We start from the raw sequence: 132,885 nt of genomic DNA on the forward strand, positions 1-132,885 counted from the left end.
ATTTGGACTGGGAGGGAGAGGGGGAGAAATTCAAGACATAAACATGAAAAGCTGGGAGGGCTCACAGGCGCAGGAGTACAACCTGCCAACAGGAATTGTGCCTTCCAGTAATGAGCAGAAACACACCAACTTCCTGCCTCTTTCTTGCTTTAAATATCATCTGTGTTTACCATTTTCTCTTTCCCTGTGTCTGACTTTAAAAGAAGAATCTGACGTTTTCGAGCTAAAAAACTCTGATGCATTGGGTTGTTTTGGTCTAAAACATGGTGCAAAAGATACACATTGTGTTGAGATTGTGTTGAGATGTTATTTGTAATGATCTAAATGATCTGTCTGCTGAATCCAGCTTTTGATTTGCATAATTTGAATCTAGAGCGGAAGCTCAAGGAATCAGTCTGCCAGCTTCAGTCCAGAAAGCCCATAGATGTTTCTGGCACAGTGTGCAAAAACAACCCAGTTTGCATATTAACATATTCTATGAAATGAGAAACAAATGTTATTTTCACTACTGTGTTACTACTGATCCCTTTTCCTGCTAACGGATCTAGGCTATCTGAGAACACAGATGGGGGAAATGAGCCTCTCAGAGAAGGTGAGGGAGTTACCTTTGAGGACCTATGCTTAGAGTCAGTGGACTGCAGCTCCAGTGTTTAAAGTCTGGAGAAGAATGAACAAAAAAAAACAACAACAACATTCTGACCTTTGCACCAGATTAACCAGATTCAGAACTGGCCCAAGGCATAACTGAACTAATGTGCTACGTGGGCTCCCAGGCTAGCAGGGTTTCTTCACTCAGCGCTCTACTTCCCCAACCAAATACAGATCTGGCTCCTTCTTGTGTAAAGAGTTAGCCAACATTTCAATCCCCCGCAACGTTTTCTGAAACGTTTAAAAAAAAGCTGTCCCCAGCTTATACAAAAACAGGCACTTCCAGTCATTTTAACAGTCATAGTTTAATGTTGCTAGTAATTTCTGGTGTCCTGAGATTAGAACGATATAAGATATTAAAGCTGCAAGACTTTGCTGGCAAAGGTCTGGATCTGCCATCCACCGCCATCATCTACTAAAGACGTCTAACACTGTTTGGGGCAAAAAAGAAATGCAAAAAAAAAAAGAAACAGAGTTGTTCTGTTATTTAAATAAAACATCAAAAGTATTCATTTCAACACGTTTTTAATGCCATTTTCTCATGAACATTGTGTTCTGATAGTGTTGGGATTCGTGCTGTAGGACGTAGACCTCAGAAGCGATGAACGAACCGCTCCTCTCTGGTTTCTGTCCTGGCCCTGGAAGCTGTGTCCGTATATTGTGTTGCTTTCACCCCTCCCCTCCTCCCTCGGAGAGCTCGTCACCTTCTCGCTCGCTGGAGAGGCAACACCAGCCTAGTTTACACAGCCCCCCCCTCAACTCCAGTCTCTCCCTCCATCAAGTGTTTGCAGTATATTTCATGCGTGCCACGTTTGTCAGTTTAATTTCCCTCATCAAACACCTCAGCCAGCAGATGTGTGGTCACAGGGAGTCACAGTCCTGCACTTTGTGGAGTGATTTGTACTATTCATTCCATAGTCTGGCCCGCTTTGCAACCAAAATTATGCGCCCTGCTGTGGTTGCGCCGTGTGCCAACTTGACCCCCCTGTTCTTAATGCCGCTTAAATCCCGCCCCCACCACCATCACCACATGTGTCCATGCATTTCCTTCAATGCACGTCTGTCAGGTATTTAGAGGTGCAAGTCAGAACAAGGTGTCATTTGACTGTGCTGCTATCAAACCCGCTGCCAAGTACTTGATTCATTAAGCTCTCTTCCTCCAGGGAGAAAAGCAGACATGCGAGTTATATTAAAGGTGTATTTATTAGTAAGGAAAATTAAATGGGATTTTCTAATTACTGGCTCGCTGGAAGCTTCTGCATGCTCCACCAGAACAACGTCAAAAAATGGAAAATATATATTTTTTAAAATGTCTTTTGAGGCACATATATATACACATGCATTTCAAGTTGATTGTTTGTTTGGGTGCTGCTGGCAAAGCATCGTTCTCAATAACGAGTCAGAGCGAGTGGCAGATAAAGACTCTTTTCATTGCACACACTGGGCCACTGGAGCGGAGTTTGGAAGGCAGAGTCGTACCCACGCCTGAATGAAAGTACAGCATGGAAAGAATTTCCAGAATGAAAACGTTTGCCGCAGAACAGAAGGATATGCGCTGGAAGATTCCTCTGCAGAGCTTCGTGTGGCTGCTGAAGCTGGTCTGAAATCTGAGAGCGAAGAAGAAAAGTCTCAGACCACATGTGCTAACAATGCAACTCAACGTGATGCTCTTTTATCAAACAGTATCATGATCATGTTTAACCTGGCCTCGTAGAAGTATTCCTACCCGTTGAACCTTTGTGCATTTTGTCAAAGGAAAACTACAAACTTCGATGTTTTTTCAGTACAGATTCTGTGTGACTTGATCTACAGAAAGTAGTAAACTATTGTGATGGAAAGGGACAACCATGTTTATTTCTATTCAGGCCTCCTAAGTCAATACTAACTAAATTCTGCTGCAATTAAAGCTTCAAATCTTTAGAGGAATGTCTGTACGAGTTTCCCTCATCTAGAGGCTGAAGTTATTCCCATTCCTCTTTCCGATACGGCTCACGGTAATTCAGGTTGAATGGAGAGCAACTGTGAACGTTTTCAAGTCTTGCCACAGATTCTCAGTTAGATTTGGGCCTGGACTGTGATTGGACAATTTCAATGGGTGTGAACTGCTTCGTCTCTGCCCCGCGTCACTGACACATCCAGTTCCTGATTGGTTGTCGCAACTCAACAAGACAACAAGCTTTTTCAACTCGAACAACTGTCACTTTGCACTTTGCGTGCGGCACCTGTGCAAAGGGATGTCACGTAAATCTGTCGCTCGGCCTGCCACACTCACACTCAATGTAAACGCACCTTCAAGGATCATGAAGGTATATGAAGATATCTACGCAGCACCTGGAGAGACAACATTCACATTTTCTGCACTCATTGAGTACACAATGTACACAAAATGTATCTGATAGCTTAAAAAGTGGAATTTCTATGATATGCCGCCTTTAATGTCAGTGTGAATATGTGCAGCAATGTAAAACTGCAATAACTTAACACTGCGTTATTCGCGCAGGAGTTTCTTGGTGTGTGTATGAATGCTGTGTGCATGGTAGTTGATTTGGGTGATTTGGTAAAATTCCTTCAGTTTATGGTGCCATGTTTTTATAAGAAAAAAAAACGAAGCGGTGCAAACACTTTTAGATGCAGTGTTCTTGTTCTTCATATTAATATTCATATTGAATATTGTTCTGTCGTATGTTAGAAATAAATCATTTTACTTTTGTTGCAGATGAGTTCTTCTTACAACAGAGGTGGATTGACCGCCCAGGATGACAGCGATGTGGCTCAAGATACCTTTGCACCGCCTGCTTTAATCCATGGCTTTCCTGTGCAGAGTACTCTCACTGCCTGCAGCTGGTGTGGGGTTTCCACCCCAAGCAGCTGGCGAGGGTGTTCTGCCGTGTTCTCCAGCCCTCACTGACAGAGGACGGTCAGGTTGAGTCCCTCCGTGAGGCCCCGAGGACCCCGCTGCCGCAGCCATCCTGATGTGAGACGTCCTCGTTGCTGACGTTGAAAAAGTCAGCCTTTCCTGTGGAGAGCGGTGGAAGCCTCGCTGAGATATTGGCAACCGGTGTGCGCAGCGCCAGAGGGAAGGAGAATGTCTGGCAAGTTGCTTGGAAGGTCTTGATACCATGTGGGAACACGGGATGCTGTCAATGTGGAGAAAATGTGTCCGACTGAGACAGTGGGAAGAAATAAAACACACGGACTGAAAAGCAAATGTTTTCGGTTCCGACGGCTTGCCCCGACACACCCTGTCTGCACCGAGCCTGTGAAGCAGCAGCTGTCCGGCCCAGAGAGGCGCAGGACTAGGTAAAAACGTTTCACCTACAGCCACAGAGGAAGTGGGAGACTTTAGGAAAGGCCCTGACAGTGTGTTGATTGGGCCTTTTCGTCAGTCTCACTGATCTAGTGTTTCTTGATCTGCGAAGGAGCGGGGTAAAACGGTTTCCTTGTGTTTTGCCTGGCCACACAGACAGTGGAAAATAGCTCTGTAGTGGGTTTTGCTTGGCTAAGCGGCGCTGTTTTATTTGGAGGCCATCTCTAAAGGATGAGTAGGCCAGCCTGAATGGAGTGGGCCCAAGGCTACACGAGATCACACAGGCACTGAAATCCATGTGGAGGATGGATAAACAGCAGCTAGTCGTTAACTCCTTTAGCAGGAGTCTCATGCTAAGCTTACTTGGATATAGATTTAACCTTTATATGTAGATTTAATATTTACATTTGCTAAAATTGCGTTAAATCTAAACGTGGGTATCTCCATCTTGAATGTGATGAAAGTGCAACAAATGTGAGGAGAGTAACTTAAATATCAAAAAACCTTCAGCTAAATCTTTTGCATGGAAGTTTTAAACTTGCCATCCCTTACAGAGTTGCAGTCCTGCATGGATTTATGTAGTAAAGTATAGTTCATATGAGCAGATTTTCTATGAAAACCGGAAAGGAGAGTAAATTTAAGCAGCAAACAAAGGAAGGAAGAAATGGTAAATACAAAATGGAAACAAATCATTTGCATGATAAAAATTACTGCGTAAACAAGTCTTTGTTCTTTACAGGAAAGCTGCAGTAAGCAGCAATGTTTTCAGTCTGGAATTAAAGGAAATTAAGAAGTGCTTCTCCCAGACATGGGGAGAAACTAAATCCTGCCTCCCCTGGTTCTGGTCCTTTGTCCACGGTGTGAGCTGCTCGCTGATAAATCTAGAGATCTACATGGTTTATACCCAATTACCACGTTTTTGATGTATTTAGGTACACCATTCTTACTTTTTTAAGAGTCATAGACACTGTGTTGTGTCATTTGCTGAAAATAAAAGCTTGCACCAGTGTTTTGAGTCCTGTTTTGATGGGAAACTCTTTGTTCTTTAAGCATTTTAGAGCGGTAGTAGGCCTAATTAGTCACTTTATGAAGTTGTTCAAATGTCCACAAATGTGACATAGAGGTTTTTTCGATGCTTGGTGGTCTTTTGCTACGTCGAGGCTAGTCAAGAGGCGATTTCAAGGCTTAGAACCAAAATTGGGGACTTCTGCCTTTTCTGCATTAGGTTTCTGGACATTCTGGACCAATCTGTTCCTGGGAATTTTGGACCCACTGACTCAGTGGCTGTGGTGCACCATGGTCATGTGGTAACAAAGAAATATAAAGTATGCCATCAACATAGACATTGTTTGTGGTAGATCACGTAGACTACATGTTGAACAAATGTGGCCGTAGAATGGACTCTTGAAGAAACCAACATGTGATTTTGTTGTCCTGTACTATTTCAATTACTTCACACAAACTTATTCTTGCCACCCAAGTAAGATCTGAGACAGTTTCACGCAGAACCAGAAATACCAGCACACATTTCTAATCAATCAGTTTTTTGTACCAATTTGAAAGTTGTTTTGTTTTCGATATCGTTCACAATGTTTCTGTTTACAAAGCTTAACATAAATTTCCTGTCTTGTAGCTACATCGCTGCAGACACAACTTTATTATCACTAATGGCAAAATTGGGAAAACAGCTAATGTCTAAAAATAACAAAATCTGTTGTTTTTGCATTTACGGTTCTTTAAATTTCATAACCCCAACGGATTTTGGTAATTAATTAGCATTTAAATCTGTCACTGGTATTGTTTTTTATGTCTTATGACTTCCTAGCAGCTCCTGATTCTTACTCTTGTTCTGTGCAAAAGTACTCATACCGTAGTTTGTTTTGTCGGTTTACGACAACAAACTGCAATGCATCTTACTTGGCCTTTGACAGACAAACACAAAACAGTCCGTATTAGTGAAGTTGAAGAGAAAACAATTCATGGTTTTCAACCTATGTTTACAAAAAGGTTTTGTGGCATCTGACAGGTATGCAACTTTAGAGTCCGAAATCTTCTTTACAACACAGCTCGACTTTACTGAGATTTGATGAAGAGCATCTGTGAAGATCAAATTTCAAGTCAAACATCAATCAGACGAAAATCATCAGAAAGGATTGCAAATTGATTCATGCAAGTTTAAGTTATAGCTTCCACTTTAGCATCGATTGTGGCTGGAGAATAAAGTCCAAAAAAAGGAGGACCAATAAAAGGTCCTCCCTTTACATCAAATTGCTCACTTAACAAGTAAAATGAGCAAAACGTTTTCTCACTCAGCTGCAAGTACAAGTACACATACACACACGCACGCACACAGACCACATATCTATATCAGGCTGTTTTATAGGTAGCATTATACATAGTGGCTTTATTAAAATTACAACAAAACAGCTTCTGAGATTGTTATCACCTCACCCCCTGATCTGTTGGGATTGAGGCAGAAGTAAATGGGTGCATGTCTGGTTGTTTGTCTTGTGTCGACCAAAAGTATAAGCTGTACATATCACCCTCTTCAGGCCCCAAGAGCAGATGAAATTATTACAGGACAAGCTGAAATATTTGATATTTGTAACAACAACAAAATTAAAAGATGAAGGGTTCATGAAATGGACATTTTTGGGAGTGCAGTTATTTTTCTATGCTAGACACTTTCTTTACTGTTGGCCCGGCTGTGAGAAGCCAGTAAATTCATGGAAATCTGATCGGTTTTTACTAAATTAATACCCTCAGCGAGTTATCTATAACCTGCATGACATTAACTATTCATACACCTTCAGCAAAATCTGAATCAAAAAAATTATTCCTCTCAGGAATCCGTTGCTGGTTCACTAGGGACCTTGAAAATAAACACAAAATGCCAAAAGTCCAGGTGGACCACAAATTTTGCTGGATGTTGTTCCCCAAAATAAATATTGTCCAGGGTTCGGTTCTAGCTCAGGCCAGCTCAGTTTCAGATAGACTGCCTGTCATGTGTATTCTGTTTCTACCCAGTGAAAAATGCCCTAGGGTTCAACTTTCTGCAACTCTCTGCAGACTCAGATATAAATCTAACACTAGTTTCTTCACCAACTAAAAAAAATAAAGCTTTACTTTCCATGGATTTTGTGTGCTGCATTAGCTGACTAACTTGACTGAAGAGGACATTCGAACAGAACTGAAGCAAACCTGCATTCTGTATCTGTTGGATCCTGTTTGTCATGTTTTGACCTTGTGAAGCCTCGTGACTTCACTTGATCCCAACTAGTTTCCTGGCAGAAGGTGGCACCATGGGTTGCACCCACATCAAAGCCTGATTTTAGTGCGTCATTAGTACTTGGCAATGAACGTGTCAATTTTAAACTGTAATTAGTCTATTGCTCTTCCTGGGCTGTCAAACAAGCTTTATTAAAAACCAGAGTTCCTGCAGTTCGGCCTCATTACCAGAATAAATGGAGAGACATTTTGGCAGCAGATATTACGCCACAGCAGCGCCGTCCATCAGGATCATAACATGTTACATGTTGGCTCTAATTTCCTCTCTTTGCTTTTCTCCGCTGGTAAATCTGACAAACCTGTGTCAGAGAAATGTAATGCTGTTGAAACAAACCCTTTAATTGAAGGGTTTATTCACTAATTCATTTCATGGTGATATTTTCCACATGATTTGTGTGGTTAAAAGTGCTGATACCAGCAGCTTCTCAGTAAGAATGAAAAATTTGCTATTCATAAGTATTTAGGTATAAGTATTCATACTTGTGTAAATGTTGTGTAAATGTTTCCACATGTTATCAACTTAAAGTCAGATACTTTTGTGTATTTATTTAGATTTTATGGGATTGACCAACATAACGTACTATTTAATTGTGAAGTGAAAAGAAAACCACACAATTTTCGAAATTCTTCACAAGTTAGGATCTGAAAAGTGTGGCAAGTATTTATACTCATACTTGCAACGCTACTTATTGCCGTGGTTAAGACTAAAAAGGCTTTAGGGTTATCTTTCGATCAGGTTTGCACATCTGGAGACTAAAACGTCTGCCAATTCTTCTTTACAAAATACTTCAAGCTCATTTGGAGTGCTACTGGACAGAGGCACAAATTCCCCCACCCTCTCCCCCCATGACCCTGCACAGATAAATAGGTATAGATAATGGATGGGTGGATCATTTAAGACGGATGGAGACTGGATGTGAACATCAGTTCTGAAGTCTGGATTTAGCTGTGGTCTGAGCCAATGAATATGCTTTCAAATAAAACCCTTCTAAATTGGCTCTGGGTGGATATTTAAGGTTGTTGTTCTGCTGGAAGGCAAACATCAGCCCCAATGTTAAGACTTTTGCAGCCTCAAACTGTTTTTTCCCTCCAGGATTGTCCTGTTTTCAGCTTCCTCCATCTTTCCATTATCATGTTTGTTCTCTAACGTTCTAAATGTTCTAAACCTATAGAGACTTTTACTGCGATTTAATCAAACACAGAGGATCTTTCCTAACTCATGTGTGACCAAAATGTTATATAGACTACCTGAATTTATTTGTACTCAAGAGCTATAGAATTATTGAAAGAAAATGTCTAGCACTTTGGGTTTTTGATTGTACGATGATGGTTTAAAATTGAACCCTCATGCTAAATCCACTCTATAATAATATAATAAGGGTTTGCTTCTGATGGCAATAGGTTGCCATGGATTTTATCTAGGAGTATTGGAGGGAAATCAAACGCTTTTCATGTCCTGTAACATTTTCAGTAATTTTTCTTCCACTTTTCAGTCATGTGCTACTTTGTGCTGGTCTATCAGAAAAAATCCTAATAAGATACATCAAAGTTCGTTGCTATAACATGACAAAATGTGGAAAAGTTCAGCGTGTATATATCACCTTTGCAGGCCTGAAATGTGCACACAATCTTGTTACATTGTTCAAAAGCTCTGCGAAGGCTTGTGATATTGTCTGCTGCACAATAATGCTGTATGTTATACATTAAATGTTCTATTGAAAACTTGACAGAGAGAGTTTTGAGTAATGTGGGGGGAGAAATGCATCCAGAAGGTGGCAGTAGGAGCACCTCTGAAGCATTTCTGCCTGGGCTGGATAATTCACCACCAGCTAGCGGATCTTGGCACGTTTCTGTGCTGAAGCTGGCAAGTTAGAATGAATGAACTTTAAAATGCAATTTGAAATCTTCATGCTACAAACCACTTTCACACTTAAAAGAAACTGACCTTTTACAACAGAACAATCATGCGAAACATATCTCAATTTCCACAACTGAAAAACACTCAATATGTAACACACATTTATGATTAAAACATACAAATTAGTGATTTCAGGAACAGCAGAAACTTTAACCCCACCACTCTGTTGTGACCATTAATGATACGTTGATGACTGGATTTCTATAGGCAGACACTATTAAAATAAAGGGTGTTGGAAAATTAAATTGGGTTTTCGGAGTTGTAGAGGAACCACCTTTGCCAATCTCAATATGAAAACTGTAAAACTGTTACAACCCGAGAAGTGTTTGTGCTGGCAGCTGGACAGAGTAAAAAGAAAAACAGTGCAGTGTGTGACAGGCTGCCATGTGCCCACATTTCATTTGTGCTTCTGTAAAAAGTTCTGTTTGAAATCCAGCAGCTATACCAACGAGACACATTAAGAGAAGGACATAAATTCAACGTCTGATCTCGGTAAGGGTGATGATTGCCAAGAAGTTGGGAGAGAAAAAAAAAAAACGCAACACCTCGCTCTTATTGGTTTTCCACCAGTAGGACGTTTTAGGCCCTCGTCCAGCACGCTCGCTGCATGGCATCACATAGTTCTGAATTCATGCCTGTGTTTGAAAGAAAGCGTTTTATTGGTTTCTACATAAAAGATGAATTTCAAACTAAGGACAGGATCTGGGGTCGATTAAGACATACTTAGGGGTCCCGCCAAGCCGTTGAAGCACACCTCTGCTGGCAGAGAAGCTTTGCTTGATGTGTGTGAGCTGGAGATTTTTCAGATGAATTTTAACCTGATCTGGATCCTCTTTATAGGCAGAGGCCAATGGCTATGCAAGCTAATTATTTTGATTTATTTGTTTAATTCCTCTTAATTACCTTTTTTTTATTATGCTATGATAAAAGGAGGTAGCTGATTGTATAAAAAATTCCTTAGAAAGAACAGGTCTCTATTGGAAGTTTCTACTTGTGTGAAGATAGCTTTCCTATTTCCTAACTCACTGGAGGCTGGGAAGAGTGCCAGACACGCTAAAACGAAAGAAATCAGAAGAATGCAATACCTACTGCAAACAGGATAAAGATACAGAGAGGTTCAAGTCTGTTTAGAAAAATAACATTTCTGGAGGCGGACAATGACTCCATTTCCTCCAGCAGTTCATATTTGTACATGTGAGGTTCACTCTTAGGCTGGAAATGAAATGTAATGCTTTTGTTTTTAGTTTGTATCGTTTTACACAGTAGCTGCTTCCCATGGATTTTCTTTGGCCAGAAATAGTTTATAGTGATATTCTGGGGCAGCAATGAAAGGGCGTCTGTTATTCCAAGTTTGCATACCTCAGACTCAGGAACTGAATGAAGCTAGGAGCCAAAAGTGCTGAGGTGATTTCAAAGATAAGACTTTTATAGATAAGAATTTTGCTAGGTCTCTCACAGTCGTTTTCCCACATTCAATCATTTCTCAGATTTTCTGAGTCATTTAAGGATATAATGTATCAACAATGTAATAAAATCCCCGGTATTTTGCAATGTATTTTGTATTTAAGTTTTCTTTTAGCTTTACTGAACTACTTACCACTCATTTTACTTCTAATTAGATGTTGGCTCTTGCATAACTTTTGCAGTTTGCCACAGCTTCAAGCAGCATAAGATTTGAAATTAGCATTCTATTTTTTTTTTTTTTTTTACAGAGTATCAATTAATACGTTTACGAAAATCAGTAAACTATTAATATTAATATGTCAATATATGCAGTGTTTGTGTTCTTTGGCAAATAAAGGATGGATTTGGTTTGTTTTTTTAATCATTGCATTCACTTTTGGTTCAGCAAACTTTTCTTTTCCCCTTAGGATGTGAGAGTGCGTACTGTTACTGTGGAAGACAAATTCAGTGATTGTCATAAAAAGTTCCCTGGACTGCCAGTGAAGAGCAATGGCGCCCTCTGCTGTCCACCAGCTGTATAACAGCTCTCACATCCTTACGTTTCTTTAGGTCTTCTTTTTATTTATTTTTATCACACTGTTTTAGCTGGCGCCCTGTAGGATATCCATACGCTCAGCTACGTGAGAAATGATCATTGCATTGCAACGCCACAACAGTGTCGCTAGGTGGCGGACGCATATTTCTACAGAGCGTTGAAATGATTCCGTTGCCATGGTGATGACGCTTATCAACGCAGAACTGTCGCATACTGAGGGCACGCGCTACCTGCGCAGTTTATATCAATTAAGGTTGGTAATCGTTTTTTGTCGTGACTATTATTTTTCTTTTAAAGAAAATTTTATTTGAAATGAATATCATCAGCAGAAAAAACAGGAACGACTTCGGTTTAAATGTTTAGGCTGTGGTCAGTTAATGTCTCCGGGCTTCCCATGGTGCATCGCTTTATTTTGTCTAGTAGCTCAGGGAGATCTGACAGGAACACAGCCGACCGAGGCGAACCGCTGGCAGCATCACCGACATGCCCTGCAAGGTGGAGCGCGCTTAGCCGCCAGGGCTTGTAACCCGTCCAACCCACATTCGTTGCGTTTAAGAAGCTGCGCCACCGTCAAGTAATTTTAGCCGAAAGGTAAGCTGACACGACGTTGAGCTGCCGTTTCGGCGTCCTTAGCTCTCTAGCTAGGCTACATCAATAAAGGCGTAGTAGCTTCAGCCACCTGCTCCAAGGGAGAAATTATTACACTAGCTCGAACCAGACGATTCGACCGCAAACGGCTGTCATCGTCGGCTGGCTTCGCGTATTTTATCGGTTCAGTTATAAGGTTTGGATGGAATATTTTTCTGTTTAATTGCTTCTGAATATACTCTCTCCGTCGGAATATGTATGCGCAAACTGTGCGAGGCGTCCGTAAGAGCCGCGGGCTATGCCCCGTTCTGTGGGTGGTGTCGCATTTTCTGAAAATAAATAAATAAATAAAATAAAACAACAACCCGAAAGCCGGTGTGTATCTCGCATGCTCGGCACCTTCCTTTTTGTGCTCGCCAATTGTTGCAGGGGGGAGGTTTGTTGCTGCGGGCGCAAACCGAGCCTGTTTGCGGTTCCTTAGGCTGGACAGTTCCTCCCTGAGGCGCAACACAACAATGACAGCGGCTGCAACAAGGACAGCCTCTGGGATGACCCCGCTGGATGCAGCGATGGCGTCCTTAGATGGTTAGAAACCTCGGCTAGTTTCCCGACCACCGATGTATCATTTGACAACGACGCTGAAGGTCATGTCCTGACTGTTACCCATTGAAAGTTGACAGCGGTGCTGGTGTAAAGCAGCCGTCCGTCCTCTGGCTGTGTCTGTCTGGAGCAGCAGAGATGTTGTATTCAGGGTGCTGTCCGCAATGCAGGTGCTGAAGTAGTAAAGTGTCAGGCATGGCCTGCCAACCCCCGTGCCAGAGGCTTTTATCTCCGTGGAGCTACGAGCAGTAATTGTTACAGAGACACTAATTCCTCTTAGAAAATGTCATTGTTGTAATTGTGATGGTTTGGTGTTGGAGAGTTTCCTTAAACATCATGCTCAAGATTGAATGAACACCTAAACAGATTTTGATTTGGGGCCCCAAATCCAGCTTTCTGTCTTTTAGATTGTATTTTTATTTTATTTTTTTGGATATGTTCAAGAAACGATAACATTAATAATAATAATAATAATAATAATAATAATAATAATAATAATAATAATAATACCCCGCCTCTCGCCCGGTGAACGTTGGAGATAGGCACCAGCACCCCGCGACCCCATGAGGGATTAAGCGGATCAGAAAATGGATGGATGGATGGATAATAATAATAATAATAATAATAATAATAATAATAATAATAATAATAATAATAATAATAATAATAATAATAATAATAATAATCTAACAATTTAACAGTAAATATTTTACCTTTTCAAAAGGAGTGGGTAGACGTATAAGCTCAAATATATTCCCTCTCCTTATCCACATCTTCCCATGGCCACATGTTCTATACATACAACATAACCAATGATGACATACCACGCCGCTATACTTTCTATCTATACTATACTATAAATACACACCATACAATCACATTTACCTGTTCATTACTCTTTCAATCTTTTATACAATATATTATATAATAAAATGTAGTATGTATGTAATATATAATCAAGCTACTGTTTATAAATTGTTGTGACATTTCTCTGAGGCACTTGTTTGGTCAGATAGTTGTGTCCTGCAGATTCAGTAGAGTTTGGAAAGAGGGACCGGCTGTCACTTATTGATTAGGTTGCAGGTACATTCTTATGATGCAAGCAGCTGCACAAATGATTAAACTTGCTAAATTAAAATTTGATTGTCAACTTTCACATTGCTAATGTGTTCCTGGGTTACTTGGGTTCTAAATACATTTAGTTTTTGAGCCTTGAAGAATCTGGAATTATTGAAACTATTCTTTCAAACATCACTATACAGTTGATGTCTTAGTAGGTTTTTCAAAATGGCAAAGCCCTGTATAGATACAGTAGGGTGAGAAACAGAGAGAGAAACTGTATTTACTCATAGAATCTGGTAGATTGTGTTTTTAACTTCGCCATGCACCAACTGGGCTTGATTACGGGAAGTTGCTACAAATGACTTGTGTTGGCTTAGAACGGTAGCTACTTCCTAATGGTGCGTGCTGCTGTAATTCAGGTTCTCTTCATTATTTAGATTCCCTTTTTTTCCGGGGGGTGTGAGCGTGTACAGGGGTGTTAATTAGTCTTTCAGAAGTATGCTTTAGTGCCAAGCTTTACCCAGGTTTTATTTTATTTTAAATCACTGTTTTAAAACATTAAGTGTTTACCTTTATATTGTTTGTGCTTTTTAAAGTCATTCTATTAAGACACCAGAAAAAGTAGCAATGCTATGCTCCATGTGCCCTGATTTCTCATCGTGTATGGAGCATAGCTGGCCAGCACCCTCCCAAGTGTTACTGTGTGCTACTTGTGAGCTGGCTGGAAGAAGACTGCTACGGTTCCCCTTGTTTACAAGAAAAACAAATATTTATGCCCACAAATAACATACATAGACATGGTCTGGAAGCAGCATTACTGCACTGGTAAATACCAGGAGACCGTGCACAGAAAATGTGCTCGAGTGAGCTTGTGTTGGCTCAGGATGGTAGCGTCTTCCTAATGTTTCATGCTGCTGCAGCTCATGTAATATTCATCACTGATGTCCGTTTGGGAGAACACTGATTGCTGTATTTGTGAAGCAAAAAAAATAAAAAAAAATAAAAAAAAGATCAAAAAGGGATGCAGACCTGACATTGGATTCACTTTATTGAAGGGCTTAAGTTCATCTTTGTTCTCTTTTGTACCAGCCCTGCTGCAGTATGTTTTATGAGCCACGTTGGTGGTGAAGTTGTCTGAGGTCATGTATTAGCAAGCGGAAAGCTTTCTGAGCTATTCTAGGAAAGAGCTGGGATGAGAGATATGCTTGCAGCGCATGGTTTACCGGAAGGACTCCACATTACTCATCAATAATAGATTATCCCCTCAGCCTTTATGGCACACCGCTGGCTGTGTTTGTTCTAAACAGCCTGTGTTTCGGTGCTGGCACGCTCTATACGTTCCCCCAGCAAGTCATGAGAATGAAAACGTCTGAGCATCTGCTGAAACGAGGGAGCTCGCTCAGTCAGGTGTCTCAAGATAAATTATTCATAGTGAGCGGGTGATGTAACAGTAAGAAGCTCTGGGATGTTTAATTGAAGCATGCTTGTGTATGCAGAGAGAGGAGGAGTGGGTTGTATGGGGATCAATGTGGCTCTTATCCTATAGTCTGATACTGGTGTCTCACAGAGGGTGGAGATTTTTTAGACTGAGTGATGTCTCCCTGTGGCCTGCTAGAGGAGAGGGAGGGGGAGGGAAGGTGGGGGATGACAGAGAAGGAAGAGAAGGAAGAGGTTTTTCCTTTTTCAGACTGACCTGCCGCACCCAGTGTCACCATCGTATGTATCAGAGCATGACGCTCTGCTGGTGTTGTTAGTCAAGGTATAGACACTGGATTAGATATTACTTCAGTGCTGAGCATGAACGTCGCTGGTTGTCCCGATTGGATAAAAAATGTATCCTAAATATACCAAATATATGCAAACGTGTCGCTAAGGACTGCTTGGTATGCACCGTCTGTTGGCTACTACCCAAGGGTTAATAAATTAACCCTTTGCGTGTCAATATGATATTGTTGGACGGAGTAGACGGCCACTTCTGACAAGGATTATTGAGGCCAAGATGCTAAAGGTCATTCAGAGCTGGAAACAATGCAGTGACAGATTAAAAAAAAACACAGAAGGGAGGAAAATGTGCATTTATTGCAGCTGATGTTGTCCTCGCAGGATGTTCCGGCTGTATGAAGTCCTTATGTCAGAACCTAGTTTATGTTAAAGTGAGACTTCTTATGTGTACACAAGCTTTGTTATTTAAATTTTATTTTCTATCTAATGAGCTCAGTGAGCCATTTGGAGGTCAGATGATCATACAGTCAACAGTAAATATTGCCATTGGAAGTACTTTGCAGTGTTCTAACATACTGTATATACATTAACTGCTGTAAGTATTACTTTCAAGTTTTATGTTGAAGAAAATTATATATATATATATATATATATATATATAGTATATATATATATATATATATATATATATATATATATATATATATATATATATATATATATATATATATATAAATTATTACATTATATATGAAATTATTTTGCAATTATGTTATTTATTTTTTTCAAATTTGTCTTTAAAATACCAGCATTTGCACATATCCCTACGTTTTTGTCTGTCCGATGACGTCATATTAAAAATATTAAATCATCCCTTATGTTGAAGTAGTGCTACTCCTGCTTGAGGACAACTTCTGGCTACTCCACCCACCTCTGGTTAGCTGCGATGCTTGCTAGGGACTGTGTTAGGAGGGCTGTGCTGTGGAGAAGCCTCAACATGGAGCACCCCATTCTAATCACAATCAGTGGTTTTAATGTGTTGGCTGGTCACTTCTTCTGCTGCAGAGGCTCCTGCTCGCCTTTTTCCCTGCCTTCATCCCCACCGTGTGCAGAGCTCTTCGGTATAGGCCACGCTTACTGGTTCTACTAATGCAGATGTGTAAATCTTAAATGTGCCTTTTATAGCCTTGGCACGATGTCACACTAGAAAATGAAGAAACGTTCATCCTTTCACTTGTGTTCATTCAGTTAAGAAAATAATATCATGTTAAGAAATAATAGTTTTATGTAAATCAAAGGTAGAAGAGCTATTTTTATCCCTATAATGCACCACACACACTGAAGAGGATGGAAATTATTAAGGAGGCATTCCAGGAAAAAGCCTTTCCTGTCCTTCCGTCACAAAGGTAAGTGGAGGGTGCTAAACTCAGCCGGGACTTTCACTGGTACTGTGTGGTTTGTTCAGATTCACAGCAAATATTTACAAGTTGGAGGGTACCGCCTACCTACTGGTTACGGATGTCAAACACTGGGCCTTTTACTCCTCTAAAGGCACTGCGCTAGGAGGTTTTAAACACAAACCTGTTGGACCCTACCAGGAACCTGACAATGGCTCGCCGTTGGGTCCAAAGCAGGACAAAAATGAACCCAGAATTGAGTTACCAGACACAAAACCCACCTCTTCTTCCTTCATCATCTCAATCCCCAACCAGAGAGCCTAGAAAACATGTGGCGAGCTGAAGAGAAGAGAGTATAAGAGAGGTCCCAGAACTCTGGATGATCTAGAGATCCTGCAAAGAAGAGTGGATTCTTTCTTTCTGCATGCTCCGACCCTATGAGACGTTACGAAATCTAACAGCTTTCCTATTGTTAGACGGGTGCTTTTACTGAGTACTGACAGCAACCAATACCTGGGCTAATTCTGATCAACACTATTTTTTCTCTATTTAGTAAATGTACTCAAATTAAATGTTGGATTTTTTTCCCCAACATATTTCTGTTTCAGCTTTTGCTACCTCAATAAAATAAACATATTTTTTTGTTTATTTAATGCTGCTTGCTTAAGATAGTATAGAGAAAAAAATCTGTGGAACTTCTTAGAACCCTCCAGGTTTGTAGGCAGAACCGTAACAATTGCAGTATTGGTGTGTTGGAGCGACTGGCACGTGTTTACAGGCTTCCTTCCCTCTTTTTCCTCTGCCTCTCTGGCCTTTCTGTCTTCTTGGTTTTAAGGTTGCAAAGGCAGTGTGAAGCCAAACCTATATCGCCATGGCCTCAGCAAACGTAACGCTGGAGAATCAGCTGCACAGCGCTCAGAAAAACCTGCTCTTTCTGCAGCAGGACCACGCAAACACACTAAAGGGGCTACACGCCGAGATCCGCAGATTACAGCAACAATGCACAGGTGAGCCCATGCAAAAGCAGCTACGTCTCTGCTTTTCCCTGGACCTCTGGTAAGTAGGCACATTTCAGAGGATTGGAAACATATATCATGTTTAACTATGAGAAAAGAGTTGCTGAATAAAAAAAAACACAGCAGCTACTGCTTAATCGAAGCAGATAGCGCTGTGACCTGTAGAGCGACTGACAGTTCTTTCACTGAATATTCGATGACTCGTGAGAAATTAGAAATTGAGATGATGACTAGACCCTGCATTTAACTCATGGCTGAACCTGCGATGCTGCTGCAACTCCCTTTATTTAGCAAGAACAAGAATTTTGTTAGATAGCTGCTGTGTTCCATGTTTCAACCTCATCTTTCTTTTTCATAGACCTGACATATGAACTCACCGTGAGAAGCTCTGATCCATCAGGTGAGCCATAACCGTGCTATGTTATGCAGTTCTTGGTTTAAAATGGAAATAGAACAGCTGAAGAATGTTATTTTTATGTTATTTCAGCAACTTTACTCTGTAAAGAATAAAGAAATTTTTACCAGCTGATCACTCAGGCTTTTTAAAACAGACCTATTTTTTTTTTAAGTAATCTATGAAATTATAAAAGAAGAAAACTGAATCATCAGCACAGGAAATCAGACTTGCACTTTGTTGCAATCATTTGGAAGTCACAGAGTTTAGCTAAGGAGCCACGTTCTGTAGGGAATAGGCACAGAGACAAATGTTTACCGCAGTCATGCTAGCTGAATGGGCTTACTAGCGCTGATAGCTAATATAAGGTGTTAAATGCCTTAGAGTTTCCACTGCTACAATTATGAACAGCTAATGACCATGTCTGTCAGAAAGACTGGGAATAAAAGTTCTATGTCTTCAAGTGAAATTATAAATGGGTATCAGCAGGTCAAAGCTTTTCAAAAACTGGAGACTGGAAATCGGCCACAAAATGCTGATCTGTGCATCTCTTGTTTATTGTCATTAGTTGCCATTAGTATTATTCTGTCTCAGATGAATACATTTCTTAGTGGTCCTTTTCATGTTAAAAGGAAGTCAGGCTCCAAAACCGTGTGATGGGATCCAGGGGAGTGATCTGCGTTCTAACAGAAGCTACAGTGCAAACTCTGCACCTCAGAGCGCCATAAACTAATGTCTCCTGCTACAATAGCTTTCTCTATCAGCAGACACGTTTCTTTGCTCCCTTCCCTGGTACGTCCAGGAAGCAGTGCGCTGTGTGAGTCACTGATGCTGATCAGAGCTCCCCAGCTGCCCCTTCCCCACAGAACCGTGATGTGATGGAGTCGTATCCTGGTCTGATTGAAACGAAACGCCACGGCAAAGCGATGAACGCTCCTGAAAACAAGTCACATTTATTAACAGGCTACTGATGAGCCCACGGATGTCGGCGTCAGAGTATGAAGGGCGCCACACGGGATCGCGACGCGATGTAGGCTTTTTGACTGAGCTGCGCCGGATCAATACCGTTAAGGCCTCCAGTCAGACTCGCTATCATGTTAGTGTGGGACATCTCTTAGATTGGATTGCAGGAAATGAGATTATCTGTCGCAGCGCTAATGCACAGCATCAGACCTGCTCAATGCAGCTGCGCCGACTGGGCTGACAACGCACCAGCTCCCATAAAGACAAGATGACGCCCATGTTTCCAAACATCTGATTTGTTTCTGATTGGAGACGGAGGTTAGGAAATGATAAGGGGTTTACAAACTTCCATACAGTCAGTTCCTTTCCAGTATTAAATCTACAGCAGTTTACCGTCTACGTTTCACGCACACAGCACAGCATGTTGGTTGGCTGCTATCAGGCGATGCACAGTGAGGCAGGAGCTGCAGTGATGGAGATGAGATGAGAAGCTGTAACATGAGACTGGCGCTCTCTGGCAACTGCAAGCGTCGCTCCAAAGGCTCCCGCCGCCTCTCCGTGCGCCGACAGCCTGTCTGAGCTTAATGCATGCCTGCTTAGTCTAATGTGGTTCTCCGAAGCTCTGCATGCGTCTCATGCGTCATATTCAGGTCGCGCATTTTAACCGCTGTGATGTCGCCCATTACTGTGTGTTCAGACAGCGGCGAGGATCGATGCAGGGAGCTGCAAAGGAGGTGTGAGGAGCTGGAGGCCCAACTCAAAAAGAAGGAGGAGGAGAACACCGAGCTGCTCAGGGACCTGGAGCAGAAGAACGCCATGATTTCCGTCCTCGAGAACACCATCAAAGAGAGGGAGAAGAAGTACCTGGAGGAGCTCAAGATGAAGAGCCATAAGCTGGCTGTGTTGTCCGGGGAGCTGGAGCAGAGGGCAAGCACCATTGCTTACCTCACCTCTCAGCTTCACGCCACTAAGAAGAAGCTTTTGGCCGGGAGCTCCTCTGAGGCAAGTCCCAACGTCAGTCCCATCAGCTCCTACAAGCCAGCGCCTCCGCCCGCTAAGGACAGGCAGCCTGAAACGCCACGCCGCCGAATGAAGAAAAGCCTCTCCCAGCCTCTTCACCCGGAGCTCACCGAGGTGTACCGCCTCGGCCCGGACGGCAGGCGGGTGGTCCTGCGGGAACCGATCGACGCCATGCCCGACCCCACGCCCTTCTTGCAGGCAGGAAGAGAATCTCCCGAACCGCAGGTGGTGCGTGAGCGGCCCGCCGTCATCCCCCCCATCGCCTCCGACCGCTCTCCCGTCCCTCCGCTGGGAGCCGCGGCCAGCCCCCGACACAGTCCCGCTCGAGACCGTCAGTACCGGGCCCATGTGGGCGTGGCGCACCGCATCCCGCACGGGACCCCTCCTCTGGCCCCTCCGCAAGCCGAGCTGGAGACGCTGGCAGTGGACCAGGTCCACGAGGACAAGGTTGTGCAGAAGCGCTCAGAAGCCGATAGGACAGTTTAACACTGCAACGCTACACCTGCGCATTAACAGAGGCACATCTAGGGCCAGATGCATAAAACTCTGTTTTATGACTCAAACTGAGAGCAAGCACAGATGCAAACGTGTGCTCATCCATCCTATTTGCCAGATTTATAAAGCATCGAATAGAGTGCCGTACAGAAGTATTCATACTGCTTGAACTGGTTCACATTTTATCCCGTTACAACCACAAACTTCAGCGTATTTTAGGGTGGAGTTCTGCTGCTAAAGTAGTGCATAACTGTGAAGTGGGAAGGAAAACGATACGTGGTTCTCAAAGATTTTAAATGAGCGATCTGAAAAGTGCGGTGTGCATTTGTATTTGGCTTCCCTTAGTCAATACTTTGTAGAGCCCCCCCCCTTCCTTTCAGCGCGTTTACAGCAGCAAGGCTTTCAGGCGTTTCACTTTTCAAATCTTGCTGCAGCTTCTCAGAAGGATTCAGGTCTCTTGCCTTTGACTGGAACATGAATATACTTTGAATTAAACATTTCCATTTTAGCTCTGGTTTGGAGGCTGTTCTGCTGCTGGAAGGGGAACCTCCAACCCAATCTTAAGTTTTTAGCGTCCTTTGGCATAACAGCTTCTTTACCAGGATGTCCCTGTATTTAGCTCCAGCTATCTTTTCATCAGCTCTGACCAATTTCCCTGTCCCCGCTGAAGAAAAGCATCCCCCACAGCATGATGCCACCACCACTATGTTTTTACCATGGGAATGGTATGATCAGGGAGACGTGCAGTGTTTCTGCGCACACAATATTTTGCAGGTAGATAACATTTTTTGGTCTTTTTCGTTCTGCGCACACAATATTTTGCAGGTAGATAACATTTTTTGGTCTTTTTCGTGTCATCTGCCCAGAGCACCTTCTTCCGTGGCAAACGCATTCACTACTTCTTATATTTCCTTTGACAATGGCTTTATTCTTCCCTCTCTTCCAACAAGACCGCATTTCAAGCACATGATAAGTAGCTGTCTTGTAATCAAATTCTTCCACCTGAGCTGTGGATCTCTGCAGCTCCCCCACAATCACCATGAGCCTTTTATCTCCTCTGATCGATATCCGCCTTGCCTGACTTGTCAGTTTACATGGACAGTCGACACATGGGATCTTGTATCATAACTTGACCCTGTTTTAAACTTCCCTACACAACCAGAGACCTGACCCGTCCGCTGTGTCCCTTGGTCTTTATGACGTTTTTAGTTTAGTTCCCTAATTTTCTCTAAGAGATTTCTGAGTTCTTCAGAGAACAGCTGTATTTATACTGACACTAAAGAAGACACAGTGGGACTCTGCTTAATAATTAGGTCACTTCTGATGGCGCTGGATTTGATTGAGGGGTATAAGAGTAAAGTGGGCTGATACCCTTTTTTTTTATCTGTACAAAGACAGACCTTTTCTAACAGTAACGTTTTTAAACCAGGTATAATTTCCTTCCATCTCACTGTGTTGCAGTTATTCGTTTTGACATATCACATAAAGCGCCATGAAATAGACTCAAGTTTGTGATTTTCACTCAAAAACGTTCAAGGCGTTTGAATAAATTGGCAAGGCACCGCAGCATACGCTTCTGTCAGTGAATCTAAACCGTTTTGAAATTTGCCGTCTTGCACTTTTTTTTTTCTTACTTGAACCCTTTTCTAGTTTAAAAAGTGTGAAGGGAATCCAGTTGATCTCAGCCAAGAACCCATGAGCAGAACAAAACCTGGATTAAAATCTGTTACATATGCAACTCTAGTCCACAGTCTAAGTTCAAAGCAAGGAACCTCGACAAAAGTAAAACAGAACTAGTATTACGCTCGTGGGGCTGGGGAAGCACATGAGCCAACAAACTGTATCGTCCTGTGCAAGAAGATTAAAGAAACAAACAGAAAACAGCAAATAATAGCTCTGTTCTTAAAGTCTTCTCAACAATGGTCTTCCAACAACTCTAGATGAGCCTGCGTGTTTCATTTTACATCCATTTCTATGTTGTTTTTGTGTTGTTTCAGTCTAATATGTCAGGTTCGGCGCGGGAATTCCCACCGCACATTCCGCTCTATACATAGACGTCTAATGTGTAGGAAGTGGTATATGCCTTGCTTTTGGTTTATGCACTATTTATGCATCTGACCCTAGTGTATACACATTACACTGCGAGAACAACAAAGAGCCTGAACCACTGTGCAGCCTGCTTTTTACGCAACCCGGCAGTGCAAGCAAATGCATCATTTTGTGGTACTCCGCGAGGACTTTAGGTTTCTTCGTCATGTACAGTAGAAAGGGTCTACTGTACAGCATGCCAAATGAGCTTCATTTATTTCCCCGTGAGTTTTTTTTTTTTTTTCAGCACCATTCACATCTTGACCTTTCTGCTTGGACCTTCTGTTGGATCTGTTTTACGCGATCAAACCAACTCTCAGCCAAATATTTGCGTCAGTGCCTGCTTAACCGGCTTAGTCGTACACGAGCTGCGAAATGTAGTCATGGCTGTAAGTCACCTTCACGCGTCTGGGTCTGCTCCACCCTCACAGTAACGGGCTGGAAGTAGCAACGGTCTATATAACGAGACGTCCGCAGCTTCGTAGGATAGAGGTGAAGTAATCGCACTACTACTACTACAAGTATCTTTTCTTTGGTATCTGTATAACCACGTGACCGTAGGTAGAAGCAGCCATGTGTGTAAACTGAACTGTGCCGGTTTATCAAGTTGAGCCCCGAAATGCTTCCTCTGCTCCTAGAAGGAAGCAGCACTGCACATGTCTGAATGCAATATGGACGCAGAGTAGTGCGCCGGGAGTGTTGGCGCGCGCATGAGCGAGGAAGGAGAGTGAGTGTGTCTGAGGAAAGACGAGGGAGGAGTTAGTTTAGGTTCGTTAATGCTATTTGTCATACGAGGACGTTTTTAAAACACTGCTGGATATTGTGATATTACAAACTGTACTTTTTAAAAGGCTGTCGATTTGTAATGAGTTCATTTTTTTTTTATTATTCTTTATTATAGGGGGAAAAAAAACAACCGCCCCGACACACTCTGTACCTATCGCACCACTAAAATGATGGTAATTAAATCACTTAATAGCCTGCTTTTCACAATAAAATCTATATATTAAAGCCATGCTTTGTTGGTCTGGTTACTTGGTTCACATGAATGCCGGACGTGCTGGAGGAAAGGTCCATTTCCCTCTATTAAGTTTCTTTCCAGAAGATCCTTTTGATAAGAAGTTGGCACAAATATGCTGTATCTTTGTATTTTGATTGTGGAGAGTGACACTTCTGATACGTCGCCAAAGTGTTTAAGGCCAAAGATATTTTAGTTCTTCTTAAATGCATAAGATTGTGATTCACTATTTTCCTTTATGAGTTCTGCAGCCTGAGCAACTCTGCAGGCTGAACAGCGTCCTGTACGGTTTGCTCAATCAGCTCTGCATCAACAGATACAGAGACATCAACCATCTCCACTGCACATCATTAGAAGACACACTGCTGTCAACATTCAAGAAGCAAAGTGTCTCTAAGGTGGAGTCTGCTTTCTTAACCAAGGATGCCTTGCAAATCTGAATCCTGCTCCCATTTCTGTAGTCCTCCGCTGGCCACTGTTACAGTTTTAGGAGGTGCTGAATTTCATCATGCAAAGCCGCAGTCCTTTACTTTTTCCAGCAGTTTGATCCACCAGCCACTAGATGTCTCCCTTGGGTTCCAACGGTGAGAGACCTCAAAGGGTCAATCATCAAAACTGGTTTCAACTAATAGTATAAGGCTTTTGTTAAGTCTCCTAAAAGCGGTGGTGTCCAAACGTTTTGCCTTTGGGCCAACATTGCAAAGCGGAAACTACTTGATTTATTTATTTTTAATGTTCACAGCCTCAACAATAAAGTAAACATGCAATATTTTAATGAAAGACGTGAAATAGTAGCCTGATTTCTGTTGGAGGTGGAGCTGTAGTTCACGTTAGACCCAAAATATAAAACAGATCTCATAACGTTGCCTTATTATAAGAAAGGGAAATAATTTCTGAGAATTATTTGACTCAATTGTTGTAGGCTACTTACAACAACAAGACGGCCAGGGGCCATACAAAATCTTGTGGAGAGCACAAAGATGTCCACGCTCTGGACACCCCTGCCTTAGAGATATATTTGTGTATCACTTAAGTTGCTCTTCATTAAATTCCCTGTCCTGAACTTAAATAACACCAAGCACTAGTTAAACTTATGCACCAACATCTTTTCTCCAGATAAATAAAGGATTTGAAATTCCTAGCAGTAATAAATGTTACTGCTGGCTGTTGGCCATTATGAGATGCTGTATGTTTTAGTGAAGCATCATCTGTGGGCGTCCCCTGCATGCTGCACATCATGGCTGAATAAAACAGGGTCTCATCTACAGCTTGAAGAAATGTGTTTGAATCACGTGCAGTTAAAACTATTTCTGTCTGACTGGAATAGTTTATGTTCAGGCTGAGCCGCCCGTTCAAAAACAGCTACATGCGACTTTCCCTTCAGTCAAACTTTTTTTGTTTACTAGGACGTGAAACACGACCAACACGAAAAAAAAAGTGTGGCCTAAACTTAACAGACTGGCCAAAGCCAGCATAACACTCATGGCTCTGTATTCCTCTTTAAAGGGGTTCCTACTGCCATCTTTTGGGGCCGAGAACAGATTCAAGAAAATTTAACCGGGCTCCTATTGAGTCTGAGTAACTAGGGACACTTTAATAGGCTGAAAATGATAAAGCCTTTCAAGTCACCCAGACCTATAAGTCAGTATGCCTTTGGTGGCTAGGCTGTGTAAGCCAACAGGGCTTTTCTTTTTTTAATCTTGGTATAATGCAAATAAGCCATAAGCCAAGTGATTAAAATAAATTTTATTTGGAACAAACATATCTGGTTAAACTCACTTAAGACAGGCTTTTCCATCCTTACAGGTACCTCCCAGCGAGTCAAAAATAACTTTGATTAAAATAAACCGTTCTGTTACACAGGTTCATCTTTATAACTCAGAAGGCCACTTTTACACACTTTACAGGACTGTCTATGACGAGCATCCATTTATATGAACAAGCACAGGACAGATATCTTAACCTGGATTAAAAGCCTTCCAGCTGGCGCCATGCTAAAAAGCAGCTTCTGAAGGCTTATTCAGATTATGACAGCAAGAGTTAAAAAGTAGATCCGCAACATTTGTCGTAAAGTAAGCATGCCTCCTTGGTGTTTTTCTTTTTTAAAAGGAAGTAAAGTGCCTTTTATTTATTTTTTTTAAATCGGATGTTGATTGCAGATTGCCTCCAGCTCTGATTTTGAACCAGCGGATCCATTTCAGAGATCCACCGTGTCCGGATCTGGTGATGAAAATCACTGCGCCGCCTCTAACCTCTTGTCTGGCGACGTCGCCTTCCTCCGTGGAAATCCTGCAAACAGAGACAGCTGAGCGGCCGTTGTGTGGAGCCGCTCCACGGAGACGGAAAGAAACCAAGAAATCTGAGCATGCCAACCTGGTTCCGATAAAGTTAAGCGACTCAGTTCTTCCTCTAGCACGTCGGCGCTAACGTTTAAGTGGCCACGGGGCGCGTCGGGCAGACGACTGAGGATGTGCTCGCCGGAGGGACCCAGGCTGGTTGTAGGAACTGCAGGTAAACCTGATGGTCTCCCAGCGGCCTCTGGCTCGTCCAGCAAAGCTTCCAGCTCCTTCTCTAGCTCATCCATGTCTTCATCTGCAGACAAAACGCATAACGAGCTAAAGCTCTGTGATATTCTTGGTTTAAAAAGTCTGGATATTCAACACAAAGCACCGCCGGACCGACTCACCTGCCGCGGTTACGCCACTGGAAATGGTTTGATTCACCTCGTCTTGTGTGTCACATAGCTGTAAATATGGAACAGGTACATTATTTTACCCAAATAAAGGATCCGAATAAAGAAGTTGCGGTTCTAACAACGCAGGCGTACCTCCTGTATTTGATCCACCAGGCTCTCAGCCCGCTCCACGGTCACGTCTTTAAGTGACAGCCTCAGAGCAGCCACTCCGGCCTGGTACGCCTGCATAACCTGAACACATGTCCGGCACGCTCTTTAACCCATGGAAGCACACTTGCTTACAGACTTCGGCTGGACACGCTTCACGGCGCTGCATACCATCTTATCAGTCTGCGACTGGGCTATTCGGTCCAGGATCCCCCTGATGGTCTCCAGCTTGGCAAACAAGCTGTCGGCTCTCTTCTCCACTCTCTTCCGGCTTCTCAAACACCTCAGCGCCTTCGAGACACGAACTCAAGTTAAGTGGCTGCTGTGGTTTTCTTATTCAGCTGGTTACAGTTTCTGTTCATAGTAACCTGGGACTTCTTCTCTTCTCGCAGCAGAGTCCTCGCTTCTTCTTTGCACCTATAAGTCATGTCGAGTGAGAGCAGTTTAACAGATTAGAGATGGCTTGCTATAACGCACCAAACATGCATCACCGTGTACGCGTACTGGCGCCTCGAAGATGTGCAGATGACCCAACCCTGAGAACTACGGTCTGTCTGATTGGTTGAAGGGGAGCTAGCAAATAATTAACAGCAGGGGGGAAACCAATACATTTGATTTAATCGTTTGACGTCCAAATGAACTACATTTAAAGGCTGGGTTTTTCTGCATTTTCATTATGAGATCTTGTTCAACGATTATTTATTTCCCTCCAAATCTAACCCTCTGCATTCAGCTCTCTTAAAGGATGGTAATAATGCACCCTTCTTACATAGAAGTAAAGATCTAGCAGGACTTTGCATGTCCGACTTCTACCTGTCGGCCTCCAGGCTCAGTTTCTGCACGCGCTCTCCGAGAAGTTTCTCGCTGCGCTGCAGCTGGTAGATCCCGATGTCGATGTCACAAACCGGAGACACGCGTTCCTGTCCAGGCTGACAAAACTTCACAATCTGCAGAGTTAAAAAAAAAAAAACAACACATTTCTTCAGATACACCCTTAAATGTACTGTACAAAGTACTGTGATGGATTTAAAAAAGTTTTATTTTTCAAAAAAAAAAAAAAAAAAAAAAAAAGAAAAAATTTTTTTTATTTAATGTGGAGTAGGGCTGCACGGTATATTGCATGTTCACCGTTATGCGGCATCACTGTGATGTGAAGAACTGCCATTAGTGTCGGCTAATTACCTAAGTGCCATGCACTCAGGCCCTCTGTTTTTGTTATATACTTGGTGATACTTGCTGGTTATTGCAGCATAAAGAGGGTAAATAGTCGATAAAGTGCTCAAGTCCTTAAGGAACTATAAGCAAGTGCTTTCATTGCCAAGACGCCGACTAGAACAAAGCTTTTCGATAAAACCTCGTTGTTCAGATGGAGATACGGATTATCGTGGCTCTGTGTCTGATATCAACCCAAAGGAGAAAGATACCAACACATTTAATCACTGCAGATTAGCCAATCATCTATATGTTCACATATCGCATGTTTTTCCCCAACAATACCGAGCAGCCCTAATGAAGACTACCTTCTGTTTTACCTTCTCTCCCTCGTGCAAGGAAACTATGACCTGCTTGTCCTTTTGCAGCTGCAGCAGCGCCATGCACAGGGTGCTCTCATCGGCACAGATGTCGGAGGACAAGGCGCACAGTTCTTGATATGACACAATGGAGCAGCTGGAGAATTCACTGCTTTGGTAGAGCTTTAGTACTTCCGCTGCTTTCTCCTGCAGAAGAAGAAGAATACGGTTGTATCCACCATCGTAGGCCTGAAGCTAACAGTAACCCAGCAGCATCCGTCCCCCCAGCAGAGAACTGGTGCGACAGAGCAACACCAAGTGGTGCAGGGTCGTAAAAGGGAAGGATATAGGACTGGACGATATAGGAAAAAAGCATATCGATAAAATAGAAATCATACTGATCGATAATTACCAACAAATTCAAAACATACGTTAACTGCAGCCCTGATCATTTTATGTGGTTGCTTAGCGACCTATTTTTAGATACAGAACACACAAACCCCGAAACTCAACCATTTTTTTCAACAACTTTTCACCAAAACTGCAAGTTTTAAAAAACAAAAAAAAAGAACACGTGCTCTCTGAACTCTTTGAAGGGGGGCGGGGCTTGATGACGGAGGGTTCCTAGGTCTGTGTTTGTGATTGGTAGGGATGTAGTGACAGTAATATTAATCTACATCAGGGGTTCCCAAACTTTTTTTTAGCCGCGTGCCCCCTTCAGTGTCCCAAATGGTTTGGCGCACCCCCCCAAAAAAAAAAGAAGAAAAAAATCTGTTGCAGTTACATTAATACAACCATCATAACAAAATTTGTGGGAATAAAGTTAGAACATAATTCGGATTAAACTGCAATAAAGTTGCAACATCCACAACAGAATCCTGAGGATTTTCAGGTGCATCAGTGGCTCAGCCTGGAAACAAAGAGACGCTCAGATCGGCCACACCTCCACAACCTGAAGCAGCCATCCTGTTGCATTCACGGACTAAACTCTGATGTTCTACCTGTGTGTGTTCTCACTTTGTTTATTTCGTGCACCAGCTTCTTAATCTAAGTCTCACTCACAATTTTTATTTTTTTTTAAGTCTGACTCACATTTACGTCGCAAAATTTAAACACGAAGAACTTTAATTTGATTTGTGGCCGATGACGAGCGAGAGAGAGTACTGGTAGAGCAGACCAGGGTAACAATAACAGAGCGCTCCATAAAGATGATTTTAATCAGAGAAATAAAAACTTTTAAAGCGGTTACATTCAGCAGGTAGAAACGCCCATGGCAACACACCTCAGCTCCACTCAGCCCCACCACCGGTTTGTCCCTGTCTGAATAAGAGCTAAAACCGCATCTTTAACATTAACTGCACCTGTCTGAATCACAATAAAACGTATTACAGCTCTGTGCGTGAGCATAGTTAAAAAAAAAAAATAAAAAATAAAAAAAAAATCACATCTACCACTAATATCTCCCCCAGCAGCAGCAGTGGAGGCTGCAGCGGTGTGGGCTTGTCATGTGTGTCAGTGCTGGCAGAGCTTCAGAGTCACCGCACCATGAGCAGCGCTGCTTGTAGGCGCTGCGCGATGGAAAGAGAGACTGTGTCACTCAATTTAATCTTGTAAATAAAACTTTCGACCCGAATTGAATTTTCCCTCTACTGACGTACACGACGCGAAGCGAGGAGAGAGATGGAGAGACATGTGTCTTCTCCCAGATCCGTTGCAATTCTCTCGTCTGTTGCCTCCGATTCCCTGGTTTCAGCCAATGGGGTACCGCGCACGTGACGTCACCGTCTCAAGAGCAACGCCCCTTTTGCCGCTTAGGTAGGGCATACAGGAGAGAAAGCACGGATAACCCAGCTATTACAGCCGCAACAGAAACAGCGATATGACCGACTTTACAACCGTTAAACTTTCCCAAGACGATGTCCCAGGCGCACGGTTTACTGGTCGCACTGTCGAAGAACACACCAACCTTCAGCTCAAACGATGGCTTGAGGTTCGAGGGCTTAAAAAGACTGGAAAACTGGCCGAGTTGATGAACGGTAAGCTTTGTTTTTTTTTTCCTGCGCGGCGGTCATGGCAGCGTCGGCCATTTTTTTTTTGTTTTGTTGTTTGCAATCACCGTCCAGGAATGGGTATATGTTTAATGTTTGTCTCATTTGAAATGTTTTTGAGTAAGCCTGGTAGCAGGCTATCATGTTAGCGCCTGCTACCATGATAGCCTATATGCTGTCATGGTAGCAGGCGCTACTTTATTAACATGTCGGCCACCAAAATACTCTTACCTTGACTTGATGTCGCTGGAATTGGGTCAGGATGTTATTCGGTTGTGCCCTTTCCTCCAACAAAATGCTTGCTACATATGTACATGAATTTGGTAACTTTTTCCGGGTTGAACTGTTGTGTAGGCCGACCGCCCCGGTCCCAGCGCATACATTTCTCCTTGGCAGTCTTGAAGAAAACATCCTTCATATGCGGCCGATCAGCGTACCTCGAGTCGCTGTTGCCCATTCCATAGCAACAATGTTTAAAAACCATGGTCTTAGATTTGGAAAAAGCAGTCGTTTACCGAGTAAAACCTAGGCTAACGCACGTCTCTTTTAAAGCAAAGCAGCGGCGGGGTTCAGGAGTTTGCCCCACTGCGTACCACGTGATGTGACGTCATTGTGACGTTGTGTTTCTAAAAATAGCTCGCGCGCGGTACCGCATTGAGCATGTTTGCGAGAATGAATGAAGTAGAGGCACAAGCTGTGTGCGCATATGAAGCACAATGCGTAGAAGAAGATAACTTCATCTTAAAATGAAACGTAGAACAAGACTTTTTAAAATAAATAGATTTTTATGTCAATTAATTTTATTTATTTATTAAATTTGCAGTTTTTGATTTTAATTTTCACAAATGAAATGTTTATTTACACGTCTTTATGGTGTGAGGGAAAAACACTGTCAACCCGCCATTACAGATTTCAGCTCACGCACCTCCCTGATCTACACGATAGGCTAGAATGCATAAGGAAGGACATTTTTTTATTGATCCTTTGTTTGTATTGATCGATATATATTGTTATTGAATTATCATCCAGCCCTATAAGGATAAAAAAAACAACGAAGAAAGGTTTTACTGAGGAAAAATCTGAAAAGTGTGGCACACATCTGTATCCTGCCCCCCTTTTACTCCGATAACCCTAAATAAAATCCAAAGCAATGTTGTTTTCAAAACAGGAACAGCTTCATCAGATGTTCAAACCTTCGAAAAATACTGCTTTAAACTTCTCCATAACTTCCGTCCTGACCTCTCTGTCATCTTTAAACTCGGATTTAGTTATGAAAGATTACCGGGGGGCGTGCCGCACTTTTGGGTTTCATTTTCGTATGGTAAGCGAGCGGGACGAACCTTTACTAGACCAAGATGAACAAAAGACTCCTCCAGGGGCACTCTGTTGCTGCCCAGCAGCGTGGAGAAGGTCCACTTCAGCGGTTTCACCAGCAGCATGCCCACACTCCACGACACCCAGCCACAGTCCACGCTGGCAGCAAACTCCGACTCTCTTTGGATCTTTCCACACCTGTCCGAGAACAACAGAGACAGAGTGACCTGACCCACCCACTGACCCACTAAACATGCTCCCACACGCCCCCTGTTACCTGGCCATGCTCTGGATCACAGTGGGGAGGCCCAGAGGGGTCTTCTCTTTCCTTTGGAAGCTCTTGTTGAGCTCCTGCAGGTTGACGATCACCGAGCCGCGCTGTCTGCAGCTGCGGACGACCAGAGCCGTCCAGAAGTCCATCCTGCTGTCCCAGTCCGACGTGTTCACGTCTCGGTTCTCCTTGAACTCGGAGAACATGAAGTTCATCCGCTCGTCGTCTTCCCACTCGGGCGGCAGGCTCATTTCCGAAGCGGTGGACATTTATAAACCCCAGAGGGGGAGAAAAAAAGGTTCAAATTCACAACAAGCAGTTTGGCCGAAGTGCTGGTCGCGGTACCTCGGCTCCTTGGATAACTGGATGTACGGCAACGACCACCGGGAGTTCGAGAGAGAGAGAGCTACTATTTAGCAGGTATTGCTAAATTACAAATCGGGTAACGCATCTTATTTGTCGAGGAAAATCAAAGCTGCAGCTTTCTAGCCAGCTGTCAAACACTTTCACTTCGTCATGGTGTTGTAAACTCATGCTAACACGGAGCTAGCGCTGACATATTAAAAAAAATGGCTCTGTGTGTTTATCGTTACACCCAGCAAGGGAGGCGGCGGTTCTCACCCTCTGCTACAGTGACGAACACCAAACGTCCGCCCACGCGGAGACACGCAGTAGAATAAAGCAAACGCACCCAACGTTTGGCTCAGGAACATCAGAGTTGCATCCTTTAAACGCATAGTCACCTTCCTAAAAAAGAATAGCCTGATTGTTGTTTGTTTTTATGTTTTTTTTTAAATATATATTTTTGCCTAAATAAACGTCATCACTTATGTCCGTTATTTTGTGTGTTTTTTGAAAGAAAATTATATTTTAGGAGGTGACGATATGCATAAATGTATATATATATATAAATGAATGAATGAATAAACAAAGGGCTCAACGGTTCTAATCATACCTGAAAATATCCGCAGGGGTGTGTATGTGACTGAAAACTATCATAGGAGCCATATTATGTAAAAATATGAAGATTATTGTTCTATTTGCTGGTTTATTGTTTAAAGCAACATATTACCCTGTTTTCAACATGTTGTTTTTACGTTGTTACAGTTTACATTTAGTTGTTGTTGGGGTTTTTTTTTGTTTTGTTTTTTTTTTACAATCAACCTTTCCCTATATGGCTCTATTTTGCTGAGCCATATGGGGCTCAGCAAAATAGAGCTGGTCTGATCACTAGGGTTGGGCGATAAATTTCATTGATTTAATTGGTTCATTCGAATTTACAATTTTTTAAGATTTAATTTTTGGAAAATCTGGATTTTATTTTGCCAATGCACTCATAGACTTCCAAGAACATAATAGCATGGAATGCTGAATACATGTTTAAGAAAATATATTGTGAAATATAATGGGCAAACGTTTTTTTACCACAATACGAGGCACTTTAATTTACTCATTTACTTATTTTTTAAGTTAGTTTGAAGTTACACAAGTGAAGCCTGTTCCTAGCTCATTGTGTGATACCACTAGCAGCAAACTTTGTGTTATATGTTCATTGTTTACTATGGCAGCGCCGCCATCTTGTTTTACAAGCATGTTTCACAGCTTTAATTTAGTTGCGCTTTGAATTCAGGTCAACTCCCACATGAAATGCTTGACATAAAAGCAAGTTTTGAAAGTAATTTCATCAATTTCTTTTTGTGAAACGAAAATGAGAAATAAAATTGATTATCGTAATTGGATTTGGTATTATATAATTGGAGATTTTATTTTTAAGCCATATCGCACAGCCCTACTTTTCATCGTGAGAGACTCATGACACCCTCTCTCTGAACCTTGGAACAGCCGTAAGGCAACATCAAAAGCAGAAATACAAAACTGTTAAACTGCTAAGATTCTGCACTAAGTAGGAATTTTTACACCTGTCCGTGGAAGGTACATCTTGTTTTATTGTGTGCTGTTTTAATTAACACCGAAATATGACAATAATTTGATTTAATGTGAACGAGCATTTAGTCTGAAACAGATTTATGTTCTTTATATATACATATAAGGATAAAAAAACAAGGAGTTTTAAGTGTTTGTGGGTAAGCTTGTTTTTATACAGTGTCGTGCAAAATGGATTTCAGTTCACCACACAGAGTACAAAACATGTATAGTTTTCCTCTCAGTTATTCAATATCCGGTTGGATCATCCAAATAATTCTTAGAATTTACATGCATGTCATTTAGATATTAGTTAATACAACACAAATAAAATAAATATCAACAATTCTCTTGCCATAATTCCTTTGAACAGAACGGTGATTCAACAGTTCCACAACTCTGTTAACTAACATATTATTTCCATTAGCTTTTAAGTAATAGTGCAAAAGTTCATAAACAATCATTTAATTAGTTGGTTTACTAAAGACCTCGGAGGAAAACAGCAGACTTTCAGTTACATGGCTTCAGCGTTTTTTGCAGTCTCATTGGCACATTTTAAATAAGAAGGTGAACGCCACCTGTTGTTCATTTGGCACTGAGATCCACCACCAGGTGCTGATAAGCCAGGGTGTTGCCTTTGAAGCTGGCGGCCAGCAGCATGTCCTTGTTGTCGACGGATACCAGGCTGAACGCCCTCGGGGCCCTCATGTTGAGCTCCTGGAAGGGCTGGAAGCGCTGAGTGAGGTCGTCCCACAGGTAGACTCTGGAGAAGGAGAAATCACTTCCCAGGATGAGGTACTGGCGAGGGCCCACCGTGAAGGGGTACACCGCCATGGAACCCCGAGAGGGTAGAGTCTGGATCTCCACAAACCGCTGCCCCTCCCAGCGCAGGATCTTGGAGTCGCCAATGAAACGTGTGAGGCAGAGGTAGAGGACCTTCCTCACCCAGAAGTGCTTCACCATCTGAACGTCTGCGAGCTCTGTGATTATGGAATGGAAAACAAACTGCTTCTGGCTTCGGTTCCACTGGTAAACCACCGGCGGCTGTGAGGCGCTGGACAGGATGAGGTGAGGCTTCCCACCAACATCTATGAACTCCACGTGAGTGTCCCGGTGCCAGGGGTGGAGCGACTGATGGGAGTAGAACCCATTGCTGTTCCAGCGATAGATGCTGGTGGAGCCCGCCTTGGAGCTGTCTGCCACAATAAAGTACCACTCTTCGTCCAGCAGGAAGGTGTCCACAAAATTGGGTTTCCTTACCCGATTGGTGTCAATGTCTTGGATCTTTATAAAGCGCTGTGGGCCCTCCTCCCACCTGTATTCACAGATATTCTCAAGGTTTTTGGAGGTAGAACAATAATTGTACATTATTAAAGACCGTGATTGTTTAGCTACAGTAAGAGCCAGAGATCGGTGCCACGTTCATCACTAATGGAAACACATGTAATATTCTCTCCTCTGTCAGTGTCCAGTGATACCAACATAACAGTGTTTTATAAAAGGACTTCTCTTTGCATCCATAGATTTACTATAGCCACTTAATCCCTACATGATCATTGGGAGCTGGTATCTATATCCAGCAGTCCTTGGGTAGGAGAGAACACCCTGAACAATTATATAGATAGATATGATTGGAATTCAATGCAACAAATGAACACATAGATTCCAAATTGGAAGAACAAATTATACAAATTTTTATTTATTTTAGCAAATAAAAATTTGGCATTTGGGTTATAAAACTGTAAAGGCTTTAGATGATGGTTCAAGTAATTCTCTAAAAATAAAAAGCATACAACTGTAAACATACCAAGATATGGCCATCTACTTAAATTGACAGGCCAGGCAAGAAGAACATTAATCAGAGAAACAACCAAGAGTCTGTGGTAACTCTGGATGAGCTGCAGAGACCCTTAGCTGTTCACAGGAGAACTGTTAGTCCCGTACTCCACAATGCTGGCCTTGGTAGACAAAGGCCAAAGCTGAAAGAAAGCCACAAGACCTCCTAAACCTGTGGAAGGGCATGTTCAATAACATGCCTCAATCGGCTGTAACCCAAATCGAAGTTTTTTGCCTCCTTCATGTGGCAGAAAAAAACTGAAACTGCACGTTATACTGAACACACAGTAACGGCAGCATAATACTGGGGGGGGGGGGGGCTGCCGTTCCTGTTAGAGGCTCCACAAGACAAGAGACTGGGGTAGAAGTTTACCTTCCAACAGGACAATTATCCTAAATATACAACTAGAGCTACAACAGAATGTTTTTTTATATCAGGTGTGTTAAACTGAATCACAGAAACATGACACAGGACACAGTTTTGTTCCTATACTAAAAAAGTCCTATTTTGATTAGAAATTAGAAATTTGAACATCAGAGTGTGGATATATACATAGCTTTGGTCTAATATGTTTAGCCCTCCAAAATGGAAGTGGTAAAAACTATTTTCTCAGGCAGGAAGCAATGAAATATTTTTTTTATACTGAGCTGTTCCCTTCACTGACAGTTTTAAGCTAAATATGGAGTTGAAGTTGCCTTACTTGTATATGTGAGATCCGCCAAAAAGTTGAGCCACCACCATGTAAAGAGTGTTGTTTATCACCACAGGTTTGCAGTACACAGCTGAGCGAGCTTCGGGAGAGACACACAGAAGCCAAAGGCATTAGGCTTTCATTATTTACAGAGTGCAGCATACCAGACATTATATTTACTATTAAAAACCTTACAAGTGATGTTATGAAATCTTTTGAAGATCATCTCCACATGATCCCATATATACAGCGTACAGAATCCAGAATCAGGTTGAGCAAAGGCCACAAACTGATCTCCATTGAACTCATAGGACTCCGCCGACACAGAGTGGAAAGGGAAGGTTTCGTACACAGCAAAGTCTGTTGGAGGAAAAACCACGGTGAGAACACAGAAAACCCATGATAGCATCACCTTAAGCAAACTGATGAAGACAAAGGAGGTTTGTTTGGAAAAGAAAAAAAACCTGCTGTGATGCAGTTGAAGTCCCGTGGTGTGAGATCACGGATTCTGCGACCCTGAAATTCAAAGGGGCTGGCACAGTAGATGGCTGGAACTGAAGTGTTGGTCTTCTCCATCCAGTCCACCAGCCACTTGATCTTACAGTCGCAGCGGAATGAGTTCCCACGCAGGTCTCTGAATATTACAGTGGGACAAAATAAATCTCTTTAGATCTCAAGCATAAAAAATCTAAACTCCCTTTTTCAGCGATCATCCTCCTTTCAGCAGTTACTTATATACCCCAGCTGTGAAGTGTTAACCGGTAAACTTCAGAGAAACCGAGCAAGAGACTGTTCTGTTTAAAGCTTTCATGATATTATTGAAAACTTACAAATCTGTGAGGATGTCTAGATGTTTGAAAAGATCTCTGGGCAGCTGCTGCAGGTTGTTGTTTGAAAGGGATCTGTGAAATGAGAATCAGCTGATATTAGGGCAATAGTTGAAAGGGTGATCTGAGCATGAACAGCAAACTCTGCGCACTTATGGAATAAATGAGTGACAGAATTTATTAACAGAAATAAATGCACATCCAGGGAACACCATTATATAATGTTGTTTACCTGTATTAACAATACTTTGACCCTGCTGACAACCCAGGGTCCAGACCAGGAAGCAGAGCCATAGTTTAACACACCTCTCTGTAGCTTCTGTACTGTTAGCCACCCATTAGCCTACTGAGACAGTGTCTTTCTCACGGCCAAAACTAAATAGATTAAAAACTTATCTAAAAGGAGCAAGTCATAAAAATCTCAAAAAAATGAATACGACTCAACCTGAACCAAAGATTAAAACAATTAAATGTTGTTTATGAAATATAAGGTATCTTCCTTCAAAGACTCTGTTGGTTAATGAATTGATTTCTGATAATCAGATTGATTTATTTTGTCTCAGAAACCTGGCTGCAGTAGGACTACGTTACTATAAATGAGTCAACTCCCTCTGATTATTTAAATTTCCACATTCCCAGAACTACAGGACGGGGAGGAGGAGTAGTAACCATCATTCAGTCTGATTCATTAATTGATAACTAGTTGATAACTACAGTTCTTTTCAACATTTAACCCTCAGTTTCCCTCATCCAAACTGCAAAGCAATAAAACCTCTTCTCTTTGTTGTTTTGTATCGTTCACAGGCCCTTACTCTCAATTTTTAGATCAGTTCTCAGACTTCTTATCTGATTTAGTGTTAAACACTGACAAGGTTATTATAGTGGGGAAGTTTAACATTCGTGTTGACACTGAATGTGATAACCTTAGCCTTTAATACTATCACAGATTCAATTGGTTTTGCTCAAAATGTGCGTTTTGCATTAGACTATGTAGCCCCCTTAAAAAGTAAGGTAACTATTCAGAGGAAGCTGACTCCTGGTTTAATTTAGAGCTGCGTTCTTTGAAGCATAATGTTAGGAAATTGGAGAGAAAATGACGCTCTACACATCTAGAGAAATCCTACTTGATTTGGAAAAACAGTCTACTGTTGTATAAAAATACACTTTACAGAGTAAGAGCAGCATAATTTTCATCATTAATAGAGGAGAATAAAAATAATCCTAGGTTTCTCTTTAGTACAGTTGCCAAACTTACCCAGAGTCACAGCCTCATTGATCCATCTATTCCCTTAGCTCTTAGCAGTAATGACTTTATGGGATTCTTCATAAATAAAATGAATTCCATTAAAAGTAAAATCCTTGGTATCCTGCCAAACATGATTACCTCGTCCTCAGTAAACGAGAAAGCTTTGGAGGCATCTGTGTTTGGACTGTTTAGACCCAGTGTAGTTTTCTTAGTTATCTAAAAAGTTTGATTAATCTAATCCTTCGACTTGTATGTTAGACCCAATCCCATCCAAATAATTTAAGGAAGTATTCTCTTTGATTAATGCCCCCATTTTAGACGTGAATAGTCTATCCTTAGTAAACTGATATGTAGCACAGGCTCTTAAAGTAGCTGTTATTAAACCTTTACTTAAGAAACCCTCTCTTGATCAAGATTAGCTAATAAATTACAGACCTATATCTAATCTTCTTTCCCTATCTAAAATTCTTTAGAAAGTATTTGCTAATCAACTATGTGAACATTTACAAAGTAATGACCTACTTGAGGAGTTTCAGTCAGGCTTTAGAGCTCATCATAGCACTGAAACAGCTCTGTTGAAAGTCACCAATGATATTATCATGGCCTCAGATAAGGGACTTGTGTCTGTACATGTCCTGTTAGATCTCAGTGCTGCATTTTATACAATTGATCACAATATTCTCCTAGAAAGATTTGAACATACTGTAGGGAAAAATCATTAGGCTGGTTTAAACCTTACCTGTCTGACAGAATCCAGTTTGTTCATGTTAATAATAAATCTTCCTCAAATTCTAGGGTCACTTGTGGAGTACCACAGGGTTCAGTCCTTGGGTCAATTCTATTTACTATATATATATATATATATATATATATATATATATATATATATATATATATATATATATATATATATATATATATATATATATATATATATATTAGGGCTGGGCAAGTTAACGCGTTAATTTCGCGTTAATTCATTAGACTATTAACGGCGATATTTATTTTATCGCGCATTAACGCAAGTTGCTCAAATGCTTTCAGTCAGTGTCAGTCAGCAGCGCGCTGTCACGGCAGCACTCTCTCGCTTCCCCTCCCCTCTCGTACATGGCTCAGCAGCGCCAGCCAATCAGCACGCAGGCTCAGCCTGGCCCGCCCACTCAGCTTTCACACAAACTTAACACACAAACAGCGGAGAGAGACCGCAGCAGCGGAAAAACATGAACAGAGGATGTAGCACCGTTTGGCTTTATTTTAATACCGTAAATGAAATCAAGCTGTATGTTTTGTAAAAAGCCGGTTCATTTCAGTGGAAACACAACAAATTTATCTAAGCACGTGAAAAAACATGAAAACGTCGAGCCCCAGAAACGGAGAGAGGAGACGAAACTTCTCTCACTGCCCCGACAGACCCACAGACGTCACTGACTGAGGCGTTTCAGTCCTCCTGGGAACATCCAGGTAGATCAGTGGATGGATGGATGGATGGATGGATGGATGTTACTGGAGCCCACACATAACATGTAATTAAGACCTTGAAAGAACCCAGTACATATATTAAAAAGTGTTATTTAAGATAAGATAACATTAGCTAATCCTTTTTTTATCCCACGACGGGGAAATGTATAGGATTAAAGCAACAGGCAGGTGCACACAACACAGACAAAATTACATAAGGATTGAAATATATAAGAGGTGGATTAGCGAAAAAACACTGAACATAACATAACATTATTATTATTATTATTTAATTGTAATAATAAAATAAAAACCACAAAACCCAAAAGGTCAACAGTTTCATGATACATCAAGCTTAGGGACTGGCTAATACACAGCAGGTCAAAAAAGGCCATATTTTGGCTGCAGTGCTTGCTGTTCTCTTATGAAGAAAAGATCAACTAGTGCACTAAATTCAATAGATGGGTTGAAAATATCCAGTATAAAATAAGTGCTACAAATGTTACAACACTTTGGTTCATATGGCAGCAGAACATTAAAATAAAAGTGCTCTTTACACTACTTTTGAATTCATTCTTGGAGTTTGTAAATACAATGCGATTAATCGCGATTAATCGCGATTAATCAGGGCGATTAATCGCGATTAAATATTTTAATCGTTGCCCAGCCCTAATATATATATATATATATATATATATATGCTTCTGATTGGTAAAATTATAAGATAGCATCTGATTAATTTCCACTTTCATGACAGTTATGACACTCAGCTATATTTATCCATAGATCCTGACAAATCTAATCAATTACTTCGACTACATGCATGTCTTGATGACATCAAAACCTGGATGTCTTTAAATTTTCTGCTTTTTCTGCTGACAAGACAGAAGTTGGAATATTTGTACCAGAGTCCTTAAAAAATAAATTTCTTAATCAGTCACTTAACCTTGATAGCGTTAAATTGGCCTTAGGTAATAAAGTAAAAAATCTTGTTGTTATTGTTGACCAAGACATATAATTATAAAGCAGGTTTCTATGGTTTCCTTTTTCTTCCACAGGAATATTGCCAAAATTAGAAATATTCTGCCCAGAAGTGACACTGAAAACTAGTCCATGCATTTGTTACTTCAAGGCTGGACTATTGCAATTCTTTAATATCAGGAAGTCCATAAAATGCAGTTCAAAGCCTTCAGCTGATCCAAAATGCTGCAGCAAGAGTTCTGATGTAAACTAACAGGAGATCATATTTCGCCAACTTTAGCTTCCCTTCATTGGCTTCTCCTTCTCACGTATACAGCCCTTAATAATCAAGCTCCATCATATATCAGAGCTCTGATTACCCCGTATGTTCCTAACAGAGCACTTCGCTCTCAGACTGCAGGTCTGCTGGTGGTTCCTAGAGTCTCTAAAAGTAGAATGGGAGGCAGATCCTTTAGCTATCAGGCTCCTCTCCTGTGGAACCAACTCCCATTAATGGGGAGTTTTTCTTTCTACTGTCGCTTTATGCTTGCTCAGTATGAGGGATTGCTGCATAGCCATGGAAAATGCAGACGACTCTCCCTGTGGATCTACTCTCTTTCAGGAGTGAATGCTGCTTGTCAAGACTTGATGCAATCTGCTGGGTTTCCTTAGATAGGAAACCTTTTGACTAGTCTGTATGATCTAATTGTATTTGACTTTGTAAAGTACTTTAAGATGACACATGTTGTGAATTGGTGCTATATAAATAAAATTTGATTGAATTGAAAATACTCACAGATGAGTGAGCGATTTGAGTCCTCTAAAGGTATACTTGGACAGCTCCTGGATGTCATTGTTCTCGATGAATCTGGAATGGAAAAACAAGAAAAGGATTCCAGGTCTGTTTGTGTCAACAACTTAATAGTAGTAGTGATTCTTCTTTTACAGGTGAGAAAGCTCGCATCATGCCTAAAATCAAACACAGAGTCCTGCAAGTCATATAAATGGTTAGATGTCTGTCATCATTTGGTCCTGTCTCTGTTTTTTCCCATACAGCGAGTACAGAGTTAAGGGACAAGCTCTCTGGAAGTGTCTGGATATGATCATTTGACTTTATTAGCATTCTCAGCAGGTAGGCAGCAGTGAGGATGAGGCTTGCAAGCTGGGCTACAGCCAAAGTCATGCAGCCAGCAGCCTGCCCACTCCTAGCCATCAATTAACTACTAAAGTACATCAATTCACTGGATGGCATATTCAGCTTTTTTCACACTGCAGAGGCTAAGTGCTCACTGTCAGAGAAGGATTTATTTTCAATTCCACTTCTGGCTCAGGTTGTTCAACACTGCAGAGCTTTTCCGCTCTGATCACATGGTGGAGGTTAAATTTATTGTCTATGGCAATGCTTTCAGTAGAAAATAAAAGCATTGCAGGATGCTATAACAATAGCACACCTGCCTGGGCAGCCTTATGTAACTATCACAGTATAGACAAGGTTTAAATATAGAGCAGTGGTAATAGCTGAAACACTACACAAGAGTGGTTCACTCTGAAATTGCTCTGCATTTTAGCTCAGGATTGTCTGGCTTCTGTTTAACTGCATCAGCCAATGATTAATGCTCGATCAAGATATTACATGTTGCAGGGTGCAAGATGTAAAGAATATATATGTGGCAGTCTGCGCATGAATGTCACTCTGGGCAAGCCTCTCTCGTCCAACCAATTAGACTGCAGGAAAATATCTGAGAGTCTGGGGCAGGATGAAATGCAGTTTAGTTCCCTTAAAATTACACCCGCCAATTTGTAGCAACAAACATCGCGCACCAACTTCCCATCATGTGCATAAAAGAAATAGAAAATTTGTTCAGGTCACATTTGAAAGACCAACCCATTTCTAATGCCTTCCAGGCAACTGCCAGTATGGCTCAAATAGAAAACTGCCACTGAAACATATTATTGGCCTAATTTGTCTTTTATGAGCGAGCTTAACCCTGAATTTGTCTAAAGGAAACATATTATAGCTATTAATTCTTGAAAATTAAAGGCAGTGGTACGAGTCAGAACTTATTTACAGATCACTGTGGAGTCAGTGACACACTCACAGGTACTGCAGGTGAGACAGACCAGCAAAAGCATCGTCGGCAATCATCGTGAATGTGTTGGAGTTCAAGAGCCTGTTGAAAGTAGAACATAAAGTTGAATTAATAGTGCCCTGCCCAAGTATTCCTGACATGTTTTTTTCATTTTGTCATGTTACAACTACAACCTTTATTTTATGTAGCAGACCGACACAAAATAGTGGAAGGATAGTAATTGAAAAGTTTGCCATCTGTGGTATGGTTAGTACACCTGTGTCAGTACTTTTTATTAACACGATTTGCTGCAGATGCAGGTCTTCTGGGTTATGTCTCATACCGGCTTTTTTTTTTTTTTTGCAAAATAACTCAAGTTCGTTCAAATTGGATGAAGAGTATCTGTGAACATCAATTTTTAAGTCTTGCCAAATATTTTGGACCAGTTGGACATGGTTCTGGACTCTGTGGGCCATTTTAACACATGACGTGTGTGCTAATCTACACCAGTCCATTGTAGCTTTAGTTGTATGGGTAGAACTTGCTGTCCTGTTGGGAGGGGGACCTCCAGCACGGTCTTGAGTCTTCTGCAGCCTCTAACAGAGTTTCTTCTGTAATTTTTGTCTGCATGCATATTTCCATCCACTCAGACCAGTTTCTATGTCCCTGCTTTTGTACTACACATATTTCTTTATTTGCAGCATGTTTTGGTTTCATCTGACCAGAGCATCTACTTCAAATGTCTACTGTGTTCCTTCCAGGGTTTGTGGCGAAACGCAAATGAGATTTGTCATTCCTCATTGTTCTCTTTCAGCAATTGCTTTCTACATGGCAATTTTTATTTTTCTACATGCCCATCTTAAATTAAAGATCAGATTTGTGGAGCACATGGCCAACAGTTGTCCCATCAACAGATTCTCACACCTGAGCTGTTGATCTGTGCTGCTCCTCCAGAGTTACAAGGGGTTTCTTGGCTGCATGTCTGATTGATGCTCTCTTTACACAACCAGTCAAGCAGGATAACCATGTTTTGGTAGATTTTGTGCCATATTTCTTCCATTTTTGGAGGTTGGATTTTGCAGCTCAAAGCTCTGGATATTATTATCCAACTCTGCTTTAAAATTCCCCATAACTTTCTCCCTGACCTGTCTACTGTGTCCCTTGGTCTTTGTTCTCTAACGTTCTCTAGCAAACCTTTCAGGTCGTCAAAAGAGCTGGATTTATTCTGGACCCTTTCCTTTGTCTTTTTTTTTCTTCTTTTTTTCACTAATTAGGTAGATTTGGGAGCATTAGATTTTATTTAAGGGGCATCGTAGTGAAGGAAGATATGCGCCGCATTTCATTTAAAAACAATGAAATTAAAATTCTGTGTAATTCTTAATCCCCTTCCTAACTATGCTCCACTTTATTTTGGTCTGTCATATAAGTCCTGATAAAATACATTGTGGTATGTGCTTTCAAAGCAACATAAAGTTCAATACTTTTGGATGTCTGAGAACCAGGATTTCACATGAAGCCACAGATCTGCACGCGTATGAAGGCACACTCTCGATTGCATCTGAGGAGACAAGCGAGCCTTTGTGTGGCAAAGCTGAACTGAAGGGAGTCAGTCATTGGTAAAGACACTGATACTGAGCCACTTTACCCTTATTACTGCTATGTCACCACTGCTTTCAATAAGCATTCATCTTGAGTAGGGTGGCTGAAGTCCCCCCATTGTTGCTGCCAAACAGAACATGTCTGTATGGAAACATACCTGCAGTGTGCTGGGTGCTGTGAAGGTGCATTTAAATAACAGAGCATGTGAAACTGCTCGTGTGATAATCTGTGATAGTGTTGTGTTTTCGGGCCAAAGCACTCACAGGAACTGCAGCAGGTGGAGGTGTGAGAAAGCTCCCTCTGGGATGGTGGTGAATGCTGTGTTCACCATGGTCCTGTTCGGACAGAAAACAGCCCGTGTCATCAAATCACGCCGGGACGTACCTTAGCCGAGCATTGGAAAAGCACAAAAAAAAAAACAACCTGCAGCTTATATTTAACGGTGGAAATCATCCTGTTCTCAAAGGCAACCATGTCATTTTTTATTCCATCTAAAATCGATCCCCTCTGAAAACCTGCCAGTGTGAGTTTCAGAGCAACATTTCCAAACTAGGACGCCTTACTTCCAACGCCACTCTCTCCTCTATGATCAAATCAGGGCATCCACAGCCTGGGCTCTTGTATCCCTTTAATATTCAATCCACAGGTGATGGAGGCTGAGATGGAAAGTAGCGCCCCTGTAACCCCATCAGTAAAACATAACCCTTTGTCATTTTTGCTTTAATGCACTGAAAGCATCTCTGTTGCACCCTCTGAGATTAGATCTCTCGGAGGAAATACGTGTCCTGCAGTGAATGTGGGCTTCTATTATTAGTATTCCTCTATGGGAGCATGACAGGATTATTCTCTCTCATCTATATTTGGAACATTAAGGGAACAACATCATAATTTTTACTTCAATTATTAGTGTTTTGTGCTGGCATAGCTAAAACGCAGGAAAGTCAGCGTTGTGGCTTCTAAGTCATTAAAACACAGACAAGACTTCCATGCATCATTACGTAACTGTGGGTGACATCAGTGATGTAGCCATCTGTACCAGCCTGAATGCTGCCAAGGCTTCATGCAGGTTATAAAGAGGATGTTTTTTTTTTTTTTTTGTTGTTGAATTCTGGACTCACAGAGAGATGATTCCTGGGGGGAAGCTCTTGGGGATGGCCTTGGTGTCCACGCAGAAAGCGCTGTCTTTGGTGCAGGAGCAGGTCGCAGGGCAGCGAGGTACCTTCGGGGCTTTCTTGGTGTGCGACTCCCCCGGCAGGCAGAGACACAGACACACAACCGACATAAAGATCAGCCTCATCCATCTCGGTCCGAGCTCCAGCATCCCGGTGGAAAAGGAACGAAAAGGAGACTGAGCGTGTGAGCTTGGTGAAGTTCCTCCTCAGAGGCAGCAGGCTTGTTGAGAGGCGACGCAGAGCCTGGCTACGTGCAGCGCCGTCCTGTTAAAACTGAGAGCAGAGCTCCAGGAGACAGTGTGAGAGCGAGGAGGAAGGGAGTGAGGAGGGGTGGTAGGGTTCTTCTGTGTCTCCCCGGTGGGTGTGGGTGCTTTGCAGGTTCCTAGGTTCTGATTCTGTATGGCTGCTGGCAGAATGAAAGAGTGATGAGCTAGGCTGCTTTCTCCTCATCAAGACCTGTGGGCAATCAATTATTTAGTTTTACTGATGCAGAAAGTCTGAGAATGTGTGCGTGGTGGGCTGTGCTAACCTCTGAGGTTCTGCCCCCTCTGTGCAGATCTTGATGGAAACCAGTGATGCAGAGGGAAATCTATATGCAGTATGTATGTGTCAGTCGCTCACTGTGTGGGGGTGCTGGCACTTTCTGGGATGTAAACAGTGTTTGGATCATCTGAAGGCATCTCTGTCCACACAACAACGCCCGCCTCCGGTAGTGTCAGCATCCATAACCTCAAGCTGAACCAGTATTGCAAAAATATATTGGAAATTTTACTGTATCTTTGTTTTATAATCCACAATTAATGTGCTCGTTGTCCTTCGAAAACTTTTGATCATATATATAAACAAATATCATACGAATACAAATTAAACGTTTCAGATCACTCCTTAGTTTCTTCTTTATGTTTTGCCTCAGAGCAGCAGGACTTTGTAGTAATCCACCCTGTTGGACAAATATTTCTGTAGGCGATCTGAACATCTTTCAACATTTCTCTCTTGTCTTTAGCTGCTTTTTCCACTCCCTTTATTTCCCCGTCCTTCTACCGGGTTATGTTGTCATAGCTGCTGAGTTCAAAATGTTTACCCAAAAAGAAAAATCTCAAAAGTGTGGCATGCATGTGTATCCACCCTTTTTACGGTGATACCCCTAAATAAAATTAGGTACAACAAATGTTTGAAAGAGCATGAAAGAAAGAAGCGAGGACAAGGCAGCCATGAACAAAGAGTGAGCATATTTTATGTGGAAGGCTGAATCCGAGAATAAGTGCGTACAACAAATGTCCACCCAAGACAAAAGTAGCACAGTCTCCAACTTAAATTCAAAATGAAGTAGATATCTGCAGCAATTTATCCAGTGAGGAGGAATAATCTGGAGAATTGTTGTCTGTAGCATGAAGACCTAACAAACTGGGACCTTCGGAGTGATTTAAAAGTGTGTTCTGAGCCCAGTCTTCATATTATTACCTACAATGAAAAATAATGGCTTGTGACACAAATTAGAATTTGAAATTAAAATTCAGGCAGCCTAGAGAAAGATTATGTCACAGGGTGAAACTGTGCAGTTTGTTGGTCTGGTTTTATTTGGGTCCTTTTAATTTGAAATGTCAGACAGATATGGTTTAAACCAGCCTAAAGATTTTCCCTACAAGTATGTTCAAATCTTTCTAGCAGAATATTGTGATCACCTTTATCAAATGCAGCACTGACATCTAACAGAACAAGTACAGACACAAGTCCATTATCTGAGGCCATGATAATATCATTAGTGACTTTAAACAGAGCTGTTTCAGTGCTATGATGAGCTCTGAAGCCTGAGTGAAACTCTTGAAATAGGTCATTACTTTGTAAATGTTCACATAGTTGATTAGCAACTACTTTCTAAAGAATTTTAGATAAGAAAAGAAGATTAGATATAGGTCTGTAATTTATTAGCTCATCTTGATCAAAAGAGGGTTTCTTAAGTAAAGGTCCAATTACGGTAAACAGCTACTTTAAGAGTCTGTGCTACAAATCAGTGGAAGGGAAAGACATTTCAATTTAAAGTCTTTCCCTTCCACGTCTCCCTGTTGGTTATCCATAAATGAGAAACACTCAAATAAGAAGTCTAGTGGTGCCAAGAAATGGCATTCAAGAGAGAAGGTTAGAAGTAAAATAGAGAATTCTCTTCCTCCCGTGGGGTCAGAGTGTTGGGAGACACGTTTATTTAATTTAAATAAATCTCTTAACTTATTTCTGTGTGGTCATTGATTTGCCTTTTCCGCCTGATTCAGAACGTTTGCCCTAGTTTGACATCTACTCCAGGTCTGGCCAGCATTTTTACTCTGATGTGCACCTGCAGACGTCAGCATGCTCTGTCAATCACTCATCAAAATAACTTTCCTCATATTAGCGTACCATGCTTTGGTTAAGCAGTATTACTTTTCAATACAAATTCAGACCGTGGGTAACTTGTGAGGGTTTAGCTTTGTTGCACCAATGTGACTGTCAAAATGTTATTCTGATGATGATGATGAAGATGAAGGCTAAATATACAGGAGGATCTTTGAAGTAAGCAGTTATGGAGAAAACACAATCTGCTGACATCAGCATTTTCCACTGACAGAGGACAAAAAGAGTAAAAACATTTTCTCGTCTGACTAACTTTATGCTCATAAACAACAGCTGTGTTAGCCTCTGTGCTCTTTGTTCCCCAGTCAACCTTATTTTTTGTTTTTTTTGGCTGTGGGATAAACTGCATTGTGCCCATTGTGCTCATTATCCCTATTAAAGCAGTATTTCTTCAAATCAGGAAACTATTCCACATCCTGTGTACAGCTAAAAGTCCATCAGAGACTGTGGATCTGTATGACTCAACAAAAGCATATTGTGTTTGCACCAAAATCACAGCAGGAGATTGTGGAGGCAATTAAATTGTTGCAACCTCGGAAATGACCAGGTCCAGATGGCCTGCCAAGTGAGTTTTATGCTGCTTTCTCCGAACAGTTGGCTCCAGTTTTGGCATCCATGTACACATACTCTTTTAACAGAGGGCCTCATCTTTCCACTTTGAACCAAGCTTGTATAACACTGCTGCCGAAAAAGGATAAAAATCCCAAAGAGTGTCCATCCTACAAGCCAATATCATTACTTAGTAGTGATTATAAAAGTGTTGGCCTGTAGCCTAGAGCGAGTTTTAACTCAGGGTTGCATCCCCTGGTTTTCTTAAAAGTAGACGTTCTTTTTATAATATCAGTTGTTCATTAAATCTTGTTTATGCCATTTGACAAGAGGATTCTTTTTTTGTATCATTATTTGTTTGTCAGAGGATTCTGAATGCCTGCTCTCCATGGATGCAGAGAAGTTTATATCCTGGGTCAAGTTATTGAAGATCTCTCCATCATCCATGATTCTGACAAATAACTTTTGCTCTAAACCATATAGTTTGTACCATGGGACATGGTACAAACTATATGTTTGTTCTTAGACTTTCTGTTCTGAGGTGCATCTGAGAACAACTCGTTTTGGTGCTGTTTCTTTAAATCTAAGAATGAGCTTTTGCCATTGGACTTGCATAACACACCAATACATCCTATTACTAGTTAGCCTTGCCTGCAAGTTGTTTCAACTATCTCTCATATTTACAAGGAATGGTCCGGTGAAAAAGATAAAGTATCAAAAATATCCAATGCCTCGTCGATGTCCGAGGTCACTGTAGAGTGGGCAGACTAGATCATTAAAGTAGAAAGGAATAAATAGGTCAAATTAAGGTCCCAAGGTGGGACTAATTCCCTCTCTGAATGCACCGCATATCATACTTTGAAGCAGATGGGCAACAGCAGCCGACACCCACACAGGGTGCCAATCCTATGTGAGCTACCAACAGGGAGCTCAGGATACAATACACACAGGCTCACACTGCAAAAACAGAACTAAAAATAAGTTTTAAATTTTCTAGAAATTAGCGTATTTGTACTTTATATGAGTAGGTAAATAAAATAATCTGCCGAAGGAATAAGATTTTTGCACTTAAAATAGTAAAAACTCGTCTCCATCAACTTATTTCAAGTATATCTAATTATCTTATTTTAGGGGCAAAATTACTCTTTCCATTGGCAGATCATCTTATTTACCTGCTCGAATCAAGGACAAATACACTCATTTCTAGACAACTTTACTAATTTTTAGTTCTGTTTTTGCAGTGCACCATAGCTGGATGATGACAAATTGGAAAAAAGCATTACCTTGTTCCACGAGTCATAGTGTGAGATTTGGAGTAGGACCTGAATAGAGCATAAATAAAATTTAAGCATCCTGCTTTGTATCTATGGCTCAGGCTGCTGCTGGTGGTATAATGGTATGGGGGGGATTTTCTTGCGCCCTTTGGTGCCAGATATTCAAACATCTCAGCCCAACCTGAGCATTGTTTCTGAGCGTGTTTGAGCGTTCATCACTACAGTTTACCCATCTTCTGCTGGCTACCTCCACCAGGATAATGCACTATGTCACGACCATCAAATCATCTAATACTGGTTTCTTGAACATGAAAATCCAATGGCCTCCTCAGTCGCTAAGTCTCAAACCCTGGAAACACCTTTAGAGTGCTGTGTGGCAGCATATTCCCATCATGGACGTGCCAACATTCGAAGTCAATTCAATTCTATTTTATGTATATGGTGCCAATTTACAACACGTCATCTCAAAGCACTTTCCTTCTTTCTGTTTTAATATCAATTCAAACAAATCTGATGTGCTGTGAAAAGGTTTTGAGTTATTGGTAAATAATTTCTACCTCATCTTAACTATAGCAGCCAGACCTTGTTGAAATAATAACCAACAGTTCTAGAGACATAATGGATGTCTTTCAGGGTTTCTCTGAACATTGTCTACATATTCAGCTGCTGTATTTACAGATCAGATTCATCATTCATCATTCAGCTACACAGGTTGTAGCTGAGGTACTTTCCTCAGCTATTTATGGTCTCAGATTTAAACCTACTAGAATGACTGCTTTGGGCTTTGTGCCACGATTCTATGGTCCAAGCTGACAGATGCTGAAGCCACAAGTGGATATATGAAAATCTTCGGTTGTTGGATGTATCAACCCACACAATTCATCATGCTGTCCCCCAGAATACTACAAAAAAATGGCCAAACGGGGTGGAGTGGAACGCTCTGCGATCTAGAAGGGGGCGGGGTGTGAAGTGTTGTCTCCAGTGTGCGAAATACCTGTCAATGTTTGGGGGGGTCCTCATCTCCCGATTGTTGCGCAATACCGATCTAAATTTTCTCAATATGCAGTAGGCCTATAACATTATAATGTCAAAACCAAAGTCAGCTTTAATGTCAATTCTTCACATTCACCAGACATACAAGGATTCGAGAGGATGTTTCTCATTCACCAACAGTGAAACAGATAAAGTGCACAGGCACAACAGATAAGATCAGTCCCTAATACTAAAATTTAAACATTTTTAGTATTAATTGTTGTCAACGTTATGTCTTTCTTCTGTTTTGCACGCGCACATGGCTAATTTGCATACGCAAACAGGATTGGCTGGTTCCACTTGGCAAAAAACAGAACATATTTGTGAAAAAAAAAATTTGAATTGAATACTGGACATGTTGATCTTAAAAACATTTTAGTGACCATTAGTGACAAAAAAATATTTGATTTTGAATTTTTTTGACACAATTTAGGACCCCCTTTAAATGTTGCTTTTGAGGCTTTCAGGGGGTCTCATGGGTTAATCGGGGGGGTCGAGCCCCCCCGGACCCCCCCCATATTTCGCACTCTGGTTGTCTCTGTATTTAAAGAGACAGCACCAAAACGAGTTGCTCTGAGATACACCTCAGGAGAGAGGTAAAAGAGGAGCTGTGGAGCAACAACAACGAGGACTTCATAGCAAAGCATTGCAGATCTACTTAGATCACAACTGAATAATTCAAAAGTGTAAAAGAAGGATTTAAATGCATGATGTGTCCCCTTTCAAATGTTTATAGACTCTAAAAGGCCTTTTCCATGGCTGCTATGTATTGAACTTCATTAATCTTTCCTTCAACTTCAACTGGCCATAAAATTTAAAAATGATGAAAGTATGAAACATAAATAACTCATAGTCAGACTTTATATTGTGTTTCAAAGCACAAAAGCCCTTTTTAAAAAACTCCTTAATAAACAATGTCTCTTAAGCCACATCTCTCTTAAAAACACATTTTTAGGGATTCATATATTTATTGAACTTTTCACAATCTAAAATGTAAAATTACAACAAAACAAAAATTAAGTAAAACACAACCCACCTGACAAACAACATATATAATCTGCTCTTACAAGATATATAAGAAAAATAATTAAGCTGTACAACATCAATGGCCAGATTTATAAACCCACATCCCAACCAAAGCTCCATGGCAGCTATTCCTGGACCTGTGTCGAAGTTTGACTAAAGAAGGTCAAAAAAGATTTCCAGACATTGTGAAACCTATTTGCCAAAGCTCTCATCACTTAACTATTATTTTTAGTTTTAAGATGAGTAGTACATCCTTTATCCAATGCAATGCTGTTGGTGGAGCAGCCTCGTTCCATTTTAAAAGAATTAGGTGCCGTGCTAAAAGAGTTGAAAATGCAACAACCTTGCAACCTCCAGTAGGTAAACCTAATACTTCAGGGGTGACCCCAAAAAGCAGCATAAGTGGGTTTGGGGCAATCTTAACAGCAAGTACAGTAGAAAGTGCTTCAAAGATACCACCCCAATGTATTTGGGAGGAAAAGTGAGAGAGAAAGAGGAGAGAAAAGGGAGAGAGCGATACTTCATCCTCTGAGTCTGCTTCTACACCTGCAAAGAGAGATATAAAAAGAACAGCAAAACTAACCGATAAAGTATTACAGGTACAAAGAACCAACACCTTGATATCATCACTGAAGAATATACAGTATTAATTAATACGACATGTATAAAGTTACAGCTAAAGATAATAATAGGGGGTTTCTGTATAGAAGTGAGTCTATAAGCACCTGGATCCAATCACCTGTAGATGTTTGTGAGAGTGTGCTTGGGTATGTAAGGTTTATCCATGAGAAAAATGCTCCATAGTTGTTGTGAGGAGCCAAAGAGCGCCGAGGCAGGTGCCAGGGGAACCAGAACCCCAGATACCTGAAGCGACCCCCATAGCAAAGGTGCACAAGACGGGGCCAACACAGGGAAAGCTCCACGCCTCCAACAGGCTCCAACAGCCACGACTCCAAAGCCCCCGGGAGCCGCAGGGATGAGCCTGTAGGCTCCACCGGCAGCCAGCTACACCAGGGACGCCCTGCCCCCCAGCGGGCCCCGACAGAGCCACGGGGGCCCAGGCCCCGCGAAGCCACCACCAGGAGCGAGCCAACGCCTGCCCCGGTTTAATGAAGCAGGTGTATGACGGCATCTTCAACTCCAATTTCAATTCAATTCAATTCAATTTTATTTATATAGCGCCAAATCATGAAACATGTCATCTCAAGGCACTTTACAAAGTCAAGTTCAATCATATTATACAGATTGGGTCAGATTATACAGATTGGTCAAAAATGTCCTATATAAGGAAACCAGTTAATTGCATCAAAGTCCCGACAAGCAGCATTCACTCCTGGGGAACCGTAGAGCCACAGGAAGAGTCATCTGCATTGTACATGGCTTTGCTGCAATCCCTCATACTGAGCAAGCATGAAGCGACAGTGGGAAGAAAAACCACCCATTAACGGGAAAAAAAACCTCCGGCAGAACCGGGCTCAGTATGAACGGTCATCTGCCTCGACCGACTGGGGTTACAGAAGACAGAACAGAGACACAACAAGAGAAACAAAAAGCACAGAAGCACACATTGATCTAGTAATCTGTTCTACATTAGATGGTAGTAGCGGGTGAGCCGTCTTCTCTGGATGATGTCACAGTTAACAGAACGCCAGACCAGGTGTACCTACTATGAAGAGAAAAGAGAGAGAACAGAAAGTTAAAGCAGAAATGACAACACATAATGCATAATTGAAGAACAGTAGAACTCAATATAGTGAGAAAATTAGATCCTGATATACTCCAGTAACCTAAGCCTATAGCAGTAAAACTATAAAGGTAGCTGAGAGTAACATGAGTCACTAGTTATAATTTTTGTCAAAAAGAAAAGTTTTAAGCCTAGTCTTAAAAGTAGACAGGGTGTCTGCCTCACGGACCAAAACTGGGAGCCGGCTCCACAGGAGAGGAGCCCGATAGCTAAAGGATCTGCCTCCCATTCTACTTTTAGAGACTCTAGGAACTACCAGCAGACCTGCAGTCTGCTGGTAGTTCCTAGAACTCCATGGCGATAAGTAAACTGTAGGGGTCCTGGTATCTGCTTGTCTGATTACTCAGGTGGGTCAACAGGAGTCACACTAGGACCTTCATAATTACAAGAGAGCAGCACAATTTTCTGATTTGGTTGAGAACAAACATGCAATAACAGAAGGGTCCATGGCCAGGGTGGAAGATAAAACATCTGAGGGGAGACATGGAAGCTTTGGGTCAAAGGACGGTGTGATGGCTGTCTGGCTATGGGCAGGAGAGAGCGATGCCAAGCTTGTTCCTGAACTCAACCTGTTATAGAATGTGTTCATCGGTCTGACCCTCTTTCTGCTTGAAGCCTGTGATTGTCTTCATCCCTTATATTGCTCTCCTGGAGCTTGCTCTCCAGCTTCTTCCTGTGCACCTCCTTGCTTTTTCTTATCTTGACTTTAAGTTTCTTCTGTATACTCCTCAGTAATTCCCTGTCTCCCTTCCTGAAGGCTCTTTTTTCTCATTCAGCAGTTTCTTCAGGTCACTGGTGACCCAGGGTTTGTTGTTGTGTTGTCCACACATAGGTTTATATAGTCAGTCACACACTCAGTCGTGGCATTGATGTCCTCTCCATGTGGCTGGCACAGTGCATCCCAGTCTGTTGCCTCAAAACAACCCAGAAAAGCTTATTCGGCTTCCTGTGACCATCATCTCACAGTTCTCTTTATGGCAGGTTGCCTCTGAAAAAGGGGCTGAAGGCATATGATCCTGCAGCCATGTTTTAGTGAAACACATAATACTGTAATCTCAATATTCTGGCTGGGTCCTTGTTAAGGCTTGGAGTTCATCCAACTTGTTTCCCAAAGATCTCACAGTGCTCATAAAAATCGATGGAAGGGGGGACTTAAATATTCTCCTTCCCTTTCTTCTTCTTGCTCATGATCTTCATCCTTGGCGCTTCCTTTTCTAGTCTTCTGGGATTTGAGGATGCTTTGGACAGCCCTTTGAATCGTCTTGTTACTGAAAAGGGCTATATGAATAAACTTGCCCTGCCTTGTTGAAGTGTTTTTTTATTCTTCAGTTTTGAGGTATTAATCACCTGCTCTCAGTTGTACAAAGCCAACTGGTTGCTATGGTTATACGTCATAACAAATGTCCCCAAAAAAAACACCAACAAAAATCCTTCACCAGCGCAGCATTAAACACAACACAAAGGAGCAATCAAAGTTCCTTAAAAAGGATGTGAGAAAAAAAAACACAGAGCTACTCCAACATGCAGCCACCTTGAGCAGCGCCATTCTAGACCATATAACCTGGGAATGGAGGAGGTGATAAAATAGCTAATACCTGCAAATATCTAAAAGCAGAAGCCAGCAAATCATATTTACAAGACAACTGTGCAAAAGAAGCAAACTTGTTTTCAATAAAAACGATCTTTAAAATATCTTAAGCCTTTACTTAGCGATACACTGAATGTAGCATCCGGCAGCGAAGGAAGAAAAAGTTGGTTGAACGCAACTGGACTGGAGAGACTCGTCTGAGGAAGGTCAAAATGTTTCCTAAATTGTTAAAAAAAATTGAGTTAGTGGAAGTACGAATAAGAGGTAGGGGTAAAGATGCACCAATCAAAGCTGGCAATGACAAAGGACCGCAAAAGTGATTCTCCACCTCTACCCAAATGGGGCCACCATCTCTGCAGTTGTAGTACACCGACAAGGGCAAACAATACAAATGGCATGCCCAGTAGTAGTGCCGAAATCTGGGGAGGGCCGGACTACCATCATCGGCAAGCAGCCTTTCTTAATATGTGACTTTTTATTATTCCAAATGTACGCTAAAATAACAGCCTCGTTTTTTTTTTTTTTTTAAATAGGAACCTGGAATAAAAACAGGCGGACGCTGAAATAGGCGTGTAAATCTAGTCAGCACTGACATTTTCACCGTATTCGCCCTCCCAATTAGAGAGATGGGAAGGGCTGAGCACTTGGTTTCCTGCTGCACCTGAAGGTTATCTTTGTAAAGGTCATCAGCAATCTTTCATTACAGCATAATACCTAAATAAATGCTGTGTGTGGCTAGATTAAAAGCCGAACCCCTACTAATAGGATTCTATTCAATTGTATGTATAGCACCAATTCACAACACGTCATCTCAAGGCACTTTACTTAGTAAAATTCAATCAAGTCATACAGACAAGATCTACGATGTTCAAGTTCAATAGCAAAAGTTCATTATCATGCATATTTAAGAGATGTCGACCATTTCAAAAGCAGTTTTGAATGGTGACACAAGAGGGCGCTGTTGCCTCTAAAATTGTGTCAGGGGGAGGGGGGGTGTTCTGTGTGTGTGTGTGTGTGTGTGTGTGTGTGTGTGTGTGTGTGTGTGTGTGTGTGTGTGTGTGTGTGTGACTACACTGTGCAAGGAGCAAGAGAGTGGTGCCAGGCATTACCAGTGTTCCTGCACAACGACTCTGTTGTGAGAAGCAAAAGAACCCTGCAACGTGCTGTCCCTGTTGTCTCATAGGAACAACATGTGGCCTGAAACATCTGATCCAAGGGAACTGGGTTTTGTTTAGTAGAACCAGCAGAGAGAGAACGCTTGATATAGTTTTAAACCACTAGTCAAAACATTGTTAGAAAGTAGCGTTCAGCCTCAAACAACAACCTTTTTTTCTCTCTGTCTCCTATCAACACTTTTACATATTTAAAAGTGGAAAAGTTGATTGTGTTGTGGGTGGCATCCCTATGTGTCTCATTCATGCATCGGTTTCCTGTTTTCATTGTCTTTTAATGGTTCATTTTCTCTTTGTCCTTCAGTGCAGCATGCTCGTACACGTCCGAGCTTCTTTTGTGCTTACTGTATGGGAGGATTTCTGTGAGTTGTGCTCAGTGAGAAGCAGTTAATGCCTGAGATTACTCGTTGCAAAGCTCCACCCAAGCAAACCTCCGGTGGGAACCAGTATAATTGCATGGCACAGAGAGAGGAGCATGAAGCAGCAGCTGGAAACCCCAGCTTGCCCTGTGTGAAGCAGAAGGAATCTGAAATGCTTCTGAGATTAGACCACGAAATCTTGACTGTGCAGGCATGTTTCCTAAATGACAGTCCTTAGCTCTAAATACCGTTTTGGGAACTGCGCGCGGTGAAATAAATTGTTTATGGCATTAAGGCATGAATGATTTCATTGTCTCAAAAGGCTTCTTCATGTGCAGATTTATTTTTACCTGTTGCTTTTCTCTAATACCAAGATGTGGAAATGAGTTCAGGTTTTTAAGTCGGGTTTTCCAGAGCGGTTATGGGTGGTCATTACCTTATGCACAACAGATAATGCTCTTAAAGTCATCACGTTAATGAAACAAAGAATAGTTTTGAGGTAAGGGCTTGCTGGAGTTGGGCCAAGACAAAAACAATGTTTTGCCTTATTAAGACTACTCTAACCTTCGAAATATCACCATGCAAGCTGTATTTTGTAAGCACATATTTACATCAGATGATTATTTAAGGTCTGTCTAAATTGTCCTTAAGTGTGAGTGTGTGTGTGGATAGTTTTTTCCTGTGTGTCTCTGTGTTGCACTGTGATGGACTGGCGACCTGTCCAGGTGTATTCCGCCTCTTGCCCAATGACCGCTGGAAATAGGCAGCAGCACCCCTGCGGCCTTTTAAGGATAAGCAGGTATAGATGATAAATGCCTGGATGGTTATTTACATTTAATTGTATAATTTCTGTTTTTATAGAGAAGGAAGAAGGGAAATTGTAGTTGTAAATGTAATCTTAGTATAAATACAGCTGTTCTGAGAAGGCCTCAGAGGGTTGTCAAAGAACAAACAGTATCATGAAGACCAACAAACACAGCAGACAGGTCAACGAGAAAGAGATAGAGAATTTCAAAACAGAATTAAGTTAAAAAACAACACCCGAAGATTCTCATTGCTTAATTCAACATCTGAAAATGGAAAGAGTTTAGCTTCAATGTGACCCTTGTGAAACAGAGGCGAGGAGAAGGCCATTGCTAAAAGGCGGTCATAAGGAGTCCCATTTGCAATTTGCCAAAGGCCACGTAAAGGACATAGCCATGATGTAGAAGATTTTTCTGTAATTGCAGTTGAACGCATCACAAGAAAAAAGTTCTGCCCAGAAGATGTGTCCAGAAGAACAAGCCCTGGGAGAGACAATGCATTTCTCTGTTTTTGGGATTATGTAGAGACCTTTAGACCAGCCTACTCGACTCCTCTCACTCTGCTCTCACCTGTCCTTGTTCCACTGATCACCTCTCTCTGTCTCTGCTTGTTTCAAACTTCTCCCACTTGGTGAAGAACGCCCAAAGACGGCTCTTTTTCTTCAGGAAACTGAAAAAGACCAGACTTTCCACTAAGCTGCTAAAAAACTTTTACAGAGCTACAATAGAAAGCATTTTGTGTCTCAGCATAACTATGTGGCATGGTAGCTGCACAGTGCAAGAAAGGAAGGATTTAGCACGGGTAGTGAGGACAGGACAGGAGACTGTGGGATGTTGTCTACAAGATCTTAACATGGCTTATACTGCAGAAGACGAGTCAGATCAGTCAGATGCATTGCTACTGATCTCACCCACCCTGGCAATGCACAGTTTGACCCACTTCCACCAGGTAAACAGTCAGGAAGTGTGTTGGGGTGTTGGTCAGTGCAATCAATTGATTTCAAAAAAAAAAAAAAAAAAAATATATATGTATATATATATATATATATATATATATATATATATATATATATATATATATATATATATATATATATATATATATGGGTACGGGACGACAGTGGTGCAGTAGTTACGGAGTTCGAAGGAGGATGTAGGGAGTGGATTGCCAGTTCAATCCCCCACTCTGACCATCTCAGTCGTTGTGTCCTTCACCTGCATTGCCTGCTTGTGAATGACTGAATGTAAATCGCTCTGGGGTTGTTGGACTTGATCAAAGCACTATACAAGTAAAGTCCAGTTACCATTTCTCACTCTGTTTTTTTATTTTTTTATTATATTTTTAAATTATTATTATTTGCCAGTGTTTTACAGCACTTTCACGTTATTATTTATGTCAAGCAGTTATCAAGGGACATAAAAACGTGTTTAGAGCCATATTTATGACCACCTTTACTAACGCAGCAACTCCATCAGTGGCCACTGAGCTTTTGGCTGCAATTGGGTTTTTTAACATTGTCCACCAGTTAAGTGCAAACTGTGTCTTTGCAGGAAGCATTTGGGACATTTTTAGCTGTGAATGCTTTAATTCACAGCTAACAAGCAAAGCGGAGTACAGAGGAGCAGACAATATAGCCAGCCAGATTAGCACACAGAGCACATGGTTGCAGAGCAGAAGCATCACACACCCACATCAACATTTTGCAAAATATCTCCTTAGCAAGTTCCATCTCGACCCGTGCTTTTCATGCCCATCAACAAGCTCCTGATATCAAAAGTTGGGGAATCCAGCTTCAGGAATGTAAAAACTCTGCCTGGTTTTCCTTCATCCTGTTCACTTAACCAGGTGATTTTTGTCCCTGTGCATGCTCTGGAGCTGGGAATGCAAATGGTTGGAACTAATCTCTGGACCAGCTTTTTACTTTCTGAACCTCGATAACAAATTTCTTATCTTCTGAAGTTCTAAAGTTAAAATAAACTTTAAATATATTTTTCATTGGGTCCACCCCACCCCATCATTCTATACTTGCAAAGAAAATTTAATTTGTCGTCCATGCAAACAATGAGTGTGCAGCAGTGGAGGTTCTTGATATGAGCAATATGGCTCACCGCCCAGGGCACCACAGCTTGATGGGCACTGGAGATTTAATTTTAATTTTAATTTTGTTTGAATCTGGACTCCGTTTGATCATTTCTGGTTCTAAATCAATAATGGTTGGAATATTCAAATCTGAACATGAATATTCTCAACAAAACATAGATTCTTCAAAACACAGATCTAGACTGAGACAAATCAGAAAGAGGGGCCCTCTTAGGACACTATTTATGAAAAAAACTGGCCACCGGTCCATAAAAAGTAAAAACTTTGGTTGCCTTTTGGAGCATAGCAGACAAATGTCTCTTATTTATCGCTCCACATTAACGTCAAGGAGGCGAGAAAATGTTTATCTCGTCCTCCTTTAGAAGAACGCATCCACAACTCACAGCCATTAAAGTGAGAAATGTACTTTATTTGAGTTGCTTGATTTCAGTGACCTGCCTGTAGGCATCTCCTGAGATCACAGCAGGACATTTCAGCAATCATTTTCTGAATTTGTCCCAGAATGACCAAAACAACAAACCACAATAAATTCCCATTGGATTAAAGTTATAGCATTTTTAAGTTCAGTGATCAGGTTTAGTCATTTTAGGGCAAATAGAGTGGGATAACTAAATTCTGAATAATCCAGGAGTTTTTCAGTCAGTAGATAAGACAATGTTTTGTGGCTGCACGGAAGAAAACCCCCATCATCTCTGTGATTCTTTTTTCCATCATGTTCCTTCGACAAAACAAAGTGGAAGGTTCAGCCAAGTTACAGCACAATTTGAAAGCTCAACATCAGGAGGAACACTTGACTGTATAGAGCTTGGCCAAAGTCACTCATCAAACATTACACGCTTTCCTGTCTGCTTCTGGTCGCCTCCGTGTCCTCTGCGGCGGGAACAGGATGGCGTTCATCCTACAGGTTTTTTTACCTCTCCGTAGGCCAGTCCTGAATACTGGGAGTCATTTCTGTTTGGACACCTTTAAACTTTATATAGCTGCAGCTCCCTCCAGTTTCAAACCCACATCCCATTCAGATTAGAAGCCAAGCAGCCTCAAAAGTCTTCTTTGTCAGTCTGTTTTCATTTCTGCTTGCTTTTCATGGCTTAGCCCTCAGGCAGCACAGGATCCAAGAAGACAGAATAGGAAGGGGGAAAAAAATGTTTTTTACCTCTGCTGTTTTCGGGGAAATTCCCAGATGATTCATGGCATTGATGTTAAGAAATGTACATACACGTTATGGTGCATCTGCGCTGTAGACGCAGCGCAGGTGAAGACACCCAGGCGTTATGTCTGCGCTCTCGCTGAATCTCTGTACACAAAGTGATAAACAGAGGTGGAAAAAGGGCACAGATATTCAGCTGACCCCGAGGCTGTAAATCAAAAACCTAATCTTTGTAGATCTCCGGAAGCGCACTTGGAGAGAGAAGCCGGTAAATCAGTTGGCCGAATCTGAGCACACGCTGACGTCAGACCTGGTGAGTCAGGAGCACCTAATGCACTAACATGTGACGGTGGATTCAATAAAGGTAAGTGTCTGTCCCAACACATCTATCATCCCTGATGAGTCCAACGTTAACATACACCTGTACGGTTGAAAACATGGAAACGGGCTCTGATCTGGATGTGCAATGAGACTACAAAGCAAGGCGGGCTACAGGGTTCCTTTCAGATTTTATTCTTAAAGAAACCCCAGTTCCTTGCCGCGCTCTGTAAGTGGGCCTCAGTCAGAAGATGGCATGCCAGCCAATCCCATCCCAAGGCTCAATTCAATTAGAGAGAGTACAAAGACATATGGCTGAGGGACAAATGATGTGATTAAAGTCCTGTTGCTGTTTTAGATTCATACCATCTCTCAGCTGGGCACCCACGGCACCAGGGCTGCAAGCTCAAACAACCAACCCAGGAAGGGCTCCTTCAGCTGGGCTACAGTGTCCCCGGGGGGCCACGAACAGCTTACTGAGCAATAACTCACAATCTGCATGTCATACTGTCACTGTCTCTGCAAAGAAGACACAAAAAGGAAACTCGTGAGACAGTCGCTGTTGATCAACAATCTGACATTTATAAGCAAAGGGGGAAAGGAAAAGTCCTCCAAGCCAACCGTAATGCAGCTATCTTAGCTTTCAGTCTGCACAATGCTTGAGGAGGAACTGTACTCCAGCTGCACCCCCCCCCCTCCCCACCCCCCGCCAACCAAGGTGAGCTGCCATAAACAGACAAGCGATACGCCTCTTGGGACAGGGATGTGTCGGAGGAATGCGTGTGCAGGTATCCTGCTGCCTGTGGGGACTGTGGAGAAAGGCCCGGCACACCAGTTGATCCTGCATGATAAAGGCCCTGACAGGCCCAGATTGCATGTCTCAGCCTGGAGGAGGTGTCTGTGTCTCATTCCTCTGCCGAAGAAAGTCGATCCGGTGGGAAAGGGGCGGGGCCACGCCCGCAGGCGTCGCTTTTTGTGCGAATGCCAACACACACACACACACACACCTTGTTAGGCAGACAGCGCCGCCGCTCACCCACCGCCACCCACCTCAGCAAGTTCCCCAGCAAACAAACACCCTCGCCCGTCTCATTTAGCCAACCACACCCGCCCTTCCAGACACCGTAAATAATCTTTAGAAAAATCAAGACACTTCTACCAAATGCGGCCAAGGCTTGTGCACCGGAGTAACACATGCTGTGCAGTGGCAGCTTTAGTTTAACGAAACATTCATTTAGTACAGTATAGTATGAAAAAAAGAGCAGTTCAGTGTGGTGCTGTAAAACATTATTTGGTTTAGTGTGAAGAAGTTTTATAGCATAGCATAACAGTATTGCACCGTTGTATAGTAGAGCAGGAATAGTCTAGCATTGTACAGTATAGCCAAATATCGTATAGTATAGTCTAATGCGGTTTCGTATAGTACTGCGTCGTATGTATAGCATATCAAATAATAGTTTTGTATAGTACAATACAGCAAACTATGGGATAGTAGAGTACACTATTGCATGGCACAGAAAGTATTCATTCATTCATTCATTCATTCATCTCCCCAGCATCCTTGTGACTTTATGTAATGTCAATGTAATGACGACACTTCTCTCTTGCCGCCCTTACCAGGCTCACCATTTTTGGTTCACTGTTCTTCTGATGGCAAACTCATAAACATTAACTGAGATGCGAGAGGCCTTTATTTGCCTTGAGGCTGCCCCTATGACCTCATAGGCCCCACTTTTTTGTGTGTCTTGGAGTGATCTTTGTTGGTCATCCACTCCTGAGGAGGTTAGCAACCCTTTCAAATTTCCTTTTTTTTTTTGGTACATAATCTGAGTGTCTGGGTCCTGAAGTGGAGAGTCGTATTGGTATCAACGCTGACAAATTCTGAAGGGCTCACATCCTGCCAAGCGCCAGCGAAAACATCCCGTATTTGCAAAAACCCTTAATAGTGCAACAAAAACAAGTTGTAAACTGCACGTTTTTATTGTACATTGTTGAAGCCCACATGAGCAACGGTGTTGCTGCCCCCTGAAACGAAGGTGCACGGGCTTGCTTTATTTTCATTCTAATACCGCGTTTTAACGTCTGCGCCACAGCCGAACACGTTTGGCTTTCTGGACGCCGCGCATAAAGCCTATATTACACTGTAATTAATGAAGAACGTAGATTAAACAGAACAGCGGTGTGGGAATGGGACGCTCCTGCATGAACGCACTTGTTTATGTTTTTAGTGATGGGTAGAAAAGGCAGCAGTGAGTGACAGGGCATGCCCCACGGCTCACCCCTTCTGTCATGTCTGTCCCAGAGAGCAGCTTGGCCACCGGGGACCTGTCATACAGACAGCCATCCCACAAACAGGGTCCGGGGGGGCCACTGCGGAGACCAAAACATCAACAGCCACGTTTGACACCGGGACACTAACTGTCTCCGGCTGTCAACGCTGCTTCGAGAAGCCAGAACCTAGAATTTGGCATTTGTGGAAAACACTTTCAAATCTTTGAGAGGATCAGATAATTTTTTTTTTTTTTTAAGAAAATGCAGCCAAAGCCACAGCAGCCACACTCACAGCCAGAACAGCTGTGCTTCCTCCTAACTATTGTTAACAAGGGTGGAGAATCTGTCAGAGAGAGCAAACGGAAAATTTTAATTGCGTCTCCGTTCTGAAATCACCAATCTGTGGCGCGCTGCTGCTAAGAGTGTCTGCTGCGGTTAGCCACACTTAATGTCTAAACAGTCTGAGCTCTTTTTTTTATTTCTCTGTGCTTGGCACGGGGGAAAATGCCAGAGCACTATACACACCTCCTTCACCTTGAACATGGAGCTTGGCCAGAATGATGCGCATGAATTAAAAGCACTATACTGCACTAAGACCTTCCTCCATCCCTACTATAAATTATCGCTTCATTTGAGAGGCACTGTGTTGCACAACAACCGTTGCTGTTCTTAACTTCCTCCTGGCTTAAGTAAGCAGAAGATAGACACTAGCAACAGTGCAATCACATCTACAGGCATCACCCTCTTTATGAAGGGATCCATTATTGATGACGTGTCCCATCTTTGACAGGTAGCAGAGTTGAAGGACGTGTCATCTGCCACCGCTGACAGAGGACACGCGGTGGACGTTAACGAGGAGGACCGGGCTTTTCTCTGGACCCGCAGCTGAAAGTCTTGGTAACAGAACACAAGAAAGCAAAGCAGTTCGTCTAACAAGTCTTGATGAAAACACATCAGAAAAGCTATTTAGAAAAGAAATTTTTTTTTGGGGGGGGGACTCTTAGGTTTCCTTTTGAACTTTTTTACTTTTTGACACAACAACCACACGGTTCAATCTTGAGTGATGGGCCAACAAAAAGCGGAGCATGAAAAGGGTACAGTGGGAGGAATAAGCGTTTGATCCTGAGCTGACTCTCTAAGTTTGCTCTCTTACAAAGAAAAAAAAGTATTTTGCACAAGTACATTTCCCAAATGTATTTGGACACATATGAACTTGAGTGATATTCCATCCTTAATATGTAAGACTTGATATATCAGCCCACCCCTTCGCAGCAACTCTTTGACGAAAGTTTCCCACCAAGGCTTAGGGGTGATTATGTGAAATTGTAACTTTCTTCCAGAGGTTCATTTTTTGGGTCATACACTGATTTTGGACGAGAGGGTCTGGTTCGCAGTTGCCACTACACAGAGCAGTCAGGAAAGGGTTGTCCTCCTGATCTCCTAACCCAGACGCTGTTGCTAGTGTCTATCTTCTGCATTTGATTACCAGACAAAGAGGCATGATTCTAGAAAGTGCCGGTGCACGTTACACCTCTGCGTCTTCCACTAAGCGTTTCTCTTGGTAATCTGAGGCTTGGGCAATCTTGGGAAAAAACAAAACAAAAAATTAAGAGGCTCCAAAAGACTTAAAAGTTGATCTTTTAGTATGACACCAATCCTATGATCCAAATTAATAGTTTAGATCAATTCAGGAATTAGAGTGACCTGGTCCAGAGGTCAGCAACCTTTTAACCTTTTCCATTCAAAGAGCTGCTTCTGCTCCCTCTGCTACAAAATAAAATCTGTCTAGAGTCACAAAAACTATTAGTACTAAATGTTTTGTTTTGAAAGCTAATGAAATGAAACTTTATTCTCAGATTTCATAACAAAATCAATCTAACTTTTACCAAAAAAAAAAAAAAAAAAAAAAAAAAACTTTGTTAAATTTTGTAGAATGAAGCCTGGAACGCTTTAAAACATAAAACACGTAGTTCTAAGCTAAAAAGCATTACATTACTTTAGAAAAGCCTTGTACCATGGGTGCCCTTCTGTTGTAGATATTCTATGCAGATGTTGCATAAAACCCAGAAGAACTGCTAAAATCACCATTTCTTACCGCCTTTATAACTAAAACCATCTGTTTGGCTTTATCATAGCCACAGTGGAGGGGCCAACTCTGGAGCCATAGGTTACAGACCCCTGATGCAATCAAAGTCTAAACCCCACAACCCAGCGGAGAATGAGTAAGACTTGAAAATGGATGTTCATAGAGTGAGCGACACAGGCCGAGCTATTTTGCAAAGGATAGGAAAAATGTCTGGCTCTATATGTGCAAAGCTGGTGGAGAAGTACCCCCCCCCAAAAGAAAATAGCAGAAAGAAAATTGTTCGTCAAGATTTTAACTCAGAGAGGACGCCATTGAGATTATTGTGCATTAATGTGAAAAACGACGCCTCCCTTTCCTTCAGCTTCACAATTATGATTCACATAGATTCAAAATGAAACATGTTCATCTGGTTGTAAAGTGACAACATATGGAAAGGTTCACATGTATGAATGCATTCGCAAAGCTTTGTATATCTGCACACGTTTGAAAGCATAAATGAGTTTTCGATCATTATTGTTTTTCTTGTTCTCGAAGCGAGCACCGAGCTAGCTTCACTTAGCATAAACAATCTGGCACTAGTTAGCTTGAGACAAACAGGGAAACAGCAGTTGCAGCAAATATGTACAACAGAATGCCATTCAAATGGTTAGAGCGCAGGGATGTTTACCAGGATCCTCGTGAGTTTGGATTCTTGTGCTGATTAACTCTAAACACAAGACATCTGGAAAAAAAAAAACGGAAGAGAGGACCAACCCTAAAAACCACGTGTGTTCACTTCTTGGTCTACACGTCTACCGCTTTACCCTTTGAAAAGAAAGCCGTTACAAGATGAAGTTTCTAAATGCTGAACTATAAATTAGCTGCAGTGCACCGGGAAGCAGAAAATTAGGCTGACCAGAACCAGTGCTGCTGGAAAATTGTGTAGCGGGATAAGCTGACAAGACCAAAAAAACGAAAAAAACGTTTGGATAATGTTTGCATAGCTGAAATTCCAGTATTCCCAGATTAATTTGGATCCCATATTTACAGACAATTGCTTTGAGTTTAAAAAAAAGATGCCCCTTCTCCCCTGACACTGTGATTAGAAACTTCTTAATTAGATGCTGCGCCGCACAGACCAACAAAACACCGTCCTCAGCCCGACCCCATAAATCACACCTCCAAGCCAAGCTTAAGCAATTTTAACTGTTGCCACGCCGGAGCACGCATGATGAACTTTGCTCCGCCAAACTCTTCCTGTGCCATCTGTCAGAAGTGATAACACCCTTCACCTAATGGCACCTCCGCGCCATTAGCAGGTTGTAAAGCGAGGCCTCGCCTGCCCTTTCTGTCCCTAAATAGAGCTCTTCAACGTCACCTCAGCCACGGCACACAGATGATCCTTTATTACTGCCGGTCTCCGGGAGATAATGTTATTTCTTCTAAAAACAATGAGATCATTTGTATACCCAAATCTTGGAGCGGTATATAAACATTCATATACACACACACACAGTGCTTTGCAAAAGAATTCACGTTCTGATTTGTTCAGTGTGTCATGTTAGAACCACAAACCTCACAGCATCCGAATGGGATTTGATGCGATATGGAAGGAAACGGTACACGGATTTCATATCTTATAACAAACAATGTGAAAAGTTTGCAGTGCAAATGCGTTCAGCGCCTTTTAACTCGCAGTGGGCTACGGGCAAAATGCAGAGTGGAGGAAAAGCGGCTACGCATCAGCCTGAACATACCATCCACACCGTGGCTGGCAGCGTCATGCTGTGGAGACGCATCGCACGGGGGCCAGAGGTTCACCCTTGAGCAAGACAAAAGCCCTGAGCCCCTTGAACTACAAGGGAACAGTTTAGATTAAAAGCTATTCATGTGTTAAAACGGCCTAATCAAAGTCCAAACCCATATCTTAATTGGGAATCCATGCAGGGCCTCCCGCACTGATCTTCACGGATTATTTTTTGCAAAAGGGGGGAGCAAAAAAAAAAAAAAAAAGAAAAAAAAAAAGGTGAGATTCTAGACGTGCAAAGCTGGTAGAGATGTACTTCAAAAGTATTTGCTGTACACAGATGCAACGTGCATCCTTTTCTTACCGCTTCACACGTATTGCTCTGCTCTGTGCCGGTCCATCGCTTAAAACTCTAACATGCATTTGCGGTTCAAGGATGATGACTACTTCTGCATCCCACTGTAGACGGATGCAGGGTAATGAGGCGTACGGAGCACGCGGCATTCAGGTGTTATTCGCGCATCTCAAATGCGTTAATACTTGTTGCTATTAAAGTACCTTGAATCTGTTGTTCATTAGCAAATAAATCACCGAGACCCTTTGGCTGGAATACAAAATGTACTGAAGGGTAACTGCATTGACCTAAGCCGCGAGAGCTCGCTTTTAGAAAAGGGGTCAGATGTTCCGCCTGTTGCGTGGTGACTGCAATCCAGGTGATGCATCAGCCAATGGCAGGAAGCCAGAGACGGGCATCAAGGTTGGCGCAGCTGATGGATCGGGAGCGTAAGCGCCGGCACTTGCCAAAGCCGCTGAAACACGGTTATAAATCACACGTTTTTTACGGCCCGTTGCGACTCTGCGCGCTCTCTCCGGCGTTTCTTCTGATGTCAGCAGCGCATTATCATATCAAAGCAGAGCCCAGCAACCGCACCGTAAAGGGACGGGAAACTGAAGTGGCAAACAGTCCGCTCGTCTGCCTGTAAAACATAATTTACACCCAAAGCATAAAAAGAAATCTTCATATTTATGGATCAATTTATGGAGTCGAGTTCATAAGTCTGAAAGCTCAGCTTGTTTAACAATAATATTTTATTTAATGGAATCCTTTTTTACGGTGACATACGTGTTCTGCAACCCCCCCCCCTCGCCCGACGGCAGCGAATGGAACCCCCGTTAAAGCATTTACATTACAGTAATAGAGTTCATCGCGTGAAAGTCAGGCACGGTGGAAGTGCACGATGTCGACAAAGGCAGCTGGGTCCGGCGTCCCACCAGGATTATTTACAGTCGTGACCAGTCTTCAGGAGGAACCCTGCCCAAGCATCGAGTTAGTTTGTACTGCAAGGATGAGCTGGCAACACGCATTTACAGAGTTCCATTGAGAAATTCAGAGGAATGATAATTGTAGAAGAAAAGTGGCCACAAAACCCTCTGCAGTTATTTAAAATAAGCTCATGTAACAACTGCCCCCCCCCCCTGAACAATATTAGAAAACAGACCAAATAATACCATCCTTGTACAAAAAGACAATAAATCAATTATGGTAATAAAAATAAGAGTACATTGTAAATATATATATTCATATTTTTTTAATTTTCTAACTGTATTTACATGTAGTGAGTGAATGAGGGCGTGGCACGTTTCTGGATTTGGTCCAAAAAGCAGAATTATGACCATTAAGGAAAAAAAACAAAAGGAGGGTGGAGGAAGCAACAGTCCGTCCCGTTCTCCCGACCCAACAGAGGAATGCCCAAAGTGTAGAGAAAACTGGGAGTCTTCTCGTTTTTTCCGACTCAGCAAGAAATCCCATCTCCTGGCAACACAAAGTGCCCCACGGAAGATCACCGCCACCAAGAACCGGCTGCAGCGTGCAGTCCGGGTCGTCCGACGCAGCGCCACCGTCCTCCTCTCTCTCTCTCTCTCTCTCTCTCTCTTGCAGAGGACCAGTTCTGTTTTGTTTTTAGCTTCATCTCTGGGAATGTGTGGGGAGAAGTCCAACCCCATGAGGCAGGGAGCTGAGGAAATGTCAGTGTCTGTGAGTGAAAGTGAGGTCTCAACGTTTCTTAATGGCTGCCCCATTAGGGTGAGGAGGAAATTTGGGCAGGCAGGGCTCCTCTGCGCCTGCGTCGTGGGAGAAAACAGAGTCCTCGCCGGAGGAGCAGGTAGAGCTGCGGGTTTCGGGGTAGCTGGGGGAGTATTGGTCCAGAGGCACAGAGAGCTCCAGGTATTCCTGTGGAGGAAGCAAGCAAACGTTTCGTAACTTGTCTCGGAAACGCAAGCGGGGAGAACCCGGCGCTCACAGGGCAGAGGCGGACTCACCTGGTTGGACGACATGGCCAGACATCGATCTAGATCCTCCACCAGCTGCTTGAATGTGGGTCTCTGAGAGGGCACGGCGTGCCAGCAGTCCCTCATCATCATGTACCTGCACAGATCAGCAGATGAATAACAACCTCGGCTTCACATCCCGAGATCAAATCTCACGCGAAAAGAATGTTAAACTGGTCAGAGGGGAGCTCATAAAGCAGACATCCAGTCTGAGAAGGTAGATGGCACAACAACAAAACGGCACAATATGTTCCAGCTGGAGCTCACGGCGTGTTGAGCGCTTTATTTCGTCAGTCATCGCGCAAACATTATGAGGGAACATTATAATGTTGCCAAGCACCTGGAAGGTTTCTGCCGTGCAACAACATGGATGATATAAATATTAATGCCAAGTGTCTGGACGGAGAGGAAGGTATGAGACTAAGCGCACTGACCTGTTAGCAACTTTTAAAAGGATAAGGTTTCAGTTTTTCTTGGTTTGACTAAAGGTCACTCACAGCACAAACACCGCTACAATACACGTTTTTTGGAAGTATTCTTAACCCCCCCCCCCCCCCCCACACACACACACACACACACCCTATCAGTTTTGTTGGGTTACAACCAAAAACTTCTATGTATTTGATGAGATTTTTCCTTTTCCTTTAGCTTTACTGAGTTTAGTACACATCGCATCACATAAACATTTTATTTTAATGCACCAAAATAGAATCAGCTACAATACAAGCCTGGAAAGAAGGGAGGGGGGGGGAATGCAAAAAACAATAACTGTCTTTCAAAGTTTAAAGAAATATCCTGAAATACGTGCAGCTGCAAGTCCAGCAAAAGGCGGTTCTACAAAGTATTGACTCAGGGGAGCAAGAAAGAAAAATGCAAACCATTCTTAAAACATAACAAATAAAAATCATGCTTTCCCCTCTAAATGATGTGCTACGTTTTTGTTGGTCTATCAGAATCCCCATAAAGGTTTGTGGTTGTAAAATGAAAAGTGTGAAGAGGTTTAATGGCCTGAAGGCCTTTGCCAAGTACTGAGCTAGCATCTGTTGCATCGTCCCATTTGTTCCTTTCAGCGCAGAGTTATGCGGTTTCCTTACAGCTCATGGGTGCACGTGGAAGGCTTGTCCATTCGGTGACCTTCCTTCAGCAGCTTGAAGAGCTCCTCCACTGGTACACCAGGGTACGGAGAGCCTCCCAGGGTGAAGATCTCCCACAGCAACACCCCAAACGACCAGCTGAGGGAGAAGACCGGAGAGAGGAGCGGATCGCTTTAGGATCATCTGGAGGTTTTTCCCTCACACGGGCCAGAACCGATCAGGAAAAGGATGACGAGATACTCACACATCACTTTGGTGCGTGTATATCCGGTCAAACAGCGCCTCGGGAGCCATCCACTTCACCGGTAAACGACCCTGTGAAGAAGACACAAATGTTCTCAGCTACTTCCTCTCAGACTATGAAATATTATTAGATTTATTTTACAGCAAAACTTTGAGGATGCTCACATTGGTGGTCTTCTTATAGTAATCAATGTGGTGGATATCTCTTGCGAGGCCAAAGTCGGCGATTTTCATCACATTGTCCTCAGTCACCAACACATTGCGAGCTGCCAGGTCTCTGTGGATGCACTAAAAGCATAAAAGCAGATGCTATTAAGACCTAACCTTGGGATCATAGCTGGAGGTAGAAGACCAAACATTTAGAGCCAACTCTGAACTGTTCGGTTACCTTTTTGGACGCCAAATACTCCATGCCTCGAGCCACTTGGTAAGCACAGGACACCAAGTCTTTGATGGACATGGTCTCCACAGGAACCTGGTCTGGGTTGTAACAGTACTCCATTCCCGGAGGGCGCCGGGCTCGCAGGTACTCCCTAAGGTTGCCCTTGGATGCATATTCAACTATGACGTACAGGGGACCTGAAAACGGAGGCAAACAAGAATACATGAAATACAGAATACGGGCTTCTGGTCCATCCTCCATAAAAACAAAAACAGACATGAGCCACTTACCGGTATCAGTGAATTGCTAGGTTTTAAGTTATGGTTCAAAGTGTGGTAAAATCGTCTATCACAGCGTTTTTACAGTCCTTTTAATTGAATGACAAAATGGGTCAGAAGGACTAGGGGGTTCTTTGACACCGTTTGGAGCATAGAGTAACCCAGCAGTCCAAACATCCCACTTCGTGCTGCATAATACCCATCAGCAGGCTGGAAGAGCTCTATTACAACTTTCCTACACAGATTGGGGTGATTGGAAAGATTTCCAGCCCCAAAAAGCATGGCGTTAGAAATAATTCACTACTATTAATGTTGTTTAATGCTACAGCTACAAGCTGGATATCTGTTAAGCAGCTAGCAGGGCAAACAGCCCAATAAATAAACACCGTTTGATTTTTGTTGCTCTATTAGAGTTTAGAATGGCTAAAAAGGAGAAGATTCGGCAAAGTAGGCACTTGAAACCCCCTAAATCTAGCAAGTGTTTTCATTCAGCCTACATATGAAAATCTAAAACATTTCTAGAAATACCATGTCAAGTAGGCCTTCATTTACAGTACAGATAATTTAGCTTGATTTTCCAGTGTCCTGTTAATGCATCCTATTAGATGCCTTTTTTTATATGCATTTTAAAACTCTCTAGTGCCCAGGACTTTGATTTTTCCTTGAGTACGGTGCAAGAAGGAAGTTACCGTACAAATATCCATTCCCCCCCCCCCTTTAGACTGATTGATTGACTTCAGCAGTTTTCACAGAGTTGTAAACAACAACAACCCCTCGCCAGTGGACAGTTTTTCATCGTTTACTGAATGTTTAAAGGGCTAAACCTTACAGCGGGGACCTGGATTCATTCATTAATTCTCAGTCAAGTTTAAAACGCCGAGAAATTAAGCCAAGACATCTAAAAACAAAGGCCTTCCTGTTCCTCGGACCGAACTGTGAAAGCAGATCTCTATAACACAATAGTGTCCAGACACATGGACATCTTGGATCTTGGGACTAAAGCAGAGCAGAACCACACAACCAGCAGCGGCTGCCAAACCTTATAAATACGATTCTGACAGTAAGGATTAATAAACCGCAATTTACTGAAACCTTTTCATTTGAAGTGTGAGCATCGTCCATTATAGGACCACTGGTGGTTAGTTCTGCTGCTCTGTTTTTCAAGCATGAATGATTGTAAAGAAATAACAGCAGCCATGGTTGAATCAGGCTGGGAGCTCGGAAGCTGGTGTCAGAATCATTTATGCATGCTTTCCTACCCCCCCAACACGCGGCTTACAGCAGCACCCTTGTCTGGGGGACAACTGTGTGTGTGTGTGTGTGTGTGTGTGTGTGTGTGTGTGTGTGTGTGTGTGTGTGTGTGGACTGGGGCAGGTCAGTATCAGGCCCCTGCTCGTCTTCTCCTACCATCCTGCGTGCAGGCTCCCAGCAGATTAATGATGTTCTTGTGCTTCCCGATGATCTTCATCATCTCCATCTCTGAAATCAGGTCTGACAGGTCTTTCTCTGTAGCGTCAGCTGCAAGGGAGGAAAAAGAGAAGAAGAAAAAAAAAAAAGACAGAGACGTCATATTAGGGTAATTAGTTCTCGCTCTGCTGGTGAAGAGGCAAAAACAGAAAAAAAAAGGCTCCCCAGTTATGACCTTGCCAAATATAAACACCATCACTGCAGCTGTTTAGTAACAGTGTGCTGTTTGTTGTTTGTAGAACGCTCCCTGGGGAAAAGCACTTAAAGCACAAGACAATAAATGCTACTTTCCCTCCATCTTCACTCCTCTGTGGTGTTTAATGAACACCGTTTTATATGGGATGCCAAGGGTTCCCATAAATTTTTACTCTGCTCTCCCATTCGCTCCATGGCAGCGATCCAACTGTCGATCCGGCTCCTCCCAGTTCAAAAGTTTTTTTTTTTTAAACCCAGAGATCTTCCTATGTGACCATTTTTATGCCCTGAAAACTTCTCTTGCTGCAAGATGCACATTAGCCAGCTTATGTCCGTAAATCTCAGAATTACCTTAGAGCTCAGGAAGTTTCGCATCAGATTAACTTCTTAGATGGACCACTTACATTTCAACATTTTCACCGCAACCTTGGTCACTCGGTTTGGCTTCTCTTTGTCCAGACCCAGAACCTCCCCCATCATCACCTGGCCGAAGCAGCCCTCACCCAGAGGCTTACCGAGAACAAGTCTGTGAGGAGGAGAGGAGACGACGGAGGAATTTCAAATCAAGGAACAGCATCCAGTTGTTAAGGGATTGAAGGTTAGTCATACAGCACTTTTTACAGGTGAAAAGGACAAACTGCTTCACACAAGATAAAAAATTAAAAGTAACCAAGCACTTTTAAAAATAAAATGACTAAAAAAAAAAAAAAAAAACATCAAAAGGGGGTCGGAAAACAAATTAAATACCATAACATAAAGCAAACAGGACCATTCTGATTAAAAGCTTATGAAAACAAGAAAGGCGTTTTAGTTGCTTTTCTAAAAAAAAAAAAAAGTCCAAAAGAATCGAGGCTATGCAGAGGTGGAGAAGGCATTCACTAATCGGAGTAGATCAGTGGACAAAAGACTCCAATGAATACTAAAACGCACTGGCAGCTGGTGCAAAGAGACTAAAACGGACGTGAAAGTTGGTCTCTTTCTTGTGCTTGTTGAAAGCTGTGCCGTCACGTCTTACACCGACTGGAGACAGACAAGCTCCTTATTCAAACATGTGAAAATCCTGCAGGGATTGCTCAAGCGTGAAGACATAAAAGCCTGGGCGATCCACTCCAGATCCGTTTGAGAGAGAACAGATTTAATCCCGGTTGCAATATGAGCCTCAGGTAGCGTGACGGTCTGTACCGAGCACCAAATACAGTAGAGAGGAAGGAGCCGCCGCAGATTAGCTGTGGGCGTCTGATAAACCGCACGACCACCTACTTGTCTCTGGGGATCTCCCAGCGGGGATCCTGTGGGAGTTCATATTCGGATACTCCCGTCAGCATTGGAGTGCCACTGGAGGACAGGCGGGAGGGACGAACCAGCATCACTCCAGAGTGGATAGAGGAGCTCGAGTCCACTGACACCTGAGATGCAAAAAGGGGAACATTACTCATCTCAAAGAGGATCAATCACGATATAAGTCATGTATGAAGCCAGTAGGCCCCCCCCCCCCCCGCTACAGTTACTGTAACAAACACTTTCTAGTAAAAACACTAAGGCAGTGTACCGTCTCAGCCGCCTTCACATACCTATACGTACCTGATGAAGACCATCACCAAATAAAAGAACCTGAGGACTTTGTCATTTGGCATTCACAGTGATATCAACAAAAAACATTAGGTGCAAATATGTAGTTTTGTTAAAAACCAGCCACACATACTGAAAAGCTTAGTCTATAAGGCAAAACGAGCCGCTGGGAGAAGGAAGGGTGAAAGAGTATAAAGGTGGCAAACCCCCTATCTACTTTCTGTTACCTGTCTGCGCAGAGGAATGCTTTTGGCCAGCTTGTGGACGGCCAGCTGACTGTTGAAGTCACTCTTCTTTGAGGAGGCCCGAATCTTGAGGATAATTACAATGGTGATCATGATGGCGATTAGAAAGAAGCCCACGCAGTAGATTACCACCTCCAAGTAGGTGCTGCTGGCTGGGGGGTACGGTGTGACGGCTAAATGTGGAGCAGGAGGACAGGTGGGTGGGGGCGGGGAGAAGCAGGGTGAGCTGTCATGAACAAACTAAAAGGTACAAGTCAGTACTGAATGTGACAGCAAGGCACGACACAAACATTTTACAATATTGCAGATTTTTTATGCGTGTAAGAGTCAGACCCTTGGAACTGCATCGGAGAGAAATTCACCTCTCACCACATGGTCACTCGCTCTTTTCAAACTGAAAGCAAATTATTCAGAACTGCAGATCTCTTAGTCCAGGTTTCTTGAGTTCTGATTAAAAGAGACAATTGTTTTGTGGTCTGTGATTTATACAGACCTTTATATACAGTGCTTAGCAAAAAATAGCCATGCTTTCGAGCTGAGCAACACATATTTTGGGAAGTGGAAGGAAAAGGATACGGGGTTTTCAAAAAATGTTTTACAAATAAAAACCTAAAAAGTGCAGCGTGCATTTGCAGTCAATAAAAGCATATGCATGACATGATGCGGCCACCATCGCGTTTTAACATGGTGCCAGGGTGTTCAGGGTGATAAGTGTTTGGACTTTTGCATGTATACCAAAAAGGGAAATGTTGGTCTCATATGACCAGAGCACCATCCTTCACGTTTGTGGTCAGCCATGTTTTGGTAGGGTATTCAGTTGTGCCGTACACTTTACAGATACAGAGGATGGTTGGAACACCATTCCTTGATATGGCCAAAATGTGGAGTATTTATAATTAGGGATGCACCGATATGAACATTTGGGCCAATATCGTTATCCGATATCAGAATTGCTGCTTTGTCTGATAACCGATATTTTCATAGTTTGGCTGATCCTGCGATTTATAGTCCGATGCGATTTATATATCAATCTTGAATGGTATTTCATACTGATCAAACATCAACCAACCAGTAAACACTACCATCTATAGCCGCAATAGGGCTCTCTAGGCTTGTACCACTTAAAAACATATTTTTGTATGTTGTTTTGCCCTTTCAGTATGCTTTCACGCAGCAGAGCATTGCGTGGTGCAAATCGAAGGGCCGACACTGCAACAGGACCCTGTTATTGGGCTGTCTGTGAAACTAACAGCTAGCGCTAGCTTAAACATCCATGTCGTACTATTAGCTTAGCACGTAGCACCGTTGCGCTCAAAGTCTAATTTCAGCGTCATTTTGACAACTTTCAACGTAACGAGCCGTTAAGATGAAATGCTCTGCAGAGAACCTTCCCGATTGGCATTGCTGGTTGGTTGCTAATTTACCAAAATCCCAAGACTAAAAACTGACATTTAATCTGGTAAACCAAATTATTCAATTACACAACTGCATCCACAACTGGCTAGATAACTTGGAACATATCTGGGAGGTTAACATACATTTCTAAATAAATGCGTATAGTCCGGTGCGACTTATATATGTTTTTATCTTCTATGACAGAATTTTTGACTGATGCATTTTATATTTCGGATTGGTTTATATTCCAACTATATACCAACTGAAAACTATACTTAACTATACTCAAGTAAAAGTGGCTGAATACAATACACAACACACTTCTGAATCTTAAAAACAAAATCATTTATAATTTCCCCCCTCTTCCCAAACATACTGTCCTTTGTACTGATTTACAACAAAATAATTCAAGATGAATTGTGCATAACTGTAAATTTAAATATAAACTTGTTTCTTGATTAACGAGGTCATTTGTATAGCAAAGCTTACAGCTCCAAGGATCTGACTTTTACACACAATCATATCATTATACACAATTAATAGTCCAAATCCTATTTTACATGTACTGGTGAGAAGCTTTATGCAAGTTGTGCTTAGCTTGAATTAGTTTACATCCAATTGACTCTCAAACTGCAACCTTAAACGAGTTGAGTGTTGGTTCTGGTAAATCACTGCTCGCCACAGAATGCTTTTAGAGTCAATGACAGAAAAAAAAAATATATATTGGACCAAGAAAACCTTCAAATTCAGATCTTGTTTTTTTCCTCCCACTCGATGAAAGCACCAACATTTATTCATACCAGTAGAAGGGGTGTAATGGATCGCACTTCTCATTAAAAAAGAAAAATGTCTGGAATATAATTTAGTTTGAGATGCAGCCTTGTGCACAGGAGCCACGAACACGGAGTGGTTGTGAACATTATTGTTCATGCTTTGCTCCACTGATTAACAGCACTCAAGCTCCTACAAATAAAATTATCATACATAATCAGATTTAGTAGAATATTAAACTGCAGTTGCTTTAATCCCAGCCTGTTGTAAAGCTGAATCTTTTTCAGGGTCACTGGGAAAGGACGGGGTTCAAATGGATGGAAGAAAAACCGCCGGCCTGTTTAGTTTTTTCGCCTCGGTTTGTGATTTTCCTTTGCAGTTAAACACACAAACTCAGTCAATAGGTAAAAAGAAGTATTTAAGTTCAGATTAACTTAAACATTTTTTATTTAGTTTTGTAAATGAGACACAGTTGAACCAGAAACATCTCCCTATTCACTTAACAACACATGCCCAGTTTTCACCTTTTTCAGTGGCATGCTTGACGCTAATCTGCCTAATTTTTTAGTTTCAAACTACAACACGTGTCTTTGTGAATAACAGATTTCTAGAATCAGTAAATGGCAATTATTTATTGCTGTTGTGTGGTATTCCTGAAGAGTTGGGGAAAAATAATAATTAAACTGAAATGAAAACCAAAACCCTGCACTGAAACATTGATTTTGTGTCCCAAACATGTCATATTTACAACAAAGAAACTTTTGTGTTCTTTCTTTTCAATTTAATGCAAATAAAATACCCAAGATGTATAGAGAGAAATTAGCTGATGATTAGAACTGGCCAATGTTCAGTCTGAGCAGCACTGACCCATGACTTAGTGGCCGGAAACTAAAAAATCTGATATTTTCCAATCACTGAACACACCACAACTAGACGGCATGAGGTCGCTGTAACAGCAACCAATCCTGAGTGTGGATGCTGTTCCTAACTCATAGTTAGCTATTCTAAGTGTCCCAAAGTCAGAGGAGGAACAGAGGAAGTTGTTTAAAAGGAAACAGCGTTATCTGTGAAACGTTGAGACGTCCCTGGTTCATTTTCATCCTTTCAAGGTGTTGGATTTGAAAATGTTAGTGCCTTTTTGGAAATCTAAGAGGAAAAGTAAGGTCTATATTTTCAAGGGAATGCATAGAAACCGTCTAATCATAGGTTTATGGAAAAATAAGCATGTCTTTTGTAAGGGACAACGTATTTTTTTCCACTGGAATGACTCCATGTTGAGAAGTGCATCTCAAACCAAATATACTGACCTGAAGTGCACCATTACACCCCCAACCAACACCAGCAACACAAGTGAGTTACACCTATGTGAACAGGCTGACTGACAAGCAGCTTGATAATTGCAGAAATGCCCATTCCATATTCCTGAGGAATGAGACACATCCTTTGCAGCGAGCCAATTATCAAAGCCAGCCACTGTGCTCACAGCAGGAAATGACATCAGCAATACATGTCATTTGAAGTGCTTGTCAAAGAAAATCAGCCTGAAACCAATTTTAATGCAAACACCCCTTAAGTAGCAGTAAGGAAGAGATAGTTCAATGTGAAATCTGACCACAGCCGCCAAACAACCCCTCAATAAACTATTAAATGTAATTCTAGGTAATATTTTAGCATTAAAACATTCCTACTCCTTAGCTGCTCATGGGTTGTTTGGCATTTGCCGATTTCCCAAACGGAAGAAACAGCAGAGCATGCCTCCCGTTCTCTGCTCCATCTTAAGGGTTAAGATGGAGCTGGAGACATGCTGAGCTCAAAGGGAGGCACAGGCTTCCTCTCACATTCAGGCAAATGTGAAGAAGGAAAGCCAGGCTTTAGACAGAAAAAAGGTCAATGATAAAAAGTGTAAGAAAGAGAGAGACAGAACCACTGATACCTTCCAAGACTGTCAACCATGCGGAGTTATGAGAGAACCCGATAGAATTGCCCGCCAAGCACGTATACTCCCCAGCGTCATCAAAAGAGACATTTCTCAGTTGAAGGACTTCCATTTCCTTGTCCGTGGTGTTAAGGCCAGCAGTCTAGAAAATAAAGCAAGTAGACCCAACAAGGCCCAAGAGGGGAAAGGGACCATGAGTTCAGGATTCTGAGGGAAAAGAGGAGAGAGGAGTGTTCTCCTCCTCAACACTAGACCATCTATGAAAAAGTTAACACACCCAGAAACCCAACAGGGGGCTCTGTCAGGAAGAGCCCTCCAGTATCTGTTAGTGGGGAAAGGTTGTTAGACTGAGCCTGTACTGCAGAACCTCTCTTTGGGCCACACCATCACCACTTAAAATACCTCAGTCTCATCTCTGCATGCAAGAGATGGGCATGGAAGACTCCTCAGCAGAACAGGACACACTTAGGACTCAAACTTTGACAAAAGACATCAGGCACAGACAAACAGAGGGCATGGAAACACAGATAAGCAAACAATGACAATCAGAGGAGGGGAAAAACATGTACAGAAATGGAAAGAGAGAGAGAGAGAGAGAGAGAGGGGTTGTGAGCTGTGTAAAGAGGACTTTGAAGGGCAAGGGAGCAAGAGTAATAGAAGAAGGCAGGAGAGGCCCTTATTAGGAGGGCACAGCACAGGCATGAGAGTGGGTCTGACATCAACCTGAGACTAAACACTTTCAACTGTTCTGCTGGGAATTTTCCATAGCATCATTTACAGTCAGGGACACCGAGGAGAGAGGGAGGGAGGAACGGATGGATGGAGGGAGGAGAGAAACAGGTGAGCTTGTCTCAGGTTATAGGTTTTTCCAGGTGGACCTAGAAACGCCTCCCATGTGTTGTCCCTGCACTGCTGCGTGGTGGTTACCTGCAGGGTCATATTTGATGACAGTCAGCCATGCCGACTGATTGGCCTCCCCTATATAATTGGACACTTTACATATATACTCTCCGCTCTCCTCCTCAGTCACATTGTAGAGGGTGAGCACCTGAGCGTCCGAGCTATTGACCCCCGAATGCTAGAAATAAAAACAAGTCAGGGGCAGCACAGGAACATACAAACTGTATACAACACTGAATGCTGGATAGCATAGAGAGAATAATGTCGGAAATAAAAACGTCAACAGAAAAGTACTTTTTTTCACAGGGATAATAAAGACCACAGGGTTCCTACACATTTATCTAAGCCAAAAGGTTGAATACTTTTCCAGATTTGTGCATTCTTATAAATCCAGATTTACATTTTACAGATACAAACTTTATGACAAGCCTCATTTAGCCTCATTTACTACAAATTATATATCTCTACAGAGTGACTGTAAAAAGGAAATGACACTGAAAGAAAAGGTGGAGGGACAGATAGGCAGGAGGACAAATGAATAGATGAATAAAAAACAGATGAGTGGATGGATAGATGGATAATTTGGCAGAAACGGATGGACAAACAGATGGATTGACTGAATGATGGACAACTGGGTGGAATGGTTGATGGACAGGTGATAGAATCAATTTATTAGGAGACGACTTTTAGATAATAGGAGAAGGAATGAAGTAATTAAGTCTGGGAACATCAATATTTTTCCAAACTCTGCATTTCCTTCTTCCATACTCATTTATACTTGAAAATAGTCAGATACCATACATTTATAAACTGCATAGGAACCCTGTGTCTATTGTAACAATTTAGCAAAACAAATGAAACATTTTTGCACACATAAAACCTATACTTTACAAAAAAACATAAAAAAGCCAGTTTATTTGTATAACACATTTCAGTGAAAAGACAATTCTAAGTGTTGAACGAGACTAGAACATAATAATAAAAAGAAAAAACACAGAGAAAAATACATTGCCATTCCATAATAAAGGCAGGTAAAGAAAAGTTGGACTACAAACTTAAACAGGAGATGTTTTGGTTGACAGTTTAAGTAGATTCAAAGCAGTGGTGTTTAAAGAGTCTCAATGCTCTTAAGCTCATATTTAGTTCTTAACGTAACACCGTACGTTGCTTTTAGGCCTATATTTTTGAATAGTTCTCCCTGAGGAGAAGGGAGTTACCTGAAACTCTGTCTTTTCCCATTCATCCTAGTGTTGTACCAGTGGCCAATTGTGTGAACGTCTGCTTTTAACGTTTGACTTAGAGTAATAGGGCAATATCCCTTATAAAACGTATCCATGTCTGGACTAAGAGATGGAGACTTCCCTGGCACTCCGTGGCTTCTCCTTGGAGACTGCAACTTTCTCTCAGGAAAGCCCAGCTCAAACACAGTCCAGCAAACTCCTAATTTTTGGAGCTAAGCCATCCAGTGATTTATAGACTAACAGAAGTATTTTAACATTAATTGCCCTCATCCCTTCCTTTCCCCTCACTGTGTATCCATTCTTGTCCTAAGCCCTGCCACTTTCTGCATTGATTACTATAACCCTCTTCTCTTTGGCTTTCCTCAAAAATCCCTCCATTTCATCACGCCACCCAGTCCTACAGCAGCTCCACCAGCTCAGATTCAGAATAGAATTTTCCACGACCTCACTCCCTCTACTTTTCTGATCTTCTTCACATCACTGCTTCTTCCTGCACCCTTAGATCCTCCTCTTCCGTTCACTTCACTGTTCCTCCTTCCCGCCTCAGCACCATGGGGATCAGAGCTTTTCCCTCTCTCCCTACAGAAATCCGCAATGATGCACGTTTACATGCACCAGGCTTTTTTTTCAGAATACAAGCACTGTGACATTCACAGAGTTCTAAAATTTCCCTAAAAACCTAAGATCGGTTGAGATGTTACCGTACTCCCTAATTAAGATAAAGGCTTAGCAACACATGCTATTGATCTTTCTGCATTACAGGATGAGAAATATAGGGTACACATGTGCAGACAGGGCAGTTTGCCCCAATTCAAATGACATGATCTGAATAAGTGTTTAGATGGACGAGGGTTGGAATAACAATAGGCATAAACCACTCATCTCTTTTGGGATACAGTTTTATTCTGATTGACCTTAATCTGATCACAGTATTTCAATTGGCATGTTTAGATAACACATTTTATTACAATTTGCCCTTTATTCCAATTATGTATGTCAATGTAAACAGAGCTAGTGTTAAATACTGCACTTGGGTCCAATAATACCAGCACTGTGCTTCTTCCACAGTCTACACTGAAACGGCTGTCACTAAACACCTTGAAGGACAGTTTCTGTACTGTGGTGAGCATGGAGACCTTACTGGAAGACGTTAAAACTGTTGGTCATTGGTAAGAAGGTATCTAACTGTTGAATCAGAGCTTTTTAAATCATCTTTTTAAATAACACTAAAGAAGGAGAGGTGTGAGAGTGGCATGTGGTTCTGCAGTAGCAGCCTTTCCAAATTATTATTTTTTAACAATGTTTCATAAGAGAAACATTTTTAAAAAAGGGGAAAAAAAGAAAGAAAAAAGCCAATTAGGCTCCTACCTTCAGGACACGGACATAGGGTAAACCATCGGGACCAACGCGGCTTCCATTGACCTCAATATGTTTCAGCCACTGAATGTGAGGCTGAGGGTCGCTGAACACTTTGCACTCAAACTCCACATCGCTGCCAACCACTGCAGTACGATTGGCTGGCAAGCCAGCCTGCAGGATGGGCCTGTGGGGAGAGCGTTCTGCAACACAGGTAGAAGGGCAAAGAAATCTTTGTTTTGACTTTAGTTGAGCAATGAGGCAGAGACTCAGCCTTGAAGACAAACAAATGTATATGTAAAGTACACACGGCTGACTGATTATCAAACACAAGTTAAATAAAGATCACACATTGAGGCACAAAACTAGAAAAGGCCAAGGCTGACCTGACACAGTACCTCATTTTACAACCACACACTTCAATGTAATTTATTAAGATTATATGTAATAGACCAACCATAACATTTGTATAGTGGAAGGAAAATAATGCCTAGTCCTTAAAATATTTTACAAATAAAAATCAAGTGTGGCATGCATATGTCTAATCCTCCCTTGACTCTCAAGATCCCAAATTAAACTCAATGTGACCAATTTCATTGATTTCAGAGTCATCTAATTACTATACAGAGTCCCCTTGTTTATAATTTAATCTCAGTATAATCTATCAGGACGTGGCCATCCACTTAAACTGACAGGCCAGACAAGGAGAGCAATAATCAGGAAAGAGCAAAGAGGCCCTTGCCACTGCTCAGGTGGAAGGCTCTGTTTGACAGAGAAAGTATGAGTCGTGTACTTCACAAACCTGACCTTTATGGACGAGTGGGAAGAAGAAAGCCATAGTTGAAATAAAGTTGACTTGAAAATATTCAAAGACGTTCGACACCCAGTCGAATCAAGTTTGAGCCATTTTGCAAAGAATGATGAGCAAAAATGACTGTTGATGTGCAAAGCTATTACAGACTTGCCATAAAATAAATCAAGCTTTAAATGTAGCAAAAAGTGGTTCTGAGAAGTATTGGTTAATTTAAGATAAAATAAATGTGTACCAATTTTCACATTTTTTGTTGTAAACACTTTAAAAATAAATTGTGTATCGTTTGCCCTACTACCGTATTATTTGGACTATAAGACACACTTAAAATCCTTAAATCTTCCCAAAAATTGATGGTGCTCCTTATAATCTGGTGCGCCCTATATATAATTACTGTTGTGCTTACTGACAGATTTTATGTGGTACAATGTGTTCAAAGTCTGTTAAAATGTGTAAGAACGACTTTGGTAAGCAACAAAGCCGCTCTACTGAATGGATATTCAGGAGCATTACGGTACACTGTGTCTACCTGATGGGACCCTTGAGCTGTCTACAAGACTGCCTGACTGTAATGCCTAAACTAGAAGTGCATTCATATAAAGCTAGCTAATCACACATTTTACCATGTGTTCCGCCGTTTCGTCCCACTGACAGAAAATGTGGGAATTGTAGGAATTTGCCACAAGAAATGTAGGCAACAGTACGCTAGTCTATGAAGGGTAAAACGTCTGGAGAGTCAGTGCGGAGTCCGCCAAGCTCACATCATGCGCACATTACACCTGAATATATGGGAGCCTTTAGCCAGCCCATGCCGGTAGTACGCTCTAGCAATAGTAAACCTAGTAAGTTAAGTCAATGTAAAAGTTACGTTTATCTTGGTCTCATGTTAGAAACAGGGCAGTGTAGTCCAACTACTCTGTCCTCCCAACAGAGATGGATAGAAAGATGTGGACGTGAGGGGCGGAGTGATATTACACACATGCGAAGAATTTTTAGTGCGCCTTATATTCCGGTGTGCCTTATGGTCCGAAAAGTATGGTAAGTGTTGGTATAGCACATCAAATCTGAATAAAATGTACTAAAGTTTTAATGTGACAAAATGAGAACAATATTAAAGAGTATGAATACAATTTTAAGTGCATTTACAATTCCTAGACTTATGTTGCTTACAGAGATGACATTTGAAGACATCAATGTGAACTGAAGCTGTCTTGTGGACTCACTTTATTAACAAATAACTTTTAAGGTAATACGCACAGATAAAGAATGTGGATATCAAATGTGCAGGCCTCTCTGACAGAGACATACTTTAGTACTTAGTAAGCTCTTGTGACTGTTTTTTTTCTCCATACCGAACCAATCCAAGTGCTCTTCAGGCTCTAAGCTTCTACTTAAGCCAGGGGGGAAGCCCAGGGGACAGCAGCGATGGAGGAAGTGGGACTGATTTATACGGTGAATGGTGTGAGCGCGAGTCAGAGAGCAGGCCCATAAGGAGTAATCACTTTTTCTGTCCTACCCACATCCATCACTCAACAAGTAAACACGAGTGCAGTTCATCAAAACTGACTGTATCCCTGTACTGTTGAGAGCACATTTGATTGGCTAATTGATTTATACAACTACAGCAATATGAATTTCCAACAGGTGGTAAATCAAACTAAGATATTACCGACTACGTCCAGCTGATAGGTATGATTGATGCTGCCATACTGGTTTTCAACCACACAGGTGTAGTTTCCCTTATCAGAGGGTACTACAGACTCCATGATGATGGTCCACACATGGTCCCGGAGCTGCAAGAGGTGGAAAAGAAACAATCAAGAAAATGGTTTATTGCAAGAGAAATATTAAAATTATTACTATAGGTAATATATTAAGAAAGCACAAACAAGACTTTAGTTAGGACAGCAGCAAATGTTTAAAAAAATAATCCGCTTCATGGACTACCAAAGACAGAACACAGGAAAAAGTGTAGGTTTTTATATGCATGTGCCCCAACCTGTCTTATTAGCACCAACTGATGTCTGGCTCCTTTTTCCAGGACATGTTATAATTTTTCTTCCATAAATCTGCCAAGACCGGTAGTGTGTGATTAGCCAGCAAAGCTCTAAGGCAATGGAAACATCAAACATGCATATACACTGACTGAGCCATACAGTCTCCCTCATTTAGCTAAGAAATGTGATGAAGGAGTCCAGCTGCCTGCTGCCAGATGTGTTGTGCTTGGCTTCATATACATGTGGTCTAAATTATTCCATCACTGCTGCATATCTCCATGCAGACGATACGAACAATAGAAGCCCTGCCATAAAAGTAAGAAAGTAGGAGGGTTGGCAGACGTCTCTTAGTTGTGTATGCAGACCTTTGCACCATAACCCAAAGAAAAAAAAACTGGGGGGAGCAACCAAATGGCTCAGTTCACTGGCTGGTGTGTTTAAGGGTTTAGGGGAGTCGAGAGCAGGAGGCATCTAAAAGGAAACTCCTAAATGTCTCCCAGCTGGATATGGAGATTGCTGGGGAAGCAGGGCCCCAGACTGGATAAGCCCACACCATGTCAGGAACAGCAGACATAGGGTGAGGGTAGATTGATTCTTTTCCTGTAAACTAAGGTTGTCAAAATAGTCAATCTCTCTAAATAATCAATACTCTAAAATTATTCAAAGATACCCACATGCGTCAAAACTGACCCATTCACACGTGTCCATTTTGAAAAACTTCTTCCGACCCCAATGCAACAACACAGCCAAGACATTTAACCTCCTCGCTGCCGCTCATCTCAACAATAATCTGCTGCTGAAAGTTTAAACTCTGCTAACATGTAAAGTTCAGGCAGAAAAAAAAAAAAAAAACACACACACACACACACACACACACACACACACACACACACACACACACACAAGACCTCTTTATTGCCAAGATGAACACAAAACCTTTGTTTGGGGGACATTTACCCAATAAGGCAGAAAGACAAGAAAAAAATTAAATGCTGAACCCTGCCATAGGTCAAGCTACTGATACAAGCTAACACTAAAAGTTAACACTACTGCATTGATGTTTGGGAGCAACATACAAAGGGTCAGTACAGCTCCTGTATCTGCAACAGTGAAGCAGTAAACTTCCTAGATGACATTAGTTAATGCTATCTGTTTAAAATATTAAACTTCATAAACCCAGACAGCCCGATGGCGGGGTTCTGTTATTCTGAGTTCCCTTGTCAAGATATGCTTCCGCTCCGTTCCACTGTGGTGTGAATCAACGCAGGTATATAAATATTGATCAGTGGACGGCTCAGTCGGCTAATAGTGAGGAGAGGAAGAAACAGTGCAAGGTAAATACTTTCATGAAGGATATTAACACTTGTGATAACACTATGCGTTATCTGGTCTACTGTTATGCCAAACAGGGAAGTGACACTAAATATTAAATATTTCTCTAAACAAGGGCTGAATTGTTCCCTACATATTTGGTTTGACCTAATTAAGAAAATTAAAGTTACTGTATTTTTTGAACTATAAGTCACACTTTTTTCACAGTTTGGCCAATCCTTAGTCAATGCAAGTTATATATATCAATTTTAAATAGTAATTAATATTGACCATGAACCAACAAGTAAACATTACCGTCTATCACCGCAAGAGGGCTTTCTAGGCTTGTGAAAGCTATATGCTGCTCTTGTACCACTGAAATGTATTGAAACATTAACTTATAGACAGCAAAGACTGAACACACGTTTGTATGTTGTTTCGCTGTTTCAGTATGTATTCACGCAGCAGAGCGTCGCGTAGTGCAGCTCGAAGGACCCAAACCGTGACAGAACCCTGTTATTGGGCTGTCCGGGAAGCTCATAACAGCTAGCGCTAGCTTAGAGGTATGTTGTTCGGGTGGTTTACAACTTCGCAGATGCACGTGAGCTTTATGTTGCTCTCAAACATTTGTGTCGCACTGTTAGCTTAGCACCTAGCACCGCTACGCTCCCGATCTAATTTCAATGTAATTTTGACAACTTTCCGCTGATATGCGCTGGCAAGAACTTTTCGGCTTGGAGTTGTTGGTTGATATGCTAATTTACCTCTTTCAGCCTCCCAGGTATGTTCAATATTATTCAGCCGGTTGTGGATGTAGTTGTGTAATTGAATAAATTGGCTTACCAGATTAAATGTCACTTTATAGTCATAGGATTGTGTGAAATAAATTTCTAACAAACATGGAAATTAATTATAACAACTCTAACCTACAAGAACATACACAATGGAATATTTGCAGATTTAGGCCCTATCCAGTTTCGAAATGCGGGTCAATAAAAGGCATCAATAAAACGCTACGATGCAATTTCCAGTAAGGAGTAAATCAATAAATAACAGATCATGCCCACAAATCAAACATGATGCTCCCGGTAAGTAAATCCAGAGATGGGCGTTCATTGTGTTAATAACCCTCACAATGTTAAGTTTATCAAAAGTTACAGCAGTATTTGAATACAGGCAGCCTATAAATGAAGAAACTATCAGAAACACAGCTCACATCCCAACATAATAACACAGAAGGTACGGTGGTAAATTTACAACTGCCTGGATGTAATTACAGAGAGGACGATCACTGACACCTGGAATGAGGACAGCCAGTGCTATTCTTCACCCAGACGGATGGCTAGAATTGCCCACCTGGAGGTATAACTATGGCACAGCATTCCTTTTTGGGGCATTAAGTTTCAGCTCGCATTGTTTCTCGGGTCAACGGTGAAACTTGCCACTGCTGTTCACGCTCAGAAAGCGTTTCTTACTCTAGGGGAAGGGGTCGTGATCAATTGTGGAGATGACATTACAGACACGTCCTCACTTCTGGTGAGGAAACTGATGCTGGTTCAATGGAAAAATGCACAAGAAGCTGTTGGAAAAAAAAATATATTAACCTTGAAGCCTCCAATGCGATGGTCTCTTTTAAACTCCTTCCCGTTCTTGTACCATTTCAGATTGGGAGCTGGGTTGCCGTTGGCCTGGCATCGAAACTTCACGGTCTTACTGGCTGGAACAGCATGAAGCTTTTTCTCCATTTTCTCTGGATGGGCCCATTGCGGGGCCATTGCTAAATAATACAAAAAGGAAAAAAAAAAAAAAAGTAACACAGTTCATCAGATGTTTTCCATTTGCAGGCACATAAATCAGACTGGATGGAAACATTTTGAGCAGGAAAAAAAAAAATCCCACTACATGCAAAAAAAAAGAACCAAATATTTGGTTTAAGTTGGGGGAAATCGATGTGGATGGACACACATTACAGAGAGAGGTACCTAAAACTCATTCGAGCACCCCATAATTGTAATATTAAGAAACATTTGAACCACAAGACCATTTTCTAGAACCTTCCAAGTGAGATATTTTACACCCTAAAATCAATCTGGATCTAATCACAAAATCAATCAACACTGAATGGAAACCATGTCAGTAAAGTGAAGTTATAATGTTTAAACTTCAGTGGGAGATAAGTGAGGGAACAAACTCTGGGTCGGCATTCTTCCCAATGCTTGGCAGCTGCTATTTTCTTTGTGGGCTGAGCGGCCAGTAGAAATGAGATGAAGAGGCTAGGGTGTCTTAATTGTGCTGGAGACAAATTGGGGGACATCTAAGGTTAACCACAATTAATCACCACAGGGACATTAATCACGTAAAAGCCGTCATTGAGGTAGCAAAGGTCCGCTGATTCAGAGTGAAATCATTCCCCAACTGTGAACCATACACACGGCTTGCCTATAATTGACTCATAAAGCTGCAAAATCACCGAGCAGCAGCAACTGTTACTCAGAAGCTCATTTTGGGTGAGTCAGTATCCACCAGTTGTCGCAGCGGGATGGGTAAAGTGCAGATGCACGAGCACTTACGCATCAGCTTCTCGCTGGTCAACAGTTTATTTTCCTCTGATGAAGACTCTTCCTCGTCGTCATCATCTTCAGATGAAGCCAAAGGATCAACTAGAGAACAGAAAGAGGCAATCAGGGCAATTCTAAATACTGTAAACATAACACGGTTTTGTCAGAAATCAAACACATCACAACTACATTTAAAACTTGATTCACTCCTCAGTTTATGGGGAAGGTAAACAGCAGAGATGCACCAATCAATTCAACAGGTGAATTCAACTAGTCAAACACCCAAAAAAAGCTGTTTATTTTTCACTATATGCACCAAAAGTAAGTATTCTCGCAATTTTCAGTCTACAAAACACATCAATAAACAGAACTACTTTCATTGATTTTTTTTTAGTTAAATGAAAATCAGATAAAGCACATAGGGACACATGCTTTGGCTCACAAATGGGGACAATCTAGTGATTCCTTTCCTGTGGAAATTAAGAAGCGTACTGCCTCTATCAAAGAACCTGCAGCACATTTGTTTCTCTTTAATCTATTATAGACACTAGAAAAACCAAACCTAAACCAGTCTGAATTATTATTGGCTGGTGAGACCTCAAAGAAAAGCAGATATCATAATCAGTGAGGAAAAGACTGATCGGTGCATCTCTAGTTGGCTTAGCTGGTGACGTGAACGACAAACACGCTGTAGTACCACCGTATTTAACGAAGGGCAGCTTTTCTTTAATTGGTACCCGTACTTTCCATAAACAGCGTTTACCTTATTATACGTGTCTAAATTTGGATTTCACAAACATCTCGAGGTTAGCTTAAAATAAACAGTTCAGACGGCGAATCCATTAAAAACCGATTGGTGCCTTTCACTGTAACAATAAGCTGGCTTTGTTGCTCCTCTAAAAAAGGAAAAAAGCCCAAGTGCACAACATGGAAAACTCAGAAAGGCTTTATGACTTGTCCTCTAACACTCTGACTGTGCAGTAAAGCAAGCCCAGAAAGAAACCGGCTGCCCAGCGTGCAAAGACTGAAAACTTTAGCGTTCCCAACATTACCTGTGACGTTAAAGTAGACGCTGTGGTTGCCAAAGGTGGTGCACGCGTACAGGCCAGAGTCGGTCGGCTCCACCGCCTCGATCTCCAGCTGGCCGCTGCGAATGCGCGTGTGCTCTCCGTCCACGACAGCAACATGGTCTTTAGTCCAGTTAACGGTGTGGGGCGAATCCTTGGGTGTGCAACTCAGATCCAAGCGCTTCCCGGGATACAGGGTGAACTGCTCCGCTTCCACAGAGACTATAAAAAGGAAGCACAACATGGTGACTAGCTACTCTGATGGGGTTCAGTTTAATCTGCTGCAGAAGAACATGCTGTGTGTTATGCAAAAGGAGCGTAACAGAACCCAAGGGTCACACTGATTTGGTTCTAGCAGCTGGTTCAGATGCCGCTTTGAAATGATCAATATGAACATCCAACCATGCCTCTACAGGAAACAAGGAACAAAAAAAAAAAAATGAGGGCTTTATCTCCACTGTAAATCAAGACGGGCTGCTATCATCCAACCTGGTCCAAAACGCATTCCACAATACTTCCTTTATGTCTATTTACCTCTTCCGTGTAACCTGTTCACATAATTACATTGGATCTCAAGTTAGTCAAGGCCCTGATATTCAAGCTAAAAAGGAGCTCCTTGGGAAAGGGAGGAGAAATTCAATTACGGGAATGAAAGGAGGAGAGATGTCACGAAGAGAGACACCTGAGCCCCCCTTGTTCTAAATGGCCAAGCAGACCGCTAGAAGGAGGGATAACCCAATTACACTGACACATTGTCCATCACGGCGGTGTTGTTTGTCTTGTAACAAAGGTAAAGAGCATCGCCGACCAACTTGCTGAAGATTCTTGCTTTAGGAAAACATAGAAGATACTCTGACTAAATCAACGGCAACTAAACATTACCGTATTAAACCACTGTTTGGTAAAATCAAACAAAAAAAAAACAAAAAAAACCAGTGTACATAAACCAACAACTTGTTGGTGAAGACTCTCTTCACCCGTATTTCACACAGCCCTGTTTCAACCTAACAGGATCTCTACGGTGCCCCAAGGCGGCTCTAAAGTCCATCCTTTTTGCCCATTACCGACACGGCATCATCACAAAAAATTGAATTATATAATCGAATACCATAGCCGTAAACAATCCCGCAGCAGGAGATTTCTCTGAAACCTTTGCCAAAGTACATTGTGTGATTTTTTTTTTTTCTTCAACACAACTCCTCCTGATAAAAAACAGAGCACATGTATACAGGGGGGAGAAAAAAAAAAAAAACACCAGGAAAACATCCGCAAGCCAGACTAATCCCTCCCACCATGACAACAAAGGACTTCAAACAATACAGGGGAAGAGGGAACAAGGAGAGCGAGCCACTGAGCATGTGCACAGGAGCGGGCCTGCGGTGGCAGGTTCTAGTGCCAGTTGCTATGGTGACCCCACTTGGGCCTAGTAAAGGTATTTCCTGGATCACATATGTCTGACAGGCCCTTAATCCCAGCAGGAAAAGGGGGCCAGGGGGTAGGATCAACTTTCTCCTCAAAAACTAGATCCAGAGCAGGGAAGGAGGAAGAGGCAGCGTTTAGACCCATCTCTGTTAGGCCCTTAAAGGGAGCATATTAGAGGATACGATTACGCTTTATATAATAGATTTAGACGCCGTAAACTCCAACGACGATATTAAACCAAACAGCAGTCAGCCTCACAGGCCTGAACACAACTTATTGATGCACCGATACAGACTCTCTGGGGGAAACTTCAACTTGTTCGTCATTAACCGTGTTGTGGAAGAGGGACGGTGGCAATCTCTTGAGTTTCAGTCACATAGTTTACGCCATAAATGGGCTACGGTACGACAATGTTTACAGCTAAACCTAATGTTACACACAGGCCTGGCAGACTCAGATGTAGCACTGTCTTTTAATTTGACCAACAGGTTTGCTACGACTGGGAGCAATGTTAACATTTTGGCCTGGGTCAGCAAGAGTCCTCTCCTGAATCCAATAGAGAATTTGTGGAGGGAGCGAAACATTACGGTGACGGCAGAGAGGACTTTGCATGAGATCACCGTTGACAAATATCATCGGAGACCTGCGAACAGATGGTCAGCAACTATAAGAAGGGTTTGACTGCTGCAGAGCCAACCAGTACCAGCTATTGTGGAGAAGATGTCAGAAGTTAATAATAAACGGCCAGTCAGGGGTTCCTGCTATTGGTTTAGGTCCCGTCCACCCTGACAAGGGTCTTTATTAGTGTGGATGGGACATTGAGGAGCAAGGTCTAAACAGGGTTTGATGTGTTTGTTTATTTAAGCCCTGGTTTAATTACTGCATCACTGCTTATACGGCAATATCATGCTCCAAGAGCTGATAAGTAAATCTGATCATAAAACATGTAGATCCGACAGAGACGAGCAGTCACGCCGACAGCTAAAGCTGCTCCCTCTGGTTTTTCAATAGAACTGCCATTAGGACACGTAGAAAAGAGGCAGAATAGGTTTCTTTGGAAGTAATCCAATTCTTTCTCAGTTCTTCAGAACAACAGACATGCGCATCTTTTTTTTTTTAGTCTGCCGTCTTCTTCCTAACAGAACCACACCGAATTCAGAGATCGGAAGGAAAACGAGTAGAAAGCTGCTGACGGCTTTCCATCCATCTATCCAGCTTAGTTAATGATTTTGCCCCACCACGAAAGGACACTCTGTCTTCAATCAGCAAAATCGTTTTGTTTTTTTCTAGTTTTCTATTTTTATCTGGCACAGTTAGGTACATAGATTAGTAAACAGAAAGCAGACCACAAACTCCGATAAAAAAAAGGTACCCATTGATGAATTATCTGAAAGCAGATAAACACAGAATAAACAGGCAGAAGAGTTTCTAGTCACACATTAACCCTATAATCAGTTCTTCAACCGAAAAGCAGCGGGTTTCGATGGAAGGGAGGAGTTTTAATGTCTCTAAAGAAAAGTTTATCAGGCTTGCCTCATAAAGTTGGACTTCCAACTTCAAAAGTAAGAGGAGCCCCACCAGCAAGACTGACTGCTGAACGATAGGGGGAACGTCAATAAAGTACAGACAGGTCTTCCTACTTTTCTTCATACACTCCTTTCCTTCTTTTTCTTCTTCTTCTTGTACATATTGAATTTGGTGTCAAAATTTAAGCTCGAAACCAAAGAACAGAGGTTCAAGCCTCGAGTGATTTTCATTTCAGATCCATAATTTGAGCGGAAAAGGCAAAAGGTTTCTATTGCCCGTTCCAGGCGCCCCAGAAAGCGGCCAGGACTGCGTGCGCCATTTTAAATGAGGCGTGAAGCCAGAGCGGGTTGAAATAACATAAGTGAGCTGGGCATCACCATTAACGCAAAGTCTGTATGCCGTTAGTGACGGCTGTCGGCTAAATTCTGTCCGTGTCCCCTCAATGGAGACACCAGCGATAAGACGGTGTCAACTTCCCAGCTGTTAATCTTAACTCCAGGTGTCATAAAAACACCCATAAAACTGTAAAATTGCCTTCTTACTTTACTAAAAGGATGACCATTTGGTCTGCAGAGACAGTCAAACTCAAAGCAAGAGCAAACCATAACGCAAAACATTCAACGTCAACTAAAAAGTTGAGGTTAAAACCTTTTTGGCTAATTTACAGCAATTTAAAAAAGACTTAATCACGCACAAAAAGCAGTTCTGAACTCTTGAGAGACATGAGTGAGGCTTTCATCCTTTTATCTGAGCGGCGGATGTTTCACCTCAGCTGCAGCCCTGATTGGATTAAAATGGATTAAAGACTAGTTTCAGAAACAAGCCACCTGGAATGCCCCGACATGGACGCAGTCAACCGTCTATTAAAACTGACGGACATCATTTCTAATCAAACTAATCGCAGAAAACCATCAGAGGAATTTGGGAGCACGGAGAGCGCGGAGGTGGTTCGGGGTCTCTGGAATGCAGGGTCAGCTAAAAAGGAAAGGTTGGCACCAATCAGCTGAACTTTCTCTGGCTACAACATAGGAAGCAATATGCTGCTTGAATGACTTGTGGGATTTCCTGCTCCCGTCGGCAGCGATGGCTGATGATTTTAGGAGAGTCGGGCTGGTGGACTCACTGCGATAGGAGAACAATTTTAATTCTCCTGGTCGAAGCCCTCCGGTGGAGGATCCTTTCATTCTTAAATGAGCCACAGACAATCGGCATGGATTAGCACTTGGGAGCCACAAGGGTCACTGTGTCATTCAAATGAGCTCCACAACATTTAGCTTGAGCGTGATGCCTTTAATGGACAAACGTAGTAAAAACCAAGAACACCGATCTCTATCGTGGAGCCATCGGTACTAATTCGTTCGCGAGAAACTCAGAGCAACAAGCTGCCATTCTGTCTTTGGTGGAAGAAGTTTGCTGTAACTATGTATTGGTTACACAACGCTACATCTTTAGTAACAGTTTGTCTGCTTACTTGAACTCATATTGAGAGTGTAGTTTTTTTATTTATTTTTTTAGGTTTTTTTTACAAACTTAAGCTGCCTTTTTTTATATTTTAGTAATACTATGTATGTGAAGACTGTAAAAACAGAGAATCACTGAAAGCTGGAAAGCTCTGACCTGCTGAAACTAATGTTGCCCATTCTGATTGCTCTAAAAAGACTATGATGATTGTAACAATTTGAACAGGATCCAAAAGGTTTTTACAGAGCTTCATGGCATGAGCTGCCGTTTAAATGTGGTCTTTGATTAATTCTAAAAACCCATCCAGCCAGCCCTTGCTTTCTGAAAACTCCTAAAATGGTTCACCTTTGACTGATAGAGCCCTAGGCACTGTTCAGGCTTTTAACTTAACACCTTTTTTAACAGCAGACGTAGTCTAAGCTTTACAAAAAACAAAACAAAAAAACTCCAACTCCATTGTGTTTGTTATGCACCCAAAGCAGAAAGACGACAATCCCTTTATAAATGATTTGTTCATCGCAAGTCATGTGATTAACGCAACATTCACTCCCCTCACATTTACTCCAGCTATCATGCAGCCTTGGTTTCACCGTTTTAAAAACAAACAAAAAAAAAAACAATGTTGACTGCAAACGATGGAGAATGAATTCTCAGAGTAAAGCCAAGCAGCTTTGTTCAGCGTTCCTGTTATCTGGTTTCTGCCTTCCCAGCCTGAATGAACCGCAGAAATAGAAAATATAGTTTAAAATGTGTGTTCTTTGCTTGCAACAATAATGGAAGAAAATTCACCCCATAGTCGCCCAGCTGTAGCTGAGTGGGCGATCATTAATCCACCGCAGCAATTCAGTCGGGTGACATCGAACAGTTATTTTTGGGTTTATTTCAATGTTCATTTATCACTGAGATTAATGGTTGAGATTAAAGTGAAGTTACATGACGGGATAATTTTATTTAACTTTAATTTCTAACTAGAGCGATGGAGCTCATTTGGGAATTAATGATTTACTCATTTTTAATATTGATGCTGGGGAATATTGCCTAATTAAAGAGAGCAACCCTGACCGCAAATATGTTAATATGCTCCTCTTCTTTTACACAATAGTTTGAAATCTCTGTAATCATTAACTGATGGTAAAAGCTTTACGGGCAAAACATTTTTTTAAAAACATTTTTAAAGTAAAAAAAATATATATATATATACACTTTGATAGAAAAAAATTTAAATGGTTAAATTTTAAATTAAGTGAATATTTTTACATGCAACTGAAGTGATGATGGAGATCATACGAAAAATAATCGAGATTAGTCGACTAATTGAAAAGATAATCAGTAGATTAGTCGACTATAAAATGAATCGTTAGTTGCAGCCCTAGTAATGACTAAATTAATCTCCTATGCACGGAGGAAACAGAAACTCTCCTTTACGCCTACCTGCTTTGCTAGCCTCCGCTGGCTAAGCTAGTGCTAGCAGCCTGCTAAAAGCTCGGTGTAAATTAGCACAACAAGCTTTGATTCATCGTATCTTTTCCCGAAGCGATCGTGTGAACGAGTGTGACAGATAATGAATGACACGGCACGTTTGTACCATGTTTTTAACTTTTTAAAACCAGAACACAGATACAGCGTTGTGGATGAAGGCTATGTAGACAAACTGGAGCCGGATTCCTGATGCCCCGGTATCCCACAATGCAGTGCGGTTGTAAGTCACTCTTTCAAGCACCATTAAGTTTATTTTTTTTCTGTGTTTTCAATGGATATGGGTCTCTAGCATAAAACTGGAGAGATTAAATGTAACACAGAAGACATCCAGACAAAAACATCATTTATACGAGAATCAGCAAAGATAAGCTCCTAAGTTTCTGTCTGGAAAACAGTCGTCCTCTCAACCTTGGCAGAGCAAAACTAAGGAGGGGCTTTTTTCTCAGCTGTGATAAGGTTTCCACAGAAAGCAGAGAAGTTCAGGAGGGCTTGACCCCCTACCCACGCACACACACACACAAACATCAATGAACTGAATTTGTTTAGCTAAATTTGAATTTGTTCCCTTCTTATGGGAACAACACACAACAATAAAAGCAAACAATAGCAACAATGCATCTCGCATGAAACAAGAGTGTCTCCCCATAAGCATTTAGCTCCTCCAGCAAAGACAAAAGTCAGGCTACCAAATGCCTCTGCTGCGATTGTTCGTCGACAGCTGAAGCCATCCGTCACCCAGCAGGGAGGCGGGGGTGAAGATTCCCTAGCAAAATGTCAGGGGGGGGGGGGAGTGAGAGAATAAGCATAGACACACATAGACAGTACCTGGCCATTTGGTGTTGGAGAGCTGGGTGGAGTGCAAAAAGCCTCAGACTTCCCCCACTCGGGTGAAAATTTATGGCTCACCTCAGAAGACAAACGTTCTTCTCAGAAAACGTATCCTTGAGGATAAGGGAAGGTTTAAAGTAGCGTCCTTTCTTTAAAAAAAAAAAAAAAAAAAGGCTAATTTATAGTTTCATGGCAGTTAACTCCTCTTAGTGACAACAAATACCTTTTCATTACAAAGGAGGAGAAAAAGCAGGGGCTGCTAGGTAGTGGAGCTGCCCTCGGGCTACAGATGGGAGTCATTTACTCCTCCCGGTCCCCCTGCTGCCTTCAACACAGCCACACCAAGTTTATTTTAAGGCCCAGAGCCCACCAGAGACCCTCGTTCTTAATGGCTTCAATTATAATGCTGAACTTTATCATATTCTTTCGCTAGTTTCCACTTCCGAGTGCCGAGCATAAACATCCAAGCCCATCTACCCACAAGCCCGGGCAGCTATTACGCTGCTGGACGGCGTCCAAGAAACACATTTTTAAGGATTTGATTACACCGCCTCTTCCCCCCCCCCCCCTTTTTTTTAAAGCTCAACTCGTGGAACTGGCCAGTGAGGCTAAATTCTTCACAGAAATCGTCAAGCGGGCCAACGAAAACAACAACAACGCTCAGATAGAAAATCTGATAGTTAAGTTTTGATTTGAAGCAATTCCTAATAAGCCCAGAAAAGGTACCGGGTTCGTTTAATGCAACGTCACAGACGGGAAAGCTGCAACCAACGCAGCAAAGCGCACTTAAATAAAACACACATCAGGCAAACGCACAGGCACGCTTATCAATAGACCGGCTCCTCAAGGCGACAGCAGAGATAAGTTGGTCTAAAGTTGGTTTAACGGTGAAACTAGGACGGGGGCAGGGGGGTAGCCTTGTGCAAAAAATAAGGCAAACTTACCATCTTCTGTGTTAGCAGGCCGGCAATGGGTCCTTAACACTTGGGTGAAGAACGTCAGAAACAGAAGTGCACTTGGCCTCATCAGCATCCTGCTGAGGGAGCTACAGCTGTTGGCTTTTACTCGACTGGAACTCCATTCAGATGCCTGGGACATCAGCCGCACCTCATTCACAGCGCAACACTGTAAAGAAACCCAGAGGAAAAAACAATGAGTTGACGCAAATATCCGCAGGGAAAACATACACACAGCAAAACCTGGGACCAAAAAAAAAAAAAAAAAAAAAAAGACGTTTACTGAGACCTGACAGCTGAAATATGCCAGCGGTATGAACATAGAGTTCATGTCGCTGGGCCGGCCACGTTTGGGTTCAAAACTGCTAAAAAGATAATTAAAATCTTCTACTATACAGCTCCACTGGCAAAGAGTCCTGTTAATGCGGCACTGGACTCCGTGACGTCCGTCCTGCACCTGTTGCTGCACACTGCTGGTCAGGAGGCTACAAAAGGCTGCAACGCACTTCCCCTGGTGAGCAGCAAAGGGAAAATTCATCTCTGGTCACCAAAAACACAGAGTCATGGTGTGAGGAGTTAACAAGACGGAAGTTAGAGTCGCTTTGCAAACACAGATGGTGAGCTATGAATAACTGGGGATGTGCGAGGGCTGGGCAATAAATCGAGATTTAAAAAAATATCGAGATTTTCTTAAAAAGACCCAAGATGAGACTATATGGTTTATATCGAGGTGGTCTGTGTTGCGTTAGAATTATACTTTTATGTGTTCCAGTAGGTTGTTTTGGAGCCGTTTGTCATATTTATCTACACCTTTTTGTTAAAGAAAAGCTGTGAGGCATTTGGGATAAAGCTTTGATTCAGAGACGCCTTTTTATAATCACTTTTTTAAAAGGAAAAACACATCGACATGAATATTGTACATCGAGATTCAGCCTAAAATCATCGAGATATTATTTTTGGTCCATATCGCCCAGCCCTTAGCTCTACAATTATTCTAGATTTTCATGTTACTGTGAAAAGTTATGATCATCCAGTGAAACAAATGATCAACTGACTGTTTGGGAATGGCTGTTCCTTTAATATGTCGGAACAAATCTTCCAGCGCCGACCCTGTAAAAAGTCACTAATAAACAAATGTTTTTAGGTTTAAAATAAATCTGATTGACTGTAACTATTGTGAAACACTTCCCAGTAGTTTCACTGCTAAATGTAACTGCCCTCGTTTGATGTATGTGTATGTTTTTTTTTTTTTTTATGAATCTTGAGAACAAAACTTGTTTTTGTAAAGCTAGGACAGTATGCAGCCATAGCTCTGTAGGAAGGACTGAATGAAGCTGTCTTTTACTCGCGGCTCTACGTCCATCTGCTGGAAATTAACGCAATGAAGTCATGGTAAAAGTTGGTTTTAATTTTGGCACAAATACTGCTTTACTGTAGACTATCGTACCCAGTTATCGTACCAGTCCATGCCGGCTCTACTACTGTAAAGACAGCAAATACTTTTTGCCAGTGAATGGATTCTTTACCCTCCCAAAAAAGAAGATAATACTCGGTTTGTCTGCAGTTTTCACTTTAAAAAGTACAAAACCAATAAGAAACTGCCGAATTTGCTGAGACAGCTTTGGAAAGATAAAGATTTAACCCGGGAAGTCTTGGACTTAAAGGCAGTGATTAGACTGTGTAACCGCTTTTTTTTTCTCCCCCCCTCAGCCTTAAGGGTTAAAGATTCCTGGTCCGCTCTCACATGGGTGACCCCCATCATGCAACATCTGCTTAAATCATTACTCCGGCAGCATCTGTCTACAGAGCTTAACGCCTCGCCCAAACCGACGTGCATGAACCAGTCATCCTCCTTAAAAACTGTTGCGACAGATAATTAAAGAAAGGAGATATCGAGCCTAGTTCAGAAAACAGAGAAACGAGAGGTGCCAGGTCATCGTTTCCACGTCGACACATCAGTCACTGAAGAACTGTTTGTTTTTGTGCCCCCCCCCCCCACCCCCACAGAAAATGAATCACTACTACCGTATGCTCTCACATGATTTCTAAAAAGCTCAAGCCTGAGATCAGAGTTACTCAAATGAACTACGGAAAATTCAACAAATTCTTCCCAACAACAACAACAAGAACATGTCTGGGTTGAAAAAAAAACAAAAAAAAAAAAAAACTTGATTGACGTCTGCTCACAAAGTCCCCGTACAGAAGCAGCTGTGGAGGTAATGGCTTTCATGAACGCTCCTCTCTGAAACACTCATTGTGTTTCCCTCCAAACCAATTCAATTTCGCTTTCCAAGAACGGCCCAGTGTCGCAGCAGCTGAGCCGGGTCGAGGAGGGGGGTCCGCCGGGGATAAAGAAGCTTGGTCATCGCCGCTCTGTAAAGCTGTGAGTCAATGTTTGGTCCCGCTCCAAGAAAAAGCGCGTCTACTGCCACACAGGAGGAACCACGAAGAGGAGTGGGCCTCAGCTTCTCCGGCCTTCCTCGCCGCACCGGCCCCGCGTTTAAAGACGAGGAAGCAGGTTCTCTGAGGGCATGTTTGCTCATTTTCTCCTCCGAGGGCCGCACAGGCCAAACGCGGACGCTTATTTGCTAGATTGATAAACCTGAAGGAGGACCCACAGGTTCAGGCTCGCACCAGATCAAATATAGCGGAGATTTATTCGTATGCGTTTGTGTTAGAAGAGCAAATGCTCCATCGCAAACTAGTAGGAATTACCGCCAATGAAAACCAATCAAACGTGGTAAATAAAACCTGCCAATGGTGACTTCGATTTTCTCTTTGCTTTTTTTTTTTTTTTCTTAAGTGCTCTACACTCGTGATTTTAAACCCAAAACATCTCTGCGTATTTGTCAGTAGCAGTCAATATCCCAGCAACAGGTCTCAATACAGCATCAGTTGTTCAAAACGTCAGCCAAACCAATTAAGAGTTGGTAAAGAAATGGTTAATTAATTAAATAAACAATTTGATTCGATATTTAACTGGATATAAAATAATACATTTAAGTTAAAAAAAAAAAAAACAGGACTTTATAAAGCTCTATAAAAGCTTTATAAAAACGTTATGAAAACGTTTTCAAGACTAGATTAAGAGTTTACCGCTGACTAGTTTAACTAAAAGTCAAAGTTTCATTAAAAAGTTCATATTGAAAAACTGACCTAATGGTGGCTCTTCACCTTTTAATATATAACTAGGAAGCGGGAATTACTACCAACACGTTACCCTGTATAAACTACATGATTTTTGGTAGTTTTAAAAGAAAATGTGTTTTTTTTTCTTGGATGTATCATTTACACATAATTTAGCCATAGCTTACAGATAGACAATATCAAAGCAGAGACCCTTCAGATTCCTCAGAAAGGTGATTTTCTCTTTGCAAACGATGCCAACGTTTTCTGGGATCTACTAAAATGTTTTACTTTGATGCTTTTAGGCACCGACGATCACTGGATTATTAGTCTCTATGTAAGTAGCTGAAGACACTGAAAACCTGAGAGTTCTGCTGCACCAGGCCTACGAGCAAGGCAGGGGCTTCAACTGCAAAACAACAACAACAACAACAGAGCACACTTCTGGAATACAAAGCCCTGAAACCCAGAAAACCTACGACTGACACCGCGTTACCAAACCGGCAGATCGTTTGGTCAAATCCCATAAAAACACGACAGTATGGCTCTGGACAGCCGGCCAAATAAAAAGGGGTTAGACTAAACTGATCAGAGCATGCGTGACACATTTAGCCGCTCTCATTATCCAAAGACAAAGGTTACAGTCCTAACCCATCACACGGCCCGCACCATCATTACCATTCACCGCCACCCATGCATAAAATTCCTCAGCTCCCCAATCCCGTACCCCTGCCTGCCCCCCCCGCCCTTCTCCTCTTCGGTTTGCACTTGTAGCGAGCAGCAGGCCGGCCCGCACACGGCTGCAGCCCACTGGACACAAGAGCATCAGACCATTCTCCCCGAGGCTCCTGTTTTCACAAAAACACACACCTTCCTGCTCTTTTTTTTTTTTTTTTTTTTCCTTCAACCCCTTCCAGCCCCACAGGCGGTAGGTAACAGGGGTCCACCACCAGCGCGCCACGGCAGCATATCAGGCGTCATGTGATTACACTAAAATGTAGAGACAATCGCTGGCCAGCCAACGGACACTCTGCCATTAGGTTCGCCACTCGAATCTTTTCTCAGTGCTGGCAAGGTTGCAGAGACAATCCGTACGAGTCAGACGCCATACTTAAAAAGGAAGGGGGAAAAAAAATAGTCTAAGATGCTGAAATCAGATCAAAGGGTAGGAACTGTGACCGATCAACGTGTAAGAAAAATAAATCCATACATACAGAAAACCCCTATTATTATTATTATTTTCTTCTGTGACTTTATAAATATCGAATTGATTAATACTGCATATTCTTCAGTGATGGTATCATGGCTTTGGTTGACTGTATCTGTAATACTTTATCGGCTGGTTGTGCTTTTCTTTTTACATCTCTCTTTGCAGGTGAAGAAGCAGACTGAGGATGCATCGTACTCTCCCTTGTTTCTCCTCTCTTTCTTTCACCTTTTCTTCCCCTCTTCTACCTTCTTGCTTCAGTGTCCATTTAACATGAAATATTCCCTGCATAGATCATAATAAAGCTACTTGCATATATAAAATCAAGCGGAGCACTACAGTACAACGAAAGCGGTAAGGCTCCGCTTGTGAAAGTAGAACCTGTTGGGCTCTTTTTGGCATTAAGACAACAATTCTTAATGCCACATTGCCAGACAGGACACTACAAAAAAAAATAATAAAAAAGAAAAACAAATGTGCTCGTATAAGGTTTATGTCGAACACAACATTTAAACGTTAAAAAGGCGCAGCCAGGTAAATCACAGGGCAAAACTATTTCTCGCCTCTTATTATACATGTGTAAAAGAAATAAAACAATAAAAACTTTTCCCCCCCACCCCACTGATGAAGTCCCTGGCTCTCCAGGCCATGCATCTTCTCGCTCTCCTTTTACAAACACCACATTTAGAGCTTTGCATAACATCAGGCCCAGCCTTCATTACAGATGTTCCACCGATCAACCAGAATCATGCACCGACGTTTTAAAGAGGCACAGATCTACCATTACTGTAAAGTAAAAAAAAAAAAAAAGGGGGCCTTTTTTGTTGCAAACCTATAAAAATCATTGAGGTTTTTTTTGTCTTTTTTTTTTTTTAAAGGGGGCCTCATTGGTTAGATCCAGCAGCACTGGAGGCAACAACCAGCGTCTGGGGGCTCAAAACTTACAAGCATTTACAAGCAGGGAAAAGGATCTGGTGTGAAAATCCGCCTGTAAAGTGACTTTTTAAAAAAGGCAAACACAAAAAGCTACAAGAATGACACGCTTGAGACCAAAGCCTAAAGTCAAATGCCAACATTCGCTCACTATCTCACTAAGGACCGCGGCTCTTTCTCTGACCCTCTGGTTTCAGCAAATAAGTCCCTTTAACAGCATTAAGGTGGCCGACAATGGCTAAGCCCTCTACCAGGTAAACAAACAGCAAAGCCAAGCGGAATCAAAGAGCGAGGGAAGCAAACTAGCAGCTCACCTTGGCGGCGGGGAGCTGCGAAGCGGCCAGAGTCGGTCAGAGGGAGAAGCGACAATCCTGAGCTGAGATTGGAGGCAGGAAAACTTCCAGAAAAAAACAACAATAAAAAGGCGGCGTGTCCAGCTTTTAGAGTGCGGCTCGCTCACAAAGCTCCGCTGCCTCCAGCTACAGACTTTTAGCGAACTACTTTACGCATTTCTCAGCCAAAACTTCCAGCGATGGACGAAAAGAATGCGGCTCCAAGTCGGGGCGAAAAAAAAAAAAAGAAGGTCAAAATTGTTTTTATTTTATTATTGTTCTAAAAAGCTCCGCTTTGTAAGTTTTTTTTTTTAGTTATTCCTCGTAAAACACGCCGTTGTATGTCTTACCTAAGCTAATCAGGTCCGAGGAAAGTAAGCGGGTGCAGCTTTTTTTCCTCCTCCTCCTCCTTTATCCCAACACGTCTCGCACGCGATGAGATCAACGCTCCTCACTTTGTAGAAAACTGCGTCCTGAACTTCTCCAACTCAGGCCACCGAAACACCCCCGGAGGAAAATACCGCTCTTCGCGACGGAAAGTGCCACCTAAATTATTCTTGAGAAATACTTTTTGACCATTCCTGGCAAATAAGCGCTATTCCACAACGAGAGAGTCCCCGGGCAGCTGCAGACCTCCCCCTCTTAAATCTCAGAGTACTCATGCATATTCTCCCGCAGCCAAGGCACCGTGGAGGCAGCGCGCACACCTACAACTTCCGCTTTCCTTTTTTTTTGCAAAGTAAAACTTTTTGTCACGCGGGCCAAAATCAAGTCAAGTCAAATTTACTCAAGGACCAAAATTATTATTTAAAAAATAGTTTACAAAAACACTAGAAGTTATTTTGTGAATTTATTTCACCTACTCTACAAAGTAACAGCATGCTATATTTAAATTAAGCAGTCGTCATTGTTGGAAATGGATGTTTAAATCATTGTAGATCCCAAACTTAAAAAAAAAAGGTTTTGCGCATTTGCCTTGTTAAGCAATGGTCATCCAGGTATCAGATTCTTTTGGGCTCAATTTAATTTAAATAATTATTTTGTCTAGTCTCAGCGATAAGAACATGATTTGAGGCAGGTATTCTTTTGAAAAGGATGGGTATATTTGTTCAACTTTAACAAAATAATATATATATTTTGGTGCCCCAAAGGCTGCATTTGAGTAAAACTCACTGGATTCGGTCCTATGATCCTGTTTACTAGGGGCGTAACAGTTCATCAATCCACATTGATATTGAAATACAATGGTCAAATCATATCTGGGTTGCTGCTTTTTTTGTGTGTGTTTTTGTCATATCAGTATAAATGATAGTACTAGATAGGCAGAGGACATCATATCGATTGTACTGATCGGAAATTGTAACAGTCTTCGATAATGAATTGTTTGATATAACATCAATAAAACATCATATCAAAAAAGCTGGTGACTTACACCCCTAATATTTACTATGAAATTAAAGAGATTATAGAAAGTATGGTTATTAAAAGACTGATACTTTGTGATGTACTTAACATTTTTAACTGAAAGAGGATTGTAACTTGTCTGTAATACTTTAGCCCCAACTGAACATAAAACATCTCCACCTAAAGCCAGGACATATCAACGGCCAAAAGTACCATTCAGTGAATAAGCAAATCTTTAATTAAACATTTAATTCTGTGAGAATTCAAATAAAGTTGGGAAAAAATGTAAATTAACAAAAATGAATCTAAAATCATGAGATGTTTTTAAAATTTTAAAATGAAGGATTATATTATATTATATTATATTTGTTTTGTTATTTTTTTCAAACAGAAGAATATTTCAGTATTTATTTGTTTATTTCATAGTCTTGAAAAACATGAACCCACCAAAGTCAGTCACAGCGTTGCGAACGTTTTTAAAAATAAGATTATTGGGCTGCCTAATCAAGTGTTGTATTGTCGAAATTACATATTTTGCTTGTTTGCTTTGGTTCATGATGGACTTTACACTTAGATAAGAACCTAAATAAATTTAGATCTTTTGGATTTTTCTGCTAGTTAAGCTTTTTTTTTTTCATTATTGTTATTACCAAACGTTTTCCTTTTACTTTGAAGGACCGGCAGTTCCGCCATTTTTTGGAGCAGCAACTTTCTAACTCGACACAGGTCTCCCACGTCTTGCAGAAACCTGGCTCCCCCTGGCATCCAACACGGCGCCTCTCCTGCAGAGCTCCAACACACTCTGCACACTGCGCCCTTCGCAGTGAACAACCTCTGGATAATACGTATGCATAATAAAATAAAATAAAAATACCAGTTAATTAAAACCCAGTCCTGGTCACAGGTCTCGTGAATCTGAAGACAAATTACCAGCTAATATGAATCACCTAAATACAAATAGACCAAAATGTCTTGCAAAAGTAATCAATATCCCTTGAACTTTTTCTCCTTTTAACAAATTTCAACCAAAAATCTCAATTTTCTTTTTTTATTTGAAGTGTACGTGACAGACCAGCATAAAGTCATGCATAGTTGTGAAACAGGGCTGGTCCTAGCCTCCACGGGGCCCTAAGCCAAATTAGATGCTGGGGGGCCTTGATTTCTGCCAACAATACAGATTGCTGCAAGCAACAGCCAGATGATCAAATCATTCACACACCTACTATAACCTCATTGCATCACTGGCAGTGCTGTTTAGATGATCCTTCATGTATTTATCATCTAGTGTTTCAAAAAGTAGTACAATAAAGTAGTATCCAATTTATTTACAGTATAAGGGTCATTTGGTTTTTATTTATTATTTTTGGGCCCAAAAGAACTGCAACTCCAATGTTCAAAAATAATCTGTAGTGCAAGAACAACAACACACAACCAACAAATTCACTTAGATATATACATACATATGATATATTCAATTGTTCAACAACAGACATATTGAATAAAATAAAGTGTAAAATATCAAACAAATAAGTAAATAATGTAACGTAATGTACCTGAAACCAGGTTAAAAAAGCAAATTTACCATGGTATAATTGTCATTTACCATGGTCTGCAGCAAACAGCATATCTGAAACTACAGTATGGCAAGTAGAAAAATGGCCTGATGCAAAAAAAGAAAAAAGCAGCAAACATGTTGATGTTTTAATTATTGTTTAATTATTGTTTGCTATCAAACATTAGCTCTTTTCTCTGCCCCTGAAGGATGTGTCATTTTTTATGACACCATTTTGTCTACATGCCTTCCATCTGTGCTTTGGAAGTTTGGATACATAAACGGACACAAGAAAGTAACAACAAGGTCATCCATATCCAATTATATAGATCCAAATACATTTTAAATATACCCAGTCCTCTCCATACATTCTAATCTCACTGTGTAGCCAAATTCAGATTCAAGTACATACTCTCCAACACGATCTAATCAGAATACAGTACAAACACAGTTGGTGGATCATATTATGTCAATTGTCAAACAGTTGTCTAAGTGTGGAGGGCTACTGAGTTTTTTCCGAAAACAAACTTTAAAAGTTACATTTTAGGCTTTCTTACACAAGCTCTGCCAAAGCCAAGGTGGACAAAGGTTGATCGGTGCCCATGTTTGCTGATTGAATGTGTGGATAATAATCTGAGAGTGTTTTTATGTAGGGCTTCAGCAAGCAAACATGGATGTTAATTCTCTCCCTGAAAGTAAGTCCTCTCGTCATCCTTTCCAAAGGAAGCTACAGAAGAAAAAGAGCTTTAATGTTCAGACATAAAGATTTGGCAGAATTTCAAAGAGCGTCAGAATTTTAAATGTGTCGGCCAGCTCAGCACAAATGCAGAGTTTGCTTCGACCGATCAAACATGTCGCTCGTTTCTGAAGACCTCATGTGGGCTTTGATTTGCTGTCAGGGTTGACAAATGACTGACAGCTGAGGCCCAGCTTTGTAGTGTGATTAAAGAATGGCATAACACACTGATTCGGGCTTCAACATGTGTTAACCTCTCAGTTTCCATGCAGTGGTTGGATTGTTCAGGGGTTGTGAAGACTGTCAATGTATGGCTTACATTATTATTTGCTTCACTTTGTTTGTCCTTGCAGTTTTAAAAAAAAAGTCACTCTTTTCCACCCTCTGACTTCTGTTAAGGGCAAATGTTGTTTTACTGCTGGTATATTGGTTCTAACTAAAGCCTCGCCTTGATCTCCTATCAGTCAGGAGGACAGCGTTGTAGAACGGCCTTTTAGGATACCGTCCGTCCATCCATCCGTCCGTCCATCCACATCTACTTATCCAAGATCAGGTCATGGGGACAACAGCTCTTGGAGAGAAACCCAGACATCTCTTCCCCAAGGTCTCCTCCCAGTTGTGTATCTCCGGAAAAAACCCAAAAGCGAGGCACCAAGGCTGCATCCTGATCAGATGCTCCAGCCACCGCAAATAACTTAGAAGCAACGGCTCTACTTTGAGCTCCTCCCCCGGATAACAGAGCTCCTCACCTTATTTCTAAGGCTGAACTCAGCGACCTTCCAGAAGAAGCTCGTTTCAGCCCCTTGTATCCTTGATCTCACTCTTTCGGTCATGATCCATACCTCATCACCATACAGCACGTGAGGGTTGGAACCTGGAGAGACTGCTAAATTGAGAGCTTTGGCTTTGTCTCAGGTCTTCCTTCACCATAACGGACCAGAGCAGCGAGCCTGAGCTTCACAAACCAGACACCCTCTTCTCCACGACTACATCTTGGTATCCTGTCCATGAACACCTCAAACTGGAGTGGTGAAAAGCAGCCCTGGTTGAGTCCAATGCGCACTGGGAACAGGATTGACTTTGTGGCAAGAATGCCGACACAACTCTTGCTTTTGGAGTACAACAAATATATGGCCCTCAAAATTTGCCAATGTACCCCATACTCCTGCTGCACCCCACACAAAATACCTCGGGGGACATAGTTATAAGCGTTCTCCAGATCCACAAAACACATGCAGACCAGAGAAGCATGCTCCCAAGACCCCCTAACCAGATCTGCAAGGGTAAAGATCTGATTTACTGTTCCACGGCCAGAATGAAAACCGGATTACTTCTCCTGGATCGGAGGGTGACGGGAACCTTCTCAATCCACAAAGATTTCAAATTTGTTTCACAGAGGATTATGATACTGCTCTTCCACTACTTTCCAGTTTATGATAGCCTTCATGGTTGCTGGGTTGTTTGCAAGTGTCGTATCCATGTTCTTATTATCAGAGGTTATATGTTGGGTCACATCAGTGAAATTATGTGTTGAAACAGGACAATGACATATGATCATACCAGCATAACTGATTTTGGAGTGGATAAAGCAGGTTGATGTTAAGTTTCTGGAACTGACCCTGATCTGAACTCTGTTGAAAATATGTTGACTTTGCTTAAAAGCCAGGTCTGTTCCAGGAAACCAACCAATTTAAATTAACTCTACCAATGCAGACAAGACAAAAGGTCAAACATGCAGCCAGAACTATGTTGCTTGTTGATGGCTTCAAGAGGCTTGTGATTCTTCTGTGACTTGATGTAAACTTCTAAATGGCACTTTGTTTAGCATCAATGTACAGTCCACCATAAAAGGCTTGGGTCAGCTTTCATTTCTTTCTATTTTGCTTTCTTGGAGCCAGACTGTCCACTAATTTCATAAAGTGGTTTTGAGCAGTGGACCATTGGGTTTTTAAGAGGCTTTTTATGTATTTTTCCCCATCAGATTAGCTATGTTTTCTCCTTATTTTCAGTTCAGTCTTTTAACTCAACCATTTGGCAAATTTGAATGTAAAATGCAGTTTTTTTCTTAAAACAAATTGGAGAAGTGGAGGACAAAAAAGATAATCACACAGAGAAGATGAACAACATATAAAAGCCACGTGAAGCCTTAAGAAACAAGAAAATAAATAGCAATATTCTGACAAATAAGCTGAAAGATGATCATGATTTGGATATTATGCTGACAAAAAGTGCCTGCAATTTTCTTTGGTCTTATTAATAAATGCAGTAATTAAGAGTTAAGCCCAAAATTATTCATACCCCTGGCAGATTTGTTTCACCTGTCTTCTGTTGTGTTTTGTCCTGGCTGGCTGCTGTTCTCCGCTCTGCTCTGCTAATTAATGGAGGCAGCAACAACTGTTGCAGCTCTAATTACCTTTATTCCTCCTTCTGTCTCCGTTAGATTCTTGAAAATCCTTGTGTGAATAGATTTTTTGGGGTTTTCATTACTCCTGTTTGTCTGAGACCTAGCGTTGCTTTTGGAGTTCCCTGTTTTTGCCTTTTTCTTCCTTGGGCTCTGAAATCTGGACATCCATCATCTGATCTGTTTTTTTTTTACCAAGCCCTTTGACTACTTCTTTGGTTACCACTGCCTCCAATCCACGATTGGATTTAGGATCTCCCGTTACCTCAGTCCTGTATGTTATCAGGAAGGAGTGGACAAATTCTTTGAAACCGCTACTGTGGTTTGTTTAAATTATTGCATCCTCAGATTCTGGCATTACACATGCCAATATTTACTCAAATGTAAATAAAAGCAGATATATTAGGTGTCACAATAACATTTCCAATCAGAAAACGACTTATTGTCGGAATAAAAATGTTTCAAGTCTAACTCTGCCAGGGGGATGAGTGATTTGGGACTTAACTGTATATAGGAAGTGTCATGGCGTGGTTAAGGGAGGACCCAAACACAGGATGAGGCATAGAAAAAAGGTTTAATCAAAACTTACACTCATGGAAACTGATATCATGCAAAATCCACCTTTTTAGCCTTCAAATGCATTTTATCGTGTGCTTGGAGCCTCTAGGAATAGAGAAAAAAAATTATGTAGTCTCTCCAGCTACTGCAAAGATATCTTTATATTCTTCTTGGATCATATTTTGGAAATCCATTCAGTTTTCTCCATTCCTTATCACATTATTCTGAACAAATATGTCACAGTATTTGTTGTGGAGCTGCTAAAGAAGGGCATGGACTTTCAGCTAACCAATTATGCAAATCCAGCATTTCATTTCTCGCTATGATTTTGTTGTCCAAGCTGAAGGATGCCAAAGCCACAATTGGGTAAGTCAAAATGTTATTATGCCGTCTCCCAGCATACTACAAAAATGGCTGACTGATGTGGAATCCTCGGCAGCCTGCAGAGGGGCGGGTTGTGAAGTGCCTCATTTGCATTTAAACAGACAGCACCGCGATGGGTTGCTCTCAGAACAGCAGCAAATTAATGAGGTATTCAGACAAAAGCATCGCAGTTCCACTTTAGATAGACCACAAATGAATGATTTGAATATGAAAAGGAATAACTTAAAAGCATGATATGACCCCTTTTAAGAAAATGTTTTTTACCAAAGTTAAGAAGGGCAACTGGAAGGTCCTCCCAAGGCTGCACAGAGTTCGGGAGAGGTCGTGGCACAGGATGTCAGGAGTTCATCAGCACAAGAGGTCATGTTCCTCCCCCCTCATCGAGGAACTCAAGAACAGGAACACGATCCACTTGGACGCTTGCATCACATCACAATGTCACCAGGTGACTAAATCCATTCAAGCGGCAGGTGAATCAGTGCATGAATGTGCCAGAAAATTTCTACAGTTGAATAAAAACAAAACTGAAGTAATAACACAGCTTCAGTTGCTACAACTACAACCCAAAGATCAGGCCCGTATCCTGGGTGTACTAATGGCTCCAGAGCCCCTGGGGTGAAGGACAGTCGATACGGTACTGTGTACCGCTAAAATAATTTAAGGTGGTATGCAGTACCGGTAAGAAGAGAGGGCGGCTGCCAGCTATAAAACATTCATTCACAACCAGTCACGGCTGCATGTTGGATCAGAAAATAGATCCACTAACCAGATGCAGTCTAAATTTGTTTAGAAGTTTTACTGCTCCTACCCTCCCTTCCCTCGGATCCAGGGACTCTTATCAGCCTTCAAAACCTGCACCACTATGTTTAATGTCCTTCTGTCCGTAGCAAAATGTCCCAGTTAAAATCAAATGGAGAGTTAGTAGTTGTGTTTTATGCCATTTGTTTCAATCTTAACAACAAGAGTGAGCGGTGCTGCGAGTGGTGCTGCGAGAGGTGCTGCGGGGGTCGCTGCGTCGCCTTGCACTTGAATTCAGGTGCGGATTTAGTCCCACGTAATTTAGGTACGCACTTTAACGGGGCATTTTAAGGAACTTGTAACATAGGGGGCTACAGCTCAGACCCCTTATTCCTCCTCTTTCATCTAAAGGAGCCCTTTACAGTCTTTATTTATGCATTTACCCCAGTTTATCCCTTGTGCGCAGCATAATGGGGGCATCAATGGGGGTATCAGTTGTCATTGTGAATAAATTATGCTAGACAAAATTATTACATTCTTCATCCTGCAAAGCAGAAGGTAATCACTCCGTCCACTTGGTCCACAAACAAAACATGTGCTCAGAGAACAACTTCAAACTCGGCATGGATAATAATGCCTGGTCTGGGCAGAGACTAGATGACAAACCTGTCGCTGTAAAAATTGACGACAAAGGTAAGAAGCTGTAGCATTCTAAAGGTGCATGGAGCTTTTTAAGCTCACTCCCAGCATTGCTGTAGTCCAGTCAGTCTACTGATCTGTATGCTGCATCCCAGGCTTTCAGCAGGCACCACACTGTGCTATTTACCCATGGTTTCTGGTTAGAAACATTCTGATTGTCTTCATGGGTAGGGCAGCATAAGTGCAAAAGCGAATACAGTACAGCACAGATAATGTGTATTCATTCAGATCAGCGTCCTCTTTGAACAGGACCAGGACTTCTTCTGGCTTTCCCCAGTAGTCCATAACCTCCTCTAATCTCTCCACAGTTTACAACTTGGAGTCTATGGATTAAAAATATTGCCTCAAAAGAGGTCAAATGTTTTGACACACAATGCTTGGCAATGCCATACATCCTAGTGGATGTAGGTGATTCAGACGAGAAAGAGGAAGCAGAGGAAAACGATCATGGCCGTGATGCTGACCCGGCTCAAATGGGACATGAACTGCAGCAGAGTTAAATGATAACAGTAGCACTTCCAGAAAGTCCTTCACTACACAAGAAAACAGAGATCTAACTCCACAAACTGAATTTAACACACCCAACAGGGAACCTGATGTTGCACAAATGCCTGTGACATATTTTCAGATAAAAGGTAAGATTGTTTTTCTAAAGTGGCATGGGTTTATTGAGACCAGACTTAATTGTAATGATCCTGTCTGTTCCTCTCTGATAAATCCCTGTCTGCAGTCTCAGTGACGTTAATGTCTGCCTGTTCCTGCTCCCGCTCAGCTCTGGTAGTCAAGATCTGTGCTGTTACACCTGCAGCGGCTCCAATTAGGTGCAGTCACTGCACCTGGGAAGTGTCCTATATATTCCAGCTTCTCCCAGTGTGTAACTGCCAGATTCATTAAAGCCATCATATGAGTAAACCATCCAGCTTTCCTTAATTGCCTGCCTGTTATTGACCTGTCTCGTTCCTGTGGATTCTCCTGCCTGTCTTGGCCCTGTCGGATTTTTCTGTTGGCTCCTGTGTCTGGACCTAGAAAACTCAGAGCTGTCTCTTGACCAAGTCTGCATGTCTCTGCCCCTGTCTGAATACTTATGCCTGAAGTGTGCCTGAATCTCAGATTCTCCCATTGCCTCTGCCCTACTGAAAATCTCAGCCCGCTGAACTGCTTCAATATGTATGACTACGGATTCCCCTACTGTTTCTGCCCTGCACTCTACTACAGGAAGTGGATCAGTCAGTCAGTGAATCTGATCAACCAGACAGAACCAGAACAACCTCACGGCTTCTGAGAAGGTTAGTGGCTTTTGTTCAGTGGTCATATATTCACACTAAGTTGTTCTTGGCCACTAACCCTGTTCTCCACCCCACAGCGGTTCCAGAATTTGCTCCTGTCAGTTCCTGTTCCAGCAACACCAGTTCATTCAATAAATCTAATAAAATGTTTTTCTGTTTCTCCTGGATCTCCAGATCCTGAAAAGGTTACACTAATATGGGGGAGGGGTGGGCATGTTTTACAGAAAAAGCCATAACAGTAACAGTCTTTATGTCTTTAAAGATCTTTTTTGTTATTTTACACGTCTGTGTTAAGTTAATAAAGGTGGCTTTGACACTTTTATTAACTGACTTTGTTCTTTTAGAGCTGGCTTTGATACTTTGTTCTTTGTATTATTTTTACAATAAAACTACTGATCTATAATAGATAGATCTATATAGAAATATTACCCATGTTTTGTATGGCCAAATTTGTATGGCATGAAGAGAAGTGGCGGTATTTATGTTTTTTTCCACTTAAAGCACTGGTAAGAACTACAATATGAACAAACACTTAAGGATAATAAACCAAATAAATTACGATCAGGGGAACTAAATGAACTGGTCAAAAATACATACTGTATGCAAAAGAAAATCAAAACACAAACACCTGGAGACTGTGACAGGGACAACAGTTTCACCTTCTTTTTTATGTCTGAATGATTCACATGCCAGAGTAAAGTAACAAATTAACCAGTGACTACACATCTAAAGAAAAACTCTGAAAAGCTTTCAGAAAGTATTAAGAATTGTTATTCAAGAACAGCTTAAATGATTACAAGAGAGTCTGGCTCCTTGGAAACATTATACATTTTCTCCAGGGGAGACTCCAGTAATTTCACTCATCAAAGTCTGTTTATAGGAGTTGTGGAGCACTAACCCATATGTGTAGCAGTTGTTTTAGTGCTTTGGGTGGCTCCAGAGAGGTCTGTGTGAAAAAAAGGACGGCACAAATGCAAATAATCAGAACCAGTGAAAGAAAAAAAGAGGTTAGAAAGCAGAGGTCTTTCCAGACTTTAGTAGTCAGCTTGGTGTTTCTAGCATTATCTTCATTCACTCCTGTTCTGTAAATCAACAAATAAACAAGAAATGAACAGAATGGAGAAGAGAAACAGGCCAGGTTTGGGAGAATTAAAAAAGAGAGTCATTGAGTGATTAGGGGATGTTTCATTCACAACATGCTCCATATTTATTATCACCTCTTTGAACAATGTGTAAGAGGCTTCCAATTAAATAGATTTTTTTTGCGGTTGCAAAATGTCACTGTAATTTCTGGTAAAAAAAAAATGTGTCTTTAAAGTTTAATTAGTAACTTATTTCCTTCATGCATAAATATAACAGGATACAAAAGCCAATTCCTCTAGACCAATCTTCAAAATGGTAAAGAGATGGTAATGACAGCAGAACAGGTCGTTCCAATAAGGAACACAATGGCTACAAGATAATTTACCTAAACCTTCTCATGTCTACGGTCAGAACAATAATAAAAAGTAACTAACCCAGATCGACCAGGAGCCATGTTTATGTTCACACCAGGTGCAGAGGAATTTAAGGGAGGTGAAATGGCATTTAAATGTTTACAGTTACAGAGCTGCAGCAAAGAGGGCTGTCTGGGAGTCCGTTAGTGTCAAAAACAACTATAGTATTACAGCCTATTTGAATGTAAGCTGTTCATTTGGTAGTCTGTGGGTTTTTCTCTGGAGCTGAATGCTTTGTTCTAAAGTTCAGTTTTTCAGTGGCAAACACTGCAGGACGGAGGTATAAAAAAGCAAATTGGTAGGGGGGAAGAATCTATGATGTGGCGGGCCTGTTTCTTTTCCGAAGGCTCCAGGAGCCTTGTTGGAGTGTGTGACATCATCAACTCTTTGAAATAGACATTTACTATAAAGGTCTTGTAGACTGAAAGAAAATACATAGTGGGACATTTTAGGTCTTTCAGCAAGAGGAAAGTCCAAAACATATGGCCAAATCGGCAAAGAAATTCTTTAGACACAAGATCAACCATCTTCCAATGTCACGTCAGTCTCTAGAGCTAAACTCTGTGTCTTGGTTTTACTTTTTGTCATATCTAAATATTTCACATCATTACATTAGTTTCAATATCACAAAAATAACCAAACTAAACAGGAAAGGCAGTTTTCAAATGATGATTTTAGTTTTCAAGGAAACCATGACTGGCATCTGGTTGCTCTTACCCCAGTCATTACTAAATGTTTTGAAAGACTCCTTCCACACAATAAAATTCCTCTTCCTGGTGACCACAACCAACATCAATTTGCATACAGAGCATAGAGGTCAACAGAGGACACAGCTCTTCACACAGCCTTGAACCACCTGAAGAAGAGCAACACCTACGTCACGATGCTCTTTGTGGACTTTGTGTTCCGCCTTTAACACTGTTATTCCCAATAAAATGGTTACTAAACTTAGAAACGTAGGCCTGGGCAGTTCACTGTGAAAGAGGTTTCTGGATTTCCTCAGGAACAGACCCCAGAGCATCCAGATGAATAAGAACACATCACCAACCCTCATCCTGAACACAGGGACACCCCAGGGGTGTGTCCTCAGCTCTATTCTTTATTCAATATTTACTCATGACTACTCCCACATTCACTCCCCAAACACCATGGTCAGGTTTGCTGAAGACACCACTTTGTAGATCTGATTTATGATAATAATGAGTCGACCTACAGAGACTGACCTCACCTGGAACGAACACATCTCATAGGGCAATGTCCAACAAAGACTTTATTTTCTCAGGAGGATAAAGCGTATTTACCTCCCTCAAAGACTTCCACAGGTCAGTGATAGAGAGCACCCTGGTTTATTGTTGCACTGTGTGGTTCTCCAGCTGCTCTCAGGAGCAGAAAAAGAACCTGTAGCAGGTGATGAAGTAGGCAAAATGAGTTATATAGATCATAGCTTCCCTCTTTAAGGACATGTACATCCACAGACTCCAAAAGAAAGTTGGCGCCATTGCAACAGACTCTCTCTGGACACAATCTTTTTTCTCTACTCCTATTTAGTGAAGCATTCAGGTTCAGGGTTTAAAAAAAATCAAATACAAAGATTCAGAAAACTTTTTTTTGTTTTTTATCTCATGTTTTATGTATTACTTAGTGTATTATTTATATATTGTATACATGTGTGATATTCACATTGCCAAACGAGAGTTGCTAAACCATTTTTCATTGTGTGAAACATCCATCCAACCATTTTCCAACACGTCTATCCCTTGTGGGGTCGCGAGAGGTGCTGGTGCCTATCTCCAGCTGTCAATGGGCGAAAGGCGGGGTACACCATGCATAGTTTGCCACTCTATGGCAGGGCATTGTGTGAAACAATGATGATGAATTATATGATATTCTAAAAAAAAAAGCTGTGCAAACCAAACTGGTCCTGTGCTAAAAAGTAATTGCACTACACCCTTGTCAAATCCTGAATTAACCAATTAAACAAATGCTTTGGACATCTGAGTCCAATTTGACTGTAGAAATCACCAAAAACAGAATCAGACAACATGAAGTAGGTAAAAAAAAAATCTCAAAATCTATCTTTGATGCCCCTTCAAAACTAATTCCAGAATGGATGAGGAACAAAGGCATTGAAATCTATAAGCCTGGAAAGGGTCACAAAGTTATTATTAAGTCATTGGAACTCAAGCAAACCACAGCGAGAACTATTATCTGCAAAGAAAGAGAAATGTAGAACAGTGATAAACTTTCCAGGGATGGAAGAACTACCAAAATTACTTCAAGCAGGTATAGACAGCTCAGCATGTCAGAAAATCATACTGACAATGGAGATGGTACATGGAGGTGATAGTGTGATGATCTGGGGCTGCTTAACAGCGAGACCTGAACGCCTCTCAGAAAATGCTGAAGGGTTTTGACTCATCATTCATGATCTTAAGCTCAAACACACGTGGGTCACAGAGCAGGGCAGAGATCCAAACCCCACAAGCAAGTCCACCCCTGAAAGGCTAAAACGATGTAAAAGATGTAATTAATATTTAGACTAGAATCTGATTGAGGTGCAGAGGGATAAACTGAAGATTTCTGCTTAAAAACCCTTCAATGCAGCTGAATTAAAGCAGTAATTCAAAAAGAGTGGGCCAAAGCTCCTCCACCAGCAGCTGGTTATTATAAACACTTGATGATTGTTGTCACCATGTGTGGCCTAACCAAATATTACGTTCAAGGGGCAAATACTTTTATTACAAAGGACCATGTTGGTTTGGGTTAGGGAGTTTTTTTTGTTCCTCACTAACAAAATTAAGTCATTTTAACACCCCCTTTTGTATCTACTCCAGTTATCTTTGTCTGGAAATAAGACTGGTTTCATGAGCTGAAGCCTACAAGTCTGGCGAAAAAAAAAATGGAGGCAATTTCTTTTTATCACAGCATGTAAGAGTACTTTTCATCTTCAGTTTAAACTCAGCATATCTTTGTTTTATGATCCCAGTGATAGTGAACTACTCGTGCCAAAAGTCACAATGCCTTTATGTTGCACCCAGTGCTTTAGGCTTTGAAGAGAGCAGCTCACTATATAAATAGATGAAGCCAGAATCTGACAACCGCATACATACCAGAAGAACACCAAGCGTGTTTATTAGAGCAACTAACAGTGAGAGTTCTACATGCATGTGCAGCCGTCGGCCACATCTTACAGTTTCAGCAACAAGACGTGACTGAGGGGATGTTTGATGCAGCAGCAGTTTGGGCTCCGATATTTTATTGACAACTGCTTTTAGTATGTCTGTGTGTGTGTTTGTGTCATAGATAAAGAATTCCTCTGAGATGTGCTCCAATCTGTTAATGATGAAAGGAGGTTTAGGCAGCACATCAAAGCTCTGGCAGAACTTTAAACATATGGAGATTGTTTATGCATTTGGTTGCTTATTCTTTTCCACTGATGGTAGGAGACGAGCGATGTATCAAAAACAGCTCAGGGCTAAATCGGTGCAGAACAGAAGACACAAAGCAAATTTAAAAAGGAGGTTTCAATCCGGCAAAAAAAGTATTTTTTTTAGCAGCAGTCAAGAGGCATTATATTTTTACAGGGCTTTGCAAAAGTATTCACACCCATTTTAACACGTTAATAAACTTTGCTTTTATGATTCTATATCATGCTTTTATAAGCCTTCTAAAGTCAACTATAGGCATGTATTTTATGAAATATTGTGCAGTACACATTAGTTATGAAATGTTAGTTGTTTTCTGGTGCTATTTTTCCAACTGGAAAGAAAGATGCTTGCCTTCACTGACGCCGCCTCTCCCTGTGTAAGTGCCGGCCATTTCATGACGTCACCTGGGAGTCGCTGCAGTGTGGTAAAAAAAAAAAGAGCAGCTGGTGTTGTTGTGCAGATTAGGTGCTAAAAGAGCCAATTCGTCTCAAGTTTGAGCAGAAATGATTGTGCTCTGCCTAACATCATCGCTCCAGGGCTGCCCTGTAAACAACACACCCTGTGTGTTGTTTACTGGGCAGGGCATCACGGTCAAGGTAGGAACTTCCTAGAGTGGTCGAGTACTGACCGCTCCATGTCGACCAGTCATGTTCACCTGTTTTCCAGGACAGGGAGGTGCTGCTGCTCAGAGAGCAACATTTAGGAGGATTATTCAGACATGCAGGAATCAAACAAAATGCCACATTGCGTGTAATTTTGATGAAGGAATAGCATCATGCCATGGCTAAATGCTAGGAAAAGTTGATTTTGCATGATATAGGCCCTACAAACTATTCCATTGTTGCTCTGGGTGTATGTTTAGGGTTGTTGTCCCGCTGAAAAGTGAACCTCTGCCAAAACCCAGTTTCAAAACCCTGCCCTGGTGGGATGGTGTCCTACACCTTTATGTGTCTCTGCTTTCACATATTTGAGTCACAACTAGTAACTGCAATGCTATGATTCAGTCATTTGATTCAGGACAGGGGAAATACCTATATGCTGCAGGACACCAGCCCAAAAGTACGGGTGTTTAAGACCCTCTTCTAACATATTTTTCAGAATTGACCTGCTTCCAGATATCCTCCCAATTAATCTGATCATCTTTCATGTCTCTTATCAAGAAAAGCATCCGCACAGCTTTATGCTGCTACTACCATCAGGTAATGTTGTGTTCAGGGAGATGTGTTTCTTAATTTTTATGCCACATGTGACCAAAAAGCACTTTTAAGCCACATGTCGGCAAAAAAGCTCTGTTTAGTTCTCATCTATTCAGAGCTGCTGTTTGCTGCCTTGAGGCACAAACTTTTATCAGGACATCTTATGTCTTTGCAGTTGCTGTTGTTTTGCCTCTCTTCCGTAAAGGCCAGATTTGTAGTGTGCATGACCAATCATGTTAGCATATTTTCCCATTTGAGCTGTGGATCTCTGTGGCTCCTCCAGAGTCACCCCAGCCCTTTTCGGCATCTGCATTTTGGATTATTGCTCTCCTTGCCCAGCCAGTCAGTTTAGGTAAATAGCCATGTTTCAGTAGGTTTACATTTGTGTCATACTCTTTCGGCTTTTTTCCACATCACTACATGATACATTCAAAGATTGGGATATTAGATTAAGCCTGTTTGGAACTTCCCCACAACTCTCTCCCTGACCTGTCTGCTGTGCAGAGCTGGGTAATGGTTATTCACATTTACTCGGTTACATTTACTTGAGTAACATTTTGGGGAGAAAAAATGACTTTTTACTTTTACTTGAGCAATGTTATTACAAAGTACCAACATTCTTATTTTAGTAAACTTCCTGGCAACTTTACCTGTTGTGAGTAACTTCCCTGAATAATGAACAATTTCTTTAACTGAAAATGCACCAGACACAGACAAATACCTTCAGTGTTCTAATGTTATTTTCTATCTGTTGAGCCTGCTGTGCCTTTAGGCGGTCAATCTAACATACATTAAACTGTCAGTATTGTCACTGGCAGCATTGTACACTGTCCTAACAAATACACATTACCGACAACTACTGGTTTCATGGGTTTTAAGTTGAAAAAGTTAGATTCAGAAAAGTTTTTTTCCCCTGAATTTATTATTTTATAATCAGGCTATGCTATTTATTATCACTCAATTTGTTTGACTAAAATAATTTATTCATAGTTGTATATATTTGTCTGACTGATTAAATTTTTTTTAAATAATTCATAAAGGCATGATCTGGTACTCAGTAGCCTTCTTACCAAATACTTTTTACTCTTACTTGAGCAATTTCTTGGATGGCTTCCTTTTACTTTCACTTGAGAGAAAATATGGTGAAATAATGCTAGTCTTACTTGAGCACAACTTTTTGGGTAATCACTTCCTCTGCTGCGTTGACGCTTCAAGATGCTGTTTGTTCACTCATTACCTCTAAAAGGCTCCTTTTACACCGACAAACACAGAAGGCGCAAATTGCGCTGGGTTGCACTGAGTTTTATTCCGGTGGATCGGATTAAAGGGCACTGAATGCACATATACATAAGTTTGTTGTTGTGCTGTGATAAAATGTGAACAGGTTCACGAGGTATGTTTTTGCAAGGCACTGTATTTCCACAATGATGCACCCCACCCCACGTTACAAAATGAAAGCAGTACTGCAATGAGTGGAGCTAATTTGAAAAAGCCGTATTAATCATTAACCTATCTCTGTCATGTGCACATGCCATGGTATCTGAAGGAACACACAGCATTTATAGGACTTGCCGACAAGACCAGACAAAAAGGCTATAAAGTGACGGCATAAGTTTATTTTTTATTAATAATTACACAGTGCGGGTTTTTTCCCCCCTGCGATAAAGTACTAAAACATTGGGAGATCTACAAGGGAAGAGATGATATATAAGTAGTCCTTATCAGACATAAGGGCGGACAATGAGGGTTGTTAAGTCAGTTAAACCTTTTGCTTAGAAGCACTAAACAAAAGCTCCAAAATGAGTTGGACATTTTCTGATCTCCCCTGCTTTCCTTTCAGCGTAAGGAAATGTGCCGGACACTCTTAAAGCCAGAAACACTTTATGCAAAAGGCAAACTGAAGGCAGGCTAAGCCACACATCAGCATAAGACCAAACAGAGTCATGCAATCATCAGAGTGAACAATATCATCACTTTGCATGGTGATTTCCCTCTCAGCTTCTTCGTCGACCCAATGTGGTGTTTTATTGTCCTTGCTTTTTGGTGTTTGCATTCCATTGTTACCAAGCAAGTACAAATATCCTCCTTTATGCACAAAAACCTCAGTTGAACCTTCCACCACACTGGTTGTGTCCAGCCCTCATCCATCCATCAGCAGCGTCCCCCATTCTACACTGGGGGCCCCCCCCTAACCGCTGCTCTCCACCCCCAGCCGGCTCTTTGACATAATGCTGTTGTGGCTTTCCGGGCCTTTATGCTGGCTGTTGTCTGAGGCAGATTGAAGACCCTTTGTGTGTGTCAGCCCCTGTCCTGAGTGGCCAGGGAGGAACCTGCTGGGCGGCGAGCAGAGAGACAGGAATGCGCATATGAATGGACCAATGTGTGCTGGGCACCTGCTGACAGAGCCACGGCGTGTCTCTATGAGTCTTAGTTCATCAGCGTACCCATCTTGTTCAATTACACGTGCAAGTCGGTGTAGCGTTCCCCATAGTGAGTCAGGCTGAATGGAAGGATTGTCACCACCATTGTGATCATTTTGCTGCTTGCTATTGTTGGGGACTTCCTAACGAATGAGGTGCCAGTTCCTCTGCTCTAGGTGTGACTGATTATCATCTCTACTCCTCAGCCTGGTTCACTAAGATCTCTGCGCCAAAATACAGTTTGTGACTCCTTTGTGGCTTTCAAAAAATGTTTAAAACAAAGATCTAGAGGGTCCGGCCAAAAAAAAAAAAAAAAAAGAAATGCTCCTGCCCGCGTCCTCACTAAGACTAAGAAAGTAGAGACGTCACCCCAGTTCTAAAGTCCTTACACTGGCTCCCTGTATCTCAGAGAATAGACTTTAAAATACTTCTGTTAGTCTATAAATCCCTGAATGGCTTAGCACCTAAATACATCACAGACTTGCTGTCAGTGTATCAATCCATCCAGACCACTCAGGTCTTCTGGCTCAAGTTTACCCTGCATACCCGGAACCAGTATCAAACATGGTGAAGCAGCATTTTGTTTTTATGCACAAACTCCCAGAAGACTGTAAACGTGCTGAAACCCTGCGTTCCTTTAAATCAGGGTTAAAGGTTGTTTAGAGATGCCTTTAAATGTTAATGTCCAATTTAAACTGTTGTGGTTCACTGAAACATCACTACATTGAGTTTGGAGTCCAATTTATCTTGACCTGCTGCTACTGTTTCACAGCGAATGTAGTTTCCTCTGTATGTTTTCTTTTCCTATGTTCTGTTCATGTGCAGCACTTTGAATTGTCATTACTGAAATGTGCAATACAAATAAACTCGCCTTGCCTTCAGTAGACATAAGAGAAACAATGGTGGGGCAGCATAAGGCATAGCTGTAGATCAGCAGGCTCCTATGCAGAGACTTTTAGTCCTCGATGTAGCCTTCCAGGGTACGCTTCCTGACCGTGGGATCTTTGCTGCATGTCTTCCCCCCTTTTCTCTCCGTCAATTTGCTGTCTGATTACAGTCAATAAGGACCAGTAGTGGACAATGTTTTTTTTTTTTTTTTTTACATACCATCAACAATAGAAAGAGCATGTTCCATCTGATAGCCTACCAAAACCATCCAGGTAATTGACAGGTGAGTATTAATTTGAGAACCATTCAAGAAGCCCCTGGTAGATCACAGAGCCACAGCTCAGGTTGAAGAGTCTGTGAATGTCCTTTGGTCGGATGAGACAAAAACTAAAGTTTCTGACCCACATAAAACGTTACCAGTTGCAGAAAGACAAACATTCATGAAGAATACGATAGTGGTGGCCATATCATGTTGTGGAGATGCTTTCCTTCTGCAAGGACAGGGAGGCTGATCAGATGAGAAGATGGATAGAGCTAAAGACATAGCAACTGGGAAAGAAAACATGTCAGAAACTAATAAACGGGGCAGAGGTTCAACTACAAGTATGACAGCAACCTTAAATAAACAGCCAGGGCTATGATAGTATTGTTAAACTCAAAGACTATTCATGTGTTAAAAGACAAGTCACTGCTCAGACCTAAATCCAGTTGAAGATATGTGGTTAGACACACTCCATCCAATCTAGCAAAGCTTGAATGGCATTTGGGTATTGGTAGTTGGACTTGCTTCCTGGATTAGTCTTTCTTTGGTTTATTCCTTTGTTTGTTTTCACTTTGGTTGATTAGTTAGTTGTTTTCCCGTGCCTCCTGCAACGTTTTTGAAAGTTTCCTGAAATATCTCATTAAATATCTGCATCATTCACGTTCTGCGCTTGGGTCCTTCTTCTAAAATTAGATAGTTTCCAGTTAGTTGGGCAAATATTCAGTCTGTAGATGTGCAAAGCTGACAGGGGCCTACCCTAAGATCATTACAGCTGTAATTTCTTTGTAAAGTATTTTTTAAACACTGAATCAAGACAGAGGCATACACACACGCATGCACAAAAACCTTCAGATTTATACAACTTTTAAAAACCCATTTTTCATCTGCTTCACAATGCTACACCTCCTGTTGATCTAGAAGAGTACTGCTCAAGGTGGCTGCATGTTGGAGTAGCGCTGTTGTTTGTATGCAGCGAATCTGTTTAGGGAACTTAAATTCCTCTTTTTTGTGGATCAAACGTTGTTTTTGGATATTCTTCTCAAATGGGGTGGGATACTGAGCTGCTTGAAGGATTTCGTTGGGAGTGTTTTTTTTTTGTTTTTTTTTCGGAACATTTGTTATGATGCATGACCATAGCAACCATGTTGGTTTTGTAAATCCACAAGCAGCTGTTTAACATATCAAAAGGTGAAATAATATTTCAACTACGTTTCTCCAAATCCCACATGAGTCGAAAAGGACGCGCCAAGAATGCAGAGCAGGAGCAAGAAGAAGACAAAGGAGGAGGAAATTTAAGCCATCTTTTCCATCAATTATTATGGACAATGTGAGTTCTTTGGAAAACAAGTTGGAGGAACTCCAAGCCTTAGTAAGGACTAAGCCAGAATATCGGAAATGCAGTATTAATGTGTTTCACTACAACATGGCTGCAGGATCATATTACCGACTCCAGCGTCTCTCTGCCAGACTTTCAGACCATAAGAACAAAGAGATTTAAAGGTAGAGATGGCAATTTTGAAAAATCAAACCAAATACACTCTGGGTCTATTTCTTTCTCCGAGGCATTCCTCTTCTTCTCATATACTTGTAAGAAAGTTTGCTTCTTGTGACTCTCAGCCACTTTCAACGTATACTGTGAGAGCAGCGTACCTACAATGAACGGCTAACACCGAAGCTAACCTGATACATAAATACAAGAAGCGAGCATGTGCAGCCAGCAAGCGGAAACTAACAAGGAACGTGCACGCACACTGGCGTTATATGAGCGTGTCAGAGAGACACAGAATCCAACAGGAATCCTTCTTCCAGGCGGTGCACACAAACACTAGCAAGCTCACTAGCGAGAGCTAGTGATGGGGTCTTTGTCACACACACCCTCCAGAGCTCTGCCCACAGCTTTTGAATAACTTAGATCAAGGCTTTCTAATGGACCCCCTATGTAACTACTTTCAGAATCAGAGTCAGCTTCATTTGCCAGGTATCTGTACACAAACAAGGATTTTAACTCTGCATTGTACAATGCTCACAATGTGCTCATACAATAATACAACAAAATAGTGCCATAATGAAAATCAAACTGCATTGTAGAAAACACATACGAACACACTGTTAACAAGCAGGCAAATTGAGACAATAATGTAATGGTGCAATGAGCAGAGTGCAAAGGATTCAGAGGTAAATATTATTTCCACGTTTTGTTTTTATAATGTACATGTCAGGAATGGAAGTGATGTACAGGTGTACACACACATACAACCATATATGTCCACGGTTTGATGAGTGCAGAGAATGGGAATGCTGGAATAAACAAGTATTATATAGGATGTTATCTACTTTACAGTATATTCAATATGATATGAACAATAAAAATAAACAGCACTTTTTTGTCAGAGTCAGCTGTTCATTAGAGTGATGTCTTGTGGGAAGAAACTGTTCCTGAATCTGCTGGTTTTGCTGTACAGTGCTCTGTAGTGCCTACCTGTGGTGCCCCTTAGGCAGGTTGGGCTCCCATTTTAGGTCCTGGGATATTGTGGATCCCAGAAACCTCAAGATGTCCAGCGCAGACATAGAACTGCTGAGTATGATGATGGGGGCAGAGTTAGGGGGCTCCTCCTGAAATCCACGGTCATCTCCATAGTTCTAAGCGTGTTAAGCCACAGGTTGTTTTGACTGCACCAGAGAGCCAGCTGATCAATCTCCAATCTGTAGGCCGACTCATCGCTGTCCTGGATGAGAAAGCTGACTGTTGTGTCGTCAGCAAATCAATCAATCAAAGACTTTTATTCAGACGCAAGCAAGCTCCATAATAAACAAAAACAGACAAAACAACAACAAGGCACAATAGAAGTATAGATGTTCATCCATTACCATATAAACTAAAGGGCCAACGATTCCAGAGACTAGAAAAGCACCTAAACGAGCTTTATGCAGACTTAGACTTAGACTTAGACAACTTTATTTGTCATTTTGTACGTACAGAGTGCATACAGAACGAAATTTCATTGCATACAGCTGGGCAGTGGAATAAGACAACATTACAATGTAAAGTGCAGCAGTGATCAAAATGTAAACATGTAAACAATGCAGGGCTGGTTAAGGTGAGAATGATGCTGTTTACAAAGTCTGTTAGCATATACAGATGTATATACATCTGTATATAAGGTTTTGAAGTACAGCAACATTAGTTGGAACACTGGCATTTCCGAACATCTGACTGCCACTACTACATTGCGGCACCTTAAGCAGCATCCTCGTGCTGTTATGCTGTCTAGCCACCTGAAATTCATGCATACGGCTTTTTCTGTAATGTCGTCACAAGTGGGCAGTATACGTTGGAGTGCAATACACTTTAAAAAGTGCAGTTTTGACAGACACTGAGCACATAGAGAACTTTCTAACAAGCATATTGGCTTGTATATATTGCACACAACACTGCCTGTAAATGTCTCTATCATCAGACAAGTCAGTGGTTGTGTAATGTCCCAAGAATTTCACGTTATCACTGAGGATACTGCCAGACAGAGTGAAGTCAGGGAAAGATAATTTAGTGACCTCTTTGCTACTGACAATCACGATGTTACTCTTTTTTGCATTATATGTAATATTAAAGTCCAATCCATACTGGGAGCAAACCCTGGACAATTGCTCCAGGCCAGCACTATATGGACCAAAAATCACAAGAGCGTCTGCATGCAAACCTTTGAGGTTGTGACTGATGGATGGCCTGAGATGCAGTTGTTGGTATAGAGGGAGAAGAGCAGTGGGGAGGCCACACACCAGTGCTAATATTGGGGTGCTGGATGTGAAGTTCCCCAGCCTAATCTGCTGACTCCTTTTAGTCAGGAAGTTTGTAGTCCACTGACAGGTGGAGGCTGGTACGGGGAGCTGAGTGAGTTTGGTGCGGAGGATGTCTGGCATGACGATGTTAAATGCTTAGCTAATGGCTTAGTGACATTGTCCATTTGGATGGCCCATTTCCAACTAAGGTAAGTACCAGGCCGATTTATTGAGATTTCCACATTTTGTTCTTTCCTTAAGATGACCCTTTAATTTGTAAAATGCACCTTTACCTCCTGCAGCAAAACACACATACAACATGATGTTGTTACCCTCTGTATTTGACAGGTTGGAGGGAGGTCTTAGTCCTGCAAGCTTCCTGCTTTTTCCTCCAAATCTAATCATCATGGTCGAAAATCTCAGTTTTAGTGCTGTGAAGGTAAAGGACTTTGGTGTTTGTCTTTAAGTGCACTTGCAAACGTCACCCTGGCTTTTTATGTTGGTGTAGTTATGGTTTCTTTCTTACCTGAGTGGCTTTTCAGTCCATTTTGGACTTTGAGTAATGGCACTGTCTTGCCGTTCAAAGACGTTCATCTCAGGGAAATAGAAACCGTCTACTTTCTGAAGACTATGACGGCTGGACATTCCCTTGGTGTTTACTGTGTTCTTAGATAAAATAGTTTGAAAAGATTAACCTGGTACCTTCAGTGGTCTGGAAAATGAATGGAAACAAGACTTGTGGAGTTGCACAGTTCTCTTCTTGATGTATTTGCGGATGTCTTTTGATTCTGACTCGACATCGCACAAGAATGCTGTGTGTTTGCGGTGTTGTGTTAAAATGAATCCTAACCCATTAAAAGCTTTTAAAGCCAATGTATCATCATTGGGACCTTCCCAAACTGTTTAGGCGCAGGATAATCTGAATGTAAATTTCTATCTTTGATGAGCGTAATAAACAACTTAATTCTTTGTTCTAGCATTTATGTAGCAAATAGAAACAATATTGGACACCCTGACTGTCCTAAACAAGGAGAAACTTTGTCTGATTTAATGCCAGACAGATATTAGGAAAAAACAGCTATTTGTTTTTTCTACAGTGTAAATACCTGATTTCTTTTAAACTGAATGAAGAAAAGATGAATTTTTAGGACCCAGAAACAGACTGCATAGGCAGAAGTGAGAGCAGTAAATTCGGTTTTGAATTGTTTTCAGCAAACAGCAGACTAACTTACAGAAATAAACAACAGGCTGGGACGCTAGTGGCCACAAGAAGGGTTGTATGTTCGATTTGGAGAACTCCTGAGGAGATTCGGTGGGTGATAAATTACAGGGTGATTTCTCAGAACAATCTGCCATGAATGGCCCCAGATATCTGATTCCAAAACCTCCATTAATTGGCCTTAAAGTCATATGGAACAGCTTATGTTGTTTGTCTGGCAAAGCTTTTCAGAAGATTACATCTCCATAATCAATAAAAAAAGGAACTTAGCCATCCATTCCAGGGCGCAAATAACGAAAAGAAAAACCACTTCTGGGAAAATAAACTTTCCCCCTTAAGATATACCCACTTTCACACAAGAGGTGCAGCATATTGACTGTACTTAACTTCACCCGGGAACTTTTTAAACTATCCCGTCTGCCATGTTTTGACATTTACCAGATGTGTGAATTACAGTTTAGTTTCAGACTTAGGCGTGGCTTCCATGCATTAAAAAACAACTAACACAAACGCATGATTTGATTCTGTATGTGTTTGGCTGGACCACCTTGATAACTCTGACATTTCCCATAACCACAGAGCTGTCTGCCTGGAAGAGCTGATCTGCAGTCTCTGGACTCATGGATCTCGTCACCCACTGACCTGGAAAGCAGGCGCATAAGATCTGCAACGTCACATCAACCAGCAGACAACCTGCTTCCTTTGAAGTGGGAGCATGGCCAAATTGGATTATGCGGCAACTCTGAAGATCAGCTCCCATATATTTGATTACAAACGCCCCCATCACCCAGCGCCTCCCCAGAGCAGGATGTAAAATGGGAGGCTGTTCCCCAATCCTGAGTATGGCACTCCACGTCTCAGTGCGTGCCCATCTGCCAGCCATTTACCTGATTACTCCGGGACGGCTCTGATTGGCCCGACTCTGCCAGGGCAGCTGGGAAGCTTTTGTCTAGGTGGACGCAGGAGAGATAAGGACCAGGTGATCCTTTCATCTGTGAAAACGAAAACTTCACATACAACCAAACTACATGGTTCAGGGCTTGATATCAATAGAAAAAAACTTTATTTTCTTCTCTTTTGACAAAAACTTCCATCCATCCATCTCTCCACCACCAAGCCATTGATTTATCCATTAATTCTTACATCCATTCATCTGTCCAGCTATTCCTCTGTCCTTCCATCAACCAATCTAGTCTTTCAACCATTTATCCATACATTTCCAGTCCATTGTTCATACATTAATCTGTCGTCCATCTGTTTGCCCACCATCAATCCATCTATTCATTCACCAGGTTTTGTCAGTTTCCAAATGTAAATCCTGACAACTGTCTAAATATCTGCCATACATTTAGAGTGATGTTATTATATATATATATATATATATATATATATATATATATATATATATATATATACATTTTTAGACCTAAATGCTAACCTTTACAGTCTAAAGACGTTTCTTTCTTCTCAGAAACACAGAAACAAACTGTATAAAATACGGTTCCAAGCAAAGACTAAAAATCCCTTCATGCAAGCGTGGCATAAAGACCACCTTCTATTTCAGAGGAAAATAACATCCAGTGCTGGTTTAACTTGGACTCATTATGGTGGAAGTGGGTTCCAGGCCCAGAAAGTTTCATTGCTTTCCAAATAAAGCTCGCTACATAGAGCAGCAGTCCAAATTCCTCAAACCTCTGGAATCCTGTCCAACACTTCACATTAAGTGACAACTCCCAAAAGCCAGCTTATCCAGGTACACTTATTTAAAAGAGAGGTGGAAAAAAAAGTCATTTGTGATTGTTTTGACATGAAAGAGCGAAGCAGACCTCAAATTCAAACCAGGTCAGGAAAAATTATCAATAACGACTGAGGCCTCTTGACATTCCTGCAGCGGGTTTTTATTACCTCACTGCTCACAAATCTAAAACATCACCTTTGATCATGTTTCACAGAATTTGGCAACAGGACACTTAGAGGATGCTATGAGCTGGACCATTAGTCAGGGTGTCATTTAAAGCAGTTGCTCAGTTCAGAAAGCGTATGTACTTTTTGTGCCAACGAGGGACAAAAAGGCCCAGAAAACCCCTGCCTTCGCTGCCACTTGGAATTCAGAGGGGGTGAGAGCAGTTCCAGCTCCTCGACAATGTGGAAAAAAGGAACTTGTCACTGAGCATGAACAGCTCTCCTGGCAAAGATCCACTGAGCAAATACACCCCCTCATCCCAGCCCAATCTACCCCCTCCAACACCCCATCTCTGTGTGCTGTGTGGCGTCAGCAGCAATGGGCTCCAGATGTGGCCTGGCACCCCTCCAGTCACGGCATGGATGTGGTTTGAAGGTAGTTTGGAAACACCACCCACTGGTGGACCCAATGAAAGTGCACCAGGCTGCAGTGAGACGTTTTTGCCGTGGGTTCCGATCCGCGTGGGCTGCAGGAAAACAGGAGGAGAGCTTTAAAGCTCTGCCCATCCAGAGAGAGGGAGGGTGAGGGGTATCTGCCTCCTGTACGTGCATGTGTTACATATTTAACATGCTTTGACATGTTAGACATGCCAGACAACAGCTAAAAGTATTCCCATCTGTTTTAGCTGAGTTTTTGTATGGCTTTCATTCAGCCCAAGGAAATATTTTTTGTTCGTCTTGTGTATAAACTCTGGAAATTCCGCTGAAATGAAATAGTTTGATAGCCTCGTGAGACCATCCTGATCTCGCGAGCTTTCAAGGTTTCACTCGCAGATCAGTCTGGATACTCTCCGTTAAAGAAAATTTGGAGCCGTTCACCAAACGAACGTCCAATCAGCGTTGGCTTTGAGGCGGCTTGAGGTGTGACGCAACGGGAAGCGCGTCAGTTCAGTCTTAACAGCATGGCGGCTTCAGCCGATGAAACTAGCGTTAGCGTGGCTATCGAGCAAGTTTTATCGGCATTACAGAGTATTTCTTTGCTGAGCTAACGAGCCTTTACCTGCAGCAGCAAGAGTAGCTTGGCTTGTGGTTGTGTTTTCGTCGTCGCTCTGTTACGAGCGACGACGAATCTGATTGGTTCATTTGGCCCGTCTATCACCAACATAGGCCAATCAGCTAACCAGTATTTTCGCCCCTTCCCAAAATTACTTCAACGGAAGGTTTCCAGATGGATATGCGGAGCAAATCTATCTGGCGGAGTCAGGTAAATAGTTTGATGACGAATCAATAAATCCTACATCATGTAGCTACGTTATGTCTGAACGCTGGTGTCTCTCTGTCTTACTGTTAGAGCTGTAGCTGTTGCACTCATGTTATTTTTTTCTATTAAGTTTTCCAGTGGTGTGACGGAAAGACTGAATAAGGTCAGTGTGTTAGCTGCCATAATTCCACGGTAGGCCAAAAACAGGAACCGTGTTCCATTAGACAATAGCTCCCCCTACTGTCTGACATAAACAAAACTAGAACCAATCACCCACATTCTGCACAGCCAAACCAATATACAGCAGTCTACCAGCACAAGCAACGTTTTACTAAGTTATAAGAGAAATTATGCCACATGTTAATGTACTCAATCATTAATGCTGCAATGAGGTGCAATGCTGAGGTGGCACAAAGTGGACTAAGGACTACACATTTACATTGAGACAGGGGGCCAAAAATGAGTAAATAAATATAAAAATAATAACAAAAAAACGCTTATAAATGTATTACAAAAAAGACCCTTACATAAATTGCTGCAAAAGAGATCATAATTTCCATATACTTTATTAACCAGACACTGAAGAAAGACAAGCATGGAAAATAGGAAGTATAACTTAATGATAAATATTCTTAAAGTTTTTAAAAATAATTCAATAAAAAATGTAAATGCTAATTAAATAATTCTAAAAATAAAGTAGTAAAAAGGCAAATTTAAGCAAGTATATAAGCAACAATTCCTAAAGTTATGAAATTACGGTACTTATGAAAAGCAAAACAAACAAAAACTATATGAAAAGAACACACAAAAGATAAAAATACACTGTTTATACCTGCTATTTTAATCAATTCTGATCAATAAGCTCTCAGACACCTGAGTTCAGTTACAAACACAGAAGCGTGTGGCCACATTGAACAATGGCTGAGCTGCACATCAGACATTAGTACGACTGTTGATGTTTTTCCTTAACATCATATACTTTAAATTGCAGACACTAAAGAGTTTAACCACATACTCTGTTAGAGCTCACATTGTTGTGTTATTGGCATAAATATAATTCTTAAATAAACAGTAAGCCAGTGCAATGAGGCAATGTGTAACTGTGCATTTTGTCTGAATGAGATCCAGGTATTCCTTGTTTAAACAAGTAAGACTGTTGCAGTAGTCCAAGTGAGATTAAATAAAAGCAATTTAATTATTTGTTTTGTACAAAAGATCATAGCTTAGTATTGGCATGATTTTCATTTACTGATTGTATTTAGTTGATATTGATTTCATAAATTAATTTTGCATGCAAAAAGGTTTAGAAGGATTTTATTTTTCAAGGACTGTGTTTTGGAAACAGGACTCTTGCATTCAGGAAGTGATAAGAGCAGTGTACCGGGACTTCACCCGCATCCCCACGACCTCTCCACAGTTTACAGTTTGTAGCCTAATGTTTTTGTGAGTGGAATATGAGCTTCCAGAGCTAACTTCTTGGTTAGCTGAGCCCACCAATGACAGCTGTACAGGTGTTCATCATCTCCACCTGATTAGAGGAGCGTTTAAGGAGCCAGAAGACGGCAGGAAGTCATCAGAGCATTATGTCTCCCTGAGCGGTATACCAAACCTTTGCTGCTTGTAATTCCTGATTCGTGCTCCCTTTCCGAATCCTGAGATTCTGGCTGCCTCCGCTCCTTTGACTCCGCTGGCATCCTGAGTCCTTCATCTAAGATGAAACAAACACGTCCACATCTTGTATTATGGCATCCAACAAGGTAGGGTCAAAGAGAAAGGAGACACTTTGTGAGGTCTGATCGTTCAAAATTCTTCTTTGAATAAGGAATTCAGTGGGAGCAGGATCAAGATTGATGCATGCATTAAAATATATGAAGCAATAGACCCTTTTCACATGACGTCACTCAACTTCCGTTTTGAAACGGAGCAGGGTATCTTTACTTCCGGCTACATGCTTTTACATAGAAAATTCGGGAGGTGAAGAGGTGTTTCAC

At 41.7% G+C, this 132,885-nt stretch overlaps 4 protein-coding genes across 12 annotated transcripts; 1 reads left to right on the forward strand and 3 right to left on the reverse strand.

Moving 5' to 3' along the window:
• The first annotated feature begins 11,333 nt into the window (after positions 1–11,333).
• On the forward strand, positions 11,334–23,520 carry ccdc92 (coiled-coil domain containing 92). Of its 5 annotated transcripts, XR_004932121.1 has the most exons (6): positions 11,496–11,751; positions 17,233–17,242; positions 17,365–17,536; positions 17,904–17,945; positions 19,600–21,191; positions 21,243–23,520. XR_004932121.1 is itself a non-coding variant. In XM_021318387.2 (4 exons), exons 2-4 carry the CDS (start codon positions 17,401–17,403, stop codon positions 20,406–20,408), a joined length of 987 nt encoding a protein of 328 aa, XP_021174062.2. In that variant the 5' UTR covers positions 11,498–11,751; positions 17,365–17,400; the 3' UTR covers positions 20,409–21,224. The 5 variants fall into 5 exon arrangements, 1 of the variants encoding a protein (XP_021174062.2); XR_004932119.1 differs by lacking the exons at positions 11,496–11,751; positions 17,233–17,242 and adding an exon at positions 11,334–11,413; XR_004932118.1 differs by lacking the exon at positions 17,233–17,242 and having other exon boundaries at positions 11,498–11,751.
• A 1,733-nt stretch (positions 23,521–25,253) lies between these two features.
• chmp7 (charged multivesicular body protein 7) lies at positions 25,254–32,145 on the reverse strand. Its single transcript, XM_012866287.3, has 10 exons — positions 31,516–32,145; positions 31,265–31,436; positions 27,898–28,083; positions 27,179–27,312; positions 26,734–26,782; positions 26,537–26,656; positions 26,351–26,449; positions 26,210–26,267; positions 25,897–26,115; positions 25,254–25,812 (listed from the first exon to the last, which is right to left on the reverse strand). Exons 1-10 carry the CDS (start codon positions 31,776–31,778, stop codon positions 25,757–25,759), a joined length of 1,356 nt encoding a protein of 451 aa, XP_012721741.2. The 5' UTR covers positions 31,779–32,145; the 3' UTR covers positions 25,254–25,756.
• Positions 32,146–33,584: 1,439 nt separating this feature from the next.
• Positions 33,585–45,885, reverse strand: lgi3 (leucine-rich repeat LGI family, member 3). The gene is made up of 9 exons (XM_021318350.2): positions 45,238–45,885; positions 44,383–44,454; positions 42,551–42,622; positions 41,248–41,319; positions 36,791–36,862; positions 36,425–36,594; positions 36,156–36,320; positions 35,970–36,060; positions 33,585–34,747 (listed from the first exon to the last, which is right to left on the reverse strand). The coding sequence occupies exons 1-9, from the start codon at positions 45,438–45,440 to the stop codon at positions 34,018–34,020; spliced, it is 1,647 nt and encodes a 548-aa protein (XP_021174025.2). The 5' UTR covers positions 45,441–45,885; the 3' UTR covers positions 33,585–34,017.
• A 22,058-nt stretch (positions 45,886–67,943) lies between these two features.
• fgfr1a (fibroblast growth factor receptor 1a) lies at positions 67,944–103,951 on the reverse strand. Of its 5 annotated transcripts, none has more exons than XM_012866252.3 (18): positions 103,638–103,951; positions 97,678–97,858; positions 90,002–90,238; positions 88,962–89,051; positions 87,996–88,168; positions 84,753–84,876; positions 82,285–82,475; positions 78,773–78,917; positions 74,650–74,846; positions 74,120–74,265; positions 73,264–73,385; positions 72,605–72,715; positions 70,926–71,116; positions 70,703–70,825; positions 70,539–70,609; positions 70,295–70,432; positions 69,192–69,297; positions 67,944–69,102 (listed from the first exon to the last, which is right to left on the reverse strand). In XM_012866252.3, exons 2-18 carry the CDS (start codon positions 97,829–97,831, stop codon positions 68,926–68,928), a joined length of 2,496 nt encoding a protein of 831 aa, XP_012721706.2. In that variant the 5' UTR covers positions 97,832–97,858; positions 103,638–103,951; the 3' UTR covers positions 67,944–68,925. The 5 variants fall into 5 exon arrangements, with proteins under 5 accessions (XP_012721706.2, XP_012721707.2, XP_012721704.2 ...); XM_012866253.3 differs by lacking the exon at positions 78,773–78,917 and adding an exon at positions 79,703–79,853 and having other exon boundaries at positions 74,656–74,846; XM_012866250.3 differs by lacking the exon at positions 78,773–78,917 and adding an exon at positions 79,703–79,853.
• Positions 103,952–132,885: the final 28,934 nt, after the last annotated feature.

This window comes from Fundulus heteroclitus, chromosome 12 (assembly GCF_011125445.2).
Source record: "Fundulus heteroclitus isolate FHET01 chromosome 12, MU-UCD_Fhet_4.1, whole genome shotgun sequence".
Taxonomy (NCBI): Eukaryota; Metazoa; Chordata; class Actinopteri; order Cyprinodontiformes; family Fundulidae; genus Fundulus; species Fundulus heteroclitus.

Excerpts from the sequence above, each read along its gene's own strand:
- ccdc92 (XM_021318387.2), top strand. The coding sequence starts at position 17,401 with ATGGCCTCAGCAAACGTAACGCTGGAGAATCAGCTGCACAGCGCTCAG. Across the intron at positions 17,537-17,903 it reads ATTACAGCAACAATGCACAG|ACCTGACATATGAACTCACC; the intron begins GTGAGCCCATGC and ends TCTTTTTCATAG. Across the intron at positions 17,946-19,599 it reads GAGAAGCTCTGATCCATCAG|ACAGCGGCGAGGATCGATGC; the intron begins GTGAGCCATAAC and ends CTGTGTGTTCAG.
- chmp7 (XM_012866287.3), bottom strand. The coding sequence starts at position 31,778 with ATGTCCACCGCTTCGGAAATGAGCCTGCCGCCCGAGTGGGAAGACGAC. Across the intron at positions 28,084-31,264 it reads TTCATCTTGGTCTAGTAAAG|GAGAAAGCAGCGGAAGTACT; the intron begins GTTCGTCCCGCT and ends CTTCTTCTGCAG. Across the intron at positions 26,783-27,178 it reads CTGAGCCTGGAGGCCGACAG|GTGCAAAGAAGAAGCGAGGA; the intron begins GTAGAAGTCGGA and ends CATGACTTATAG.
- lgi3 (XM_021318350.2), bottom strand. The coding sequence starts at position 45,440 with ATGCTGGAGCTCGGACCGAGATGGATGAGGCTGATCTTTATGTCGGTT. Across the intron at positions 44,455-45,237 it reads CCCCCAGGAATCATCTCTCT|GACCATGGTGAACACAGCAT; the intron begins GTGAGTCCAGAA and ends CTGTCCGAACAG. Across the intron at positions 42,623-44,382 it reads CTCCACCTGCTGCAGTTCCT|GCTCTTGAACTCCAACACAT; the intron begins GTGAGTGCTTTG and ends TACTTTCAACAG.
- fgfr1a (XM_012866250.3), bottom strand. The coding sequence starts at position 97,831 with ATGTCCCAGGCATCTGAATGGAGTTCCAGTCGAGTAAAAGCCAACAGC. Across the intron at positions 82,476-84,752 it reads CTATCAGCTGGACGTAGTCG|AACGCTCTCCCCACAGGCCC; the intron begins GTAATATCTTAG and ends CCTGTGTTGCAG. Across the intron at positions 71,117-72,604 it reads GGGAGCCTGCACGCAGGATG|GTCCCCTGTACGTCATAGTT; the intron begins GTAGGAGAAGAC and ends CTCCGTTTTCAG.